This window comes from Engystomops pustulosus, chromosome 4, assembly GCF_040894005.1.
Source record: "Engystomops pustulosus chromosome 4, aEngPut4.maternal, whole genome shotgun sequence".
In the NCBI taxonomy this organism is placed as follows: domain Eukaryota; kingdom Metazoa; phylum Chordata; class Amphibia; order Anura; family Leptodactylidae; genus Engystomops; species Engystomops pustulosus.
This window is the reverse complement of record NC_092414.1, coordinates 211023100-211167278: the sequence shown is the minus strand read 5'-3', so window position 1 is coordinate 211167278 and position 144179 is coordinate 211023100. Positions and strand designations below refer to the sequence as shown.

Sequence of the window (144179 nt, the reverse complement as noted above, 5' to 3'; positions counted from 1 at the left end):
TGTCCACTATATAACAGAGAGCTCACCAAAATTCAAGAATCTGGCCCCTGACCGGCCGTGGGCTGTGGCCATTCATCTGACGCTTTCTGGCCCATCCCGTATGACTTTGTACCCGGTAGAAGGGCTTAACAGTCCTCCTACTAAAGCTCACCAAAAGCGGAGGAACTGGCCCGTACGGGGATCGAACCCGCGACCTTGGCGTTATTAGCACCACGCTCTAACCAACTGAGCTAACCGGCCATATGTGATGTGCTCGGTCTTCTGATGCTTTCCGGCCCTACCCGCCCGAATGTCTACCGAATAAAAGGGATTAAAGGTCCGTTTGCCCACAATTGAAAAGAAAGGGCTGTGCAACCTGTCCAAAAGATAGCAGTGGGTCTTCAGAAAAAAAGAGCCTGGCTCACACAGGGGTTGAGGCTGCGACCTTAATGTAATTAGCATCGCACTCTAAGCTACTTGGGAAGATTAGAGCCAGGTGACTACAGGGCTCGAACCAGAGGCTTTGGCATGATTAGCAGAATGCTCTAACCAACTCAGCTCACTGGTCATGTATTTTGGCAAATCTAACAACACTTTCTGGGCCTTCTTAAATGACTGTCTAGCTGGATAAAAGGGCCGACAGGTCCGACCTAATTCTGATGAGAAAAGCCAGGCAACTACACAGATGGAACGGGAGACTTTGGCATTATTAGCATAATGCTCTAACCAACTGAGCTCGCCGGAAATGAAAGAGTTTTGCAACCTGTCCACTATATAACAGAGAGCTCACCAAAATTCAAGAATCTGGCCCCTGACCGGCCGTGGGCTGTGGCCATTCATCTGACGCTTTCTGGCCCATCCCGTATGACTTTGTACCCGGTAGAAGGGCTTAACAGTCCTCCTACTAAAGCTCACCAAAAGCGGAGGAACTGGCCCGTACGGGGATCGAACCCGCGACCTTGGCGTTATTAGCACCACGCTCTAACCAACTGAGCTAACCGGCCATATGTGATGTGCTCGGTCTTCTGATGCTTTCCGGCCCTACCCGCCCGAATGTCTACCGAATAAAAGGGATTAAAGGTCCGTTTGCCCACAATTGAAAAGAAAGGGCTGTGCAACCTGTCCAAAAGATAGCAGTGGGTCTTCAGAAAAAAAGAGCCTGGCTCACACAGGGGTTGAGGCTGCGACCTTAATGTAATTAGCATCGCACTCTAAGCTACTTGGGAAGATTAGAGCCAGGTGACTACAGGGCTCGAACCAGAGGCTTTGGCATGATTAGCAGAATGCTCTAACCAACTCAGCTCACTGGTCATGTATTTTGGCAAATCTAACAACACTTTCTGGGCCTTCTTAAATGACTGTCTAGCTGGATAAAAGGGCCGACAGGTCCGACCTAATTCTGATGAGAAAAGCCAGGCAACTACACAGATGGAACGGGAGACTTTGGCATTATTAGCATAATGCTCTAACCAACTGAGCTCGCCGGAAATGAAAGAGTTTTGCAACCTGTCCACTATATAACAGAGAGCTCACCAAAATTCAAGAATCTGGCCCCTGACCGGCCGTGGGCTGTGGCCATTCATCTGACGCTTTCTGGCCCATCCCGTATGACTTTGTACCCGGTAGAAGGGCTTAACAGTCCTCCTACTAAAGCTCACCAAAAGCGGAGGAACTGGCCCGTACGGGGATCGAACCCGCGACCTTGGCGTTATTAGCACCACGCTCTAACCAACTGAGCTAACCGGCCATATGTGATGTGCTCGGTCTTCTGATGCTTTCCGGCCCTACCCGCCCGAATGTCTACCGAATAAAAGGGATTAAAGGTCCGTTTGCCCACAATTGAAAAGAAAGGGCTGTGCAACCTGTCCAAAAGATAGCAGTGGGTCTTCAGAAAAAAAGAGCCTGGCTCACACAGGGGTTGAGGCTGCGACCTTAATGTAATTAGCATCGCACTCTAAGCTACTTGGGAAGATTAGAGCCAGGTGACTACAGGGCTCGAACCAGAGGCTTTGGCATGATTAGCAGAATGCTCTAACCAACTCAGCTCACTGGTCATGTATTTTGGCAAATCTAACAACACTTTCTGGGCCTTCTTAAATGACTGTCTAGCTGGATAAAAGGGCCGACAGGTCCGACCTAATTCTGATGAGAAAAGCCAGGCAACTACACAGATGGAACTGGAGACTTTGGCATTATTAGCATAATGCTCTAACCAACTGAGCTCGCCGGAAATGAAAGAGTTTTGCAACCTGTCCACTATATAACAGAGAGCTCACCAAAATTCAAGAATCTGGCCCCTGACCGGCCGTGGGCTGTGGCCATTCATCTGACGCTTTCTGGCCCATCCCGTATGACTTTGTACCCGGTAGAAGGGCTTAACAGTCCTCCTACTAAAGCTCACCAAAAGCGGAGGAACTGGCCCGTACGGGGATCGAACCCGCGACCTTGGCGTTATTAGCACCACGCTCTAACCAACTGAGCTAACCGGCCATATGTGATGTGCTCGGTCTTCTGATGCTTTCCGGCCCTACCCGCCCGAATGTCTACCGAATAAAAGGGATTAAAGGTCCGTTTGCCCACAATTGAAAAGAAAGGGCTGTGCAACCTGTCCAAAAGATAGCAGTGGGTCTTCAGAAAAAAAGAGCCTGGCTCACACAGGGGTTGAGGCTGCGACCTTAATGTAATTAGCATCGCACTCTAAGCTACTTGGGAAGATTAGAGCCAGGTGACTACAGGGCTCGAACCAGAGGCTTTGGCATGATTAGCAGAATGCTCTAACCAACTCAGCTCACTGGTCATGTATTTTGGCAAATCTAACAACACTTTCTGGGCCTTCTTAAATGACTGTCTAGCTGGATAAAAGGGCCGACAGGTCCGACCTAATTCTGATGAGAAAAGCCAGGCAACTACACAGATGGAACTGGAGACTTTGGCATTATTAGCATAATGCTCTAACCAACTGAGCTCGCCGGAAATGAAAGAGTTTTGCAACCTGTCCACTATATAACAGAGAGCTCACCAAAATTCAAGAATCTGGCCCCTGACCGGCCGTGGGCTGTGGCCATTCATCTGACGCTTTCTGGCCCATCCCGTATGACTTTGTACCCGGTAGAAGGGCTTAACAGTCCTCCTACTAAAGCTCACCAAAAGCGGAGGAACTGGCCCGTACGGGGATCGAACCCGCGACCTTGGCGTTATTAGCACCACGCTCTAACCAACTGAGCTAACCGGCCATATGTGATGTGCTCGGTCTTCTGATGCTTTCCGGCCCTACCCGCCCGAATGTCTACCGAATAAAAGGGATTAAAGGTCCGTTTGCCCACAATTGAAAAGAAAGGGCTGTGCAACCTGTCCAAAAGATAGCAGTGGGTCTTCAGAAAAAAAGAGCCTGGCTCACACAGGGGTTGAGGCTGCGACCTTAATGTAATTAGCATCGCACTCTAAGCTACTTGGGAAGATTAGAGCCAGGTGACTACAGGGCTCGAACCAGAGGCTTTGGCATGATTAGCAGAATGCTCTAACCAACTCAGCTCACTGGTCATGTATTTTGGCAAATCTAACAACACTTTCTGGGCCTTCTTAAATGACTGTCTAGCTGGATAAAAGGGCCGACAGGTCCGACCTAATTCTGATGAGAAAAGCCAGGCAACTACACAGATGGAACTGGAGACTTTGGCATTATTAGCATAATGCTCTAACCAACTGAGCTCGCCGGAAATGAAAGAGTTTTGCAACCTGTCCACTATATAACAGAGAGCTCACCAAAATTCAAGAATCTGGCCCCTGACCGGCCGTGGGCTGTGGCCATTCATCTGACGCTTTCTGGCCCATCCCGTATGACTTTGTACCCGGTAGAAGGGCTTAACAGTCCTCCTACTAAAGCTCACCAAAAGCGGAGGAACTGGCCCGTACGGGGATCGAACCCGCGACCTTGGCGTTATTAGCACCACGCTCTAACCAACTGAGCTAACCGGCCATATGTGATGTGCTCGGTCTTCTGATGCTTTCCGGCCCTACCCGCCCGAATGTCTACCGAATAAAAGGGATTAAAGGTCCGTTTGCCCACAATTGAAAAGAAAGGGCTGTGCAACCTGTCCAAAAGATAGCAGTGGGTCTTCAGAAAAAAAGAGCCTGGCTCACACAGGGGTTGAGGCTGCGACCTTAATGTAATTAGCATCGCACTCTAAGCTACTTGGGAAGATTAGAGCCAGGTGACTACAGGGCTCGAACCAGAGGCTTTGGCATGATTAGCAGAATGCTCTAACCAACTCAGCTCACTGGTCATGTATTTTGGCAAATCTAACAACACTTTCTGGGCCTTCTTAAATGACTGTCTAGCTGGATAAAAGGGCCGACAGGTCCGACCTAATTCTGATGAGAAAAGCCAGGCAACTACACAGATGGAACTGGAGACTTTGGCATTATTAGCATAATGCTCTAACCAACTGAGCTCGCCGGAAATGAAAGAGTTTTGCAACCTGTCCACTATATAACAGAGAGCTCACCAAAATTCAAGAATCTGGCCCCTGACCGGCCGTGGGCTGTGGCCATTCATCTGACGCTTTCTGGCCCATCCCGTATGACTTTGTACCCGGTAGAAGGGCTTAACAGTCCTCCTACTAAAGCTCACCAAAAGCGGAGGAACTGGCCCGTACGGGGATCGAACCCGCGACCTTGGCGTTATTAGCACCACGCTCTAACCAACTGAGCTAACCGGCCATATGTGATGTGCTCGGTCTTCTGATGCTTTCCGGCCCTACCCGCCCGAATGTCTACCGAATAAAAGGGATTAAAGGTCCGTTTGCCCACAATTGAAAAGAAAGGGCTGTGCAACCTGTCCAAAAGATAGCAGTGGGTCTTCAGAAAAAAAGAGCCTGGCTCACACAGGGGTTGAGGCTGCGACCTTAATGTAATTAGCATCGCACTCTAAGCTACTTGGGAAGATTAGAGCCAGGTGACTACAGGGCTCGAACCAGAGGCTTTGGCATGATTAGCAGAATGCTCTAACCAACTCAGCTCACTGGTCATGTATTTTGGCAAATCTAACAACACTTTCTGGGCCTTCTTAAATGACTGTCTAGCTGGATAAAAGGGCCGACAGGTCCGACCTAATTCTGATGAGAAAAGCCAGGCAACTACACAGATGGAACTGGAGACTTTGGCATTATTAGCATAATGCTCTAACCAACTGAGCTCGCCGGAAATGAAAGAGTTTTGCAACCTGTCCACTATATAACAGAGAGCTCACCAAAATTCAAGAATCTGGCCCCTGACCGGCCGTGGGCTGTGGCCATTCATCTGACGCTTTCTGGCCCATCCCGTATGACTTTGTACCCGGTAGAAGGGCTTAACAGTCCTCCTACTAAAGCTCACCAAAAGCGGAGGAACTGGCCCGTACGGGGATCGAACCCGCGACCTTGGCGTTATTAGCACCACGCTCTAACCAACTGAGCTAACCGGCCATATGTGATGTGCTCGGTCTTCTGATGCTTTCCGGCCCTACCCGCCCGAATGTCTACCGAATAAAAGGGATTAAAGGTCCGTTTGCCCACAATTGAAAAGAAAGGGCTGTGCAACCTGTCCAAAAGATAGCAGTGGGTCTTCAGAAAAAAAGAGCCTGGCTCACACAGGGGTTGAGGCTGCGACCTTAATGTAATTAGCATCGCACTCTAAGCTACTTGGGAAGATTAGAGCCAGGTGACTACAGGGCTCGAACCAGAGGCTTTGGCATGATTAGCAGAATGCTCTAACCAACTCAGCTCACTGGTCATGTATTTTGGCAAATCTAACAACACTTTCTGGGCCTTCTTAAATGACTGTCTAGCTGGATAAAAGGGCCGACAGGTCCGACCTAATTCTGATGAGAAAAGCCAGGCAACTACACAGATGGAACGGGAGACTTTGGCATTATTAGCATAATGCTCTAACCAACTGAGCTCGCCGGAAATGAAAGAGTTTTGCAACCTGTCCACTATATAACAGAGAGCTCACCAAAATTAAAGAATCTGGCCCCTGACCGGCCGTGGGCTGTGGCCATTCATCTGACGCTTTCTGGCCCATCCCGTATGACTTTGTACCCGGTAGAAGGGCTTAACAGTCCTCCTACTAAAGCTCACCAAAAGCGGAGGAACTGGCCCGTACGGGGATCGAACCCGCGACCTTGGCGTTATTAGCACCACGCTCTAACCAACTGAGCTAACCGGCCATATGTGATGTGCTCGGTCTTCTGATGCTTTCCGGCCCTACCCGCCCGAATGTCTACCGAATAAAAGGGATTAAAGGTCCGTTTGCCCACAATTGAAAAGAAAGGGCTGTGCAACCTGTCCAAAAGATAGCAGTGGGTCTTCAGAAAAAAAGAGCCTGGCTCACACAGGGGTTGAGGCTGCGACCTTAATGTAATTAGCATCGCACTCTAAGCTACTTGGGAAGATTAGAGCCAGGTGACTACAGGGCTCGAACCAGAGGCTTTGGCATGATTAGCAGAATGCTCTAACCAACTCAGCTCACTGGTCATGTATTTTGGCAAATCTAACAACACTTTCTGGGCCTTCTTAAATGACTGTCTAGCTGGATAAAAGGGCCGACAGGTCCGACCTAATTCTGATGAGAAAAGCCAGGCAACTACACAGATGGAACGGGAGACTTTGGCATTATTAGCATAATGCTCTAACCAACTGAGCTCGCCGGAAATGAAAGAGTTTTGCAACCTGTCCACTATATAACAGAGAGCTCACCAAAATTCAAGAATCTGGCCCCTGACCGGCCGTGGGCTGTGGCCATTCATCTGACGCTTTCTGGCCCATCCCGTATGACTTTGTACCCGGTAGAAGGGCTTAACAGTCCTCCTACTAAAGCTCACCAAAAGCGGAGGAACTGGCCCGTACGGGGATCGAACCCGCGACCTTGGCGTTATTAGCACCACGCTCTAACCAACTGAGCTAACCGGCCATATGTGATGTGCTCGGTCTTCTGATGCTTTCCGGCCCTACCCGCCCGAATGTCTACCGAATAAAAGGGATTAAAGGTCCGTTTGCCCACAATTGAAAAGAAAGGGCTGTGCAACCTGTCCAAAAGATAGCAGTGGGTCTTCAGAAAAAAAGAGCCTGGCTCACACAGGGGTTGAGGCTGCGACCTTAATGTAATTAGCATCGCACTCTAAGCTACTTGGGAAGATTAGAGCCAGGTGACTACAGGGCTCGAACCAGAGGCTTTGGCATGATTAGCAGAATGCTCTAACCAACTCAGCTCACTGGTCATGTATTTTGGCAAATCTAACAACACTTTCTGGGCCTTCTTAAATGACTGTCTAGCTGGATAAAAGGGCCGACAGGTCCGACCTAATTCTGATGAGAAAAGCCAGGCAACTACACAGATGGAACGGGAGACTTTGGCATTATTAGCATAATGCTCTAACCAACTGAGCTCGCCGGAAATGAAAGAGTTTTGCAACCTGTCCACTATATAACAGAGAGCTCACCAAAATTCAAGAATCTGGCCCCTGACCGGCCGTGGGCTGTGGCCATTCATCTGACGCTTTCTGGCCCATCCCGTATGACTTTGTACCCGGTAGAAGGGCTTAACAGTCCTCCTACTAAAGCTCACCAAAAGCGGAGGAACTGGCCCGTACGGGGATCGAACCCGCGACCTTGGCGTTATTAGCACCACGCTCTAACCAACTGAGCTAACCGGCCATATGTGATGTGCTCGGTCTTCTGATGCTTTCCGGCCCTACCCGCCCGAATGTCTACCGAATAAAAGGGATTAAAGGTCCGTTTGCCCACAATTGAAAAGAAAGGGCTGTGCAACCTGTCCAAAAGATAGCAGTGGGTCTTCAGAAAAAAAGAGCCTGGCTCACACAGGGGTTGAGGCTGCGACCTTAATGTAATTAGCATCGCACTCTAAGCTACTTGGGAAGATTAGAGCCAGGTGACTACAGGGCTCGAACCAGAGGCTTTGGCATGATTAGCAGAATGCTCTAACCAACTCAGCTCACTGGTCATGTATTTTGGCAAATCTAACAACACTTTCTGGGCCTTCTTAAATGACTGTCTAGCTGGATAAAAGGGCCGACAGGTACGACCTAATTCTGATGAGAAAAGCCAGGCAACTACACAGATGGAACGGGAGACTTTGGCATTATTAGCATAATGCTCTAACCAACTGAGCTCGCCGGAAATGAAAGAGTTTTGCAACCTGTTCACTATATAACAGAGAGCTCACCAAAATTCAAGAATCTGGCCCCTGACCGGCCGTGGGCTGTGGCCATTCATCTGACGCTTTCTGGCCCATCCCGTATGACTTTGTACCCGGTAGAAGGGCTTAACAGTCCTCCTACTAAAGCTCACCAAAAGCGGAGGAACTGGCCCGTACGGGGATCGAACCCGCGACCTTGGCGTTATTAGCACCACGCTCTAACCAACTGAGCTAACCGGCCATATGTGATGTGCTCGGTCTTCTGATGCTTTCCGGCCCTACCCGCCCGAATGTCTACCGAATAAAAGGGATTAAAGGTCCGTTTGCCCACAATTGAAAAGAAAGGGCTGTGCAACCTGTCCAAAAGATAGCAGTGGGTCTTCAGAAAAAAAGAGCCTGGCTCACACAGGGGTTGAGGCTGCGACCTTAATGTAATTAGCATCGCACTCTAAGCTACTTGGGAAGATTAGAGCCAGGTGACTACAGGGCTCGAACCAGAGGCTTTGGCATGATTAGCAGAATGCTCTAACCAACTCAGCTCACTGGTCATGTATTTTGGCAAATCTAACAACACTTTCTGGGCCTTCTTAAATGACTGTCTAGCTGGATAAAAGGGCCGACAGGTCCGACCTAATTCTGATGAGAAAAGCCAGGCAACTACACAGATGGAACGGGAGACTTTGGCATTATTAGCATAATGCTCTAACCAACTGAGCTCGCCGGAAATGAAAGAGTTTTGCAACCTGTCCACTATATAACAGAGAGCTCACCAAAATTCAAGAATCTGGCCCCTGACCGGCCGTGGGCTGTGGCCATTCATCTGACGCTTTCTGGCCCATCCCGTATGACTTTGTACCCGGTAGAAGGGCTTAACAGTCCTCCTACTAAAGCTCACCAAAAGCGGAGGAACTGGCCCGTACGGGGATCGAACCCGCGACCTTGGCGTTATTAGCACCACGCTCTAACCAACTGAGCTAACCGGCCATATGTGATGTGCTCGGTCTTCTGATGCTTTCCGGCCCTACCCGCCCGAATGTCTACCGAATAAAAGGGATTAAAGGTCCGTTTGCCCACAATTGAAAAGAAAGGGCTGTGCAACCTGTCCAAAAGATAGCAGTGGGTCTTCAGAAAAAAAGAGCCTGGCTCACACAGGGGTTGAGGCTGCGACCTTAATGTAATTAGCATCGCACTCTAAGCTACTTGGGAAGATTAGAGCCAGGTGACTACAGGGCTCGAACCAGAGGCTTTGGCATGATTAGCAGAATGCTCTAACCAACTCAGCTCACTGGTCATGTATTTTGGCAAATCTAACAACACTTTCTGGGCCTTCTTAAATGACTGTCTAGCTGGATAAAAGGGCCGACAGGTCTGACCTAATTCTGATGAGAAAAGCCAGGCAACTACACAGATGGAACGGGAGACTTTGGCATTATTAGCATAATGCTCTAACCAACTGAGCTCGCCGGAAATGAAAGAGTTTTGCAACCTGTCCACTATATAACAGAGAGCTCACCAAAATTCAAGAATCTGGCCCCTGACCGGCCGTGGGCTGTGGCCATTCATCTGACGCTTTCTGGCCCATTCGGTATGACTTTGTACCCGGTAGAAGGGCTTAACAGTCCTCCTACTAAAGCTCACCAAAAGCGGAGGAACTGGCCCGTACGGGGATCGAACCCGCGACCTTGGCGTTATTAGCACCACGCTCTAACCAACTGAGCTAACCGGCCATATGTGATGGGCTCGGTCTTCTGATGCTTTCCGGCCCTACCCGCCCGAATGTCTACCGAATAAAAGGGATTAAAGGTCCGTTTGCCCACAATTGAAAAGAAAGGGCTGTTCAACCTGTCCAAAAGATAGCAGTGGGTCTTCAGAAAAAAAGAGCCTGGCTCACACAGGGGTTGAGGCTGCGACCTTAATGTAATTAGCATCGCACTCTAAGCTACTTGGGAAGATTAGAGCCAGGTGACTACAGGGCTCGAACCAGAGGCTTTGGCATGATTAGCAGAATGCTCTAACCAACTCAGCTCACTGGTCATGTATTTTGGCAAATCTAACAACACTTTCTGGGCCTTCTTAAATGACTGTCTAGCTGGATAAAAGGGCCGACAGGTCCGACCTAATTCTGATGAGAAAAGCCAGGCAACTACACAGATGGAACGGGAGACTTTGGCATTATTAGCATAATGCTCTAACCAACTGAGCTCGCCGGAAATGAAAGAGTTTTGCAACCTGTCCACTATATAACAGAGAGCTCACCAAAATTCAAGAATCTGGCCCCTGACCGGCCGTGGGCTGTGGCCATTCATCTGACGCTTTCTGGCCCATCCCGTATGACTTTGTACCCGGTAGAAGGGCTTAACAGTCCTCCTACTAAAGCTCACCAAAAGCGGAGGAACTGGCCCGTACGGGGATCGAACCCGCGACCTTGGCGTTATTAGCACCACGCTCTAACCAACTGAGCTAACCGGCCATATGTGATGTGCTCGGTCTTCTGATGCTTTCCGGCCCTACCCGCCCGAATGTCTACCGAATAAAAGGGATTAAAGGTCCGTTTGCCCACAATTGAAAAGAAAGGGCTGTGCAACCTGTCCAAAAGATAGCAGTGGGTCTTCAGAAAAAAAGAGCCTGGCTCACACAGGGGTTGAGGCTGCGACCTTAATGTAATTAGCATCGCACTCTAAGCTATTTGGGAAGATTAGAGCCAGGTGACTACAGGGCTCGAACCAGAGGCTTTGGCATGATTAGCAGAATGCTCTAACCAACTCAGCTCACTGGTCATGTATTTTGGCAAATCTAACAACACTTTCTGGGCCTTCTTAAATGACTGTCTAGCTGGATAAAAGGGCCGACAGGTCCGATCTAATTCTGATGAGAAAAGCCAGGCAACTACACAGATGGAACTGGAGACTTTGGCATTATTAGCATAATGCTCTAACCAACTGAGCTCGCCGGAAATGAAAGAGTTTTGCAACCTGTCCACTATATAACAGAGAGCTCACCAAAATTCAAGAATCTGGCCCCTGACCGGCCGTGGGCTGTGGCCATTCATCTGACGCTTTCTGGCCCATCCCGTATGACTTTGTACCCGGTAGAAGGGCTTAACAGTCCTCCTACTAAAGCTCACCAAAAGCGGAGGAACTGGCCCGTACGGGGATCGAACCCGCGACCTTGGCGTTATTAGCACCACGCTCTAACCAACTGAGCTAACCGGCCATATGTGATGTGCTCGGTCTTCTGATGCTTTCCGGCCCTACCCGCCCGAATGTCTACCGAATAAAAGGGATTAAAGGTCCGTTTGCCCACAATTGAAAAGAAAGGGCTGTGCAACCTGTCCAAAAGATAGCAGTGGGTCTTCAGAAAAAAAGAGCCTGGCTCACACAGGGGTTGAGGCTGCGACCTTAATGTAATTAGCATCGCACTCTAAGCTATTTGGGAAGATTAGAGCCAGGTGACTACAGGGCTCGAACCAGAGGCTTTGGCATGATTAGCAGAATGCTCTAACCAACTCAGCTCACTGGTCATGTATTTTGGCAAATCTAACAACACTTTCTGGGCCTTCTTAAATGACTGTCTAGCTGGATAAAAGGGCCGACAGGTCCGATCTAATTCTGATGAGAAAAGCCAGGCAACTACACAGATGGAACTGGAGACTTTGGCATTATTAGCATAATGCTCTAACCAACTGAGCTCGCCGGAAATGAAAGAGTTTTGCAACCTGTCCACTATATAACAGAGAGCTCACCAAAATTCAAGAATCTGGCCCCTGACCGGCCGTGGGCTGTGGCCATTCATCTGACGCTTTCTGGCCCATCCCGTATGACTTTGTACCCGGTAGAAGGGCTTAACAGTCCTCCTACTAAAGCTCACCAAAAGCGGAGGAACTGGCCCGTACGGGGATCGAACCCGCGACCTTGGCGTTATTAGCACCACGCTCTAACCAACTGAGCTAACCGGCCATATGTGATGTGCTCGGTCTTCTGATGCTTTCCGGCCCTACCCGCCCGAATGTCTACCGAATAAAAGGGATTAAAGGTCCGTTTGCCCACAATTGAAAAGAAAGGGCTGTGCAACCTGTCCAAAAGATAGCAGTGGGTCTTCAGAAAAAAAGAGCCTGGCTCACACAGGGGTTGAGGCTGCGACCTTAATGTAATTAGCATCGCACTCTAAGCTACTTGGGAAGATTAGAGCCAGGTGACTACAGGGCTCGAACCAGAGGCTTTGGCATGATTAGCAGAATGCTCTAACCAACTCAGCTCACTGGTCATGTATTTTGGCAAATCTAACAACACTTTCTGGGCCTTCTTAAATGACTGTCTAGCTGGATAAAAGGGCCGACAGGTCCGACCTAATTCTGATGAGAAAAGCCAGGCAACTACACAGATGGAACTGGAGACTTTGGCATTATTAGCATAATGCTCTAACCAACTGAGCTCGCCGGAAATGAAAGAGTTTTGCAACCTGTCCACTATATAACAGAGAGCTCACCAAAATTCAAGAATCTGGCCCCTGACCGGCCGTGGGCTGTGGCCATTCATCTGACGCTTTCTGGCCCATCCCGTATGACTTTGTACCCGGTAGAAGGGCTTAACAGTCCTCCTACTAAAGCTCACCAAAAGCGGAGGAACTGGCCCGTACGGGGATCGAACCCGCGACCTTGGCGTTATTAGCACCACGCTCTAACCAACTGAGCTAACCGGCCATATGTGATGTGCTCGGTCTTCTGATGCTTTCCGGCCCTACCCGCCCGAATGTCTACCGAATAAAAGGGATTAAAGGTCCGTTTGCCCACAATTGAAAAGAAAGGGCTGTGCAACCTGTCCAAAAGATAGCAGTGGGTCTTCAGAAAAAAAGAGCCTGGCTCACACAGGGGTTGAGGCTGCGACCTTAATGTAATTAGCATCGCACTCTAAGCTACTTGGGAAGATTAGAGCCAGGTGACTACAGGGCTCGAACCAGAGGCTTTGGCATGATTAGCAGAATGCTCTAACCAACTCAGCTCACTGGTCATGTATTTTGGCAAATCTAACAACACTTTCTGGGCCTTCTTAAATGACTGTCTAGCTGGATAAAAGGGCCGACAGGTCCGACCTAATTCTGATGAGAAAAGCCAGGCAACTACACAGATGGAACTGGAGACTTTGGCATTATTAGCATAATGCTCTAACCAACTGAGCTCGCCGGAAATGAAAGAGTTTTACAACCTGTCCACTATATAACAGAGAGCTCACCAAAATTCAAGAATCTGGCCCCTGACCGGCCGTGGGCTGTGGCCATTCATCTGACGCTTTCTGGCCCATCCCGTATGACTTTGTACCCGGTAGAAGGGCTTAACAGTCCTCCTACTAAAGCTCACCAAAAGCGGAGGACCTGGCCCGTACGGGGATCGAACCCGCGACCTTGGCGTTATTAGCACCACGCTCTAACCAACTGAGCTAACCGGCCATATGTGATGTGCTCGGTCTTCTGATGCTTTCCGGCCCTACCCGCCCGAATGTCTACCGAATAAAAGGGATTAAAGGTCCGTTTGCCCACAATTGAAAAGAAAGGGCTGTGCAACCTGTCCAAAAGATAGCAGTGGGTCTTCAGAAAAAAAGAGCCTGGCTCACACAGGGGTTGAGGCTGCGACCTTAATGTAATTAGCATCGCACTCTAAGCTACTTGGGAAGATTAGAGCCAGGTGACTACAGGGCTCGAACCAGAGGCTTTGGCATGATTAGCAGAATGCTCTAACCAACTCAGCTCACTGGTCATGTATTTTGGCAAATCTAACAACACTTTCTGGGCCTTCTTAAATGACTGTCTAGCTGGATAAAAGGGCCGACAGGTCCGACCTAATTCTGATGAGAAAAGCCAGGCAACTACACAGATGGAACTGGAGACTTTGGCATTATTAGCATAATGCTCTAACCAACTGAGCTCGCCGGAAATGAAAGAGTTTTGCAACCTGTCCACTATATAACAGAGAGCTCACCAAAATTCAAGAATCTGGCCCCTGACCGGCCGTGGGCTGTGGCCATTCATCTGACGCTTTCTGGCCCATCCCGTATGACTTTGTACCCGGTAGAAGGGCTTAACAGTCCTCCTACTAAAGCTCACCAAAAGCGGAGGAACTGGCCCGTACGGGGATCGAACCCGCGACCTTGGCGTTATTAGCACCACGCTCTAACCAACTGAGCTAACCGGCCATATGTGATGTGCTCGGTCTTCTGATGCTTTCCGGCCCTACCCGCCCGAATGTCTACCGAATAAAAGGGATTAAAGGTCCGTTTGCCCACAATTGAAAAGAAAGGGCTGTGCAACCTGTCCAAAAGATAGCAGTGGGTCTTCAGAAAAAAAGAGCCTGGCTCACACAGGGGTTGAGGCTGTGACCTTAATGTAATTAGCATCGCACTCTAAGCTACTTGGGAAGATTAGAGCCAGGTGACTACAGGGCTCGAACCAGAGGCTTTGGCATGATTAGCAGAATGCTCTAACCAACTCAGCTCACTGGTCATGTATTTTGGCAAATCTAACAACACTTTCTGGGCCTTCTTAAATGACTGTCTAGCTGGATAAAAGGGCCGACAGGTCCGACCTAATTCTGATGAGAAAAGCCAGGCAACTACACAGATGGAACTGGAGACTTTGGCATTATTAGCATAATGCTCTAACCAACTGAGCTCGCCGGAAATGAAAGAGTTTTGCAACCTGTCCACTATATAACAGAGAGCTCACCAAAATTCAAGAATCTGGCCCCTGACCGGCCGTGGGCTGTGGCCATTCATCTGACGCTTTCTGGCCCATCCCGTATGACTTTGTACCCGGTAGAAGGGCTTAACAGTCCTCCTACTAAAGCTCACCAAAAGCGGAGGAACTGGCCCGTACGGGGATCGAACCCGCGACCTTGGCGTTATTAGCACCACGCTCTAACCAACTGAGCTAACCGGCCATATGTGATGTGCTCGGTCTTCTGATGCTTTCCGGCCCTACCCGCCCGAATGTCTACCGAATAAAAGGGATTAAAGGTCCGTTTGCCCACAATTGAAAAGAAAGGGCTGTGCAACCTGTCCAAAAGATAGCAGTGGGTCTTCAGAAAAAAAGAGCCTGGCTCACACAGGGGTTGAGGCTGCGACCTTAATGTAATTAGCATCGCACTCTAAGCTACTTGGGAAGATTAGAGCCAGGTGACTACAGGGCTCGAACCAGAGGCTTTGGCATGATTAGCAGAATGCTCTAACCAACTCAGCTCACTGGTCATGTATTTTGGCAAATCTAACAACACTTTCTGGGCCTTCTTAAATGATTGTCTAGCTGGATAAAAGGGCCGACAGGTCCGACCTAATTCTGATGAGAAAAGCCAGGCAACTACACAGATGGAACTGGAGACTTTGGCATTATTAGCATAATGCTCTAACCAACTGAGCTCGCCGGAAATGAAAGAGTTTTGCAACCTGTCCACTATATAACAGAGAGCTCACCAAAATTCAAGAATCTGGCCCCTGACCGGCCGTGGGCTGTGGCCATTCATCTGACGCTTTCTGGCCCATCCCGTATGACTTTGTACCCGGTAGAAGGGCTTAACAGTCCTCCTACTAAAGCTCACCAAAAGCGGAGGAACTGGCCCGTACGGGGATCGAACCCGCGACCTTGGCGTTATTAGCACCACGCTCTAACCAACTGAGCTAACCGGCCATATGTGATGTGCTCGGTCTTCTGATGCTTTCCGGCCCTACCCGCCCGAATGTCTACCGAATAAAAGGGATTAAAGGTCCGTTTGCCCACAATTGAAAAGAAAGGGCTGTGCAACCTGTCCAAAAGATAGCAGTGGGTCTTCAGAAAAAAAGAGCCTGGCTCACACAGGGGTTGAGGCTGCGACCTTAATGTAATTAGCATCGCACTCTAAGCTACTTGGGAAGATTAGAGCCAGGTGACTACAGGGCTCGAACCAGAGGCTTTGGCATGATTAGCAGAATGCTCTAACCAACTCAGCTCACTGGTCATGTATTTTGGCAAATCTAACAACACTTTCTGGGCCTTCTTAAATGACTGTCTAGCTGGATAAAAGGGCCGACAGGTCCGACCTAATTCTGATGAGAAAAGCCAGGCAACTACACAGATGGAACTGGAGACTTTGGCATTATTAGCATAATGCTCTAACCAACTGAGCTCGCCGGAAATGAAAGAGTTTTGCAACCTGTCCACTATATAACAGAGAGCTCACCAAAATTCAAGAATCTGGCCCCTGACCGGCCGTGGGCTGTGGCCATTCATCTGACGCTTTCTGGCCCATCCCGTATGACTTTGTACCCGGTAGAAGGGCTTAACAGTCCTCCTACTAAAGCTCACCAAAAGCGGAGGAACTGGCCCGTACGGGGATCGAACCCGCGACCTTGGCGTTATTAGCACCACGCTCTAACCAACTGAGCTAACCGGCCATATGTGATGTGCTCGGTCTTCTGATGCTTTCCGGCCCTACCCGCCCGAATGTCTACCGAATAAAAGGGATTAAAGGTCCGTTTGCCCACAATTGAAAAGAAAGGGCTGTGCAACCTGTCCAAAAGATAGCAGTGGGTCTTCAGAAAAAAAGAGCCTGGCTCACACAGGGGTTGAGGCTGTGACCTTAATGTAATTAGCATCGCACTCTAAGCTACTTGGGAAGATTAGAGCCAGGTGACTACAGGGCTCGAACCAGAGGCTTTGGCATGATTAGCAGAATGCTCTAACCAACTCAGCTCACTGGTCATGTATTTTGGCAAATCTAACAACACTTTCTGGGCCTTCTTAAATGACTGTCTAGCTGGATAAAAGGGCCGACAGGTCCGACCTAATTCTGATGAGAAAAGCCAGGCAACTACACAGATGGAACTGGAGACTTTGGCATTATTAGCATAATGCTCTAACCAACTGAGCTCGCCGGAAATGAAAGAGTTTTGCAACCTGTCCACTATATAACAGAGAGCTCACCAAAATTCAAGAATCTGGCCCCTGACCGGCCGTGGGCTGTGGCCATTCATCTGACGCTTTCTGGCCCATCCCGTATGACTTTGTACCCGGTAGAAGGGCTTAACAGTCCTCCTACTAAAGCTCACCAAAAGCGGAGGAACTGGCCCGTACGGGGATCGAACCCGCGACCTTGGCGTTATTAGCACCACGCTCTAACCAACTGAGCTAACCGGCCATATGTGATGTGCTCGGTCTTCTGATGCTTTCCGGCCCTACCCGCCCGAATGTCTACCGAATAAAAGGGATTAAAGGTCCGTTTGCCCACAATTGAAAAGAAAGGGCTGTGCAACCTGTCCAAAAGATAGCAGTGGGTCTTCAGAAAAAAAGAGCCTGGCTCACACAGGGGTTGAGGCTGCGACCTTAATGTAATTAGCATCGCACTCTAAGCTACTTGGGAAGATTAGAGCCAGGTGACTACAGGGCTCGAACCAGAGGCTTTGGCATGATTAGCAGAATGCTCTAACCAACTCAGCTCACTGGTCATGTATTTTGGCAAATCTAACAACACTTTCTGGGCCTTCTTAAATGATTGTCTAGCTGGATAAAAGGGCCGACAGGTCCGACCTAATTCTGATGAGAAAAGCCAGGCAACTACACAGATGGAACTGGAGACTTTGGCATTATTAGCATAATGCTCTAACCAACTGAGCTCGCCGGAAATGAAAGAGTTTTGCAACCTGTCCACTATATAACAGAGAGCTCACCAAAATTCAAGAATCTGGCCCCTGACCGGCCGTGGGCTGTGGCCATTCATCTGACGCTTTCTGGCCCATCCCGTATGACTTTGTACCCGGTAGAAGGGCTTAACAGTCCTCCTACTAAAGCTCACCAAAAGCGGAGGAACTGGCCCGTACGGGGATCGAACCCGCGACCTTGGCGTTATTAGCACCACGCTCTAACCAACTGAGCTAACCGGCCATATGTGATGTGCTCGGTCTTCTGATGCTTTCCGGCCCTACCCGCCCGAATGTCTACCGAATAAAAGGGATTAAAGGTCCGTTTGCCCACAATTGAAAAGAAAGGGCTGTGCAACCTGTCCAAAAGATAGCAGTGGGTCTTCAGAAAAAAAGAGCCTGGCTCACACAGGGGTTGAGGCTGCGACCTTAATGTAATTAGCATCGCACTCTAAGCTACTTGGGAAGATTAGAGCCAGGTGACTACAGGGCTCGAACCAGAGGCTTTGGCATGATTAGCAGAATGCTCTAACCAACTCAGCTCACTGGTCATGTATTTTGGCAAATCTAACAACACTTTCTGGGCCTTCTTAAATGACTGTCTAGCTGGATAAAAGGGCCGACAGGTCCGACCTAATTCTGATGAGAAAAGCCAGGCAACTACACAGATGGAACTGGAGACTTTGGCATTATTAGCATAATGCTCTAACCAACTGAGCTCGCCGGAAATGAAAGAGTTTTACAACCTGTCCACTATATAACAGAGAGCTCACCAAAATTCAAGAATCTGGCCCCTGACCGGCCGTGGGCTGTGGCCATTCATCTGACGCTTTCTGGCCCATCCCGTATGACTTTGTACCCGGTAGAAGGGCTTAACAGTCCTCCTACTAAAGCTCACCAAAAGCGGAGGAACTGGCCCGTACGGGGATCGAACCCGCGACCTTGGCGTTATTAGCACCACGCTCTAACCAACTGAGCTAACCGGCCATATGTGATGTGCTCGGTCTTCTGATGCTTTCCGGCCCTACCCGCCCGAATGTCTACCGAATAAAAGGGATTAAAGGTCCGTTTGCCCACAATTGAAAAGAAAGGGCTGTGCAACCTGTCCAAAAGATAGCAGTGGGTCTTCAGAAAAAAAGAGCCTGGCTCACACAGGGGTTGAGGCTGCGACCTTAATGTAATTAGCATCGCACTCTAAGCTACTTGGGAAGATTAGAGCCAGGTGACTACAGGGCTCGAACCAGAGGCTTTGGCATGATTAGCAGAATGCTCTAACCAACTCAGCTCACTGGTCATGTATTTTGGCAAATCTAACAACACTTTCTGGGCCTTCTTAAATGACTGTCTAGCTGGATAAAAGGGCCGACAGGTCCGACCTAATTCTGATGAGAAAAGCCAGGCAACTACACAGATGGAACTGGAGACTTTGGCATTATTAGCATAATGCTCTAACCAACTGAGCTCGCCGGAAATGAAAGAGTTTTGCAACCTGTCCACTATATAACAGAGAGCTCACCAAAATTCAAGAATCTGGCCCCTGACCGGCCGTGGGCTGTGGCCATTCATCTGACGCTTTCTGGCCCATCCCGTATGACTTTGTACCCGGTAGAAGGGCTTAACAGTCCTCCTACTAAAGCTCACCAAAAGCGGAGGAACTGGCCCGTACGGGGATCGAACCCGCGACCTTGGCGTTATTAGCACCACGCTCTAACCAACTGAGCTAACCGGCCATATGTGATGTGCTCGGTCTTCTGATGCTTTCCGGCCCTACCCGCCCGAATGTCTACCGAATAAAAGGGATTAAAGGTCCGTTTGCCCACAATTGAAAATAAAGGGCTGTGCAACCTGTCCAAAAGATAGCAGTGGGTCTTCAGAAAAAAAGAGCCTGGCTCACAAAGGGGTTGAGGCTGCGACCTTAATGTAATTAGCATCGCACTCTAAGCTACTTGGGAAGATTAGAGCCAGGTGACTACAGGGCTCGAACCAGAGGCTTTGGCATGATTAGCAGAATGCTCTAACCAACTCAGCTCACTGGTCATGTATTTTGGCAAATCTAACAACACTTTCTGGGCCTTCTTAAATGACTGTCTAGCTGGATAAAAGGGCCGACAGGTCCGACCTAATTCTGATGAGAAAAGCCAGGCAACTACACAGATGGAACTGGAGACTTTGGCATTATTAGCATAATGCTCTAACCAACTGAGCTCGCCGGAAATGAAAGAGTTTTGCAACCTGTCCACTATATAACAGAGAGCTCACCAAAATTCAAGAATCTGGCCCCTGACCGGCCGTGGGCTGTGGCCATTCATCTGACGCTTTCTGGCCCATCCCGTATGACTTTGTACCCGGTAGAAGGGCTTAACAGTCCTCCTACTAAAGCTCACCAAAAGCGGAGGAACTGGCCCGTACGGGGATCGAACCCGCGACCTTGGCGTTATTAGCACCACGCTCTAACCAACTGAGCTAACCGGCCATATGTGATGTGCTCGGTCTTCTGATGCTTTCCGGCCCTACCCGCCCGAATGTCTACCGAATAAAAGGGATTAAAGGTCCGTTTGCCCACAATTGAAAAGAAAGGGCTGTGCAACCTGTCCAAAAGATAGCAGTGGGTCTTCAGAAAAAAAGAGCCTGGCTCACACAGGGGTTGAGGCTGCGACCTTAATGTAATTAGCATCGCACTCTAAGCTACTTGGGAAGATTAGAGCCAGGTGACTACAGGGCTCGAACCAGAGGCTTTGGCATGATTAGCAGAATGCTCTAACCAACTCAGCTCACTGGTCATGTATTTTGGCAAATCTAACAACACTTTCTGGGCCTTCTTAAATGATTGTCTAGCTGGATAAAAGGGCCGACAGGTCCGACCTAATTCTGATGAGAAAAGCCAGGCAACTACACAGATGGAACTGGAGACTTTGGCATTATTAGCATAATGCTCTAACCAACTGAGCTCGCCGGAAATGAAAGAGTTTTGCAACCTGTCCACTATATAACAGAGAGCTCACCAAAATTCAAGAATCTGGCCCCTGACCGGCCGTGGGCTGTGGCCATTCATCTGACGCTTTCTGGCCCATCCCGTATGACTGTGTACCCGGTAGAAGGGCTTAACAGTCCTCCTACTAAAGCTCACCAAAAGCGGAGGAACTGGCCCGTACGGGGATCGAACCCGCGACCTTGGCGTTATTAGCACCACGCTCTAACCAACTGAGCTAACCGGCCATATGTGATGTGCTCGGTCTTCTGATGCTTTCCGGCCCTACCCGCCCGAATGTCTACCGAATAAAAGGGATTAAAGGTCCGTTTGCCCACAATTGAAAAGAAAGGGCTGTGCAACCTGTCCAAAAGATAGCAGTGGGTCTTCAGAAAAAAAGAGCCTGGCTCACACAGGGGTTGAGGCTGCGACCTTAATGTAATTAGCATCGCACTCTAAGCTACTTGGGAAGATTAGAGCCAGGTGACTACAGGGCTCGAACCAGAGGCTTTGGCATGATTAGCAGAATGCTCTAACCAACTCAGCTCACTGGTCATGTATTTTGGCAAATCTAACAACACTTTCTGGGCCTTCTTAAATGACTGTCTAGCTGGATAAAAGGGCCGACAGGTCCGACCTAATTCTGATGAGAAAAGCCAGGCAACTCCACAGATGGAACTGGAGACTTTGGCATTATTAGCATAATGCTCTAACCAACTGAGCTCGCCGGAAATGAAAGAGTTTTGCAACCTGTCCACTATATAACAGAGAGCTCACCAAAATTCAAGAATCTGGCCCCTGACCGGCCGTGGGCTGTGGCCATTCATCTGACGCTTTCTGGCCCATCCCGTATGACTTTGTACCCGGTAGAAGGGCTTAACAGTCCTCCTACTAAAGCTCACCAAAAGCGGAGGAACTGGCCCGTACGGGGATCGAACCCGCGACCTTGGCGTTATTAGCACCACGCTCTAACCAACTGAGCTAACCGGCCATATGTGATGTGCTCGGTCTTCTGATGCTTTCCGGCCCTACCCGCCCGAATGTCTACCGAATAAAAGGGATTAAAGGTCCGTTTGCCCACAATTGAAAAGAAAGGGCTGTGCAACCTGTCCAAAAGATAGCAGTGGGTCTTCAGAAAAAAAGAGCCTGGCTCACACAGGGGTTGAGGCTGCGACCTTAATGTAATTAGCATCGCACTCTAAGCTACTTGGGAAGATTAGAGCCAGGTGACTACAGGGCTCGAACCAGAGGCTTTGGCATGATTAGCAGAATGCTCTAACCAACTCAGCTCACTGGTCATGTATTTTGGCAAATCTAACAACACTTTCTGGGCCTTCTTAAATGACTGTCTAGCTGGATAAAAGGGCCGACAGGTCCGACCTAATTCTGATGAGAAAAGCCAGGCAACTACACAGATGGAACTGGAGACTTTGGCATTATTAGCATAATGCTCTAACCAACTGAGCTCGCCGGAAATGAAAGAGTTTTGCAACCTGTCCACTATATAACAGAGAGCTCACCAAAATTCAAGAATCTGGCCCCTGACCGGCCGTGGGCTGTGGCCATTCATCTGACGCTTTCTGGCCCATCCCGTATGACTTTGTACCCGGTAGAAGGGCTTAACAGTCCTCCTACTAAAGCTCACCAAAAGCGGAGGAACTGGCCCGTACGGGGATCGAACCCGCGACCTTGGCGTTATTAGCACCACGCTCTAACCAACTGAGCTAACCGGCCATATGTGATGTGCTCGGTCTTCTGATGCTTTCCGGCCCTACCCGCCCGAATGTCTACCGAATAAAAGGGATTAAAGGTCCGTTTGCCCACAATTGAAAAGAAAGGGCTGTGCAACCTGTCCAAAAGATAGCAGTGGGTCTTCAGAAAAAAAGAGCCTGGCTCACACAGGGGTTGAGGCTGCGACCTTAATGTAATTAGCATCGCACTCTAAGCTACTTGGGAAGATTAGAGCCAGGTGACTACAGGGCTCGAACCAGAGGCTTTGGCATGATTAGCAGAATGCTCTAACCAACTCAGCTCACTGGTCATGTATTTTGGCAAATCTAACAACACTTTCTGGGCCTTCTTAAATGACTGTCTAGCTGGATAAAAGGGCCGACAGGTCCGACCTAATTCTGATGAGAAAAGCCAGGCAACTACACAGATGGAACTGGAGACTTTGGCATTATTAGCATAATGCTCTAACCAACTGAGCTCGCCGGAAATGAAAGAGTTTTGCAACCTGTCCACTATATAACAGAGAGCTCACCAAAATTCAAGAATCTGGCCCCTGACCGGCCGTGGGCTGTGGCCATTCATCTGACGCTTTCTGGCCCATCCCGTATGACTTTGTACCCGGTAGAAGGGCTTAACAGTCCTCCTACTAAAGCTCACCAAAAGCGGAGGAACTGGCCCGTACGGGGATCGAACCCGCGACCTTGGCGTTATTAGCACCACGCTCTAACCAACTGAGCTAACCGGCCATATGTGATGTGCTCGGTCTTCTGATGCTTTCCGGCCCTACCCGCCCGAATGTCTACCGAATAAAAGGGATTAAAGGTCCGTTTGCCCACAATTGAAAAGAAAGGGCTGTGCAACCTGTCCAAAAGATAGCAGTGGGTCTTCAGAAAAAAAGAGCCTGGCTCACACAGGGGTTGAGGCTGCGACCTTAATGTAATTAGCATCGCACTCTAAGCTACTTGGGAAGATTAGAGCCAGGTGACTACAGGGCTCGAACCAGAGGCTTTGGCATGATTAGCAGAATGCTCTAACCAACTCAGCTCACTGGTCATGTATTTTGGCAAATCTAACAACACTTTCTGGGCCTTCTTAAATGACTGTCTAGCTGGATAAAAGGGCCGACAGGTCCGACCTAATTCTGATGAGAAAAGCCAGGCAACTACACAGATGGAACTGGAGACTTTGGCATTATTAGCATAATGCTCTAACCAACTGAGCTCGCAGGAAATGAAAGAGTTTTGCAACCTGTCCACTATATATCAGAGAGCTCACCAAAATTCAAGAATCTGGCCCCTGACCGGCCGTGGGCTGTGGCCATTCATCTGACGCTTTCTGGCCCATCCCGTATGACTTTGTACCCGGTAGAAGGGCTTAACAGTCCTCCTACTAAAGCTCACCAAAAGCGGAGGAACTGGCCCGTACGGGGATCGAACCCGCGACCTTGGCGTTATTAGCACCACGCTCTAACCAACTGAGCTAACCGGCCATATGTGATGTGCTCGGTCTTCTGATGCTTTCCGGCCCTACCCGCCCGAATGTCTACCGAATAAAAGGGATTAAAGGTCCGTTTGCCCACAATTGAAAAGAAAGGGCTGTGCAACCTGTCCAAAAGATAGCAGTGGGTCTTCAGAAAAAAAGAGCCTGGCTCACACAGGGGTTGAGGCTGCGACCTTAATGTAATTAGCATCGCACTCTAAGCTACTTGGGAAGATTAGAGCCAGGTGACTACAGGGCTCGAACCAGAGGCTTTGGCATGATTAGCAGAATGCTCTAACCAACTCAGCTCACTGGTCATGTATTTTGGCAAATCTAACAACACTTTCTGGGCCTTCTTAAATGACTGTCTAGCTGGATAAAAGGGCCGACAGGTCCGACCTAATTCTGATGAGAAAAGCCAGGCAACTACACAGATGGAACTGGAGACTTTGGCATTATTAGCATAATGCTCTAACCAACTGAGCTCGCCGGAAATGAAAGAGTTTTGCAACCTGTCCACTATATAACAGAGAGCTCACCAAAATTCAAGAATCTGGCCCCTGACCGGCCGTGGGCTGTGGCCATTCATCTGACGCTTTCTGGCCCATCCCGTATGACTTTGTACCCGGTAGAAGGGCTTAACAGTCCTCCTACTAAAGCTCACCAAAAGCGGAGGAACTGGCCCGTACGGGGATCGAACCCGCGACCTTGGCGTTATTAGCACCACGCTCTAACCAACTGAGCTAACCGGCCATATGTGATGTGCTCGGCCTTCTGATGCTTTCCGGCCCTACCCGCCCGAATGTCTACCGAATAAAAGGGATTAAAGGTCCGTTTGCCCACAATTGAAAAGAAAGGGCTGTGCAACCTGTCCAAAAGATAGCAGTGGGTCTTCAGAAAAAAAGAGCCTGGCTCACACAGGGGTTGAGGCTGCGACCTTAATGTAATTAGCATCCCACTCTAAGAAACTTGGGAAGATTAGAGCCAGGTGACTACAGGGCTCGAACCAGAGGCTTTGGCATGATTAGCAGAATGCTCTAACCAACTCAGCTCACTGGTCATGTATTTTTGCAAATCTAACAACACTTTCTGGGCCTTCTTAAATGACTGTCTAGCTGGATAAAAGGGCCGACAGGTCCGACCTAATTCTGATGAGAAAAGCCAGGCAACTACACAGATGGAACTGGAGACTTTGGCATTATTAGCATAATGCTCTAACCAACTGAGCTCGCCGGAAATGAAAGAGTTTTGCAACCTGTCCACTATATAACAGAGAGCTCACCAAAATTCAAGAATCTGGCCCCTGACCGGCCGTGGGCTGTGGCCATTCATCTGACGCTTTCTGGCCCATCCCGTATGACTTTGTACCCGGTAGAAGGGCTTAACAGTCCTCCTACTAAAGCTCACCAACAGCAGAGGAACTGGCCCGTACGGGGATCGAACCCGCGACCTTGGCGTTATTAGCACCACGCTCTAACCAACTGAGCTAACCGGCCATATGTGATGTGCTCGGTCTTCTGATGCTTTCCGGCCCTACCCGCCCGAATGTCTACCGAATAAAAGGGATTAAAGGTCCGTTTGCCCACAATTGAAAAGAAAGGGCTGTGCAACCTGTCCAAAAGATAGCAGTGGGTCTTCAGAAAAAAAGAGCCTGGCTCACACAGGGGTTGAGGCTGCGACCTTAATGTAATTAGCATCGCACTCTAAGCTACTTGGGAAGATTAGAGCCAGGTGACTACAGGGCTCGAACCAGAGGCTTTGGCATGATTAGCAGAATGCTCTAACCAACTCAGCTCACTGGTCATGTATTTTGGCAAATCTAACAACACTTTCTGGGCCTTCTTAAATGACTGTCTAGCTGGATAAAAGGGCCGACAGGTCCGACCTAATTCTGATGAGAAAAGCCAGGCAACTACACAGATGGAACTGGAGACTTTGGCATTATTAGCATAATGCTCTAACCAACTGAGCTCGCCGGAAATGAAAGAGTTTTGCAACCTGTCCACTATATAACAGAGAGCTCACCAAAATTCAAGAATCTGGCCCCTGACCGGCCGTGGGCTGTGGCCATTCATCTGACGCTTTCTGGCCCATCCCGTATGACTTTGTACCCGGTAGAAGGGCTTAACAGTCCTCCTACTAAAGCTCACCAAAAGCGGAGGAACTGGCCCGTACGGGGATCGAACCCGCGACCTTGGCGTTATTAGCACCACGCTCTAACCAACTGAGCTAACCGGCCATATGTGATGTGCTCGGTCTTCTGATGCTTTCCGGCCCTACCCGCCCGAATGTCTACCGAATAAAAGGGATTAAAGGTCCGTTTGCCCACAATTGAAAAGAAAGGGCTGTGCAACCTGTCCAAAAGATAGCAGTGGGTCTTCAGAAAAAAAGAGCCTGGCTCACACAGGGGTTGAGGCTGCGACCTTAATGTAATTAGCATCGCACTCTAAGCTACTTGGGAAGATTAGAGCCAGGTGACTACAGGGCTCGAACCAGAGGCTTTGGCATGATTAGCAGAATGCTCTAACCAACTCAGCTCACTGGTCATGTATTTTGGCAAATCTAACAACACTTTCTGGGCCTTCTTAAATGACTGTCTAGGCGGATAAAAGGGCCGACAGGTCCGACCTAATTCTGATGAGAAAAGCCAGGCAACTACACAGATGGAACTGGAGACTTTGGCATTATTAGCATAATGCTCTAACCAACTGAGCTCGCCGGAAATGAAAGAGTTTTGCAACCTGTCCACTATATAACAGAGAGCTCACCAAAATTCAAGAATCTGGCCCCTGACCGGCCGTGGGCTGTGGCCATTCATCTGACGCTTTCTGGCCCATCCCGTATGACTTTGTACCCGGTAGAAGGGCTTAACAGTCCTCCTACTAAAGCTCACCAAAAGCGGAGGAACTGGCCCGTACGGGGATCGAACCCGCGACCTTGGCGTTATTAGCACCACGCTCTAACCAACTGAGCTAACCGGCCATATGTGATGTGCTCGGTCTTCTGATGCTTTCCGGCCCTACCCGCCCGAATGTCTACCGAATAAAAGGGATTAAAGGTCCGTTTGCCCACAATTGAAAAGAAAGGGCTGTGCAACCTGTCCAAAAGATAGCAGTGGGTCTTCAGAAAAAAAGAGCCTGGCTCACACAGGGGTTGAGGCTGCGACCTTAATGTAATTAGCATCCCACTCTAAGAAACTTGGGAAGATTAGAGCCAGGTGACTACAGGGCTCGAACCAGAGGCTTTGGCATGATTAGCAGAATGCTCTAACCAACTCAGCTCACTGGTCATGTATTTTTGCAAATCTAACAACACTTTCTGGGCCTTCTTAAATGACTGTCTAGCTGGATAAAAGGGCCGACAGGTCCGACCTAATTCTGATGAGAAAAGCCAGGCAACTACACAGATGGAACTGGAGACTTTGGCATTATTAGCATAATGCTCTAACCAACTGAGCTCGCCGGAAATGAAAGAGTTTTGCAACCTGTCCACTATATAACAGAGAGCTCACCAAAATTCAAGAATCTGGCCCCTGACCGGCCGTGGGCTGTGGCCATTCATCTGACGCTTTCTGGCCCATCCCGTATGACTTTGTACCCGGTAGAAGGGCTTAACAGTCCTCCTACTAAAGCTCACCAACAGCAGAGGAACTGGCCCGTACGGGGATCGAACCCGCGACCTTGGCGTTATTAGCACCACGCTCTAACCAACTGAGCTAACCGGCCATATGTGATGTGCTCGGTCTTCTGATGCTTTCCGGCCCTACCCGCCCGAATGTCTACCGAATAAAAGGGATTAAAGGTCCGTTTGCCCACAATTGAAAAGAAAGGGCTGTGCAACCTGTCCAAAAGATAGCAGTGGGTCTTCAGAAAAAAAGAGCCTGGCTCACACAGGGGTTGAGGCTGCGACCTTAATGTAATTAGCATCGCACTCTAAGCTACTTGGGAAGATTAGAGCCAGGTGACTACAGGGCTCGAACCAGAGGCTTTGGCATGATTAGCAGAATGCTCTAACCAACTCAGCTCACTAGTCATGTATTTTGGCAAATCTAACAACACTTTCTGGGCCTTCTTAAATGACTGTCTAGCTGGATAAAAGGGCCGACAGGTCCGACCTAATTCTGATGAGAAAAGCCAGGCAACTACACAGATGGAACTGGAGACTTTGGCATTATTAGCATAATGCTCTAACCAACTGAGCTCGCCGGAAATGAAAGAGTTTTGCAACCTGTCCACTATATAACAGAGAGCTCACCAAAATTCAAGAATCTGGCCCCTGACCGGCCGTGGGCTGTGGCCATTCATCTGACGCCTTCTGGCCCATCCCGTATGACTTTGTACCCGGTAGAAGGGCTTAACAGTCCTCCTACTAAAGCTCACCAAAAGCGGAGGAACTGGCCCGTACGGGGATCGAACCCGCGACCTTGGCGTTATTAGCACCACGCTCTAACCAACTGAGCTAACCGGCCATATGTGATGTGCTCGGTCTTCTGATGCTTTCCGGCCCTACCCGCCCGAATGTCTACCGAATAAAAGGGATTAAAGGTCCGTTTGCCCACAATTGAAAAGAAAGGGCTGTGCAACCTGTCCAAAAGATAGCAGTGGGTCTTCAGAAAAAAAGAGCCTGGCTCACACAGGGGTTGAGGCTGCGACCTTAATGTAATTAGCATCGCACTCTAAGCTACTTGGGAAGATTAGAGCCAGGTGACTACAGGGCTCGAACCAGAGGCTTTGGCATGATTAGCAGAATGCTCTAACCAACTCAGCTCACTGGTCATGTATTTTGGCAAATCTAACAACACTTTCTGGGCCTTCTTAAATGACTGTCTAGCTGGATAAAAGGGCCGACAGGTCCGACCTAATTCTGATGAGAAAAGCCAGGCAACTACACAGATGGAACTGGAGACTTTGGCATTATTAGCATAATGCTCTAGCCAACTGAGCTCGCCGGAAATGAAAGAGTTTTGCAACCTGTCCACTATATAACAGAGAGCTCACCAAAATTCAAGAATCTGGCCCCTGACCGGCCGTGGGCTGTGGCCATTCATCTGACGCTTTCTGGCCCATCCCGTATGACTTTGTACCCGGTAGAAGGGCTTAACAGTCCTCCTACTAAAGCTCACCAAAAGCAGAGAAACTGGCCCGTACGGGGATCGAACCCGCGACCTTGGCGTTATTAGCACCACGCTCTAACCAACTGAGCTAACCGGCCATATGTGATGGGCTCGGCCTTCTGATGCTTTCTGGCCCTACCCGCCCGAATGTCTACCGAATAAAAGGGATTAAAGGTCCGTTTGCCCACAATTGAAAAGAAAGGGCTGTGCAACCTGTCCAAAAGATAGCAGTGGGTCTTCAGAAAAAAAGAGCCTGGCTCACACAGGGGTTGAGGCTGCGACCTTAATGTAATTAGCATCGCACTCTAAGCTACTTGGGAAGATTAGAGCCAGGTGACTACAGGGCTCGAACCAGAGGCTTTGGCATGATTAGCAGAATGCTCTAACCAACTCAGCTCACTGGTCATGTATTTTGGCAAATCTAACAACACTTTCTGGGCCTTCTTAAATGACTGTCTAGCTGGATAAAAGGGCCGACAGGTCCGACCTAATTCTGATGAGAAAAGCCAGGCAACTACACAGATGGAACTGGAGACTTTGGCATTATTAGCATAATGCTCTAACCAACTGAGCTCGCCGGAAATGAAAGAGTTTTGCAACCTGTCCACTATATAACAGAGAGCTCACCAAAATTCAAGAATCTGGCCCCTAACCGGCCGTGGGCTGTGGCCATTCATCTGACGCTTTCTGGCCCATCCCGTATGACTTTGTACCCGGTAGAAGGGCTTAACAGTCCTCCTACTAAAGCTCACCAAAAGCGGAGGAACTGGCCCGTATGGGGATCGAACCCGCGACCTTGGCGTTGTTAGCACCACGCTCTAACCAACTGAGCTAACCGGCCATATGTGATGGGCTCGGTCTTCTGATGCTTTCCGGCCCTACCCGCCCGAATGTCTACCGAATAAAAGGGATTAAAGGTCCGTTTGCCCACAATTGAAAAGAAAGGGCTGTGCAACCTGTCCAAAAGATAGCAGTGGGTCTTCAGAAAAAAAGAGCCTGGCTCACACAGGAGTTGAGGCTGCGACCTTAATGTAATTAGCATCGCACTCTAAGCTACTTGGGAAGATTAGAGCCAGGTGACTACAGGGCTCGAACCAGAGGCTTTGGCATGATTAGCAGAATGCTCTAACCAACTCAGCTCACTGGTCATGTATTTTGGCAAATCTAACAACACTTTCTGGGCCTTCTTAAATGACCGTCTAGCTGGATAAAAGGGCCGACAGGTCCGACCTAATTCTGATGAGAAAAGCCAGGCAACTACACAGATGGAACTGGAGACTTTGGCATTATTAGCACCACGCTCTAACCAACTGAGCTAACCGGCCATATGTGATGGGCTCGGTCTTCTGATGCTTTCCGGCCCTACCCGCCCGAATGTCTACCGAATAAAAGGGATTAAAGGTCCGTTTGCCCACAATTGAAAAGAAAGGGCTGTGCAACCTGTCCAAAAGATAGCAGTGGGTCTTCAGAAAAAAAGAGCCTGGCTCACACAGGGGTTGAGGCTGCGACCTTAATGTAATTAGCATCGCACTCTAAGCTACTTGGGAAGATTAGAGCCAGGTGACTACAGGGCTCGAACCAGAGGCTTTGGCATGATTAGCAGAATGCTCTAACCAACTCAGCTCACTGGTCATGTATTTTGGCAAATCTAGCAACACTTTCTGGGCCTTCTCAAATGACTGTCTAGCTGGATAAAAGGGCCGACAGGTCCGACCTAATTCTGATGAGAAAAGCCAGGCAACTACACAGATGGAACTGGAGACTTTGGCATTATTAGCATAATGCTCTAACCAACTGAGCTCGCCGGAAATGAAAGAGTTTTGCAACCTGTCCACTATATAACAGAGAGCTCACCAAAATTCAAGAATCTGGCCCCTGACCGGCCGTGGGCTGTGGCCATTCATCTGACGCTTTCTGGCCCATCCCGTATGACTTTGTACCCGGTAGAAGGGCTTAACAGTCCTCCTACTAAAGCTCACCAAAAGCAGAGAAACTGGCCCGTACGGGGATCGTACCCGCGACCTTGGCGTTATTAGCACCACGCTCTAACCAACTGAGCTAACCGGCCATATGTGATGGGCTCGGCCTTCTGATGCTTTCTGGCCCTACCCGCCCGAATGTCTACCGAATAAAAGGGATTAAAGGTCCGTTTGCCCACAATTGAAAAGAAAGGGCTGTGCAACCTGTCCAAAAGATAGCAGTGGGTCTTCAGAAAAAAAGAGCCTGGCTCACACAGGGGTTGAGGCTGCGACCTTAATGTAATTAGCATCGCACTCTAAGCTACTTGGGAAGATTAGAGCCAGGTGACTACAGGGCTCGAACCAGAGGCTTTGGCATGATTAGCAGAATGCTCTAACCAACTCAGCTCACTGGTCATGTATTTTGGCAAATCTAACAACACTTTCTGGGCCTTCTTAAATGACTGTCTAGCTGGATAAAAGGGCCGACAGGTCCGACCTAATTCTGATGAGAAAAGCCAGGCAACTACACAGATGGAACTGGAGACTTTGGCATTATTAGCATAATGCTCTAACCAACTGAGCTCGCCGGAAATGAAAGAGTTTTGCAACCTGTCCACTATATAACAGAGAGCTCACCAAAATTCAAGAATCTGGCCCCTAACCGGCCGTGGGCTGTGGCCATTCATCTGACGCTTTCTGGCCCATCCCGTATGACTTTGTACCCGGTAGAAGGGCTTAACAGTCCTCCTACTAAAGAACACCAAAAGCGGAGGAACTGGCCCGTATGGGGATCGAACCCGCGACCTTGGCGTTATTAGCACCACGCTCTAACCAACTGAGCTAACCGGCCATATGTGATGGGCTCGGTCTTCTGATGCTTTCCGGCCCTACCCGCCCGAATGTCTACCGAATAAAAGGGATTAAAGGTCCGTTTGCCCACAATTGAAAAGAAAGGGCTGTGCAACCTGTCCAAAAGATAGCAGTGGGTCTTCAGAAAAAAAGAGCCTGGCTCACACAGGGGTTGAGGCTGCGACCTTAATGTAATTAGCATCGCACTCTAAGCTACTTGGGAAGATTAGAGCCAGGTGACTACAGGGCTCAAACCAGAGGCTTTGGCATGATTAGCAGAATGCTCTAACCAACTCAGCTCACTGGTCATGTATTTTGGCAAATCTAACAACACTTTCTGGACCTTCTCAAATGACTGTCTAGCTGGATAAAAGGGCCGATAGGTCCGACCTAATTCTGATGAGAAAAGCCAGGCAACTACACAGATGGAACTGGAGACTTTGGCATTATTAGCATAATGCTCTAACCAACTGAGCTCGCCGGAAATGAAAGAGTTTTGCAACCTGTCCACTATATAACAGAGAGCTCACCAAAACTCAAGAATCTGGCCCCTGACCGGCCGTGGGCTGTGGCCATTCATCTGACGCTTTCTTGCCCATCCCGTATGACTTTGTACCCGGTAGAAGGGCTTAACAGTCCTCCTACTAAAGCTCACCAAAAGCGGAGAAACTGGCCCGTACGGGGATCGAACCCGCGACCTTGGCGTTATTAGCACCACGCTCTAACCAACTGAGCTAACCGGCCATATGTGATGGGCTCGGTCTTCTGATGCTTTCTGGCCCTACCCGCCCGAATGTCTACCGAATAAAAGGGATTAAAGGTCCGTTTGCCCACAATTAAAAAGAAAGGGCTGTGCAACCTGTCCAAAAGATAGCAGTGTGTCTTCAGAAAAAAAGAGCCTGGCTCACACAGGGGTTGAGGCTGCGACCTTAATGTAATTAGCATCGCACTCTAAGCTACTTGGGAAGATTAGAGCCAGGTGACTACAGGGCTCGAACAAGAGGCTTTGGCATGATTAGCAGAATGCTCTAACCAACTCAGCTCACTGGTCATGTATTTTGGCAAATCTAACAACACTTTCTGGGCCTTCTTAAATGACTGTCTAGCTGGATAAAAGGGCCGACAGGTCGACCTAATTCTGATGAGAAAAGCCAGGCAACTACACAGATGGAACTGGAGACTTTGGCATTATTAGCATAATGCTCTAACCAACTGAGCTCGCCGGAAATGAAAGAGTTTTGCAACCTGTCCACTATATAACAGAGAGCTCACCAAAATTCAAGAATCTGGCCCCTGACCGGCCGTGGGCTGTGGCCATTCATCTGACGCTTTCTGGCCCATCCCGTATGACTTTGTACCCGGTAGAAGGGCTTAACAGTCCTCCTACTTAAGCTCACCAAAAGCGGAGAAACTGGCCCGTACGGGGATCGAACCCACGACCTTGGCGTTATTAGCACCACGCTGTAACCAACTGAGCTAACCGGCCATATGTGATGTGCTCGGTCTTTTGATGCTTTCCGGCCCTACCCGCCCGAATGTCTACCGAATAAAAGGGATTAAAGGTCCGTTTGCCCACAATTGAAAAGAAAGGGCTGTGCAACCTGTCCAAAAGATAGCAGTGGGTCTTCAGAAAAAAAGAGCCTGGCTCACACAGGGGTTGAGGCTGCGGCCTTAATGTAATTAGCATCGCACTCTAAGCTACTTGGGAAGATTAGAGCCAGGTGACTACAGGGCTCGAACCAGAGGCTTTGGCATGATTAGCAGAATGCTCTAACCAACTCAGCTCACTGGTCATGTATTTTGGCAAATCTAACAACACTTTCTGGGCCTTCTCAAATGACTGTCTAGCTGGATAAAAGGGCCGACAGGTCCGACCTAATTCTGATGAGAAAAGCCAGGCAACTACACAGATGGAACTGGAGACTTTGGCATTATTAGCATAATGCTCTAACCAACTGAGCTCGCCGGAAATGAAAGAGTTTTGCAACCTGTCCACTATATAACAGAGAGCTCACCAAAATTCAAGAATCTGGCCCCTGACCGGCCGTGGGCTGTGGCCATTCATCTGACGCTTTCTGGCCCATCCCGTATGACTTTGTACCCGGTAGAAGGGCTTAACAGTCCTCCTACTAAAGCTCACCAAAAGCGGAGGAACTGGCCCGTACGGGGATGGAACCCGCGACCTTGGCGTTATTAGCACCACGCTCTAACCAACTGAGCTAACCGGCCATATGTGATGTGCTCGGTCTTCTGATGCTTTACGGCCCTACCCGCCCGAATGTCTACCGAATAAAAGGGATTAAAGGTCCGTTTGCCCACAATTGAAAAGAAAGGGCTGTGCAACCTGTCCAAAAGATAGCAGTGGGTCTTCAGAAAAAAAGAGCCTGGCTCACACAGGGGTTGAGGCTGCGACCTTAATGTAATTAGCATCGCACTCTAAGCTACTTGGGAAGATTAGAGCCAGGTGACTACAGGGCTCGAACCAGAGGCTTTGGCATGATTAGCAGAATGCTCTAACCAACTCAGCTCACTGGTCATGTATTTTGGCAAATCTAGCAACACTTTCTGGGCCTTCTCAAATGACTGTCTAGCTGGATAAAAGGGCCGACAGGTCCGACCTAATTCTGATGAGAAAAGCCAGGCAACTACACAGATGGAACTGGAGACTTTGGCATTATTAGCATAATGCTCTAACCAACTGAGCTCGCCGGAAATGAAAGAGTTTTGCAACCTGTCCACTATATAACAGAGAGCTCACCAAAATTCAAGAATCTGGCCCCTGACCGGCCGTGGGCTGTGGCCATTCATCTGACGCTTTCTGGCCCATCCCGTATGACTTTGTACCCGGTAGAAGGGCTTAACAGTCCTCCTACTAAAGCTCACCAAAAGCGGAGAAACTGGCCCGTACGGGGATCGAACCCGCGACCTTGGCGTTATTAGCACCACGCTCTAACCAACTGAGCTAACCGGCCATATGTGATGGGCTCGGCCTTCTGATGCTTTCTGGCCCTACCCGCCCGAATGTCTACCGAATAAAAGGGATTAAAGGTCCGTTTGCCCACAATTGAAAAGAAAGGGCTGTGCAACCTGTCCAAAAGATAGCAGTGGGTCTTCAGAAAAAAAGAGCCTGGCTCACACAGGGGTTGAGGCTGCGACCTTAATGTAATTAGCATCGCACTCTAAGCTACTTGGGAAGATTAGAGCCAGGTGACTACAGGGCTCGAACCAGAGGCTTTGGCATGATTAGCAGAATGCTCTAACCAACTCAGCTCACTGGTCATGTATTTTGGCAAATCTAACAACACTTTCTGGGCCTTCTTAAATGACTGTCTAGCTGGATAAAAGGGCCGACAGGTCCGACCTAATTCTGATGAGAAAAGCCAGGCAACTACACAGATGGAACTGGAGACTTTGGCATTATTAGCATAATGCTCTAACCAACTGAGCTCGCCGGAAATGAAAGAGTTTTGCAACCTGTCCACTATATAACAGAGAGCTCACCAAAATTCAAGAATCTGGCCCCTGACCGGCCGTGGGCTGTGGCCATTCATCTGACGCTTTCTGGCCCATCCCGTATGACTTTGTACCCGGTAGAAGGGCTTAACAGTCCTCCTACTTAAGCTCACCAAAAGCGGAGAAACTGGCCCGTACGGGGATCGAACCCGCGACCTTGGCGTTATTAGCACCACGCTCTAACCAACTGAGCTAACCGGCCATATGTGATGGGCTCGGTCTTCTGATGCTTTCCGGCCCTACCCGCCCGAATGTCTACCGAATAAAAGGGATTAAAGGTCCGTTTGCCCACAATTGAAAAGAAAGGGCTGTGCAACCTGTCCAAAAGATAGCAGTGGGTCTTCAGAAAAAAAGAGCCTGGCTCACACAGGGGTTGAGGCTGCGGCCTTAATGTAATTAGCATCGCACTCTAAGCTACTTGGGAAGATTAGAGCCAGGTGACTACAGGGCTCGAACCAGAGGCTTTGGCATGATTAGCAGAATGCTCTAACCAACTCAGCTCACTGGTCATGTATTTTGGCAAATCTAACAACACTTTCTGGGCCTTCTCAAATGACTGTCTAGCTGGATAAAAGGGCCGACAGGTCCGACCTAATTCTGATGAGAAAAGCCAGGCAACTACACAGATGGAACTGGAGACTTTGGCATTATTAGCATAATGCTCTAACCAACTGAGCTCGCCGGAAATGAAAGAGTTTTGCAACCTGTCCACTATATAACAGAGAGCTCACCAAAATTCAAGAATCTGGCCCCTGACCGGCCGTGGGCTGTGGCCATTCATCTGACGCTTTCTGGCCCATCCCGTATGACTTTGTACCCGGTAGAAGGGCTTAACAGTCCTCCTACTAAAGCTCACCAAAAGCGGAGGAACTGGCCCGTACGGGGATCGAACCCGCGACCTTGGCATTATTAGCACCACGCTCTAACCAACTGAGCTAACCGGCCATATGTGATGTGCTCGGTCTTCTGATGCTTTCCGGCCCTACCCGCCCGAATGTCTACCGAATAAAAGGGATTAAAGGTCCGTTTGCCCACAATTGAAAAGAAAGGGCTGTGCAACCTGTCCAAAAGATAGCAGTGGGTCTTCAGAAAAAAAGAGCCTGGCTCACACAGGGGTTGAGGCTGCGACCTTAATGTAATTAGCATCGCACTCTAAGCTACTTGGGAAGATTAGAGCCAGGTGACTACAGGGCTCGAACCAGAGGCTTTGGCATGATTAGCAGAATGCTCTAACCAACTCAGCTCACTGGTCATGTATTTTGGCAAATCTAACAACACTTTCTGGGCCTTCTTAAATGACTGTCTAGCTGGATAAAAGGGCCGACAGGTCCGACCTAATTCTGATGAGAAAAGCCAGGCAACTACACAGATGGAACTGGAGACTTTGGCATTATTAGCATAATGCTCTAACCAACTGAGCTCGCCGGAAATGAAAGAGTTTTGCAACCTGTCCACTATATAACAGAGAGCTCACCAAAATTCAAGAATCTGGCCCCTGACCGGCCGTGGGCTGTGGCCATTCATCTGACGCTTTCTGGCCCATCCCGTATGACTTTGTACCCGGTAGAAGGGCTTAACAGTCCTCCTACTAAAGCTCACCAAAAGCGGAGGAACTGGCCCGTACGGGGATCGAACCCGCAACCTTGGTGTTATTAGCACCACGCTCTAACCAACTGAGCTAACCGGCCATATGTGATGGGCTCGGTCTTCTGATGCTTTCCCGCCCTACCCGCCCGAATATCTACCAAATAAAAGGGATTAAAGGTCCGTTTGCCCACAATTGAAAAGAAAGGGCTGTGCAACCTGTCCAAAAGATAGCAGTGGGTCTTCAGAAAAAAAGAGCCTGGCTCACACAGGGGTTGAGGCTGCGACCTTAATGTAATTAGCATCGCACTCTAAGCTACTTGGGAAGATTAGAGCCAGGTGACTACAGGGCTCGAACCAGAGGCTTTGGCATGATTAGCAGAATGCTCTAACCAACTCAGCTCACTGGTCATGTATTTTGGCAAATCTAACAACACTTTCTGGGCCTTCTTAAATGACTGTCTAGCTGGATAAAAGGGCCGACAGGTCCGACCTAATTCTGATGAGAAAAGCCAGGCAACTACACAGATGGAACTGGAGACTTTGGCATTATTAGCACCACGCTCTAACCAACTGAGCTAACCGGCCATATGTGATGGGCTCGGTCTTCTGATGCTTTCCGGCCCTACCCGCCCGAATGTCTACCGAATAAAAGGGATTAAAGGTCCGTTTGCCCACAATTGAAAAGAAAGGGCTGTGCAACCTGTCCAAAAGATAGCAGTGGGTCTTCAGAAAAAAAGAGCCTGGCTCACACAGGGGTTGAGGCTGCGACCTTAATGTAATTAGCATCGCACTCTAAGCTACTTGGGAAGATTAGAGCCAGGTGACTACAGGGCTCGAACCAGAGGCTTTGGCATGATTAGCAGAATGCTCTAACCAACTCAGCTCACTGGTCATGTATTTTGGCAAATCTAGCAACACTTTCTGGGCCTTCTCAAATGACTGTCTAGCTGGATAAAAGGGCCGACAGGTCCGACCTAATTCTGATGAGAAAAGCCAGGCAACTACACAGATGGAACTGGAGACTTTGGCATTATTAGCATAATGCTCTAACCAACTGAGCTCGCCGGAAATGAAAGAGTTTTGCAACCTGTCCACTATATAACAGAGAGCTCACCAAAATTCAAGAATCTGGTCCCTGACCGGCCGTGGGCTGTGGCCATTCATCTGACGCTTTCTGGCCCATCCCATATAACTTTGTACCCGGTAGAAGGGCTTAACAGTCCTCCTACTAAAGCTCACCAGAAGCAGAGAAACTGGCCCGTACGGGGATCGAACCCGCAACCTTGGCGTTATTAGCACCACGCTCTAACCAACTGAGCTAACCGGCCATATGTGATGGGCTCGGCCTTCTGATGCTTTCTGGCCCTACCCGCCCGAATGTCTACCGAATAAAAGGGATTAAAGGTCCGTTTGCCCACAATTGAAAAGAAAGGGCTGTGCAACCTGTCCAAAAGATAGCAGTGGGTCTTCAGAAAAAAAGAGCCTGGCTCACACAGGGGTTGAGGCTGCGACCTTAATGTAATTAGCATCGCACTCTAAGCGACTTGGGAAGATTAGAGCCAGGTGACTACAGGGCTCGAACCAGAGGCTTTGGCATGATTAGCAGAATGCTCTAACCAACTCAGCTCACTGGTCATGTATTTTGGCAAATCTAACAACACTTTCTGGGCCTTCTTAAATGACTGTCTAGCTGGATAAAAGGGCCGACAGGTCCGACCTAATTCTGATGAGAAAAGCCAGGCAACTACACAGATGGAACTGGAGACTTTGGCATTATTAGCATAATGCTCTAACCAACTGAGCTCGCCGGAAATGAAAGAGTTTTGCAACCTGTCCACTATATAACAGAGAGCTCACCAAAATTCAAGAATCTGGCCCCTGACCGGCCGTGGGCTGTGGCCATTCATCTGACGCTTTCTGGCCCATCCCGTATGACTTTGTACCCGGTAGAAGGGCTTAACAGTCCTCCTACTAAAGCTCACCAAAAGCGGAGGAACTGGCCCGTACGGGGATCGAACCCGCGACCTTGGCGTTATTAGCACCACGCTCTAACCAACTGAGCTAACCGGCCATATGTGATGGGCTCGGTCTTCTGATGCTTTCCCGCCCTACCCGCCCGAATATCTACCAAATAAAAGGGATTAAAGGTCCGTTTGCCCACAATTGAAAAGAAAGGGCTGTGCAACCTGTCCAAAAGATAGCAGTGGGTCTTCAGAAAAAAAGAGCCTGGCTCACACAGGGGTTGAGGCTGCGACCTTAATGTAATTAGCATCGCACTCTAAGCTACTTGGGAAGATTAGAGCCAGGTGACTACAGGGCTCGAACCAGAGGCTTTGGCATGATTAGCAGAATGCTCTAACCAACTCAGCTCACTGGTCATGTATTTTGGCAAATCTAACAACACTTTCTGGGCCTTCTTAAATGACTGTCTAGCTGGATAAAAGGGCCGACAGGTCCGACCTAATTCTGATGAGAAAAGCCAGGCAACTACACAGATGGAACTGGAGACTTTGGCATTATTAGCACCACGCTCTAACCAACTGAGCTAACCGGCCATATGTGATGGGCTCGGTCTTCTGATGCTTTCCGGCCCTACCCGCCCGAATGTCTACCGAATAAAAGGGATTAAAGGTCCGTTTGCCCACAATTGAAAAGAAAGGGCTGTGCAACCTGTCCAAAAGATAGCAGTGGGTCTTCAGAAAAAAAGAGCCTGGCTCACACAGGGGTTGAGGCTGCGACCTTAATGTAATTAGCATCGCACTCTAAGCTACTTGGGAAGATTAGAGCCAGGTGACTACAGGGCTCGAACCAGAGGCTTTGGCATGATTAGCAGAATGCTCTAACCAACTCAGCTCACTGGTCATGTATTTTGGCAAATCTAGCAACACTTTCTGGGCCTTCTCAAATGACTGTCTAGCTGGATAAAAGGGCCGACAGGTCCGAACTAATTCTGATGAGAAAAGCCAGGCAACTACACAGATGGAACTGGAGACTTTGGCATTATTAGCATAATGCTCTAACCAACTGAGCTCGCCGGAAATGAAAGAGTTTTGCAACCTGTCCACTATATAACAGAGAGCTCACCAAAATTCAAGAATCTGGTCCCTGACCGGCCGTGGGCTGTGGCCATTCATCTGATGCTTTCTGGCCCATCCCATATAACTTTGTACCCGGTAGAAGGGCTTAACAGTCCTCCTACTAAAGCTCACCAGAAGCAGAGAAACTGGCCCGTACGGGGATCGAACCCGCGACCTTGGCGTTATTAGCACCACGCTCTAACCAACTGAGCTAACCGGCCATATGTGATGGGCTCGGCCTTCTGATGCTTTCTGGCCCTACCCGCCCGAATGTCTACCGAATAAAAGGGATTAAAGGTCCGTTTGCCCACAATTGAAAAGAAAGGGCTGTGCAACCTGTCCAAAAGATAGCAGTGTGTCTTCAGAAAAAAAGAGCCTGGCTCACACAGGGGTTGAGGCTGCGACCTTAATGTAATTAGCATCGCACTCTAAGCGACTTGGGAAGATTAGAGCCAGGTGACTACAGGGCTCGAACCAGAGGCTTTGGCATGATTAGCAGAATGCTCTAACCAACTCAGCTCACTGGTCATGTATTTTGGCAAATCTAACAACACTTTCTGGGCCTTCTTAAATGACTGTCTAGCTGGATAAAAGGGCCGACAGGTCCGACCTAATTCTGATGAGAAAAGCCAGGCAACTACACAGATGGAACTGGAGACTTTGGCATTATTAGCACCACGCTCTAACCAACTGAGCTAACCGGCCATATGTGATGGGCTCGGTCTTCTGATGCTTTCCGGCCCTACCCGCCCGAATGTCTACCGAATAAAAGGGATTAAAGGTCCGTTTGCCCACAATTGAAAAGAAAGGGCTGTGCAACCTGTCCAAAAGATAGCAGTGGGTCTTCAGAAAAAAAGAGCCTGGCTCACACAGGGGTTGAGGCTGCGACCTTAATGTAATTAGCATCGCACTCTAAGCTACTTGGGAAGATTAGAGCCAGGTGACTACAGGGCTCAAACCAGAGGCTTTGGCATGATTAGCAGAATGCTCTAACCAACTCAGCTCACTGGTCATGTATTTTGGCAAATCTCACAACACTTTCTGGGCCTTCTCAAATGACTGTCTAGCTGGATAAAAGGGCCGATAGGTCCGACCTAATTCTGATGAGAAAAGCCAGGCAACTACACAGATGGAACTGGAGACTTTGGCATTATTAGCATAATGCTCTAACCAACTGAGCTCGCCGGAAATGAAAGAGTTTTGCAACCTGTCCACTATATAACAGAGAGCTCACCAAAATTCAAGAATCTGGCCCCTGACCGGCCGTGGGCTGTGGCCATTCATCTGACGCTTTCTGGCCCATCCCGTATGACTTTGTACCCGGTAGAAGGGCTTAACAGTCCTCCTACTAAAGCTCACCAAAAGCGGAGAAACTGGCCCGTACGGGGATGGAACCCGCGACCTTGGCGTTATTAGCACCACGCTCTAACCAACTGAGCTAACCGGCCATATGTGATGGGCTCGGTCTTCTGATGCTTTCTGGCCCTACCCGCCCGAATGTCTACCGAATAAAAGGGATTAAAGGTCCGTTTGCCCACAATTAAAAAGAAAGGGCTGTGCAACCTGTCCAAAAGATAGCAGTGTGTCTTCAGAAAAAAAGAGCCTGGCTCACACAGGGGTTGAGGCTGCGACCTTAATGTAATTAGCATCGCACTCTAAGCTACTTGGGAAGATTAGAGCCAGGTGACTACAGGGCTCGAACAAGAGGCTTTGGCATGATTAGCAGAATGCTCTAACCAACTCAGCTCACTGGTCATGTATTTTGGCAAATCTAACAACACTTTCTGGGCCTTCTTAAATGACTGTCTAGCTGGATAAAAGGGCCGACAGGTCGACCTGATTCTGATGAGAAAAGCCAGGCAACTACACAGATGGAACTGGAGACTTTGGCATTATTAGCATAATGCTCTAACCAACTGAGCTCGCCGGAAATGAAAGAGTTTTGCAACCTGTCCACTATATAACAGAGAGCTCACCAAAATTCAAGAATCTGGCCCCTGACAGGCCGTGGGCTGTGGCCATTCATCTGACGCTTTCTGGCCCATCCCATATGACTTTGTACCCGGTAGAAGGGCTTAACAGTCCTTCTACTAAAGCTCACCAAAAGCGGAGAAACTGGCCTGTACGGGGATCGAACCCGCGACCTTGGCGTTATTAGCACAACGCTCCAACCAACTGAGCTAACCGGCCATATGTGATGTGCTCGGTCTTCTGATGCTTTCCGGCCCTACCCGCCCGAATGTCTACCGGATAAAAGGGATTAAAGGTCCGTTTGCCCACAATTGAAAAGAAAGGGCTGTGCAACCTGTCCAAAAGATAGCAGTGGGTCTTCAGAAAAAAAGAGTCTGGCTCACACAGGGTTTGAGGCTGCGACCTTAATGTAATTAGCATCGCACTCTAAGCTACTTGGGAAGATTAGAGCCAGGTGACTACAGGGCTCGAACCAGAGGCTTTGGCATGATTAGCAGAATGCTCTAACCAACTCAGCTCACTGGTCATGTATTTTGGCAAATCTAGCAACACTTTCTGGGCCTTCTCAAATGACTGTCTAGCTGGATAAAAGGGCCGACAGGTCCGACCTAATTCTGATGAGAAAAGCCAGGCAACTACACAGATGGAACTGGAGACTTTGGCATTATTAGCATAATGCTCTAACCAACTGAGCTCGCCGGAAATGAAAGAGTTTTGCAACCTGTCCACTATATAACAGAGAGCTCACCAAAATTCAAGAATCTGGCCCCTGACCGGCCGTGGGCTGTGGCCATTCATCTGACGCTTTCTGGCCCATCCCGTATGACTTTGTACCCGGTAGAAGGGCTTAACAGTCCTCCTACTAAAGCTCACCAAAAGCGGAGGAACTGGCCCGTACGGGGATCGAACCCGCGACCTTGGCGTTATTAGCACCACGCTCTAACCAACTGAGCTAACCGGCCATATGTGACGTGCTCGGTCTTCTGATGCTTTCCGGCCCTACCCGCCCGAATGTCTACCGAATAAAAGGGATTAAAGGTCCGTTTGCCCACAATTGAAAAGAAAGGGCTGTGCAACCTGTCCAAAAGATAGCAGTGGGTCTTCAGAAAAAAAGAGCCTGGCTCACACAGGGGTTGAGGCTGCGACCTTAATGTAATTAGCATCGCACTCTAAGCTACTTGGGGAGATTAGAGCCAGGTGACTACAGGGCTCGAACCAGAGGCTTTGGCATGATTAGCAGAATGCTCTAACCAACTCAGCTCACTGGTCATGTATTTTGGCAAATCTAGCAACACTTTCTGGGCCTTCTCAAATGACTGTCTAGCTGGATAAAAGGGCCGACAGGTCCGACCTAATTCTGATGAGAAAAGCCAGGCAACTACACAGATGGAACTGGAGACTTTGGCATTATTAGCATAATGCTCTAACCAACTGAGCTCGCCGGAAATGAAAGAGTTTTGCAACCTGTCCACTATATAACAGAGAGCTCACCAAAATTCAAGAATCTGGCCCCTGACCGGCCGTGGGCTGTGGCCATTCATCTGACGCTTTCTGGCCCATCCCGTATGACTTTGTACCCGGTAGAAGGGCTTAACAGTCCTCCTACTAAAGCTCACCAAAAGCGGAGGAACTGGCCCGTACGGGGATCGAACCCGCGACCTTGGCGTTATTAGCACCACGCTCTAACCAACTGAGCTAACCGGCCATATGTGACGTGCTCGGTCTTCTGATGCTTTCCGGCCCTACCCGCCCGAATGTCTACCGAATAAAAGGGATTAAAGGTCCGTTTGCCCACAATTGAAAAGAAAGGGCTGTGCAACCTGTCCAAAAGATAGCAGTGGGTCTTCAGAAAAAAAGAGCCTGGCTCACACAGGGGTTGAGGCTGCGACCTTAATGTAATTAGCATCGCACTCTAAGCTACTTGGGGAGATTAGAGCCAGGTGACTACAGGGCTCGAACCAGAGGCTTTGGCATGATTAGCAGAATGCTCTAACCAACTCAGCTCACTGGTCATGTATTTTGGCAAATCTAGCAACACTTTCTGGGCCTTCTCAAATGACTGTCTAGCTGGATAAAAGGGCCGACAGGTCCGACCTAATTCTGATGAGAAAAGCCAGGCAACTACACAGATGGAACTGGAGACTTTGGCATTATTAGCATAATGCTCTAACCAACTGAGCTCGCCGGAAATGAAAGAGTTTTGCAACCTGTCCACTATATAACAGAGAGCTCACCAAAATTCAAGAATCTGGCCCCTGACCGGCCGTGGGCTGTGGCCATTCATCTGACGCTTTCTGGCCCATCCCGTATGACTTTGTACCCGGTAGAAGGGCTTAACAGTCCTCCTACTAAAGCTCACCAAAAGCGGAGAAACTGGCCCGTACGGGGATCGAACCCGCGACCTTGGCGTTATTAGCACCACGCTCTAACCAACTAAGCTAACCGGCCATATGTGATGGGCTCGGCCTTCTGATGCTTTCTGGCCCTACCCGCCCGAATGTCTACCGAATAAAAGGGATTAAAGGTCCGTTTGCCCACAATTGAAAAGAAAGGGCTGTGCAACCTGTCCAAAAGATAGCAGTGTGTCTTCAGAAAAAAAGAGCCTGGCTCACACAGGGGTTGAGGCTGCGACCTTAATGTAATTAGCATCGCACTCTAAGCTACTTGGGAAGATTAGAGCCAGGTGACTACAGGGCTCGAACAAGAGGCTTTGGCATGATTAGCAGAATGCTCTAACCAACTCAGCTCACTGGTCATGTATTTTGGCAAATCTAACAACACTTTCTGGGCCTTCTTAAATGACTGTCTAGCTGGATAAAAGGGCCGACAGGTCGACCAAATTCTGATGAGAAAAGCCAGGCAACTACACAGATGGAACTGGAGACTTTGGCATTATTAGCATAATGCTCTAACCAACTGAGCTCGCCGGAAATGAAAGAGTTTTGCAACCTGTCCACTATATAACAGAGAGCTCACCAAAATTCAAGAATCTGGCCCCTGACAGGCCGTGGGCTGTGGCCATTCATCTGACGCTTTCTGGCCCATCCCATATGACTTTGTACCCGGTAGAAGGGCTTAACAGTCCTTCTACTAAAGCTCACCAAAAGCGGAGAAACTGGCCTGTACGGGGATCGAACCCGCGACCTTGGCGTTATTAGCACAACGCTCCAACCAACTGAGCTAACCGGCCATATGTGATGTGCTCGGTCTTCTGATGCTTTCCGGCCCTACCCGCCCGAATGTCTACCGGATAAAAGGGATTAAAGGTCCGTTTGCCCACAATTGAAAAGAAAGGGCTGTGCAACCTGTCCAAAAGATAGCAGTGGGTCTTCAGAAAAAAAGAGTCTGGCTCACACAGGGTTTGAGGCTGCGACCTTAATGTAATTAGCATCGCACTCTAAGCTACTTGGGAAGATTAGAGCCAGGTGACTACAGGGCTCAAACCAGAGGCTTTGGCATGATTAGCAGAATGCTCTAACCAACTCAGCTCACTGGTCATGTATTTTGGCAAATCTAGCAACACTTTCTGGGCCTTCTCAAATGACTGTCTAGCTGGATAAAAGGGCCGACAGGTCCGACCTAATTCTGATGAGAAAAGCCAGGCAACTACACAGATGGAACTGGAGACTTTGGCATTATTAGCATAATGCTCTAACCAACTGAGCTCGCCGGAAATGAAAGAGTTTTGCAACCTGTCCACTATATAACAGAGAGCTCACCAAAATTCAAGAATCTGGCCCCTGACCGGCCGTGGGCTGTGGCCATTCATCTGACGCTTTCTGGCCCATCCCGTATGACTTTGTACCCGGTAGAAGGGCTTAACAGTCCTTCTACTAAAGCTCACCAAAAGCGGAGGAACTGGCCCGTACGGGGATCGAACCCGCGACCTTGGCGTTATTAGCACCACGCTCCAACCAACTGAGCTAACCGGCCATATGTGATGTGCTTGGTCTTCTGATGCTTTCCGGCCCTACCCGCCCGAATGTCTACCGGATAAAAGGGATTAAAGGTCCGTTTGCCCACAATTGAAAAGAAAGGGCTGTGCAACCTGTCCAAAAGATAGCAGTGGGTCTTCAGAAAAAAAGAGCCTGGCTCACACAGGGTTTGAGGCTGCAAACTTAATGTAATTAGCATCGCACTCTAAGCTACTTGGGAAGATTAGAGCCAGGTGACTACAGGGCTCGAACCAGAGGCTTTGGCATGATTAGCAGAATGCTCTAACCAACTCAGCTCACTGGTCATGTATTTTGGTAAATCTAACAACACTTTCTGAGCCTTCTTAAATGACTGTCTAGCTGGATAAAAGGGCCGACAGGTCCGACCTAATTCTGATGAGAAAAGCCAGGCAACTACACAGATGGAACTGGAGACTTTGGCATTATTAGCATAATGCTCTAACCAACTGAGCTCGCCGGAAATGAAAGAGTTTTGCAACCTGTCCACTATATAACAGAGAGCTCACCAAAATTCAAGAATCTGGCCCCTGACCGGCCGTGGGCTGTGGCCATTCATCTGACGCTTTCTGGCCCATCCCGTATGACTTTGTACCCGGTAGAAGGGCTTAACAGTCCTCCTACTTAAGCTCACCAAAAGCGGAGAAACTGGCCCGTACGGGGATCGAACCCGCGACCTTGGCGTTATTAGCACCACGCTCTAACCAACTGAGCTAACCGGCCATATGTGATGGGCTCGGTCTTCTGATGCTTTCCGGCCCTACCTGCCCGAATGTCTACTGAATAAAAGGGATTAAAGGTCCGTTTGCCCACAATTGAAAAGAAAGGGCTGTGCAACCTGTCCAAAAGATAGCAGTGGGTCTTCAGAAAAAAAGAGCCTGGCTCACACAGGGGTTGAGGCTGCGGCCTTAATGTAATTAGCATCGCACTCTAAGCTACTTGGGAAGATTAGAGCCAGGTGACTACAGGGCTCGAACCAGAGGCTTTGGCATGATTAGCAGAATGCTCTAACCAACTCAGCTCACTGGTCATGTATTTTGGCAAATCTAACAACACTTTCTGGGCCTTCTCAAATGACTGTCTAGCTGGATAAAAGGGCCGACAGGTCCGACCTAATTCTGATGAGAAAAGCCAGGCAACTACACAGATGGAACTGGAGACTTTGGCATTATTAGCATAATGCTCTAACCAACTGAGCTCGCCGGAAATGAAAGAGTTTTGCAACCTGTCCACTATATAACAGAGAGCTCACCAAAATTCAAGAATCTGGCCCCTGACCGGCCGTGGGCTGTGGCCATTCATCTGACGCTTTCTGGCCCATCCCGTATGACTTTGTACCCGGTAGAAGGGCTTAACAGTCCTCCTACTAAAGCTCACCAAAAGCGGAGAAACTGGCCCGTACGGGGATCGAACTCGCGACCTTGGCGTTATTAGCACCACGCTCTAACCAACTGAGCTAACCGGCCATATGTGATGTGCTCGGTCTTCTGATGCTTTCCGGCCCTACCCGCCCGAATGTCTACCGAATAAAAGGGATTAAAGGTCCGTTTGCCCACAATTGAAAAGAAAGGGCTGTGCAACCTGTCCAAAAGATAGCAGTGGGTCTTCAGAAAAAAAGAGCCTGGCTCACACAGGGGTTGAGGCTGCGACCTTAATGTAATTAGCATCGCACTCTAAGCTACTTGGGGAGATTAGAGCCAGGTGACTACAGGGCTCGAACCAGAGGCTTTGGCATGATTAGCAGAATGCTCTAACCAACTCAGCTCACTGGTCATGTATTTTGGCAAATCTAACAACACTTTCTGGGCCTTCTTAAATGACTGTCTAGCTGGATAAAAGGGCCGACAGGTCCGACCTAATTCTGATGAGGAAAGCCAGGCAACTACACAGATGGAACTGGAGACTTTGGCATTATTAGCATAATGCTCTAACCAACTGAGCTCGCCGGAAATGAAAGAGTTTTGCAACCTGTCCACTATATAACAGAGAGCTCACCAAAATTCAAGAATCTGGCCCCTGACCGGCCGTGGGCTGTGGCCATTCATCTGACGCTTTCTGGCCCATCCCGTATGACTTTGTACCCGGTAGAAGGGCTTAACAGTCCTCCTACTAAAGCTCACCAAAAGCGGAGGAACTGGCCCGTACGGGGATCGAACCCACGACCTTGGCGTTATTAGCACCACGCTCTAACCAACTGAGCTAACCGGCCATATGTGATGTGCTCGGTCTTCTGATGCTTTCCGGCCCTACCCGCCCGAATGTCTACCGAATAAAAGGGATTAAAGGTCCGTTTGCCCACAATTGAAAAGAAAGGGCTGTGCAACCTGTCCAAAAGATAGCAGTGGGTCTTCAGAAAAAAAGAGCCTGGCTCACACAGGGGTTGAGGCTGCGACCTTAATGTAATTAGCATCGCACTCTAAGCTACTTGGGGAGATTAGAGCCAGGTGACTACAGGGCTCGAACCAGAGGCTTTGGCATGATTAGCAGAATGCTCTAACCAACTCAGCTCACTGGTCATGTATTTTGGCAAATCTAACAACACTTTCTGGGCCTTCTTAAATGACTGTCTAGCTGGATAAAAGGGCCGACAGGTCCGACCTAATTCTGATGAGAAAAGCCAGGCAACTACACAGATGGAACTGGAGACTTTGGCATTATTAGCATAATGCTCTAACCAACTGAGCTCGCCGGAAATGAAAGAGTTTTGCAACCTGTCCACTATATAACAGAGAGCTCACCAAAATTCAAGAATCTGGCCCCTGACCGGCCGTGGGCTGTGGCCATTCATCTGACGCTTTCTGGCCCATCCCGTATGACTTTGTACCCGGTAGAAGGGCTTAACAGTCCTCCTACTAAAGCTCACCAAAAGCGGAGGAACTGGCCCGTACGGGGATCGAACCCGCGACCTTGGCGTTATTAGCACCACGCTCTAACCAACTGAGCTAACCGGCCATATGTGATGTGCTCGGTCTTCTGATGCTTTCCGGCCCTACCCGCCCGAATGTCTACCGAATAAAAGGGATTAAAGGTCCGTTTGCCCACAATTGAAAAGAAAGGGCTGTGCAACCTGTCCAAAAGATAGCAGTGGGTCTTCAGAAAAAAAGAGCCTGGCTCACACAGGGGTTGAGGCTGCGACCTTAATGTAATTAGCATCGCACTCTAAGCTACTTGGGAAGATTAGAGCCAGGTGACTACAGGGCTCGAACCAGAGGCTTTGGCATGATTAGCAGAATGCTCTAACCAACTCAGCTCACTGGTCATGTATTTTGGCAAATCTAGCAACACTTTCTGGGCCTTCTCAAATGACTGTCTAGCTGGATAAAAGGGCCGACAGGTCCGACCTAATTCTGATGAGAAAAGCCAGGCAACTACACAGATGGAACTGGAGACTTTGGCATTATTAGCATAATGCTCTAACCAACTGAGCTCGCCGGAAATGAAAGAGTTTTGCAACCTGTCCACTATATAACAGAGAGCTCACCAAAATTCAAGAATCTGGCCCCTGACCGGCCGTGGGCTGTGGCCATTCATCTGACGCTTTCTGGCCCATCCCGTATGACTTTGTACCCGGTAGAAGGGCTTAACAGTCCTCCTACTAAAGCTCACCAAAAGCGGAGAAACTGGCCCGTACGGGGATCGAACCCGCGACCTTGGCGTTATTAGCACCACGCTCTAACCAACTGAGCTAACCGGCCATATGTGATGGGCTCGGCCTTCTGATGCTTTCTGGCCCTACCCGCCCGAATGTCTACCGAATAAAAGGGATTAAAGGTCCGTTTGCCCACAATTGAAAAGAAAGGGCTGTGCAACCTGTCCAAAAGATAGCAGTGGGTCTTCAGAAAAAAAGAGCCTGGCTCACACAGGGGTTGAGGCTGCGACCTTAATGTAATTAGCATCGCACTCTAAGCTACTTGGGAAGATTAGAGCCAGGTGACTACAGGGCTCGAACCAGAGGCTTTGGCATGATTAGCAGAATGCTCTAACCAACTCAGCTCACTGGTCATGTATTTTGGCAAATCTAACAACACTTTCTGGGCCTTCTTAAATGACTGTCTAGCTGGATAAAAGGGCCGACAGGTCCGACCTAATTCTGATGAGAAAAGCCAGGCAACTACACAGATGGAACTGGAGACTTTGGCATTATTAGCATAATGCTCTAACCAACTGAGCTCGCCGGAAATGAAAGAGTTTTGCAACCTGTCCACTATATAACAGAGAGCTCACCAAAATTCAAGAATCTGGCCCCTGACCGGCCGTGGGCTGTGGCCATTCATCTGACGCTTTCTGGCCCATCCCGTATGACTTTGTACCCGGTAGAAGGGCTTAACAGTCCTCCTACTAAAGCTCACCAAAAGCGGAGGAACTGGCCCGTACGGGGATCGAACCCGCGACCTTAGCGTTATTAGCACCACGCTCAAATCAACTGAGCTAACCGGCCATATGTGATGGGCTCGGTCTTCTGATGCTTTCCGGCCCTACCCGCCCGAATGTCTACCGAATAAAAGGGATTAAAGGTCCGTTTGCCCACAATTGAAAAGAAAGGGCTGTGCAACCTGTCCAAAAGATAGCAGTGGGTCTTCAGAAAAAAAGAGCCTGGCTCACACAGGGGTTGAGGCTGCGACCTTAATGTAATTAGCATCGCACTCTAAGCTACTTGGGAAGATTAGAGCCAGGTGACTACAGGGCTCGAACCAGAGGCTTTGGCATGATTAGCAGAATGCTCTAACCAACTCAGCTCACTGGTCATGTATTTTGGCAAATCTAACAACACTTTCTGGGCCTTCTTAAATGACTGTCTAGCTGGATAAAAGGGCCGACAGGTCCGACCTAATTCTGATGAGAAAAGCCAGGCAACTACACAGATGGAACTGGAGACTTTGGCATTATTAGCATAATGCTCTAACCAACTGAGCTCGCCGGAAATGAAAGAGTTTTGCAACCTGTCCACTATATAACAGAGAGCTCACCAAAATTCAAGAATCTGGCCCCTGACCGGCCGTGGGCTGTGGCCATTCATCTGACGCTTTCTGGCCCATCCCATATGACTTTGTACCCGGTAGAAGGGCTTAACAGTCCTCCTACTAAAGCTCACCAAAAGCGGAGGAACTGGCCCGTACGGGGATCGAACCCGCGACCTTGGCGTTATTAGCACCACGCTCTAACCAACTGAGCTAACCGGCCATATGTGATGGGCTCGGTCTTCTGATGCTTTCCGGCCCTACCCGCCCGAATGTCTACCGAATAAAAGGGATTAAAGGTCCGTTTGCCCACAATTGAAAAGAAAGGGCTGTGCAACCTGTCCAAAAGATAGCAGTGGGTCTTCAGAAAAAAAGAGCCTGGCTCACACAGGGGTTGAGGCTGCGACCTTAATGTAATTAGCATCGCACTCTAAGCTACTTGGGAAGATTAGAGCCAGGTGACTACAGGGCTCGAACCAGAGGCTTTGGCATGATTAGCAGAATGCTCTAACCAACTCAGCTCACTGGTCAGGTATTTTGGCAAATCTAACAACACTTTCTGGGCCTTCTTAAATGACTGTCTAGCTGGATAAAAGGGCCGACAGGTCCGACCTAATTCTGATGAGAAAAGCCAGGCAACTACACAGATGGAACTGGAGACTTTGGCATTATTAGCATAATGCTCTAACCAACTGAGCTCGCCGGAAATGAAAGAGTTTTGCAACCTGTCCACTATATAACAGAGAGCTCACCAAAATTCAAGAATCTGGCCCCTGACCGGCCGTGGGCTGTGCCCATTCATCTGACGCTTTCTGGCCCATCCCGTATGACTTTGTACCCGGTAGAAGGGCTTAACAGTCCTTCTACTAAAGCTCACCAAAAGCGGAAGAACTGGCCCGTACGGGGATCGAACCCGCGACCTTGGCGTTATTAGCACCACGCTCTAACCAACTGAGCTAACCGGCCATATGTGATGTGCTCGGTCTTCTGATGTTTTCCGGCCCTACCCGCCCGAATGTCTACCGAATAAAAGGGATTAAAGGTCCGTTTGCCCACAATTGAAAAGAAAGGGCTGTGCAACCTGTCCAAAAGATAGCAGTGGGTCTTCAGAAAAAAAGAGCCTGGCTCACACAGGGGTTGAGGCTGCGACCTTAATGTAATTAGCATCGCACTCTAAGCTACTTGGGAAGATTAGAGCCAGGTGACTACAGGGATCGAACCAGAGGCTTTGGCATGATTAGCTGAATGCTCTAACCAACTCAGCTCACTGGTCAGGTATTTTGGCAAATCTAACAACACTTTCTGGGCCTTCTTAAATGACTGCCTAGCTGGATAAAAGGGCCGACAGGTCCGACCTAATTCTGATGAGAAAAGCCAGGCAACTACTCAGATGGAACTGGAGACTTTGGCATTATTAGCATAATGCTCTAACCAACTGAGCTCGCCGGAAATGAAAGAGTTTTGCAACCTGTCCACTATATAACAGAGATCTCACCAAAATTCAAGAATCTGGCCCCTGACCGGCCGTGGGCTGTGGCCATTCATCTCACGCTTTCTGGCCCATCCCGTATGACTTTGTACCCGGTAGAAGGGCTTAACAGTCCTTCTACTAAAGCTCACCAAAAACGGAAGAACTGGCCCGTACGGGGATCGAACCCGCGACCTTGGCGTTATTAGCACCACGCTCTAACCAACTGAGCTAACCGGCCATATGTGATGTGCTCGCTCTTCTGATGCTTTCCGGCCCTACCTGCCCGAATGTCTACCGAATAAAAGGGATTAAAGGTCCGTTTGCCCACAATTGAAAAGAAAGGGCTGTGCAACCTGTCCAAAAGATAGCAGTGGGTCTTCAGAAAAAAAGAGCCTGGCTCACACAGGGGTTGAGGCTGCGACCTTAATGTAATTAGCATCGCACTCTAAGCTACTTGGGAAGATTAGAGCCAGGTGACTACAGGGCTCGAACCAGAGGCTTTGGCATGATTAGCAGAATGCTCTAACCAACTCAGCTCACTGGTCATGTATTTTGGCAAATCTAACAACACTTTCTGGGCCTTCTTAAATGACTGTCTAGCTGGATAAAAGGGCCGACAGGTCCGACCTAATTCTGATGAGAAAAGCCAGGCAACTACACAGATGGAACTGGAGACTTTGGCATTATTAGCATAATGCTCTAACCAACTGAGCTCGCCGGAAATGAAAGAGTTTTGCAACCTGTCCACTATATAACAGAGAGCTCACCAAAATTCAAGAATCTGGCCCCTGACCGGCCGTGGGCTGTGGCCATTCATCTGACGCTTTCTGGCCCATCCCGTATGACTTTGTACCCGGTAGAAGGGCTTAACAGTCCTCCTACTAAAGCTCACCAAAAGCGGAGGAACTGGCCCGTACGGGGATCGAACCCGCGACCTTGGCGTTATTAGCACCACGCTCTAACCAACTGAGCTAACCGGCCATATGTGATGTGCTCGGTCTTCTGATGCTTTCCGGCCCTACCCGCCCGAATGTCTACCGAATAAAAGGGATTAAAGGTCCGTTTGCCCACAATTGAAAAGAAAGGGCTGTGCAACCTGTCCAAAAGATAGCAGTGGGTCTTCAGAAAAAAAGAGCCTGGCTCACACAGGGGTTGAGGCTGCGACCTTAATGTAATTAGCATCGCACTCTAAGCTACTTGGGAAGATTAGAGCCAGGTGACTACAGGGCTCGAACCAGAGGCTTTGGCATGATTAGCAGAGTGCTCTAACCAACTCAGCTCACTGGTCATGTATTTTGGCAAATCTAACAACACTTTCTGGGCCTTCTTAAATGACTGTCTAGCTGGATAAAAGGGCCGACAGGTCCGACCTAATTCTGATGAGAAAAGCCAGGCAACTACACAGATGGAACTGGAGACTTTGGCATTATTAGCATAATGCTCTAACCAACTGAGCTCGCCGGAAATGAAAGAGTTTTGCAACCTGTCCACTATATAACAGAGAGCTCACCAAAATTCAAGAATCTGGCCCCTGACCGGCCGTGGGCTGTGGCCATTCATCTGACGCTTTCTGGCCCATCCCGTATGACTTTGTACCCGGTAGAAGGGCTTAACAGTCCTCCTACTAAAGCTCACCAAAAGCGGAGGAACTGGCCCGTACGGGGATCGAACCCGCGACCTTGGCGTTATTAGCACCACGCTCTAAACAACTGAGCTAACCGGCCATATGTGATGTGCTCGGTCTTCTGATGCTTTCCGGCCCTACCCGCCCGAATGTCTACCGAATAAAAGGGATTAAAGGTCCGTTTGCCCACAATTGAAAAGAAAGGGCTGTGCAACCTGTCCAAAAGATAGCAGTGGGTCTTCAGAAAAAAAGAGCCTGGCTCACACAGGGGTTGAGGCTGCGACCTTAATGTAATTAGCATCGCACTCTAAGCTACTTGGGAAGATTAGAGCCAGGTGACTACAGGGCTCGAACCAGAGGCTTTGGCATGATTAGCAGAATGCTCTAACCAACTCAGCTCACTGGTCATGTATTTTGGCAAATCTAACAACACTTTCTGGGCCTTCTTAAATGACTGTCTAGCTGGATAAAAGGGCCGACAGGTCCGACCTAATTCTGATGAGAAAAGCCAGGCAACTACACAGATGGAACTGGAGACTTTGGCATTATTAGCATAATGCTCTAACCAACTGAGCTCGCCGGAAATGAAAGAGTTTTGCAACCTGTCCACTATATAACAGAGAGCTCACCAAAATTCAAGAATCTGGCCCCTGACCGGCCGTGGGCTGTGGCCATTCATCTGACGCTTTCTGGCCCATCCCGTATGACTTTGTACCCGGTAGAAGGGCTTAACAGTCCTCCTACTAAAGCTCACCAAAAGCGGAGGAACTGGCCCGTACGGGGATCGAACCCGCGACCTTGGCGTTATTAGCACCACGCTCTAACCAACTGAGCTAACCGGCCATATGTGATGTGCTCGGTCTTCTGATGCTTTCCGGCCCTACCCGCCCGAATGTCTACCGAATAAAAGGGATTAAAGGTCCGTTTGCCCACAATTGAAAAGAAAGGGCTGTGCAACCTGTCCAAAAGATAGCAGTGGGTCTTCAGAAAAAAAGAGCCTGGCTCACACAGGGGTTGAGGCTGCGACCTTAATGTAATTAGCATCGCACTCTAAGCTACTTGGGAAGATTAGAGCCAGGTGACTACAGGGCTCGAACCAGAGGCTTTGGCATGATTAGCAGAATGCTCTAACCAACTCAGCTCACTGGTCAGGTATTTTGGCAAATCTAACAACACTTTCTGGGCCTTCTTAAATGACTGTCTAGCTGGATAAAAGGGCCGACAGGTCCGACCTAATTCTGATGAGAAAAGCCAGGCAACTACACAGATGGAACTGGAGACTTTGGCATTATTAGCATAATGCTCTAACCAACTGAGCTCGCCGGAAATGAAAGAGTTTTGCAACCTGTCCACTATATAACAGAGAGCTCACCAAAATTCAAGAATCTGGCCCCTGACCGGCCGTGGGCTGTGCCCATTCATCTGACGCTTTCTGGCCCATCCCGTATGACTTTGTTCCCGGTAGAAGGGCTTAACAGTCCTCCTACTAGAGCTCACCAAAAGCAGAGGAACTGGCCCGTACGGGGATCGAACCCGCAACCTTGGCGTTATTAGCACCACGCTCTAACCAACTGAGCTAACCGGCCATATGTGATGTGCTCGGTCTTCTGATGTTTTCCGGCCCTACCCGCCCGAATGTCTACCGAATAAAAGGGATTAAAGGTCCGTTTGCCCACAATTGAAAAGAAAGGGCTGTGCAACCTGTCCAAAAGATAGCAGTGGGTCTTCAGAAAAAAAGAGCCTGGCTCACACAGGGGTTGAGGCTGCGACCTTAATGTAATTAGCATCGCACTCTAAGCTACTTGGGAAGATTAGAGCCAGGTGACTACAGGGCTCGAACCAGAGGCTTTGGCATGATTAGCAGAATGCTCTAACCAACTCAGCTCACTGGTCATGTATTTTGGCAAATCTAACAACACTTTCTGGGCCTTCTTAAATGACTGTCTAGCTGGATAAAAGGGCCGACAGGTCCGACCTAATTCTGATGAGAAAAGCCAGGCAACTACACAGATGGAACTGGAGACTTTGGCATTATTAGCATAATGCTCTAACCAACTGAGCTCGCCGGAAATGAAAGAGTTTTGCAACCTGTCCACTATATAACAGAGAGCTCACCAAAATTCAAGAATCTGGCCCCTGACCGGCCGTGGGCTGTGCCCATTCATCAGACGCTTTCTGGCCCATCCCGTATGACTTTGTACCCGGTAGAAGGGCTTAACAGTCCTCCTACTAAAGCTCACCAAAAGCGGAGGAACTGGCCCGTACGGGGATCGAACCCGCGACCTTGGCGTTATTAGCACCACGCTCTAACCAACTGAGCTAACCGGCCATATGTGATGTGCTCGGTCTTCTGATGCTTTCCGGCCCTACCCGCCCGAATGTCTACCGAATAAAAGGGATTAAAGGTCCGTTTGCCCACAATTGAAAAGAAAGGGCTGTGCAACCTGTCCAAAAGATAGCAGTGGGTCTTCAGAAAAAAAGAGCCTGGCTCACACAGGGGTTGAGGCTGCGACCTTAATGTAATTAGCATCGCACTCTAAGCTACTTGGGAAGATTAGAGCCAGGTGACTACAGGGCTCGAACCAGAGGCTTTGGCATGATTAGCAGAATGCTCTAACCAACTCAGCTCACTGGTCATGTATTTTGGCAAATCTAACAACACTTTCTGGGCCTTCTTAAATGACTGTCTAGCTGGATAAAAGGGCCGACAGGTCCGACCTAATTCTGATGAGAAAAGCCAGGCAACTACACAGATGGAACTGGAGACTTTGGCATTATTAGCATAATGCTCTAACCAACTGAGCTCGCCGGAAATGAAAGAGTTTTGCAACCTGTCCACTATATAACAGAGAGCTCACCAAAATTCAAGAATCTGGCCCCCGACCGGCCGTGGGCTGTGCCCATTCATCTGACGCTTTCTGGCCCTCCCGTATGACTTTGTACCCGGTAGAAGGGCTTAACAGTCCTCCTACTAAAGCTCACCAAAAGCGGAGGAACTGGCCCGTACGGGGATCGAACCCGCGACCTTGGCGTTATTAGCACCACGCTCTAACCAACTGAGCTAACCGGCCATATGTGATGTGCTCGGTCTTTTGATGCTTTCCGGCCCTACCCGCCCGAATGTCTACCGAATAAAAGGGATTAAAGGTCCGTTTGCCCACAATTGAAAAGAAAGGGCTGTGCAACCTGTCCAAAAGATAGCAGTGGGTCTTCAGAAAAAAAGAGCCTGGCTCACACAGGGGTTGATGCTGCGACCTTAAAGTAATTAGCATCGCACTCTAAGCTACTTGGGAAGATTAGCGCCAGGTAACTACAGGGCTCGAACCAGAGGCTTTGGCATGATTAGCAGAATGCTCTAACCAACTCAGCTCACTGGTCATGTATTTTGGCAAATCTAACAACACTTTCTGGGCCTTCTTAAATGACTGTCTAGCTGGATAAAAGGACCGACAAGTCCGATCTAATTCTGATGAGAAAAGCCAGGCAACTACACAGATGGAACTGGAGACTTTGGCATTATTAGCATAATGCTCTAACCAACTGAGCTCGCCGGAAATGAAAGAGTTTTGCAACCTGTCCACTATATAACAGAGAGCTCACCAAAATTCAAGAATCTGGCCCCTGACCGGCCGTGGGCTGTGGCCATTCATCTGACGCTTTCTGGCCCATCCCGTATGACTTTGTACCCGGTAGAAGGGCTTAACAGTCCTCCTACTAAAGCTCACCAAAAGCGGAGGAACTGGCCCGTACGGGGATCGAACCCGCGACCTTGGCGTTATTAGCACCTCGCTCTAACCAACTGAGCTAACCGGCCATATGTGATGTGCTCGGTCTTCTGATGCTTTCCGGCCCTACCCGCCCGAATGTCTACCGAATAAAAGGGATTAAAGGTCCGTTTGCCCACAATTGAAAAGAAAGGGCTGTGCAACCTGTCCAAAAGATAGCAGTGGGTCTTCAGAAAAAAAGAGCCTGGCTCACACAGGGGTTGAGGCTGCGACCTTAATGTAATTAGCATCGCACTCTAAGCTACTTGGGAAGATTAGAGCCAGGTGACTACAGGGCTCGAACCAGAGGCTTTGGCATGATTAGCAGAATGCTCTAACCAACTCAGCTCACTGGTCATGTATTTTGGCAAATCTAACAACACTTTCTGGGCCTTCTTAAATGACTGTCTAGCTGGATAAAAGGGCCGACAGGTCCGACCTAATTCTGATGAGAAAAGCCAGGCAACTACACAGATGGAACTGGAGACTTTGGCATTATTAGCATAATGCTCTAACCAACTGAGCTCGCCGGAAATGAAAGAGTTTTGCAACCTGTCCACTATATAACAGAGAGCTCACCAAAATTCAAGAATCTGGCCCCTGACCGGCCGTGGGCTGTGGCCATTCATCTGACGCTTTCTGGCCCATCCCATATGACTTTGTACCCGGTAGAAGGGCTTAACAGTCCTCCTACTAAAGCTCACCAAAAGCAGAGGAACTGGCCCGTACGGGGTTAGAACCCGCGACCTTGGCGTTATTAGCACCACGCTCTAACCAACTGAGCTAACCGGCCATATGTGATGTGCTCGGTCTTCTGATGCTTTCCGGCCCTACCCGCCCGAATGTCTACCGAATAAAAGGGATTAAAGGTCCGTTTGCCCACAATTGAAAAGAAAGGGCTGTGCAACCTGTCCAAAAGATAGCAGTGGGTCTTCAGAAAAAAAGAGCCTGGCTCACACAGGGGTTGAGGCTGCGACCTTAATGTAATTAGCATCGCACTCTAAGCTACTTGGGAAGATTAGAGCCAGGTGACTACAGGGCTCGAACCAGAGGCTTTGGCATGATTAGCAGAATGCTCTAACCAACTCAGCTCACTGGTCATGTATTTTGGCAAATCTAACAACACTTTCTGGGCCTTCTTAAATGACTGTCTAGCTGGATAAAAGGGCCGACAGGTCCGACCTAATTCTGATGAGAAAAGCCAGGCAACTACACAGATGGAACTGGAGACTTTGGCATTATTAGCATAATGCTCTAACCAACTGAGCTCGCCGGAAATGAAAGAGTTTTGCAACCTGTCCACTATATAACAGAGAGCTCACCAAAATTCAAGAATCTGGCCCCTGACCGGCCGTGGGCTGTGGCCATTCATCTGACGCTTTCTGGCCCATCCCGTATGACTTTGTACCCGGTAGAAGGGCTTAACAGTCCTCCTACTAAAGCTCACCAAAAGCAGAGGAACTGGCCCGTACGGGGATCGAACCCGCGACCTTGGCGTTATTAGCACCACGCTCTAACCAACTGAGCTAACCGGCCATATGTGATGTGCTCGGTCTTCTGATGCTTTCCGGCCCTACCCGCCCGAATGTCTACCGAATAAAAGGGATTAAAGGTCCGTTTGCCCACAATTGAAAAGAAAGGGCTGTGCAACCTGTCCAAAAGATAGCAGTGGGTCTTCAGAAAAAAAGAGCCTGGCTCACACAGGGGTTGAGGCTGCGACCTTAATGTAATTAGCATTGCACTCTAAGCTACTTGGGAAGATTAGAGCCAGGTGACTACAGGGCTCGAACCAGAGGCTTTGGCATGATTAGCAGAATGCTCTAACCAACTCAGCTCACTGGTCATGTATTTTGGCAAATCTAACAACACTTTCTGGGCCTTCTTAAATGACTGTCTAGCTGGATAAAAGGGCCGACAGGTCCGACCTAATTCTGATGAGAAAAGCCAGGCAACTACACAGATGGAACTGGAGACTTTGGCATTATTAGCATAATGCTCTAACCAACTGAGCTCGCCGGAAATGAAAGAGTTTTGCAACCTGTCCACTATATAACAGAGAGCTCACCAAAATTCAAGAATCTGGCCCCTGACCGGCCGTGGTCAGCCGCCAACCTCTCAGTAATGTATATCTATTTACAGCCACCTCGCCCTCAGTAACTTTTAAAATTATGCTAATGAGCCAGAAGGGCTCCTGGTAGGTCTTACCAGAGCCCCTTCCATGCTGTAGCCTGTTTCACAGGCTGTTACACTGTTTCACCTTCCCCCTGAGGGAGCAGGAAGGGGAGTAAGATATTGTAACAGCCTGTAATGCCAGATCACAGAGGAGCTAGGGTATTTATTATCAATGTGGGATTAATGAAATTTCACAATCTTAATAATAACCGCTGCAATAGTAATAATAATACAACAAGTGACACCTCTTATACACTTTTACTTCCTTCACACTATTACCAGCACCACCTCCAAGCTACAGTGGCGCTAGATCTGAAATGTATGGACTGAAAAGAAGTTCTGCAGCAGCTGTTGACATGTAACATACAATATAACATCTGATGCAGCCACTGCAGAACCTCTTTGCAAAAACAAGTGAATGAAAGGGTTAAAACTTGGAGCTGTACAATGTGCAATACCCTTTTTTCTGTTGATCACACACATTTTAAAGTGCCCCTTTCTATACTACCCTTCCCCTTTCATTGTGCCCTCTTCTCTTCTCCCCCTCCCCTCTTATTGTTCCCCATTCTGTCCTCCCCCTCTTATTGCGCCCCTCTTCACAGCTCTTCCTCATATTGTGCCCCCTTGTCTCCTCTTTTATCATGCCCCCTTCTGTGCTCCCACTCTTATTGTGCACCCCTTCTCTGCTCTCCTTTTTATTTCACCCCTCTTCACAGCTCTTCCTTATATTGTGCCCCTTCTCTGCCCCCTCTTATTGTGCACCCCTTCTCTGCTCCCCCTCTTATTGTGCACCCCTTCTCTGCTCCCCCTCCTATTGTGCACCCCTTCTCTGCTCCCCTCCTATTGTGAACCCCTTCTCTGCTCCCCCTCCTATTGTGCACCCCTTCTCTGCTTCCCCTCCTATTTTGCACCCCTTCTCTTCCCCCCTTTTTATTGCGCCCCTCTTCATAGCTCTTCCTTATATTGTGCCCCCTTCTCAGCTCCCCCTCCTATTGTGCACCCCTTCTCTGCTCCCCCTCTTATTGTGCACCCCTTCTCTGCTCCCCCTCTTATTGTGCACCCCTTCTCTGCTCCCCCTCTTATTGTGCACCCCTTCACAGCTCTCCGTTGTATTGTGTTTCCTTCTCTGCCATTCCTCTAGATAAAAAATAATATATTCACCTTTTCCTTGTTTCCCTACAGTAGTCCTGCCTCCTCCTCTACCGTGTCTGAAAGGTGCATATATGGTGCAAGAAAGGTGCATATAAGGGTCCATTCACACGGGGTATGCCCGCCGTGCAGACATACCGCTGTGTGCTGGAGAGGAGGAGGAGGTGACCCCTCCTCCCTCCATAGAGAATAGAAGATAGAGCATGCTCTATCTTTTTGCAGTGTGCGGCCCGGATCGGTGCCATGTATCTGTATTGGTGCCATGTATCTGTATCGGTGCCATGTATCTGTGCTATTGCCGTCTGTGGGGACGTACATGCAGCCGCAAATTTGCTGCCGCATGTACGTCCCGCGGACGGCCATGTGAATGTGCCCTAAGAAAAAGATCTTTATTAGTAACACATAACCACAATAACGTGAACGGTGCCAACATTAGATGGCGCCGTCCTATGAGTATCAATGGAATACAATAAAATTACTATAAAATCAGTGGTGGAATACAGAAAAAGAAGCGGACCGACCCGGACCACGTGGAGTAACAGGTAAGTGAGGGAGTTAATTAGCAAGAAACTGAGCCTGCTGTTGGACCATATGTTTATGGTTCCTATCAGAATAGATAGCAGCGGTAGTGTTTGTAGTGCCTGTTATGAAAAGTAACAGCGCTTCCCTATGTATGAGCTGCATAACCTAGTGGCTAAAAAGATGGAAACCAGTTCTTACCAAGTCGTTGTAACTGTTAGAAATTCCACTGTCCGGGAGAGACCGCGTCCCCGACGTACGTTTCGGCTCGGAATGAGCCTTCGTCTGGGGGTGGCGTCTTCCCAAACTAAGATGAGTATATAACAGAGGAATGGACCAAAGAGCGTCCAAAGAGGGATGCACGTGATGGCGGGCTCCCAAATCACGGGATGCGGAACCGCGAGATCACGGCCGACGAGTCAAGTGACTCAGTATTGCGAGAACGCGAAACGTGCATCGGATACTGAAATGACTACCTATTGGGTTTCTACAGAACACATGCGCAGGGGCGCCCCCAAGAAGAGGATGTCTACTAACGGTATTGCAAAAATAATGAGATGGATGTACAAAATTGTGTCTGAATATTAATGGCTAATGGGGACACCATAAGTGTGGGTATCATACATATTGGGATTTGCTCAGTGCAGGCTCATTCAGTGAATATGAATGGTAACCGCCCAATGTCTGTGTTCAGCAGTGCCCGGAAGGTACGTTGTGATGACATCAATGCTGGCAGAGACTTGCCGTAATACAGAGAGCTAACGACTCTCTGTATCGCCATGGCAATGGATAAAACTTCCATCCGGAAGACCATATCGACGTCCCGGGACATACCTCCCGCCGGACGAGACAGACCCCTGAAATCCAAGGAAATCCTTAGATCCACGGTCTGACTGTGCACCGGAACGCCCCTTTCGGAACGCCCCTTTGCGTCACGTCGGGTATAGTGCAGCGTGCGCAACAAATATGTCGCAGTCACTCGATAAATACATGTGCAAGCAGTTTGCGCTGAAAAGAAAGTGCAAAGTCAGACCAAAAACTGGCGCAGGGGCTTTAATAAACGTGGAAGGAGGTGCACGTATGGAAGGAAGTTGTACTTTTGTACCTAAATTTGTCTCAGCGTTTTCTCAACCATGGGGTCTGAAAATGGAGCAAATCAAAGAAAACATAGATACATGAATAGATACATCAGGAACACCGCAACAGACAAGCACAATTTCAACCAACACCCTGCAAAAATTTTTTAAGAACCTCCTAAAAATAATAAAAAAACAAGTCAAAACAAAGAAACATGTCCCCCTATGTCTCTTTCCACACTATGTGATCCTGGGCTGTGCGTCTATGTGACTGTGTATGGGCAGCTGTACAGGCAGAGTACAGCACCGAGTGCACTCATCCAAGAGGGGGAGAAGCTTCCTAGAAATGTAACCCTCCCTTCTCACAAGTAGCTTTAAATCTCTCCCTTTATAATTTTAAGAATGTTTTTAACTATTGTTATCATTTGTTTGATTTCTTTTAACATTTCCATAATTACAGGAAACAATAGGCTAAATTCTGCTTTAGAAACCCCCCTCTTTCACTTCTGCTGTTGGTACAGTCCAATAGTTTCTGATTGGTCAAAAAAGTTGGAGAAACTTGTGTGACAGCTGCAGCAAGAATGGTGGATCAGGTCTGACAGAGCAAAACTGCCCCATGAATGAGGGGGCAGAGCAGGAGGATAGCAGAAGCAGCGCCCCCTGTGCCAGCGCCCCCTAGGGGTATGACCCGACTGCAGGGGAGATGAGAAAAGTAAGTAGTAGGAGCTTCATGTGATAACCATTTCATTCACTTGTCTTTGCAAAGAGGTTTTGCAGTAGATGCATTGTATGTTACATGGCAATAGCTGCTGCAGAACTTCTTTGCAGTTCATAAATTTGAGATCTAGCAACACTGTAGCTTGGAGGTGGTGCCGGTAATGGGAAAACTAGGTGTGAGGGAGGTAAAAGTGTATGTGTCACTTATTTTATTATTATTATTGTGGTTATTGTTGATATTGTGAAATTCTGGCATTTAATAATCCACAAATTCTAATCATCTTAAAATATTGGTAATAACAGATAATTTTACATTTCCCAAGATCAGACCTACACCGGTAAGAAATAGTGAAATTCCTTTAATCCAGCATCCAATAATCCAGAATCTGACTGGGTGATGTTTAAAACAGAATATTGTGTAACAATCATAACAATCTTAAATCACGAGGAATAGTGAAAATCATTAAAGGGAACCCGTCACCACATTTTTAACAAATCCAGGTAGTGACAGGTTCCCATAGAGCCCTAGTAACTTACTGATGCCTTTCTTTTAGGTAAAAATTGTTCCCCTGAGATTCCCATATATTCAACTTTATAGTTTTACCTGGTATCTAAGCATGGCTACAGCGAGTCAAGGTGGGCGTGGCCTCCTCGGGACTAAATCCAGCAGCTCCTCCTCATCCTATCTCTGTATGCAGCTGATATGTTATGTGACAAGGGTGACATCTTCGCAGGTCTTTTAAAATTTTAGCATTTGAAAACTGTACACCAAGGATATATCTCAGGAAATCGCAGCATATTGTATCACAGCAGCATGGAGAGGAGCAGAAGTCCATAGAGGCTGCTGCGATTGTTTTATGTGGTCAGATATGTACATGGGGTACAGTTTGCTAATGTTAAGTAGCTAAAGGACCTGTGATGATGTCACCCTGGTCACATGACATTAGGCCACACCCCCTAGACTCGCTCCAAAGCTGCATAGATACCGGGCAAGATTTTATTAGTATCTGAGGGAAACTATTTTTAGCTAAAAGAAGTGTGTCAGATAGTTACTAGCGCTTTATAGGAACCTGCCTCTAGCTGTATTTGTGAAAAATGTGGTGACAGGTTCCCTTTAAATCCTTGAATCCGGAATGTAATAAACTGTTTAATAAATTGTTTGAATATCGGAAAATTTCCAAAATCTATTCCTTTAATCCAGCATCTAATAATCCAGGAATTCTAATAATCTGGGCCAAATTTTTGACAGAATATCATATTTTAAATCTCAAACAAACAAATATGGTCAGCTCACCCTGATGGAAACGGCTTGTAGCACCTGGACGACTCCACGCACGGATCACTCTTGGCCCCAGAGTAACATGATTAGCAGTGAACAACAAGAAGAAAAAAGATCTCTTCGTATGATCCAGCTCAAAGGAGACACCAGGAATAAAATCTTCAAGGCTTTATTAGTAGATAAAACAGGAACATAATAGCCACGGGATACACATGTCACAGCATAGCGGTCTACGCGTTTCGGATATCACATATCCTTATTCATGACTACCTTTGTGATGCATACAAGGCAATATATACCATTTGAAGGAAAACATGGGGTGGATTTCCTCACATGTTCAATATACAGTTTTTTTTTTTTTTTAACAAGTAAATTTTTTATTAAACATTTTGCATATAGTAACAAAGGATATGTACGGTCAATCATACAAATATCATTATAATACAAGGCATATTATAGGATGTTTATACAAAGGGTAATCATCATTTTTATTTCACATCTAAAGATGATCTATAGCCTGCATGGTTCCCAGCGGTTCTGGCTGTTCAGTAAAAAGAATCATGTCGAGACCAAAACTCTATTTATTTGCATATAATCCTTCTTGCAATAAATTTTAGGCTTGTAGCATTTGTTTCATGACCCGTTACTCTATTATTGATTTTGATATGACTGTACCGTGATAGTTAGAAAAGGAAAAGAAGAACAACAGTAAACCAATAACTCTTTGGGCCTTTTTTTTTAGTGTCCTCCTCCTTCCTGAGGGAGGGGGAAATGGTATGATAGCTAGGGAAGGGAGAAAAATTTGTTAGCAGAACCTGAATAGCAGTGGTGTACAATCTCATGGTTCTAAAGAGTAAAAGGAAAACATATAAAGGTGCCGGTGGTGCTATATATCGGACTAACTCCTCTGACTCCCCTTATTCTGAGAGCCCTCTGATTCCGGGATCAAGACTGGGGAAAGATATCAACCATGGGTTCCATATGTTACTGAAATTTGCGAGAGAGTTACTTCTGATTGCTAATAGTTTTTCTAATGCGCAATGTTCCGATACTATCTCTATTAATGCACTTTTGTTTGGTGCATCAATATCCTTCCATTTCCTTGCTATCAAAAGTTTAGCCGCTAGTAAGATATGACCCACTAGTTTTCGATCTTTTTTATTGATTTTATCTATACCTATATGTAGTAAGGCCAGAGCTGGTCTTGGGAAAATTTTGTTTGCTGCTATTGAGCTGCAGAGGGCAAAAACCTCTTTCCAGAATGGGCTAATCTTCCTACATTTCCAAAATATATGAAATATTGTGCCCTCTTCCCCACAATCTCTCCAACACTCGCTCTTGGTGCCTGGAAAAATTTTGGCTAGTCTGCTCGGTACCATGTACCATCTTGTTGTCAATTTGTGTTGGACCTCCATTAGCTTAGCTGACTTGGATGCTTTTGAAGCCCAATAATTTGCTTGTTTCCATTCTCTCTCATTGATGGTCTTTCCTAAGTCTCCCTCCCATTTAGCTAATGCCGATATCCTACCCGGTGAATGTGCCTTTCTTAGGGTTTCATAGACAGCCTTTGTATTTTTTAAGGCTTTGATCGGTTTGTCCTCTATATAGTTGGCCATATTCAATGGAACTGGCAATTTAGGACCCTTTAATTTGGAGGTAACATTTTTCACTTGTTCATATAAGAGAAAGTCAGACTCGTTTATATTGAATTTGTCTCTCAATTGTTGGAATGAAGCAATTTTATTTCCCTCCCATATCTCGCTTACTGTTTGTATGCCTTTTTGAATCCAATGTTGGATTGGAAGGCTCGGGTTGACGATTCTTATTGCAGCTAAAGGGATGTTGACTAGTTTTGTTCTGGGGGAGATAGCAAGTGCAGCCTCAAAGGTTTGCTTCCATACCTCTACTGATACCCGCACTGTTGGGATCGCTTTAGGTGGAAGGGGGATGTCCCTCCACGCTGAGTGTGCTATTAGGAGGTTATTAAGGGGTATACCTCCTGTTAGGTGAGCTTCTATTTGTGGCCATGTTGAGTTGTGTTGTTTACAGCACCAAACTTTACTTTGTTGGAACATGAAGGACTTATGGTACAGGTATAAGTTGGGGACTCCCAAACCTCCTTCTTCTTTAGGCGTTTGTAGGGTTTTAGTGTTGACTCTAGGTTTGTGCCCATTCCATATATACTGCAACATTTGTTTTTGGAATTTAGAAATCATATATTTGGGTATGGGGATAGCTAGTGTTCTGAAAGCGTATAAGAGTTTTGGCAATATCATCATCTTATAGATCGTAATTTTTCCTATCCAGGAGTGTTCAAGTGGACTTATAGCTTTTATTTCCTCTTGTAGTTTGTGGTACAGCGGAAGAAAATTTACAGAGATTAAATTTTTTTGGGGGATACAAATTTTTATGCCCAGGTAAGGAACACTTTCCTTTTCCCATTTAAATGGGAATTTTCTAGAAATTTCAGATCTCAATTGAGGGTTCACATTGCATCCTAATATAAGTGATTTATTTGCGTTTACTTTATAATATGAGACTCTTCCGAAGTCCTCCAAAATTTGTGTGGTCTTACGTAAGGAGGAAATTGGGTTTGATAGGGCTAAAACCACATCGTCCGCAAAGAGGCCGATTTTGTGCTGTCTTGTGCCACATTGAATGCCCTCTACCTCAGGTGCCATTCTTATTGCCTCCGCCAGGGGTTCCATCACCATGACGAAGATAAGTGGGGATAATGGACACCCCTGCCGAGTTCCATTGGTAATCAAAAAGGGGTCTGAAAAGTATCCGTTGGCCATGACTTTGGCAGATGGAGCCGTGTATAATGCTTTTATGGCTTTTACTATGGGTCCCCCGAACCCGAACTTCTCCAGCACTGCAAAAGCGAACTGCCAATGTATCCTGTCGAATGCCTTCTCCGCATCCAAGGTAAGGAGCAGAGAAGGCATCCGAGAGGCTTCCATGGAAGACACCAGATCTAGGACCCTCCTTGTCCCATCAGGAGCTTGTCTACCCTTCGTGAATCCAACCTGATCTAAATGAATCAGATCCGGAAGAACCTTGAGCAGCCTATTTGCTATTAGCTTCGCATATATTTTTATGTCGCAGTTTAATAGCGAAATAGGACGAAAGTTTGCCGGAGTGGAAGGTTCCTTGCCTGGTTTGGGTAGTGTCACTATTGTAGCTTCCAGCATCACTGGAGGGAGGGTTCCTTTTACCATGATTTCGTTGAATGCTCTGACCATGTGATTGCCCAGGACATGAAAAAAGGCCTTATAATATTCATTCCCAAATCCATCTGGACCCGGAGCCTTATCTTTTGGTGAGCAAATTATGATTTTCTCTAGCTCTTGTAAAGATATTGGGGAGTTGAGAGCCTCAAGGTGTGAGGTTAAAACAAGGGGAAGCTTGATCTTGTCTAGGAATTCTTTTATCTTATCATAAGTGGGTTGATGCGTTTGCTTATCTTCCTTTAAATTATATAAATTTTTATAGAAGTCTCTAAACATGTTGGAGATTTTATGGGGGTGGGTTTCTTTTTTCGTGGGGTCCTCTGGTTTGTATAAGAAAGGGATGGATGATTTGGTTTTGGGCGGTTGCACCCCTCGGGCCATTAACTTGCTAGGCTTGTTTATGGCCGAGTAGTAAGTTGCTTTTGTAGCATTTAGTTTCCTATTATATTGGGATAATAGTGCTGCCCTAAGGGATTGTCTCGCTTCCATTAATGCTTTATAACTATTTGGGCAATTTTTCTTATGTAGTACCTCCTCATGTAATTTGATTGCTGTCAGGCATTCGTCTATTTTCTTTTCCCTTGATTTTTTATGCTGTGCACTGATTTGCATCAGGGTGCCTCTTATAGCTATCTTGTGAGCTGCCCACAATTCCACCTCCGTTATCCCATCTACATTATTTGTACAAAAGAATTCCTTCATATCCTTCTCAACCTTTTTTTTAAATGAGGGAAGATGGAATAGGAAAGGGGAGTTTCTCCACACTCGATTTGGGAACAGTTTAGGGGCCAAGGACACTTCTAGAAATATGGGTGCGTGATCTGACCATGTGATCACTCCTATTTCTGATTTGGATATCCATGGTAATGTGTTCCTGTCTGATAGGAATAGATCAATTCTGGAAAAGGACCTATGCCTATGGGAGAAAAAGGTGTATTCTCTCAGGTCTGGATTCAAGCATCTATAGCAGTCATGTAATCCTAGTTTAAACAACCCTGGGCCTAGGGATGATGGGCATGTTCTATTGCTTGAAGTGGAGTCCAGCTTTATATCTGGAACTAAATTAAAGTCGCCGCATAAAATCAAGTTTCCCTCCTGTACCTTTCTGACCTTTTTCATTAGTCTGTTTAAGAAGCGTGTTTGAGCAGAGTTTGGGCTGTATACATTAACTAGTGTGAAGCGAAATGATCTGATTGAACCCACTAGTATTATATATCTGCCCCCCTCATCTATTATGGAAGAATGGACAGTGATATCTGTCCCTTCTTTGATGGCTATGGTGACCCCTGCTATTTTTTTACATGCTTTAGCAGATAATATGGTAGGGAATTTATGGTGGGAGAATTTTGGACTTTTCGTTTGAGAAAAATGCGTTTCTTGTATGCAAACTATGTCTGCTTTCTCTTTTAATGCCTCTTTCCACAGTGAAGCTCTTTTGAATGGGGAATTAAGTCCTTTGGTGTTTAAACTCATAATTCTAATTGTCATTTTCCCTATTTTTTATCTGCTCTACCACCTGCTAGACTATATCTTAATGTTATGTTATTTCCCTTCTTCTTGTTGGAATATTGAATTGTGCCCAAAACAAAACTTAAAACAACAAATCTAATGGTGTGTCTGAAAGCACACAACAAGTAGAGCCTAAAGGAGGTGGAGGGGACACTTAGATCCTGCTGCCACTCCCTAGTCAGGACTCTACAACTATAACATAAAACATATAAAAAACATACTATAGCAATTAGCATCGGGTATGCAGGAGAGTTGTGCATCCTGCGTAATCAGGGGGTTAAGTTCACCTGGGGCCTTTCGGCCTGCTCCTGTAGCTTTCATGGCAAGTTCTTGGAGTGAAGTTAAGCGACTTCCCAGTCCTTTTCCATCGTCGTTGGTTTCCTTTTCTCTGGTGGTTCAGCTATCTTGAGGTTCCAAGAATCTAGCAGAGGAAGACCGGCTTCAGGGGTCAGGATGGAGTGAAAAATCCCGTCTTTCCTTATCAGGAGCTTCAATGGAAAACCCCATTTATAGGGGATATTGTTAGATCTCAATGTATTCGTAATTGCTCCAAACCTCTTCCGAGCCTGCAAGGTTGCTTGTGATAGGTCGACAAATAATTTTATCCCTGAATAAGGCTCTGGAAGATTCTGCAGTTTCCGAGAGGCTGACATTAGCATGTCTTTGACGTGGAAATAGTGGATCCTCGCTATAGTGTCTCTTGGGAGGTTATCTGGCAGTGTCTTTGGTTTGGGCAACCTGTGAGCTCTGTCAAGCAGACATTCATGCTTTGGGATATTCGGAAGCACTTTAGCTATTAATTGAGAGATAAAGTCATTCAAATCTGCTGGAGGGATGGATTCGGGAATGCCTCTAAATTTGACATTATTCCTCCTTCCTCTGTCTTCCATATCTGCAATCTTTAGTCTCATCTTCTCCACCTCCTCTTCCAGCCCATAGTGCGCATCTATAAGCTCATTGTGGGAGCTAGTAACCTCTGCCATTTTATTTTCCAACTGGTCCACTCTCCCTCCTAGATCGTCAATAGATGTATTAAGTGCAGCTGAAACCTGTGACAGGTCCTTTTGGATTGACCCCTTCAGTGCCAGTATCAAGTTCTTGATATAGGTTTCAGAGGCCGGTTGATCAGAGCTTGGAAGCTCTCTAATGGGGTCTGTCTCTCTTTCATGCCCCTCTGGTGTACCTGTGAATGAAGGGTTCATCCTCGGTCTCTGTTTATCCGGGCTTTGGCTTGGTGAGGGACTTTGTCTCTGCGGAGTCGGCGCCATTTTGGACATGCCGTTGCGGCTGTTTTCTCCTTCAGCACCATCTGATCCTGTGTCGCTCCGGGGTGAGATCGCTCCCTCCTCTCTTCCCTTCTCCGGTGGAGGTCTCCGGTCCCGGGACTCAGGAATTGCCGGTGAGTTTCCTCTGCTCTGTGTGAGTGAGGGAGAGTTATAGCATGACTGATCGTCGCCATCTTGTGAGAGGTTTGAGACATGCGGTCTCGATGTGAAGAAGTCTGTCAGGCGTTTCGGGCCGGTTTTTGCTGTTCTTTTCCGAGTCATCATGATAAGGGGTCTTCTGCAGCACTCCCCGGTATATTTGGGAAAGCTTTCTGTCGCTCGTTTTCACGTCGCTAGCAGGCCTAGAGACGGAGCTCCTTCTCACACGTCCGTCTCAGAGCACATCCAGGCCACGCCCCCCAATATACAGTTTTTTAACAATAGAGCCTAATGCATCCACATAAAAACATATGAGAACAAATATTATCAATATAATACAAATACTTAATAGTGACAAATCATGTCTAACCTTTTATTCATACCTTTGGGAACTCTTGTATCTAAAGTGAAGATCCAGAAGGTCTCACGATTGAGCAACTTCCGTTTGTGATCTCCACCACGAGCAGGTTTCCATACTTTTTCAAAGCCCATGAAGGCAAAGGAACTACAATCCCCATGATGCATAGCTTGGAAATGCCGGGAGGCCATAGAGATATTAACTGCATCGCTATTTCTCGCATCTAAAAGATGTTTTCTGATCCTGGTTTTAAGGGGACCTCCTGTATATCCAACATATTGAATGTTACAACTTTTGCAAATGATTGTATAAATAACATTTGAAGTGTTACAATTTATGAAACCGGAAATTTTATATCTCAAACCCGTACTGCAAGACACAAATTCTTTTGAAGGACTAGCAAATTTACAACATAAGCAGATATTATGTCCACATCCATAAAAGCCTTTAGTGGACAACCACGTATCTTTTGATTTTTTAATACTAGATGAAAATAGACTTGGTGAAAGAATTGAGTTAAGGGTTGTTGCTTTTCTAGAAATAAAATTTACTTTGTTTCCCAAAACTTTTGATACCTTGTTATCTGTGTGCAGTAATGGGAGATATTTACGTACAATATCTACCACCTCTCTATATTGATTGCTGTAGGTAGTTGAAAACACCACTGATGTCTTATCTTTTGGCCTGTCCCTTTTCTGTTGTTTAGTTCTATATATCAAATCCTCTCTATCGATCTCGTCAACAGTACGGCATGCCCTGTCTAACATCCATTTAGGATATTTTCTTTTGGAAAGTTTATTGCATACATTTTCCTTTTCAGTGTTATATGTGACTGGGTCTGTACAATTTCTTTTGGTTCTTATAAGCTCCCCAACAGGGACATTTTTTATGACGTGAGGTGGATGACATGATGTAGCCTCCAAAATAGAGTTGGTAGCTGTAGGTTTAATATAAGGGGAAATTGAAACATGGTCCATACCTTTGAGGCTAATATCTAAGAAATTAATAGAGTCATGATTATAAGTAAACGTGAATTTTAAGTTCATGTCATTTCTGCTGACAAAATCCACAAAGAGGGTAATGTCATTTACCGGTCCCTCCCATATCAGGAGGAGATCGTCGATGTAACGACCATACCACCTGATATGGGAGAGAAACGGATTGGATGGGGAAAACAAAAAGGTTTCCTCCCAGTATGACATATAGATATTTGCCAGGGAGGGAGAACATCTCCCCCCCATGGCCGCACCACATTTTTGAACAAAAAATCTGTTATCAAATAAAAAATAATTATTTTTGAGTAAAAACTCTACAGATTCTAGCAAAAATTCCCGGATCTCGTTGGTCTATTTACTATATTTTTCTAAATGGTACGCCAAGGATTTAAGGACCATAGAATGTTCTAAAGAGGGATACAGACCTATGACATCACATGATAACCAAAAGGACGTAGATTTATTCCATGGGTAGCCATCCAGCAAAGAGATGACATGTTTTGTATCTTTTAATAAACCTGGCAAAGAAACAACCAGTGGCTGCAATAGTTGGTCCACCCAGGCACTCAATCTTTCATTAATGGACCCAATTCCTGCCACAAAGCCGCGTTCCCACACATTTTGAAACGCAACGTAAAAGGCTCGTCCTTTCCATTGCGTTTTATAAACATGTGATCTCAGGAGGAGCCTTTATGTTGCGTGAACCGCAAACGTCATGTGTGCACGCGGCCTAAATTTCCAGAGGCCGGTCCTTCACTCACAGGGAAAAGTGAAATTACTTTAACCCGACATCTTTAATCCAGGAACTCTAACCATTTCTAGTTATCAAAATTCCTTTAATCAGGAATCCAATAATCCATAAACTCCAAAAATTCTGCATTTTTGTAATAAGTTCAGACTTTGCTTTTTGTGTAGCTTTCTATGACCACCCAATAATGCAGGATTAAAGGAATGTTACTAAAATAGCATAATCCATAACACCCAATAGATCAGTGATTTTCAACCTGTGTGCCACGGCACACTAGTGTGCCGCGACACAAGGTTGAGTGTGCCGCGGGGGAAAGTTGCCCGAACTAGGCTGCCCCGGTGTCGAGCTGCCGCCGCGCCCCCGTATTTCTGCCCCATACTTACCTCCAAGTCCCACGTCGGCGATCCGCCCGTCTTCTGTAGCTCCTGTACCGCGCAGCCCATGTCACGTGACTGACGCGACCTGACGTCAGGTCGCGTAAGTCACGTGACCAGAGGCGCGCGGTGCAGGAGCTACAGAAGGTGAGCGGATCGCCATTAGGAGTGAAGGAGACGTCAAGAAGACATCAAAGGTAAGTATATAGGGTTATTATTTGTATAAGGAAGGTAGCTAGGGTTTTTTTTTTTATTAGTAAAGGTAGGCTGGGGCTTTTTATTTGTTAAGGGGGGCCTCTAGGGCCTTTTAATTAGTAAAGGGGGGCCTCTAGGGCCTTTTAATTAGTAAAGGGGAGCCTCTAGGGCCTTTTAATTAGTAAAGGGAGGCCTCTAGGGCCTTTTAATTAGTAAAGGGGGGGCTCTAGGGCCTTTTAATTAGTAAAGGGGGGGCTCTAGGGCCTATTAATTTGTAATGGGAGACCGCTAGGGCCTTTTTATTAGTAAAGGGAGGCAGCTAGGGGCTCTTGATTAGTAAAGGGAGGCAGCTAGGGCCTTTTTATTAGTAAAGGGAGGCAGCTAGGGCCTTTTTATTAGTAAAGGGAGGCAGCTAGGGGCTTTTTATTAGTAAAGGGAGGCAGCTAGGGCCTTTTTATTAGTAAAGGGAGGCAGCTAGGGCCTTTTTATTAGTAAAGGGAGGCAGCTAGGGCCTTTTTATTAGTAAAGGGAGGCAGCTAGGGGCTTTTTATTAGTAAAGGGAGGCAGCTAGGGGCTTTTTATTAGTAAAGGGAGGCCGCCAGGGGCTTTTTATTAGTAAAGGGAGGCAGCTAGGGGCTTTTTATTAGTAAAGGGAGGCCGCTAGGGGTTTTTATTAGTAAAAGGAGGCAGCTAGGGGCTTTTTATTAGTAAAGGGAGGCATCTAGGGGCTTTTTATTAGTAAAGGGAGGCAGCCAGGGGCTTTTTATTAGTAAAGGGAGGCAGCCAGGGGCTTTTTATTAGTAAAGGGAGGCAGCCAGGGGCTTTTTATTAGTAAAGGGAGGCAGCCAGGGGCTTTTTATTAGTAAAGGGAGGCAGCCAGGGGCTTTTTATTAGTAAAGGGAGGCAGCCAGGGGCTTTTTATTAGTAAAGGGAGGCAGCCAGGGCCTTTTTATTAGTAAAGGGAGGCAGCTAGGGCCTTTTTATTAGTAAAGGGAGGCAGCTAGGGCCTTTTTATTAGTAAAGGGAGGCAGCTAGGGCCTTTTTATTAGTAAAGGGAGGCAGCTAGGGCCTTTTTTATTAGTAAAGGGAGGCATCTAGGGGCTTTTTATTAGTAAAGGGAGGCAGCTAGGGCCTTTTTATTAGTAAAGGGAGGCATCTAGGGGCTTTTTATTAGTAAAGGGAGGCAGCTAGGGGCTTTTTATTAGTAAAGGGAGGCAGCTAGGGGCTTTTTATTAGTAAAGGGAGGCAGCTAGGGGCTTTTTATTAGTAAAGGGAGGCAGCCAGGGGCTTTTTATTAGTAAAGGGAGGCAGCTAGGGCCTTTTTATTAGTAAAGGGAGGCCTTTTATGACTGTTTTAGTGTCATTTTGTGCTATTTTGGTTGGTGGTGTGCCCCAGGATTTTCTAAGTATAAAAAGTGTGCCGCGGCTCAAAAGAGGTTGAAAATCACTGCAATAGATTACTCATACAAACTGCATTACTCATATCCCCCAGCAGATGGCGTGATTGTGCACGGTATAAATTCTCTTCCCACTGTACAGAAGCCATGGAATCTCTGAGAAAAGACATTTTTTGAGTGAAAATATTGCATTTTATTGTAAGATATTAAAAATAGATGTTACGTGGCTACCCAGGGATGATTTCTATATCAGTGATGTTGATATGAAGTGCCGGTGGATTTGCCCTTTAAATTTCTTCGCTCTCCCCATATGTTCTGTATGAAATCTACTGCGGCTCCGGACGGGAAGTGATTTGTGTATTTCTAGATATTTGTCTGTTCAAGGTTTTACTATTGCGGCCATCAATTCTGTGCCGTCATCTGGGGTTTAATTTGTTTTGCGCCGCTATGCCTTGTGGGTAAATTTCTCTTTTGGGATAATCTTCTGCGTGAGATTTTTAGAGATTTACGGCGGCTTATAGCGCAGGTTTACAGTCTGGATTTCTTCTCCTGCTTCTTTGTGATGAATTGTTTCATTCAGAAGCGTCAGGACTGTACGAATAATAATAATTGCTGATCCAGATCAATGACTGCTCTCTGAGGAGGTGGTGAAGGAGCTGAGGGTTTGTCACAATGTGCACATTCAGAAAGTAGATGGGTCACTGATATAGAACTGGTTAAATTGCTCTCTTCCTGACTAGTGTGGTCACTAGTCATATCCGTCAGCGAGCTATGAAGGGTGTATGAAGAGGGCTCATGGGCTGACCCCTCTTCATACAGACATGGGGTTAGCTGCATATTACAGCAAACACCCATTGCTAACACCCAAGGTCGGTGCCATTGGAGATCGGTTGCCATTAAAGCCTCGGTTCTTCGTCAGACCAGAGGCTGTATGGTTTCTGAAGATTCGTTACAATGTGCCAGTGGCTCATTTAATGAATACAGGCGGTCCCCTACTTAAGAACACCCGACTTACAGACGACCCCTAGTTACTAACGTACTTTAGCCTTAGGCTACAAAAAACAGCTGTAACAGTTATTAAAGGTGTCTGCAATGAAGATGTATTGTTAATCCTGGTTCTTATGACAATCCAACATTTTTAAAATCCAGTCACCTAGACCAAAAGAATTTTGTCTGGGGTTACAATGATAAAGTATACAGTTCCGACTTACATACAAACTCAACTTAAGAACAAACCTACAGAACCTATCATGTACGTAACCCGGGGACTGCCTGTACTGTGTAAAAACGCCATATATTGCAATACAGTAGTATTGCAGTATATGGTAGGAACTATCGGACCATCTAGGGTTAATCTGTGAAAAAATAAATTTTATAAAGTTGAAAAAATAAAAAACATTAATAACATATTAAAAATTCAAATCACCCCCCTTTCCCTAGAACTGACATAAAACTAAATGAACTGCGAAAATCACAAACATGTCAGGTATCGCCGCGTCTCAAAATATAAAACCGGTTATTGCCGGCGGTGAACCACATAACAGAAATTAGCGCCCAATTGTCCAAAATGGTAGATGTATCATTTGGAGCGCACAGTGAAAGTCGTAAAAACTGAGCCCACAAGAAAGTTGCGCGAATGCAGGTTTTTTTCGCCAATTTCACCACATTCGGAATTTTTTTCCAGCTTCCCAGTACACGGCATGAAATAATAAATAACGTCACTGAGAAGTAAAATTTGCTACTCAGAAAAAATAAGCCCCCGCACAGCTCTGAACATGGAAAAATGAAAATGTTATAGATTTTTGAAGGCGTGGAATGAAAAATTAGCAGAAAAAGCGTTGTCCGTAAGGGGTTAAATTGATTTGACTAAAAGCTGAACTTATTATTTCAGTATTTCTCTTCTTTTGTTAAATTCCAACTACAGACGGACAGCGGAGCGCTGTGGTGGGTCACCAACATACGTACACTGATACCTCACTACTATAATAAGTTACCGGGGCCTAGTGTCCACATGAAGCCTAGAAGGTAGTAACAGCAACTCCCATCACTCTGATGACATCATCACATAGAGTCCAGTGATGTCACTTTACAGAAACCTTAGGCCCCTTCCACACTTGCGTTGCAGATCACGTCAGAGTCTGATCAGGGGCGATCAGGGTTTGGTCAGTGAAAAACTGACATTTTTCATCGGAGTTCAATCCGTTTTCAGTCAGAGTTTGTTCAGTGTCTCAGTTTTTCACGCATGTTTTTAATGCAATTTCAATTCGTTTTTCACGCACAGATAACGCACTGGAAAGGACTCAGGGCTGAGCTCTATTGTTTCTATGGTAATTGCTGCGTGAAAAACGCATTGCACTTGCAAGTGCCTCAGAGTGCGATGCGTTTTTGATGCGTCTCCATAGACTTGTATGGTGCGTTTTTCACGCACGTGACTTGCAAAAGTAGAGCATGCCGAGGTTTAAACGCGCGTTTAAAAAAAAAAACGTGCGTGTGTACGTAAAAAAATGGAAGCCGTAAAAAACCCATTGATTATGGGTCATAGTGCAATGCAAGTTCTGCGCGTCAAAAGCACGCGAAAGAACACGCACATGAAAAACGCACGTGTATAAGGGACCTCACACTAGCTCCTATTAACTGGACTGGAGGAACCAAACCTCCTTTAGCAGGACTTTAAAAAAAAGCCCCCTCTATGCCCCATGGAAAATTATAAGGCCCTAAAGGTCTGAATCCTCTAAAAAAAAATATGTAATGACCCCCTTTGTGTCCCAAACTGTGTAAGTGGCCACCTTTGTGCCTCTGAGGCCTCTTCTGACCCTTGTGGCGTGGGCCAGTGATATCATCTCCGCCCTGGTGCGTGGAGCCTGCGCCTTCACTTTTCTATGAGATTCAAATGTCTGTGAGATTCAATGGGGAACTGGGTGCCGACTGCTAATGATCCCCTGCAAAATACTGTGCCAATTCTGTCCCTGGTCTAACTGAATGGTGACACTACAGCTATAAGGATTTGGGCACTGAGGCATGCTGGGAGTTCTGTAACCTGTTGTATACATTTCTGGCCTGCAGAGGGCAATGAAATTCTTAAAAAATAATGTGTAAATGTGTAAACACATATGCACCGGGGCCTAGCCTTTTCTTGGGGCCTGGAGGCAGCCGGGGCCCAGAATACCGGAGTGGCTGGCGGTTGCGGCCTAGGCATGCTGTGGTCACGGTGCTTGGTACGGGGACCGGAGGGCTGTCCCATGGCCTGGCAGGTCTCCAGCAGGTGGTGTGTGCAAGAAATTATATGGGGGAGAGGCTGTGGTGCTGGTTCTCCCTGGGGCAACCCCTTAGTGTCCGTAGTATATGTCCCTGGGTAATGGATGGGGGAGCCCGTGGTGGTGATACAGCCATATCCAGGGATCAGACGAGGCAACGTTTTGCAAAAGTAACTCACGGTTCTTTACTGGAACAACTGCAGGCAACGAGCCAAACGATCTGGTTACAGATTCCGGATTACAGGATGATTCCGGATTACTGGAGTGGTCATGGAGAGTGATCCTGAGGAGTCTGTTCACCAGCCTGGTAGTAGGTGCAGGCTGGGATGTAGCTGTGTCCAATACTGGAAGCTGCAGCTTTGTCCTGGGTGGTGGTTCTATGCGAAGCACTGAAGGTGTGCTACACACTATCTCTCTGGTCACTGACAGATGATTTGTTCTCTTGTAAGAGAGCTGGTGGTAAGACCCTAGCTCCTCCCTGTCCAGGAGGTTTTATTGTAAGCTGGTCATGTGGTGGCTCACTCTCCAATCACACTCCATTTCCCATAAAGGAATGCAATTGGATAATAATTCACATAACTTTAACCCTTGCAGTACAGGCAGGGTCCACACTGTTAACACCTGATGTCCAGGTCTGGAACCTTACTGGAGGGTTCGCGACTCCCTCTGACAGCTCCTAACCTGGAGAGGGCACTGTTCGCAACTAACCCCTTGCCACTGTATTGGTAGGGGTGTTGCACATATTCGACCACATTTTTTAAAGTGTCTGTGCCACTCAAAAGAATGTGTCAGCTGCTGCACATGTATTTATATAGTGTCTGCGCCAGTTTTGTGTGCGGCTGCTCTGTGTCCGACAAGACAGGAAAATGTGCACCTAAAGGGACGTGTTGCTGCTTAGACTGAGTTTGTGCCACATTTATTACTGACGTGCGACACAATTCTGCAGCATCAATAAAGTGCACAAAAAAAATGGTGCCCACTTTCCGAGCAGTGCAGGGGGCGCCAGATTCATATAGACCGGGCGCAAGTTTTGATGAATCTGCCGAACTCTGCACAATACACACTACAGGCCGCACTAGCTTTCATAAATGTGGCCCATTGGGAGGTAAAGGACCAAAAAAGAGCGTACTGATAATAGGGGACAGGGGCGTGATGGGCAGGGGCGTGACTAGCAGGGGCAGGGCCACATAGCAGATTCTGAATGGCCTCCCCCAGCCCCTCAGACTATATACATATTTGTATACTCAGACATTTATACTTATACACACATATGTCCCAGTAACTGCTGACCACAGGGGGGGAGTACATGCTGGAATTAGAGATGAGGGATGCTGCCCCTCCCACTGGGGAGGATGTGCCCTGTTATATACAGATTATGTTGTACAACGTGCAATGTTATGGCTGCTACCACTGTAGTTACAACCCTGGGGCATGGAGGGAGAGTACTGATAATAGGGGAGTGGAGGGAGAGTACTGATAATAGGGCAGTGGAGGGAGAGTACTGATAATAGGGGAGTGGAGGGAGAGTACTGATAATAGGGGGCATGGAGGGAGAGTACTGATAATAGGGGGCTGGAGGGAGAGTACTGATAATAGGGGAGTGGAGGGAGACTACTGATAATAGGGGGCTGCAGGGAGAGTACTGATAATAGGGGGCTGGAGGGAGACTACTGATAATAGGGGAGTGGAGGGAGAGTACTGATAATAGGGGGCTGCAGGGAGAGTACTGATAATAGGGGGCTGCAGGGAGAGTACTGATAATAGGGGGCTGCAGGGAGAGTACTGATAATAGGGGCGCTGGAGGGAGACTACTGATAATAGGGGCGCTGGAGTGAGAGTACTGATAATAGGGGCGCTGGAGGGAGAGTACTGATAATAGGGGCGCTGGAGGGAGACTACTGATAATAGGGGCGCTGGAGGGAGACTACTGATAATAGGGGCGCTGGAGGGAGAGTACTGATAATAGGGGCGCTGGAGGGAGACTACTGATAATAGGGGAGTGGAGGGAGAGTACTGATAATAGGGGGCTGGAGAGAGAGTACTGATAATAGGGGCGCTGGAGGGAGAGTACTGATAATAGGGGCGCTGGAGGGAGACTACTGATAATAGGGGCGCTGGAGGGAGAGTACTGATAATAGGGGGCTGCAGGGAGAGTACTGATAATAGGGGGCTGCAGGGAGAGTACTGATAATAGGGGGCTGCAGGGAGAGTACTGATAATAGGGGGCTGCAGGGAGAGTACTGATAATAGGGGGCTGCAGGGAGAGTACTGATAATGGGGGCGCTGGAGGGAGAGTACTGATAATAGGGGCGCTGGAGGGAGCGTACTGATAATAGGGGCGCTGGAGGGAGAGTACTGATAATGGGGGCGCTGGAGGGAGAGTACTGATAATGGGGGCGCTGGAGGGAGACTACTGATAATGGGGGCGCTGGAGGGAGACTACTGATAATAGGGGCGCTGGAGGGAGACTACTGATAATAGGGGAGCTGGAGGGAGAGTACTGATAATAGGGGAGCTGCAGGGAGAGTACTGATAATAGGGGGCTGCAGGGAGAGTACTGTTAATAGGGGCGCTGGAGGGAGAGTACTGATATTAGGGGTGCTGGAGGGAGAGTACTGATAATGGGGGCGCTGGAGGGAGACTACTGATAATAGGGGCGCTGGAGGGAGAGTACTGATAATGCCTCAGCTGTGCCATTGTGTGGCCTCTGTAAGCCGTCAGCACTGAGGATAAGAAGGCGCATCTCTCCCTGTATACCAGGCCAGGAATATCTGCTCCCCCCATCATCCACATAACGTTTTTAATCTCTTTCCAGCTGCTGTAAGATCCTTCTCCTTCCAGGACACAGGCAGATATTATTATCACTGGTGGAAGAATCCTGTAATATCCAGGGCACGGGTCTAAATGTCACTGTTCAATATAGTCACTAATACAGCCAATCACAGAGCACTCAGACATGGTAACATAGCAATTTTCAGTTTAGTTCCATTACTATAGTTACCGTATTTTTCGGACTATAAGGCGCACTAAAAAACCTTTGATTTTCTCAGAAATCAAAGGTGTGCCTTATAGTCCAGTGCGCCTTATATATGAACCATACTTACAGACAACAGCTGCCTTGAACTGTGCACAGGTCTGCCACCTGCTGGTCATTCCTCCTTATAATCAGGTGCGCCTTATGGTCTGAAAAATACTGTATATTCCTGTACATAGGGGGCAGTATTATAGTAGTTATATTCTTGTACATAGGGGGCAGTATTATAGTAGTTATATTCTTGTACATATAGGGCAGTATTATAGTAGTTATATTCTTGTACATAGGGAGCAGTATTATAGTAGTTATAGTCTTGTACATAGGGAGCAGTATTATAGTAGTTATATTCTTGTACACAGGGGGCAGTATTATAGTAGTTATATTCTTGTACATAGGGGGCAGTATTATAGTAGTTATATTCCTGTACATAGGGAGCAGTATTATAGTAGTTATATTCTTGTACATAGGGAGCAGTATTATAGTAGTTATAGTCTTGTACATAGGGGGCAGTATTATAGTAGTTATATTCTTGTACATAGGGGGCAGTATTATAGTAGTTATATTCCTGTACATAGGGAGCAGTATTATAGTAGTTATATTCTTGTACATAGGGAGCAGTATTATAGTAGTTATAGTCTTGTACATAGGGGGCAGTATTATAGTAGTTATATTCTTGTACACAGGGGGCAGTATTATAGTAGTTATATTCTTGTACATAGGAGGCAGTATTATAGTAGTTATATTCCTGTACATAGGGGGCAGTATTATAGTAGTTATATTCTTGTACATAGGGAGAAGTATTATAGTAGTTATATTCTTGTACATAGGGGGCAGTATTATAGTAGTTATATTCTTGTACATAGGAGGCAGTATTATAGTAGTTACATTCTTGTACATAGGGGGCAGTATTATAGTAGTTATATTCTTGTACATAGGAGGCAGTATTATAGTAGTTATATTCCTGTACATAGGGGGCAGTATTATAGTAGTTATATTCTTGTACATAGGGGGCAGTATTATGGTAGTTATATTCCTGTACATAGGGGGCAGTATTATAGTAGTTATATTCTTGTACATAGGGGGCAGTATTATAGTAGTTATATTCTTGTACATAGGGAGCAGTATTATAGTAGTTATATTCTTGTACATAGGGGGCAGTATTATAGTAGTTATATTCCTGTACATAGGGAGCAGTATTATAGTAGTTATATTCTTGTACATAGGGGGCAGTATTATAGTAGTTATATTCTTGTACATAGGGAGCAGTATTATAGTAGTTATATTCTTGTACATAGGAGGCAGTATTATAGTAGTTATATTCTTGTACATAGGGGGCAGTATTATGGTAGTTATATTCCTGTACATAGGGGGCAGTATTATAGTAGTTATATTCTTGTACATAGGGGGCAGTATTATAGTAGTTATATTCTTGTACATAGGGAGCAGTATTATAGTAGTTATATTCTTGTACATAGGGGGCAGTATTATAGTAGTTATATTCCTGTACATAGGGAGCAGTATTATAGTAGTTATATTCTTGTACATAGGGGGCAGTATTATAGTAGTTATATTCTTGTACATAGGGAGCAGTATTATAGTAGTTATATTCTTGTACATAGGGAGCAGTATTATAGTAGTTATATTCTTGTACATAGGGGGCAGTATTATAGTAGTTATATTCTTGTACATAGGGAGCAGTATTATAGTAGTTATATTCTTGTACATAGGGAGCAGTATTATAGTAGTTATATTCTTGTACATAGAGGGCAGTATTATAGTAGTTATATTCTTGTACATAGAGGGCAATATTATAGTAGTTATACTCTTGTACATAGGGGGCAGTATTATAGTAGTTATATTCTTGTACATAGCGGGCAGTGTTATAGTAGTTATATTCCTGTACATAGGGGGCAGTATTATAGTAGTTATATTCTTGTACATAGGGGGCAGTATTTTAGTTATATGCTTGTTTATAGGAAGCAATGACGTATCACAAAATCCCTTGTAGTTACATATGAGGCGACTAATCTGTCCCTATGTCTGTACCTCCCATAAACAAGTAAAATATTCTATGACCATGGCCGCGGAGTCAGGAGTCAGATATAAAAAGTTACACTAACATAGACCCTCCTAAACAATGCACCTGTCACCACCACATGTTATTTCCATGCATTCCCTCTATTGATGTGCGAGGCAGAGGTCACAGACGACACATTCCTGGGAGCTTTATACTGCATCAAGGGACCTAAATTTATACAGGGAACTGTCTACAATACTGTTTACCCCAGAAAAAATAACTGTATGCAGCAGGGGATGATCTAAAACAACATGACAAAAACTCCAGTGTCGTCTACTATCTCCCCTTCCCTCCCCAGCACTCTCTGATCTCCAGGGTTCCCTCCTATGCTGCTCCAAGGTTAAAGGACCTGGATAGTCAAGGTCATGTGACCATGATTTGACTGCTGGTCCTTCACCCCTACTACTTGTGGATACTAGAGAGGGCTAGTACTGTGGCCAATCGCTATGCGAGTATAATGATATTTTCAGTCAAACAAGAGAACTCTTTTAATACGTACAAATAAAAATATTTCATTTTATTTTTCATAAACTTTTTATTCCCTCTTTTTTTATGGTCAACTTTTTTGTCGAAATCAAATTTTGAGGTCTGAGAGAATGAGTCCTTCCGCCTCCGCAGCCCTGGTATTCGGCCAGTTTTTCGATTATTTATCTTGGCTGACCGGTCATCCTGAGGATACTGAAGGGCTTTTTTTTGGAACAAATGTTTTATTTGTATTAAAGATGTCATATTGGGTCACTTTGTGATAGAGGGTGGGAAAATATTTTGGAATAATTTTGGAAAGTCTCTGTCGACCCATCTGTTGACGATTTCCTTTGTTCTGGTCTAGGAGAAGAATAGGTAAAGACTTGGAAGTGCCAACAGAAGCAACAAGGACACATGAATCTATTGGATTCGGTTGGGTCTGTTGGGCTTCACCATCAGTAAGATTCACCCGGTTTGAAACGCATCGGCCTTGTCCAGTGTGACCATGACATTTGTACAGCTTTTTAATCTTCTATCAAAATAAAGTTCTGATGTACAATGGAAGTGGTGCGGCTCCTGCAGCATTTTTCTATGGGTGTCGGGCTTCCATTGGATCGTCAATTATTTTATCAGTCGCCAATCTTCTGCTTACAGGAATTTGACGATTTTTAGCCCTTCGTAGACCAGAGCCAGTTCTCCTCTACACGTAGAATGGAACTGGACTTCCAGTTGTGTTCAATTTTATTCCCGGACAGGGGCAGCCAATCGATTAGGGTCCAGCATCGATCTTCATGACCTCTCCATAGGATGTACCTCATTATCTACTGTACCTCAGTAGAAATCTCTTTCAGTCTTTATACCGTCTTTAGACCCACAATATTCACTACATGTTCAAGAGTAAAGTTGTTTTTGATGCAACCGATTCATCCCAAAAGGTTCGCCGATAACAGACCTGGATCCCATTTGGAGATCATGGGGGGCATCAGACGCCAGAGCTTCATGTACCCTCCTGATGAGCTTTGATCTCCATCTCCCTGATGGGCCTGAACGATAACAGGCTACAGCCAGTGTGATAGCACAAGGCAGTGATGCCTGCATACCAGCCCACTCCACCTCATACCGGCCCACCCCACCTCATACCGGCCCACCCCGCCACATACCGGCCCATTCCGCCACATACCGGCCCACTCTGTCACATACCGGCTCACCTCGCCACATACCGGCCCACTCCGTCACATACCGGCTCACCCCACCACATACCGGCTCACCCCGCCACATACCGGCCCACTCCGTCACATACCGGCTCACCCCACCACATACCGGCCCACTCCACCATACACACTTGGTGGTTTACAAGGAAATGTGGTTATTTCAGGGCTTGTGGGAAAACTGGCATAAAAGTGCTAATAAATCTTCTCCTATGTCTCCCATGCGCTATCTCTAACCTTTTATTGCTTTTAATTAACGTTTTTACAACACCGTGTGTGCACATAGGGCGGCGTGAACAAATAAAGTTGTTTATATTGTATAACCTAAGCTGCTTGTACAGGCGCGGTACCATATGCTATTTTCTGTCATCAGAATGTCATCATGATGCTCCGTTCCATAAGCCCTTTTATTTAATCATGGTTTGGGTTACCGGGAGGTTCCCGGGACTATAATACTGGTGGCTTAGCCTTATGATAGGTCAACTGTATGTCAACTATGCCAGACTGCCGCGATCCAACCATTGGCGTTCCCACTATAAGTTCAGGTCAGCGCTCCAGGGGTCCCACTTCTGTGATCTACACCAATGTTGAGAACTAGAAGAAGGTCCCCGGACACCTGCCTCCGAACTGGGCAGAATGAAGAAGTGGACACCCTCCAGGTAAATAGCCAAGTAGCCTACCTCTTTGGTGTAGGACTTGTGTACTCATGCTTGTACGACTATGGTGTCAGTGAAGGTCCTGTACTGTTGAAGGTCCTGCATTATCACTGCAGCTTCTGCTTTAGAGTTTTGGCATTGGCAAGGGCCCAAGCCTCACCAATCTAGGAGCCAAACCATATATCCTGAGAAGCTCTAGTGTAAAGAAGCCTGGAAAGATCTGGAAAGGTCATGTAGACTATGTTTGCCTCTATGATTTATCCCTAAGCTCTTCAGATCTTTTATAAATAAGTTTTGGCGACACTTTGTCTGCACATAGGGCGTAATGGACAAATAAAGTTATGTATATTGTATAAATGATTGTGTTTGCATAGGTGCGGCACCTTGTGTTACTTGCAGCTCAAATTCTACTTTGATCTGTGGTTCGCGTTGGGAACTGGGAATACATTACTGTGAAGCATCAGTGGTCCCACTGACTTGGAAAAGATGGGTCTCGGGCTTGGCTAGAGTTTTTTGACCATGGGCAAAGGGATTAGGAATTGCTGGCCATGGTTGAGGGCCATAAGTAGGTAGGTGGATGGCTTCCAGCAGCTGTCCTATTAAACTTCCCTTAGACCAGGAATTATGGATACCTACTGGGTAAGAGTTCCAGAATTTAGGGAACAGGAACAGGTTCCAGGTACTGGTGGCCTTATCCAGAGAGCTGAAATGGAGAGGCAGATGACTATGTCTAGCTTAATGTCTAAGAAAGACCCATGGTTGTAACACAGGCCTACAGTCTGGCAGCCATTGCTCTATTTGGCACTTAAGACTGTTGTCCTGCTGCTGCTCCTCCTCCCCTCTCACAGCATGCAGTCTCAGCAGCACAGAGAAACTGCAGCTCTACGTCACATGTTGAAGACGTAACACCGTTCGAGGAAGTTTTGGGTTATATTACAAGGTCAATGGGCAAAGCAGACGTAGGTTTTGGGTTTTTTTTTATGATTGACAATCAGAACCCCTGGTGTGTACAACACAGGTAGGTGCAGGTCGTGAAATGGTGTGCCGCATATATGATATCATAGATTTTTTTGTGCTGAAAATATAACTTCAATGTAAATGTATAGCATAGCTCATAAATGTTGACTCAACAATGTGTTAAACCAACCATGGCACTGATGGCCGTTACCGATGAGCCCCATTCTCATGTTTGGTTGGTGATAATAATTCAGTGATCAAGCACTTATCCTCTATGGGGTGAGTGGGACAACCTCTTTAATGGATGGTGTGTTAATTGGGTGACCCCCCTCGTGTACTACATGCGGTCAAAAATTTGACCCTAACTATACACGTCCGCCATTTTGGTTTTGGGGGCCTGTGTATTACATAGAAGGATTTCGGTGCACCCCATGCATATCCTGCAATGCATTCTGGTGCTGGAGTACAATTTGCAGCCTATGATTGGCAGCGGCTGGTGATTTCAGTGCCAGTCTTCCAGTCCTGCATTACTCCAGATATCTGCAGTGCACTATGTTGCGGTTTTATATTTTGCAGGCATGACCCCTGCATTGCAGCTTTGGTAATAAATCGTGCACATGGAGGTGAGCTCATTTGCAGAGCACTTTATTAAATTACTGCAGCAGAGCGCGGCCTTGTTGTGTGGAGGGCGGGCGGGGGGGACATGAGGCTGGGATAAGAGATGCAGGCGGTATATATTGAACGCTTTGATGCACATAGATAAATGAGGATGTCTGTCAGCGGAGCGGGAGGATGGGGGCTATTGTTCTATGGATGCTCCACGGCTTCATGTGGATACGGAGTTCCGGAAATGCCGCTCTCATAAACCGAGATGAATGATTATGGGATGTGACAGCTCTGGTAAACAACCTCCTGATCCCAGCATCAGCCTGTGTATAGGGGAGGGTCAGTCATACAGACATCCATTCATACATGTACATACCTACACAAACATCACAGATACCTATAGATACCTGCAGTATAAGCCCACATGTACTTTACATACACATATTCATACAGGACATACCTACACACATACATATGTGCAGTGTAAACCCACACATACATACATGCACACACACATTGCATACATACACACATACATGCACATACACACACATTACATAAGGCTGTGCAGTATAAACCCACACATACAAGCGCACACACACATTACATACATACATACACACTTAAATGCACATACACACATTACATACAGTACAAACACACATATACATAAGACTGTGCAGTATAAACATACAAGCACATACATACACATATACATACACACATACACACATTACATACAGTACATACATACACACATACATAAGGCTGTGCAGTATAAACACACACATACAAACACACACACAATACATACATAGACATATACATACACACATACATGCACATACACACATTACATACAGTACATATATACACACATACATAAGGTTGTGCAGTATAAACACACACATACAAACACACACACATTACATACATACATACTTACAGTACATAAATACACATGTATACATAAAATATACACACATTTAGAAATAATAGACAGCGACATAAAAATATACAGAACACACAAATAAAACATAGATTGAAACATATGTTGTTAATAAGCACACACATACACACAGTACATGGTTATACATACATAGATATGCGCAGTATAGACACACAAATACTGTACATGTATATATGTGCTGTACACAGACACAGCATATTACACAACACACATACATATACACACATGAAATACAATATAAATATACATACATACAGTACATACCGACACATGTAGAAGCCACCCTTTCATGCCACACTGCTCACCTATACCATTTATAGTGGTAATATTTGGTACTGCAGTGCTGATACAAGACGATCATTCGCTGAACAACCTGATTGTCAGATGTAATATTGAAGGCCTAGTAGAGGAATATGGAGAAGAGCTGCAGTAACACAGCTCAGCCACTACACAGAGGAGGGAGCTCTCTGCCATGCTTCCAGTGCCGTAGGTGGACGCAATCGGTGAGTGAGTCCTCACTGATCTGATATTGGCCTGTTCTATGGATATGAACTTTTATTTAACCCTTACATGTACTACAACATTCTTGTGGTGCACTAGGGGCCGTATGGAGAGGGCTCACGGCTAAGCTCCCTACATATATGGCTGTTGTCAGCAGTATTAAAAAGTTGACAACTGCCCAGATCTGTGCCGTCACGGATCGCGGTAGCAAACCCGTCGGGTTCAAACGTGGCACCTAACAGTGCTGCCGGCGGGAGCTGACATCTTGGCATCATCGGAGGGCACTGATTGGTTGTCATGACAACTTGTAGTCTCACAGAGACTCCTATGCCTGTCACTCATTCAGCTCTGTAACAATGCTATCGGTGGGCACCACCATCTTTTATGTACAATCAACATCCTACTTGATTTCATCGGAGGGATTAGTTTGGGTTTTCGTGACAGCCTTAGGGGCTCATAGAGACTACTAGGCCTATAACAACAGTGTTCTGTAGGTATATACACAATATACTTCAATACACTGGGGTAAATTGTATGAGTGATCAGACCCCCTTGAGTTAAAGTACCCTAGGGGGCCTGAAATAATAATAAATAATAATATAAAAAAATCTAATATAAATAATATAAAAAATAATTAAAATCACCCTTATTATGTAATTACCGTGATCGCACCAACCCAAGGAGTAAAGTAGAGGTGTCATTTGGAGCGCACAGTGAAAGACGGAAAAGCAGAGCACACAAGAAAATGCAAAACATCCTGCCAAAAAAAAAACCTTGTATAGCTCTGTACATGGAAAAATTGGAAAAGTTATAACTTTTGGAAGGAGGGAAGTAAAAAACAAATGCAAAAATGAAAAAGGGCTGAGTCTCGAAGGGGTCAAGCTGGAAACATTTTTTATTTTATGATGATGTAAAACCACAAAAACTTGCATACACGTATATGCAGTACAAAGACATATACACATCACAACATACAGTACATCCCCATACATCTAGTGCATATCCATACGCTCCATACATTCACATACATATAGATACACACAGTACATACACATACATATAGATACACACAGTACATACACATACATAGCACAACATACAGTACATCCCCATACATTTAGTGCATATCCATACGCTCGGTACATTCACATACATATAAATACACACAGTACATACACATACATATAGATACACACAGTACATACACATACATAGCACAACATACAGTACATCCCCATACATCTAGTACATATCCATACGCTCGGTACATACACATACATATAGATACACACAGTACATACACATACATATAGATACACACAGTACATACACATACATATAGATACACACAGTACATACACATACATAGCACAACATACAGTACATCCCCATACATCTAGTACATATCCATACGCTCCGTACATTCACATACATATAAATACACACAGTACATACACATACATATAGATATACACATACATAGCACAACATACAGTACATCCCCATACATCTAGTACATATCCATACTCACAGTACATACACATACATACATACACACAGTACATACCGATTCACATGCATAAATAAAATAAATATACACACAACATAAAGTACATATAGTAATTACCCATACACATACATACAGTGCATACACATATGTATAGTACAGGGCCAGCAGGCGAGTTGTAAATATTTATTATATATTCTATATTATAGGGGAGGGATTAGCAGTGTTTAGTTTTGTGTTTATGTTATGTTTTATGTCATTGTTATGTTTTCTACTTTTAACTACAGCGCCGTACATACACACGCCGGGGCACATTTGCCTGTGTAGTGTGCAGCAGGGGGCGCCAGATTCAGGATTTCTGGCACCCATTCTCCGTGATTCTGACGCCCCCTGCACTGCCCCAGCAGAGGGCACCACTTTTTCATTTGGTGCTTCTATAACATGGGGCGTGCGACAAACTTCTGTCAGATTTTGCATGTTAAATCTGCCGCATGGTCGGACTGGGGGTTGGAGCGTCCCCTGCAGTGCAGAAATTTGTGTCGCACACTAGCGACACAAAAGGGTCGAGTGCGACACAAAATACACTTCTTAAATACATAGAAAGAAGGTGCAAAGTCCGACAGAAAACTGGCGCACGGCCGCTTAGTATGTCCATACTCACACGTATGTATCATTTATATATACACAGCGCATACGGATTACACTGTCTGTCAGTTTTGGTACACACCATAATTCATAAAATTGGGGAAAGACCAGAACATTTTTATCACAAAAACTTTTTCCCTGCCTAGAAGAGAAGTGAGATGGGAAGGAGGATGGAAGAAGGTCCTCGCTGTCCACTTACATGTGCATTCTGCTCCCCCCTGCTGTAGGCAGGGGGCTGCTGTATAACAACCTGGCTGGTGGGTGGGCCACTGTCCAGCAGGGGGCTGCTGTATAACAACCTGGCTGGTGGGTGGGCCACTGTCCAGCAGGGGGCTGCTGTATAACAACCTGGCTGGTGGGTGGGCCACTGTCCAGCAGGGGCCTGCTGTATAAGGACCTGACTGGTGGGTGGGCCACTGTCCAGCAGGGGGCTGCTGTATAACAACCTGGCTGGTGGGTGGGCCACTGTCCAGCAGGGGGCTGCTGTATAACAACCTGGCTGGTGGGTGGGCCACTGTCCAGCAGGGGGTTGCTGTATAACGACCTGACTGGTGGGCGGAGTCTCTGTCCAGCAGGGGGTTGCTGTATAACGACCTGACTGGTGGGCGGAGTCTCTGTCCAGCAGGGGGTTGCTGTATAACGACCTGACTGGTGGGCGGAGTCTCTGTCCAGCAGAGGGTTGCTGTATAACGACCTGACTGGTGGGCGGAGTCTCTGTCCAGCAGGGGGTTGCTGTATAACGACCTGACTGGTGGGCGGAGTCTCTGTCCAGCAGGGGGTTGCTGTATAACGACCTGACTGGTGGGCGGAGTCTCTGTCCAGCAGGGGGTTGCTGTATAACGACCTGACTGGTGGGCGGAGTCTCTGTCCAGCAGGGGGTTGCTGTATAACGACCTGACTGGTGGGCGGAGTCTCTGTCCAGCAGGGGGTTGCTGTATAACGACCTGACTGGTGGGCGGAGTCTCTGTCCAGCAGGGGGTTGCTGTATAACGACCTGACTGGTGGGCGGAGTCTCTGTCCAGCAGGGGGTTGCTGTATAACGACCTGACTGGTGGGCGGAGTCTGTCCAGCAGGGGGTTGCTGTATAACGACCTGACTGGTGGGCGGAGTCTCTGTCCAGCAGGGGGTTGCTGTATAACGACCTGACTGGTGGGCGGAGTCTCTGTCCAGCAGGGGGCTGCTGTATAACGACCTGGCTGGTGGGTGGGCCACTGTCCAGCAGGGGCCTGCTGTATAAGGACCTGACTGGTGGGTGGGCCACTGTCCAGCAGGGGCCTGCTGTATAAGGACCTGACTGGTGGGCGGAGTCTCTGTCCAGCAGGGGGTTGCTGTATAACGACCTGACTGGTGGGCGGAGTCTCTGTCCAGCAGGGGGTTGCTGTATAACGACCTGACTGGTAGGCGGAGTCTCTGTCCAGCAGGGGGTTGCTGTATAACGACCTGACTGGTGGGCGGAGTCTCTGTCCAGCAGGGGGTTGCTGTATAACGACCTGACTGGTGGGCGGAGTCTCTGTCCAGCAGGGGGGTTGCTGTATAACGACCTGACTGGTGGGCGGAGTCTCTGTCCAGCAGGGGGTTGCTGTATAATGCCCTGACTGGTGGGCGGAGTCTCTGTCCAGCAGGGGGCTGCTGTATAAGGACCTGACTGGTGGACGGAGTCTCTGTCCAGCAGGGGGCTGCTGTATAAGGACCTGACTGGTGGACGGAGTCTCTGTCCAGCAGGGGGCTGCTGTATAAGGACCTGACTGGTGGGCGGAGTCTCTGTCCAGCAGGGGGTTGCTGTATAACGACCTGACTGGTGGGCGGAGTCTCTGTCCAGCAGGGGGCTGCTGTATAAGGACCTGACTGGTGGACGGAGTCTCTGTCCAGCAGGGGGCTGCTGTATAAGGACCTGACTGGTGGGCGGAGTCTCTGTCCAGCAGGGGGCTGCTGTATAACGACCTGACTGGTGGGCGGAGTCTCTGTCCAGCAGGGGGCTGCTGTATAACGACCTGACTGGTGGGCTGAGTCTCTGTCCAGCTGGGGGCTGCTGTATAAGGACCTGACTGGTGGACAGAATATCTGTCTCTTATTATATCCCCCCAGATGCTCCCACTATTTCTTTCTTAGTTTTTTTTTATGGGAATTACGGCTCTTCTTAGTGTATATAGGGAGCCACAGTCCAGCCAGTACCCCCACTCACCAGGGGGCATGGTGAGATGGTTAGAGGCGGGGTTAAGTGAGCCATCGACTCACTGAGGGGAGCCGGCTCCCACTGTTCTTTGAGCTGGCTCGTTCCCTCCATGCAGTAGCTCTCCTCCTCTCATGCTCTGTGTAGCACTGAATGACATCATCACTTGGCGCCTGCCGACTGCTACACACAGCAGCAGCAGAAGCACAGGGATAATGCTGAGAGCTGGCGGCTCTCTTATACTCTATGTAACCCTTTCCCTCCCCCATTATTCCTCATATCCCCCTCAATACTCTGTGTACTCCTTACCTCTGCCCCTCTCTATTTACCTCCTACTCGGCCCCATTATTCCTCATATCCCCCTTTATTCTCTATATGACTCCCATTACCTGCCCTATTAATACTGATACCCCTGTCTATACTCTATATACCCCTCCTCTGCCCCATTATACCCCCTCCATCCTCCTTGTACCCATCCCCCATGGCTCTCCAGGACACAAATGATCCAGCAGAAAAAACTATAAATATCTTGTAGCGGAAGGAAATCTCCGGGAGTCTCCGAGGGGAGTCGGTGCTATGTGTATATATAGAGCGGGATGATGGATGGGAGTCTGTAGGGGAGCGAGGCGGATTTCTGGGTTACTATATATAGGCCCCGGTGATGAGGACATATAAAAACACTTGGAGTAAATGGAGCAAAGACAAGTACAAGATTAAAGTAATGGAAGCGATGATCTCCGCAGGTCCTCCGAGGCCTCCACCACATCCACCGCACGGACCTGGATGTGCATTAGTGAATTAAGGACGAGGCCCAGGGATGCGGCAGGTGAACCCGAAAAAAACAGGAACTGCCTGGGACCATATGTAGTTCTACTCATATGTACCAAGTGCAACAGGAAAAGATTGTGAAACTCTGCTATGCTAGTAAATATGGTAATCGCCCAAGTGCTGTACTGCAGGTATAATATCTGGGGGGTCTGTATTCCTGCTATAATATCTGGGGGCGCTGCACTGCAGGTATAATATCTGGGGGCGCTGTACTGCAGGTATAATATCTGGGGGCGCTGTACTGCAGGTATAATATCTGGGGGAGCTGTACTGATGATATAATATCGGGGGGAGCTGTACTGCAGGTATAATATCTGGGGGCGCTGTACTGCAGGTATAATATCTGGGGGCGCTGTACTGCAGGTATAATATCTGGGGGGTCTGTATTCCTGGTATAATATCTGGGGACGCTGTACTGCAGGTATAATATCTGGGGGCGCTGTACTGCAGGTATAATATCTGAGGGCGCTGTACTGATGATATAATATCTGGGGGCGCTGTACTGATGATATAATATCTGGGGGCGCTGTACTGATGATATAATATCTGGGGGCGCTGTACTGATGATATAATATCTGGGGGAGCTGTACTGCAGGTATAATATCTGGGGGCGCTGTACTGATGATATAATATCTGGGGGCGCTGTACTGCAGGTATAATATCTGGGGGCGCTGTACTGATGATATAATATCTGGGGGCGCTGTACTGCAGGTATAATATCTGAGGGCGCTGTACTGATGATATAATATCTGGGGGCGCTGTACTGATGATATAATATCTGGGGGAGCTGTACTGCAGGTATAATATCTGGGGGCGCTGTACTGATGATATAATATCTGGGGGAGCTGTACTGCAGGTATAATATCTGGGGGCGCTGTACTGATGATATAATATCTGGGGGAGCTGTACTGCAGGTATAATATCTGGGGGGTCTGTATTCCTGGTATAATATCTGGGGGCGCTGTACTGCAGGTATAATATCTGGGGGCGCTGTACTGATGATATAATATCTGGGGGCGCTGTACTGCAGGTATAATATCTGGGGGCGCTGTACTGATGATATATCTGGGGGAGCTGTACTGCAGGTATAATATCTGGGGGCGCTGTACTGATGATATAATATCTGGGGGCGCTGTACTGCAGGTATAATATCTGGGGGCGCTGTACTGATGATATAATATCTGGGGGCGCTGTACTGCAGGTATAATATCTGGGGGCGCTGTACTGATGATATAATATCTGGGGGCGCTGTACTGCAGGTATAATATCTGGGGGGTCTGTATTCCTGGTATAATATCTGGGGGCGCTGTACTGCAGGTATAATATCTGAGGGCGCTGTACTGATGATATAATATCTGAGGGCGCTGTACTGATGATATAATATCTGGGGGAGCTGTACTGCAGGTATAATATCTGGGGGCGCTGTACTGATGATATAATATCTGGGGGAGCTGTACTGCAGGTATAATATCTGGGGCCGCTGTACTGATGATATAATATCTGGGGGCGCTGTACTGCAGGTATAATATCTGGGGGGTCTGTATTCCTGGTATAATATCTGGGGGCGCTGTACTGCAGGTATAATATCTGGGGGCGCTGTACTGCAGGTATAATATCTGAGGGCGCTGTACTGATGATATAATATCTGGGGGAGCTGTACTGCAGGTATAATATCTGGGGGCGCTGTACTGATGATATAATATCTGGGGGAGCTGTACCGGCAGGTATAATATAGGGGGCGCTGTACTGCCAGGTATAATATAGGGGGCGCTGTACTGCCAGGTATAACATAGGGGGCACTGTACCGCCAGGTATAATATAGGGGGCGCTGTACTGCAGGTATAATATCTGGGGGTGCTGTACTGCAGGTATAATATCTGGGGGTGCTGTACTGCAGGTATAATATCTGGGGGTGCTGTACTGCAGGTATAATATCTGGGGGAGCTGTACCGGCAGGTATAATATAGGGGGCGCTGTACCGGCAGGTATAATATAGGGGGCGCTGTACTGCCAGGTATAATATAGGGGGCGCCGTACTGCCAGGTATAACATAGGGGGCGCCGTACTGCCAGGTATAACATAGGGGGCGCTGTACTGCCAGGTATAACATAGGGGGCGCTGTACTGCCAGGTATAACATAGGGGGCGCTGTACTGCCAGGTATAACATAGGGGGCGCTGTACTGCCAGGTATAACATAGGGGGCGCTGTACTGCCAGGTATAACATAGGGGGCGCTGTACTGCCAGGTATAACATAGGGGGCGCTGTACTGCCAGGTATAATATCTGGGGGTTTTATGGTGAGAACCATCAGCAATAGCTGACTGTTTCCTATCCCCTACAGATCCAGCTCTCTGTGCTCTGCGCTGCTATTGACTCCCCATTATGTTATTAAGTTTTATCTGGGGTGGTAAATGGTGACCAAATGACAAACCAAACATCCTCCAGAGAATAATGGACCAAAACCATAAACTGATGTCACCTCCAGAGCTGTGACTGATTCTCAGGGAAAGGACCGGAGACCCTTCAGTTACATATATACATGTAGGAAACATAGATAGGAGGTAGATAGATATAGGATGTAAGTACAGATATAACAGACATAGGAGGTAGATAGATGTAGGACGTATGTACAGATATAATAGACATAGGAGGTAGATAGATGTATAGGATGTATGTAGAGATATAATAGACAAAGGAGGTAGATAGATGTAGGATGTATGTACAGATATAATAGACATAGGAGGTAGATAGATGTAGGATGTATGTACAGATATAATAGACATAGGAGGTAGATAGATGTAGGCTGTACACTCACCGGCCACTTTATTAGGTACACCTGTCCAACTGCTCGTTAACACTTAATTTCTAATCAGCCAATCACATGGCGGCAACTCAGTGCATTTAGGCATGTAGACATGGTCAAGACAATCTCCTGCAGTTCTCCCGAGCATCAGTATGGGGAAGAAAGGTGATTTGAGGCCTTTGAACGTGGCATGGTTGTTGGTGCCAGAAGGGCTGGTCTGAGTATTTCAGAAACTGCTGATCTACTGGGATTTTCACGCACAACCATCTCTAGGGTTTACAGAGAATGGTCCGAAAAAGAAAAAACATCCAGTGAGCGGCAGTTCTGTGGGCGGAAATGCCGTGTTGATGCCAGAGGTCAGAGGAGAATGGGCAGACTGGTTCGAGCTGATAGAAAGGCAACAGTGACTCAAATCGCCACCCGTTACAACCAAGGTAGGCAGAAGAGCATCTCTGAACGCACAGTACGTCAAACTTTGAGGCAGATGGGCTACAGCAGCAGAAGACCACACCGGGTGCCACTCCTTTCAGCTAAGAACAGGAAACGGAGGCTACAATTTGCACAAGCTCATCGAAATTGGACAGTAGAAGATTGGAAAAACGTTGCCTGGTCTGATGAGTCTCGATTTCTGCTGCGACATTCGGATGGTAGGGTCAGAATTTGGCGTCAACAACATGAAAGCATGGATCCATCCTGCCTTGTATCACCGGCTCAGGCTGGTGGTGGTGGTGTCATGGTGTCTTTGGGCCCCTTGGTACAACGCCACAGCCTACCTGAGTATTGTTGCTGACCATGTCCATCCCTTTATGAGCACAATGTACCCTGTAACATCTGATGGCTACTTTCAGCAGGATAATGCGCCATGTCATAAAGCTGGAATCATCTCAGACTGGTTTCTTGAACATAACAATGAGGTCACTGGACACAAATGGCCTCCACAGTCACCAGATCTCAATCCAATAGAGCATCTTTGGGATGTGGTGGAACGGGAGATAGATATATAGGATGTATGTGGAGATATAATAGACATAGGAGGTAGATAGATGTAGGATGTATGTGGAGATATAATAGACATAGGAGGTAGATAGATGTAGGATGTATGTAGAGATATAATAGACATAGGAGGTAGATAGATGTAGGATGTATGTAGAGATATAATAGACATAGGAGGTAGATAGATATAGGATGTATGTAGAGATATAATAGACACCTTGAAGCATCTGTTGGGGGTTGTATACTATTGTCAGCGCTATATACAGTATAGTTTCGCTCCTGACATGGTGGTGGTTCTCATCTCCTCGTTCCTTCCACTAGATCTTAGCAGCATTCATTCCATTACAGTAATTAGTTGCAGTGCAGACCTGGGATGGAGTCACATCAGCAGAAGCGGAGCGGAGCGGGCGGGAGCCTCCCTTTAAATCACCCGCCTGACATCAGCGAGTCCATAAATAATCTGATGCACAGCGACATGAAGTATGCTCCTTGTATCGACCACGTACCGTCCTGACGCTTCACTAATACCAGGGCTGGAGGAGTCTTCTCCTGTCTGAGGACAGGTGAATCAATGACGGGATTACTCGTGCTGATTTACATCGCCCGCGTGGACACATCATTATTCTTAGATACAGTCCAGCTCCATTTCATCTCGTTGCTTTGCATGACTTCACACTAATCACTTTAATTATGGCTGAGTTGTCCCCATTCCTCCTTCCTCCAGAATCAGTGAAGGTCCCTAGGTGGCCCTCAATGTGACCACTGGTTTATATAAAAGAGAAAATCCCCAAAGCTCTCGGCCTAAGTTTTGGGTTCAAAGTCCAACCAAGAATAAGAAGGTCTAGTCTCAAAATAAGATCACCATGTCCTATCCACCATGGCCCCTCGATGTAGCCATGGACATAGCTAGACAGGGTTCCTACTTCCAGAGCCAAAACTGAAAAGAACATAAGAGCCATGGTCACCATGACTCTCTCCATCATCATAGGAGGCTGGTGGGGCCTGGAACACACGCTCAATAGCTGTCGTCTGGCATTTGATCCTAGAGAACGCCCAACACAAATTTTTTTTTTTACAATTTGTGGCGGACAGTTCCCACTGCCTTAACTTCTCGTGGTGGGTCTAGTCCCTTCAGAATAAAGAATTGGAGATGAATTTCAACATGCCCGATCCTTTTTTTCCTTCGATTTATGCTGAAGGAACACCAGTTGATCATATCATAGACATTGGAGGTCAGCCGGATGTGTTTACATTCCTAGGGCAAAAGGCGGGTCACCTTTAGTCCCTTGTTTTTTGTTTGTTAAGGTATTGCCCATAGAGAGGGTGTCGAAGTGACAACGGGACCTGCCTAATGAACGTCTACCTGCAGCCACAATATCAAATTAGGAGACCTCATGTCTTCTCACAGCATATTTTCATGGTACATTGGTTCTCAATTTTTGGAAATTAAAGCTGAACTCAGACTAGGTTGCTCTGGTAACATGTAGAGCCACTTGTAAAAGGGATGGAAGTGGAATGGAAGATCTAGGAGAAGGTGAAAGCTACCTGAGATACTAATTATGTAGCAATCAATTATCTGGTGTCCTAAAGGGCTTTCAGTTTTGACCTGTGGACACATGTGATACAACTAGTTGATTTTTCTATACCTTACACATCTCTTCGTCTCCATCTTTAGACTTCATGGCTTTGTCCTTTCAATGTTGGAGTATTGGTTTCAATGTCATAATTAGTGTGTTGATGGTCGGAGCTGTCCCTGGTGCTGAATGCTCCCACTTTTTGGAGAAGTCTCCAGACTTTGAAAACTCCCCTATAGTATGGTAAACATGTAGTGATAAGTACATCAAATATCAATTGTCCAAACCTTTCCATTTTCCATCTGTTATCATGAGTTAAGTAGTCTTCTCTGAACTTTGATCATGTCCTGCACCTGGAGTAACTCTGATGATATCTTCATAGGGATTGTCTATACAACAGAAAAAATATATGGAACTTGAACAAACTTTTGTGTGTTCCAGAAGTTAGAACACAAGCATCAAGCTGATGACACCAATGGATGTTGTATGTGCCCAAAGAGTTTCTCAGATCTTCACCAACAAATGAGGATGGGGCATGTTAAATTTTGATTGGTTCCTGAGAGATTTAATACCACCCCAGTAATATTTGATGGCATCTTACTGAACGTTCAGTTGACACATACATGTGTGTGTTTTAAAGGGTGCAAAGAATAGCTGTTGGGTGGATAAGTGTCCCATCAATGACCACTGAGTGTGTATGGTCAACGTTAGGAGATATGGTGGTTTTGCTCTTGGGTATACCACTGAAGACCTCTCACATGGCTCCTTTGGATCTTGCACTGGAGACTTACCACACTTGGGTCTGCCACAGGAGATGTATCTAAGATACCAGCCTCCATCTATACATCACCTATATACACATGGGTGCACTTTCAACTGGGATTTGGTTATTTGTGACCCAAACGAAACGGACCCTGGGGTTAGCTTCTAATGGATCATTGTCATTGCCTATTAAAGCAAATACTCACCATCTCTGGAATTAAGCCTAGAGATGAGTGAACCTAATGTTTCTGTTCGAATCCAAACCCCCCGGACCCAATCGGAAACATCAGGTCGCTTATCTCTAATTAAGACTCTTTTGATACAAGATGGTTCCTAAAACATTAAGTCTTCATCCTAAAGCTTAATTTATATGAAGGTCCCTTGTGGGGCTCAAGATTTTTGAACCTCATACTTATGGCTCGTTCGCTTCTTTAAGCTGATGCCACCATATATGCATGCCCACACTTCCTTTGTTAGACAGTTAAAGAGACAGTACCTATAGGTGGGAATACTCCACTATACTCATGATGTATGGCTGCACATGTGAGCGCTGAAGCCATTACTCATTATTCATTTTGACATCACTCAATTGCTTTTGCTCACACTGATAGCTCCCGAGACAGTTCTGTGATTGACAACACACTGAGCGCTCTCTCCTCAGTATGTTCTGTAGCCGTCTACTGTATAATTAATTATGTTCAGTGGAACAGTCTAACAGGGAACTGTCTACTTACTAGGTCTATCTTTAGCTGTCTAGCAACGGAAAAGCCTACAGCTGTGTCTATTTCTAGCCGTCTCGCATGTTTTGTCTGGCAGTAGCTGTCTCTCCCATATGTCATGTACAGCCATCTTGTCTAGCAGTCTATAAGTAAACGATATCCAATGTTGGGCTTCTTACCAGACATCTCTTTGGGTATGATGTTGTCTAATAAGTATGAGGATGTGGCCACATTAACCACGACGGTCAACATCATGGGGGAAGAATTGTGCAGTTGGAGTTCCACATGTCCGAGCTACTATAGAGAAATGTGCAGCCTTGTTGTCTCTCTATGGTAAAATCTGTCTAAGGAGATGATGGTCTCTCGAAGATGATGACAAGTCCTACCTAGATCTCTACCTAGATTCTGTCTCTTTGGTAATATCTTTGGATGGCTCTCTTCCTGTCAAAGATGGTGCACTCTAGTTATTTTTCTGTTGTCTTGTCTTAGCTAGCTGCTGTCTCTGTCGATGTTTCTTTACTGAGTTCCCGTCTCTACGGTCTATAACTGTGTTGTCTTTGATGTCTTCTACAGAATTTCGAGTCTAGCTTATGATCCAGGGCATCAAATATGCTGACAAGTCCTTCTAAAGCTGCCTTTCTGGTCGCTCTCTGCTTTGCTGTCTATAACTGTGGTGGCCTTAGTTGTCGATGATGTCTATTGTAGAGGAATTTGTAGTTTTGCTAACTATCTAGGTCAAATGGTGTCTAAAGTTCTCTAGACTCAAAAAAGATGCTGATGAGTCCTACTCTAGAATAAGGTGCACTCTAGATTTCTGTACTGTTTCAGTTGCCGCTCTCTTTGCTGCTTATCACCATGTTGATCTCATTCCCTGATGATGTCTGCTTTAGAGGAATTTTCTATCTCGTTGAGCGTCTATGCCAAGTCTGTCTACAGTTCTTTGGTCTCAAAGATGCCAATGATTCCTAATGTTGAAGAAGGAGCACTGTAGCTATTCTCTCAGTTTCTGTCTCAAGTGGTTTCTCTTGCTCCTGCTTGAGTATCTGTCTCTCTGCTTTGCTGTCTGCCATGGTTTAGGTCTGAGTCCTTGTGAATGTCTAGTGTTGAGGAGCTTGCACTCTCTTTGACTAACTAAGGTTATCTGATGAGTCCTACTGCAGAAATAGGTGCTCTCTAGCTGTCTTCCTGGCTGCTGTCTCTGGTGCTGTCTCTTCTGTCGCTGCAGGGAGGGAGAGATGGAGGCGAGAGGAGGAGTCATCCAGAGGCTGGTGAGAGTAAGAGACATCGAGATAAGCAGAGGGAGGGATAGACAGACAGAGAGAGAGAGTGAATGCAGAGCTAGAGAACCATACAGTGACAAGATCTGTTCAGATTGTCTCAGGTAAGGAATCTAGGTATGTATGTAGGCGTGCATGTATGTATGTATGCGAGTGCACATGCAAGGAGAGGATAGACGTGACCACACCGGCTTCCATGGGCTTTGATTGGTATTAGATTGCAAGTTCTAGAGGGAAGGGTTCTTCTATTCTTCTGTAGAAGTACTGGTCAGTATGTTTTGACATTGGTCATTGTACCGTGCTGGGGTATATGGTACCGCTACATAAAGGCATGCAGTCGTAACTAGGTCGCTCCATTTCTTCTTGTATTGGTGTGGAGCCACAGCCTCGGGTTAATTGGCATGCACTGTTGGGTACATGTAAGTGTCTACATGTTGTGGTGTGTAAGTCATTGCATGATGTGTTGGGGCGATGGTTGAGTTGACAGTGATTTCCATGGTTTGCCTTGAGGTGACAATGACATGCATTATTTGTTTGCCATGATCGACAGCTTCTGGGTGGAGAAGGTGGCACTGATGCCGAACGTTGCTGCTCAGGTGACATTGATGGGCAGTGTTTTGATGGAGGTGCCAGTGATTGCACTGGAGATGAAGGCATACCGTGGCCGACGTATACAAAATGTTGGATACAGGTGGCTTGGCATGTAGGAGACGCCAGTGCTTGTACATCGTGCCCTAGTTACACAAAATGAAATATGGTGATGTCGATGCAACTTTTATGGAATGTCCCTAACATGTTGGGTCTCTAAACACTGGAAACCCTAAAAAATGTGCCTGTCTGAGAAGTTTGAATGATGGTTCCCCTTCCACATCGTCACCATGATCAATGTGAGTTGAGGAACTCAACAAGACCTTCTCGTCTAGGATCTCGTTAGGAGGTCCAAGCCAGTAGACCGCCATCGATGTCACCCTTATCGTACATCAACCATGGGATTCCCCTTTAAACTCAGTGCCAGGTTGACTTTACTCATTGTATGTAAGTAGTACTACATGGCATATGGTGTTTGAGTAACAGTGGTGTCTTCTATATTACGTGAAAGTGTACAGCTATGTAGGATTGGATGACTCCGGCCCGGAAGTCTTGGAGATTAGGTGACACAAGCCTTACATTTTCAAGACTGGGTGACGGCTGTCGATGTTTGGGGTTAGGTTACTGCTGCTGGAAGTTGCTGCCGGGTTTGGATACGGTCCTAGTTCTTGTCAGGACTTCATGCTATTTGTTAATGGGGAATCATGCTTAGAGTCCGGTACTGAAACCCCCGGAGATGTGGGATAACGTGACGCTGACCTGTTGGGTTTGGTATTTCATGAGTAATAATAGGTGGTGCAGTTTACTATTAATACAACTGTAAACATAGCTTATCCCTATCGGAGTGTGGGGTCATAAGATTGCGGGGGGAATCCAATTGGCGATGTGTCAGGTTGGTTTACTTCATAGATATATGACATCTTGGGAAGTCTAACACCTGGTCTACAATAAGGTATGGTAGTGGTTATGAAGGAAAGGTTGTCACAGCCACGCCCATATTTCTTACCGGCCGCTAATGATATCCAAGACTCGCATACAGAAAAGAAGTGGAGAAGTGTAATATCATGGTATCTCAGTTATTGGAGAGGTGAACCCTTTTAAAAGTCAGAATGTGGTAACCAAAAGTCTGAAGGGGATTGATATGGGATAGATGGATGTATACATTGATGATAGATGGATGAACGCATACAAAGATATTAGATAGATGGATACATGGATCGATGGATACATAGATATTAGATATATATAGATAGCTGATTGATAGATGTTAGATAATTGGATACATAGATAGATGGATGGATACATTGATGGATACATAGATATTATATATATATATAGATAGCTGATTGATAGATGTTAGATGGATAGATGTACAGTAAAATATCCATCCGCTGTTGTGTTTGATATTGTCCTTCAGAAGTCTTATTAATGGTCTGATAGGACAACTAGAGATTGGGGGCCGCACCAGTAATTGAGTAATGGCCAAGCTATGCTATGGCTTTCTCGGCTGCCATTTAAGTGAATGGGAGATTATCCAGCACTAACACAACCAGGGCACAGAGCCCTGGGGACCTATCACCACATAATAGCACAACATGGATCCAACAAGATACCACCACCTGGATCCCACATAATACTGCCACATAGTGGTACCAAATGCCGCCATATAGTGTTTGGAGAATACCCACATGATATCAGCACCGATGGGGCTGCTGTGTACCCCACATATGATGTTCCCCCAGGAGTCGACCTACTTTAGTTCCCCATCAATTACCCATGCTGAGGGGTGACACGGGCAGTGTATGGAGTGAAGCTCCTGTCATTTCACCTCCGTTGCCTCCTGTGGAGTGACACCCTGTCAGTTCTTCTCGCTGGCGTGGCGGAGTTTCTCCTCTCCCCCTCCTCTCACTCCCTGTCCAGCTATTTCATTCATTTCATTCTGCGGGCTGGGGACCTGCTGCCCCTATTAGTGATGCATCTGGCTGACAGCTCCCATCCCATACACACATCTCCAGCCTGCAACACTGCACAGACACCCCCTCCACGACACAGCGCCCGCTCTGCCAGATCTCCCTCTTATCTGTGAATAATTTCCTGTTTCTTAACAAGCCGCTGTTTTCTATCATCCCGCTAATTGCCATATGTCTACATCAACAAGGAGCGGCAGTGGCCACTAATGACTCTGCGCTATTAGCCGCAACGCGCCTGGACGACATGGGAAGGATTGATGGGAGGCCTCAAGGGGTTAATCACTTACCCACATCATCTACTTCTAGGAGCAATCAATGGGTTTCCATATATACACCGGGTTCATAGGCTAAGGCCTTGGGGGGCAAACTGGGCTCATGCTACCCACAAACAGGTGGGCACAAAGTAGGTGGCGGATCCTTAGCCCTGGAGCAACATTTCTCTGATTCACATGCATCCCTTACCTCCTCTTCACCTGCACCCCTACCTCTTCCTCTTCACATGCCCCCCTTACCTCCTCTTCTGCTTCACATGCGAGTCTTACCTCCTCTTCTTCACATGCCCCCTTACCTCTTCTTCTTCACATGCATCCCTTACCTCTTCCTCTTCACATGCATCCCTTACCTCTTCTTCTTCACATGCCCCCTTACCTCTTCTTCTTCACATGCCCCCTTACCTCTTCTTCTTCACATGCCTCCTTACCTCTCCCTCTTCACATGCCCCCTTACCTCTTCCTCTTCACATGCACCCTTTACCTCTTCTTCTTCACATGCGCCTCTTACCACTTCCTCTTCACATGCACCCCTTACCTCTTCCTCTTCACATGCACCCCTTACCACTTCCTCTTCACATGCACCCCTTACCTCTTCCTCTTCACATGCACCCCTTACCTCTTCCTCTTCACATGCACCCCTTACCTCTTCCTCTTCACATGCACCCCTTACCTCTTCCTCTTCACATGCCCCCCTTACCTCTTCCTCTTCACATGCCCCCCTTACCTCTTCCTCTTCACATGCCCCCCTTACCTCTTCCTCTTCACATGCCCCCCTTACCTCTTCCTCTTCACATGCCCCCTTACCTCTTCCTCTTCACATGCCCCCTTACCTCTTCCTCTTCACATGCACCCCTTACCTCTTCCTCTTCACATGCACCCCTTACCTCTTCCTCTTCACATGCACCCCTTACCTCTTCCTCTTCACATGCACCCCTTACCTCTTCCTCTTCACATGCACCCCTTACCTCTTCCTCTTCACATGCACCCCTTACCTCTTTTGCTTCACGTGCACACTTTACTTTTTCTCCTCCCTGGCCCCCGCTTACTTTGCACAGTTTATTTTGCAGCCCCTCTTGCCCCTCTTACTACTTCTGCTCTCTTAAAGATTTCCTTAATTCCACACTTACACTTACTACAGAGCGGCCCCTATAGCTCGGCCGTACATTAATGTCAATGAGATGGGACCATTCCCCTGACTTTCTAATAAAGGAGTAAAATCCCCTGGCTATGAGTCAGATGACTTCCATATTATTGGTACAGTAGCGCCCCCTACATACTCCTGGCTGTAGATGGAAGCTTTCCTTGTGACAGGTTCCCTTTAAGAGCTTGTGACCTCTGTCCCTGCCTTGAATCGCCTACATGTAAATGACAATCCCAAGCGACAAGGTCTTTACTGTGAGCGAGCGGTGAGGCGTATACGGCGCTAGTGTATATATATGCATGTTTATTGAAATGTTATCTGTGAGCTCGCCCAAAATAGACAAGAGACAGCTGCGGGATATGTCCTGCTCTCCGTCTCTTTTCCTATTCATCCCCCACCACCACCTCCAATGGCTGAGGCCGGCACATTCAATGGTGACCGGGGGGTAACCTGGGTCAACGCTTGTCAGGAATTACCACTATGGAGGGGGGGGGGGGGGGACATCAAAGGGAGAGTCCAAAATGTTCACGAGAGGGGGGGACCAGGTCAGCCGATTAACCTTCAGATGCTTCTGGTAGCAGTGTATTGTACTATTTACTCCTTATTTTACAATTATTATTGGATTATCGGATAGTTTTATGGTAGAGAACATGGAGGGAGGAAGCCCAAAATAAAATAGAATCTGCCTAACACTGGTTGGCCCCTGCTCCCATGATCGGGTACCAGTACTTCTTCGTTCCTCAAGACTTCTTCTATCATAACTTTATATCCTGCAATCACAGAAATATAGAGCTATAAAAGTCAATTCAAATTAGTCTTGGGAGCTCAGGCTACGACACACGAGGACCTCAGGGTGCCTCGTATTTTAATGTATTCGCTACCGGCCCCACCCTTCACCTATCTCCCAATGTTCCTCAGAAACTTCTCACCAGGACACATCTACTGTCGGTAAAAAGTTCAGGTAAACTTTCCTCAGATTACAGATCTCAAAAGGACCAAAGGATTGAGTAAGTTGGCTTCTGACTTGGGGGCGCCCACCTATCTGTGTACCACACTTATTGGAATGGCTGTAATGTAATATTACATGTTTGAGAGCCAAAACTTTCAAGCTTCAGGAGTTGAACCCATAAGGATCATAAAATATTGGTGGTGCTCTTGTTAGTTGAGGTCTTTGAGGTTTCGCATTCCCAGGAAATTCTGTATTGTCACTCTCCATCACGATGAATGGATGTTGAGTCTACCCAGATACTCTCTCGTTGATGTAACACAGAACCTGTGGGATATCAGATAGTAAATTATTACCTTGGCTGCAAAGGATCCATGTTGCACTGTATCTATCACCAGGTCTTGCCCTGGATTCCTACTGTTGTGTGATCTCGGTGGAATTTGTTAAATCGATGTTCACGTGAATGAGTTGTCCCTCAGGTCTCCTCCCACTAGATGTATGATAGAAGGCTCATCGGTATCTGATGTTGCTGTTTGGGCTAGTTTGTGGTCTCCTTAAAGTCATATTTAGCAATAAAAACTCAACATGACATCTGATGTTCGAAGAGAATTGGGCAACCTATTACCATCTGCTCAAAAAAACAAAATTCTGGACCTTGATAAAGGACACCCCAGCCAACACCAGTCCTGTAATAAGGGAGGCCGCCTACATTCCCCTCCCTTTACACTCCCTCTTTCTCTATCGCTCTCCATAAGCCTCCTGTAGCTCCGTTTCACGCTGCCTGGTGAGATCACAGCTGTTGCAGGGTTCCTGGTGGTTAGAGAGACATAAGACACAGGAGAAGAAGGGACAAAAACCTTAGAGAGTACAAGACGGTAAGAATATGTTGTAGTGAAAGGGATTCGAAGCCAAACCGAGACATTTTCGATCTTGGTCGTCTTCTGTTACAGTTTTTGAGTGTCTAGTTATAAGAGTTGTCCATCTTTGTCTTGATCTTCTCCACATTGCTCCACTGCCCTAAGTTCTCCTCTTTCCTTATCTATCTCCTTACAAACAATTTCTCTTTTCTTATCTCTCTGCCTCTCATGTTTTTCTTAGAAATTGTCCACTTTCCAAAGCTAGAAGTTTTTTTTTTTTTTTTGTTTTTTTTTCAGTTTTGTTTATGTGACTTTCGTAACCCGTTAACATGAAATCTCTATGTTGTTTCTTCTTCTTTTCTTTTTCCTCAGGTAATTTCAGTGAGGACCAGTCATGCAGTTCTTGTCATTTACGCTGTTTGGTTTCTGCACCCTCTCTCTCCTCTTGTCTCATGTCGTTGGTCAAAGTGACTCGGAAATTCTGGTCACCACCCGTTCAGGTAAAGTTAGAGGAACCCGACTCCATGTCCTTTCCAGCCATGTCACCGGATTTCTAGGAATTCCATTTGCCGAGCCGCCGGTTGACAAGTTAAGATTTCGACGAACAGAACCAAAAAAGCCATGGAGTGATGTCTGGGATGCCACCAGCTATCCTAACGCATGTTACCAATACTTTGACACCTTGTATCCGGGTTTCTCTGGCATGGAAATGTGGAATCCTAATAGACCAATGAGTGAGGACTGCTTGTACCTAAACATCTGGGTCCCTTCTCCACGCCCTACAAATGCAACAGTCATGGTCTGGATCTATGGTGGTGGCTTCTATAGTGGATCCTCCTCCCTTGATGTTTACGATGGTCGTTATCTATGTTACACAGAAAATGTCATAGTAGTTAGTATGAACTACCGTGTAGGAGCATTTGGTTTTCTGACACTGACACCAGGAAGTTCAGATGCTCCAGGGAATGTGGGCTTATTTGACCAGCGCCTTGCACTTCAGTGGGTCCAAGATAACATTGGACTTTTTGGTGGTGACCCTAAGACAGTCACTATCTTCGGAGAGAGTGCTGGGGGTGCTTCTGTTGGCATGCATGTACTCTCTCCTGGTAGCCATCATCTGTTCTCGAAAGCTGTCCTGCAGAGTGGTTCTCCGAACACACCATGGGCGACTGTTACACCCCAAGAGGCCCGGCGTCGGGCTGAGCTTATGGGTAAGCTGCTAGACTGTAAACTGGGTAACGATACAGAACTGCTGAACTGTATCCGTACAAAACCACCACAGAAACTTATTGACCACGAGTTTTCCGTCCTTCCCGCACCAAGTGTCTTCCGATTTGCCTTTGTTCCTGTCTCTGATGGAGATTTTTTCCCAGATGCCCCTGAAACATTAATGAACATGGGCCGGTTTAAGCCATGCCCACTAATTGTAGGCGTCAACCAGAATGAAGGCTCATACTTCCTACTGTACGGAGCACCAGGCTTCACCAAGAACAATGAGAGCTTGATCACTCGGGAGGAGTTCCTTGGTGGAGTGAGGATGAGTGTCCCTCAAGCCAATGACATTGCTCTCGAAGCAGTTATGATGCAATATACAGATTGGGCAGATGAAAATGCTCCGGTAAAAAACAGGGATGCTATGGACCAGATAGTGGGAGACCAAAATGTCATTTGCCCCATGACTCACTTTGCTGGAAAGGTATCAGAGTTTGGGAACAAAGTCTACGCTTACTACTTCGACCACAGGGCATCCAACTTGGCCTGGCCACAATGGATGGGTGTTCCTCATGGCTACGAGATTGAGTTTGTCTTCGGTCTTCCTCTGGAGCCAAAACTAAACTACACCAAGCAAGAAGCAGACCTGAGTCGACGGATGATGCGATACTGGGCCAACTTCGCAAGGACCGGGTGAGAGTGAACAGAATGAAATTTACAGAAAGTTTTTACAAATCTGAGATAAAAATGACTACAACCACTATGTGGGTACCCTGTAACCTTATTTTTATCCCCCTATTAGGGACCCTAATGAGAACATCAACACCCGCCAAGCAAAATGGCCCCGGTACTCTGCAACAGAACAAAGATATTTAGCACTGAATAACAAGCCCTACGAGAACCTGCGGGGGATACGAGTACAGACCTGCACCTTCTGGAACCGCTTCTTGCCCAAACTCCTCAATATCACAGGTATGTCATATATATTATAGGGTGATCTTTCATATAGTACACTCCAGGCCTTCCTCCTGGGTTCACCGAAAAACCTCTGGTGAATGGTGGACAGTGGGTAGTGCAATAATAAAATCTACTTTGACTGCTACAGCATAAGTGGAGAAGTGGGACTGGTGATTTCATTGTTTCTGCTTCTTTGACCACTTATTGACCACTTATTGATCACAGTGGTGTCATGTCACAGCAGTAAACAAGACAAACTTAGAGGAATTTACCTAAAAGAAAGTTTAATGTTTATGAGAAGCCGGCCAAGCGTACAGTTTTCCCTTTCTCTGGCAATATTAGGATTGAAACCTTATCTATTTAGTATCAGACAGTCCATGCATTCAGGATTGTAGCCTTGCCTATCTAGTCTCAGGCAGTACATTATATTCAGGATTGTAGCCTTGCCTATTTAGTCTCAGGCAGTACATTATATTCAGGATTGTAGTCTTGCCTATCTAGTCTCAGGCAGTACATTATATTCAGGATTGTAGCCTTGCCTATTTAGTCTCAGGCAGTACATTATATTCAGCATTGTAGCCTTGCCTATCTAGTCTCAGGCAGTACATTATACTCAGGATTGCAGTCTTGCCTATCTAGTCTCAGGCAGTACATTATACTCAGGATTGTAGTCTTGCCTATCTAGTCTCAGGCAGTACATTATACTCAGGATTGTAGTCTTGCCTATCTAGTCTCAGGCAGTACATTATATTCAGGATTGTAGTCCTGCCTATCTAGTCTCAGGCAGTACATTATATTCAGGATTGTAGCCTTGCCTATCTAGTCTCAGGCAGTACAGTATATTCAGGATTGTAGTCCTGCCTATCTAGTCTCAGGCAGTACATTATATTCAGGATTGTAGTCTTGCCTATCTAATCTCAGGCAGTACAGTATATTCAGGATTGTAGTCTTGCCTATCTAGTCTCAGGCAGTACGTTATATTCAGGATTGTAGTCTTACCTATCTAGTCTCAGGCAGTACATTATATTTGGGATTGTAGTCCTGCCTATCTAGTCTCAGGCAGTACAATATATTTGGGATTGTAGTCTTGCCTATCTAGTCTCAGGCAGTACATTATATTCAGGATTGTAGTCTTGCCTATCTAGTCTCAGGCAGTACATTATACTCAGGATTGTAGTCATGCCTATCTAGTCTCAGGCAGTACATTATATTCGGGATTGTAGTCTTGCCTATCTAGTCTCAGGCAGTACGTTATATTCAGGATTGTAGTCTTGCCTATCTAGTCTCAAGCAGTACATTATATTCAGGATTGTAGTCATGCCTATCTAGTCTCAGGCAGTACATTATACTCAGGATTGTAGTCATGCCTATCTAGTCTCAGGCAGTACATTATATTTGGGATTGCAGTCATGCCTATCTAGTCTCAGGCAGTACATTATATTCGGGATTGTAGTCTTGCCTATCTAGTCTCAGGCAGTACATTATACTCAGGATTGTAGTCCTGCCTATCTAGTCTCAGGCAGTACATTATATTCAGGATTGTAGTCTTGCCTATCTAGTTTCAGGCAGTAAATTATATTCAGGATTGTAGTCTTGCCTATCTAGTCTCAGGCAGTACATTATACTCAGGATTGTAGCCTTGCCTATCTAGTTTCAGGCAGTACATTATATTCGGGATTGTAGTCTTCCCTATCAAGTCTCAGGCAGTACATTATACTCAGGATTGTAGTCTTGCCTATCTAGTCTCAGGCAGTACATTATATTCAGGATTGTAGTCTTACCTATCTAGTTTCAGGCAGTACATTATATTCGGGATTGTAGTCTTCCCTATCTAGTCTCAGGCATTACATTATATTCAGGATTGTAGTCTTGCCTATCTAGTCTCAGGCAGTACAGTATATTCAGGATTGTAGTCTTGCCTATCTAGTCTCAGGCAGTACATTATACTCAGGATTGTAGTCTTGCCTATCTAGTCTCAGGCAGTACATTATACTCAGGATTGTAGTCTTCCCTATCTAGTCTCAGGCAGTACATTATATTCAGGATTGTAGTCTTGCCTATCTAGTCTCAGGCAGTACATTATATTTGGGATTGTAGTCTTGCCTATCTAGTCTCAGGCAGTACATTATATTTGGGATTGTAGTCCTGCCTATCTAGTCTCAGGCAGTACATTATATTTGGGATTGCAGTCTTGCCTATCTAGTCTCAGGCAGTACATTATATTTGGGATTGTAGTCTTGCCTATCTAGTCTCAGGCAGTACATTATATTCGGGATTGTAGTCCTGCCTATCTAGTCTCAGGCAGTACATTATATTCAGGATTGCAGTCTTGCCTTTCTAGTCTCAGGCAGTACATTATATTCAGGATTGTAGTCCTGCCTATCTAGTCTCAGGCAGTACATTATATTCAGGATTGTAGTCCTGCCTATCTAGTCTCAGGCAGTACATTATATTCAGGATTGCAGTCTTGCCTATCTAGTCTCAGGCAGTACAGTATATTCAGGATTGTAGTCTTGCCTATCTAGTCTCAGGCAGTACATTATATTCAGGATTGTAGTCTTACCTATCTAGTCTCAGGCAGTACATTATATTCAGGATTGTAGTCCTGCCTATCTAGTCTCAGGCAGTACATTATATTCAGGATTGTAGTCTTGCCTATCTAGTCTCAGGCAGTACATTATATTCAGGATTGTAGTCCTGCCTATCTAGTCTCAGGCAGTACAATATATTCAGAATTATATCCTTGCCTATCTAGTCTCAGGCAGTACATTATATTTGGGATTGTAGTCTTCCCTATCTAGTCTCGGGCAGTACATTATACTCAGGATTGCAGTCTTGCCTATCTAGTCTCAGGCAGTACATTATATTCAGGATTGTAGTCTTCCCTATCTAGTCTCGGGCAGTACATTATACTCAGGATTGTAGTCTTGCCTATCTAGTCTCAGGCAGTACATTATATTCGGGATTGTAGTCCTGCCTATCTAGTCTCAGGCAGTACAATATATTCAGGATTGTAGTCCTGTCTATCTAGTCTCAGGCAGTACATTATATTCGGGATTGTAGTCCTGTCTATCTAGTCTCAGGCAGTACATTATATTTGGGATTGTAGTCCTGCCTATCTAGTCTCAGGCAGTACATTATATTTGGGATTGCAGTCTTGCCTATCTAGTCTCAGGCAGTACATTATATTCAGGATTGTAGTCTTACCTATCTAGTCTCAGGCAGTACATTATATTTGGGATTGTAGTCTTGCCTATCTAGTCTCAGGCAGTACATTATATTCGGGATTGTAGTCCTGCCTATCTAGTCTCAGGCAGTACATTATATTCAGGATTGCAGTCTTGCCTTTCTAGTCTCAGGCAGTACATTATATTCAGGATTGTAGTCCTGCCTATCTAGTCTCAGGCAGTACATTATATTCAGGATTGTAGTCCTGCCTATCTAGTCTCAGGCAGTACATTATATTCAGGATTGCAGTCTTGCCTATCTAGTCTCAGGCAGTACAGTATATTCAGGATTGTAGTCTTGCCTATCTAGTCTCAGGCAGTACATTATATTCAGGATTGTAGTCTTACCTATCTAGTCTCAGGCAGTACATTATATTCAGGATTGTAGTCCTGCCTATCTAGTCTCAGGCAGTACATTATATTCAGGATTGTAGTCTTGCCTATCTAGTCTCAGGCAGTACATTATATTCAGGATTGTAGTCCTGCCTATCTAGTCTCAGGCAGTACAATATATTCAGAATTATATCCTTGCCTATCTAGTCTCAGGCAGTACATTATATTTGGGATTGTAGTCTTCCCTATCTAGTCTCGGGCAGTACATTATACTCAGGATTGCAGTCTTGCCTATCTAGTCTCAGGCAGTACATTATATTCAGGATTGTAGTCTTCCCTATCTAGTCTCGGGCAGTACATTATACTCAGGATTGTAGTCTTGCCTATCTAGTCTCAGGCAGTACATTATATTCGGGATTGTAGTCCTGCCTATCTAGTCTCAGGCAGTACAATATATTCAGGATTGTAGTCCTGTCTATCTAGTCTCAGGCAGTACATTATATTCGGGATTGTAGTCCTGCCTATCTAGTCTCAGGCAGTACAATATATTCGGGATTGTAGTCCTGTCTATCTAGCCTCAGGCAGTACATTATATTCAGGATTGTAGTCCTGTCTATCTAGCCTCAGGCAGTACATTCAGTTCTTATAGATATAAGACGTTCTGCAAACCTCAAGATTAATTGAATGCATTAACACGGCCCTGATGTGCAGCTTTCTATGTGTATATACGCCCCCCCCCTCCTGTATACTCAGTGTATCCATAACCCAGCAGTGTTATAAACAGCATTAACAAAGATTGACCTACCTGCACATTGGATGATAACGCGCTCACTTAACCTGTTAATGACCTCTGTGTGTGACGTCTTGTGTAATATTAACATGACTTATCGTGTACTAACCGTGTGCCGTCTTACATGTTTAACCCCTGCCTGTCCTCCCTCGCCTCCTCCTATGTCTAGATGGCTGCTTCTCCTAATACACCGCTGTGTTCCTTGTTGCACCGGCTGTAACGGCTGCCAGCGCCTTATTATCCACCATCCCTACAGGGATATGAATTAGATTTTTCTTAGAACTAATTATGGGTTTATAGTCCAGGATTGCAGATCTGGGATGTCCTCACACTGCTGTGCTCTGAGTTCACTGCAATAAACTGCTCCATAGACCCCTCCCCTCAGCTCCAACTTACAGTCACCAAAGGTTTCTTGTAAAATAATTAAGTCACTTAGACCAGAAGGAGGGGCAGGGGTGAACCTAGTCCCTCTGCCGCCCGAGGCGAATTATAGAAACACACACACACCTATAATGTCCCCTTGTCTTTGGCCTTTTCAGTATGAGGAAAATAAATATACATACATACATACATACATACATATATACATACATTCCCAAGTATAAGCAAAAGCACAAATAGTAATTCCCCATTACCACAAAAGAAAATGGGAAACTTATTGACTCAAGTATAAGCCCTAGGGGGGGGGGGGGGGGGAATGCATCCGCTACAACCAATAAAATGTCCAGCAGCAGCCGCACCTCATTAATGAAATGGCCACAGCAGATGCCCCCTTTAATGAAATGGCCACAGCAGATGCCCCCTTTAATGAAATGGCCACAGCAGATGCCCCCTTTAATGAAATGGCCACAGCAGATGCCCCCTTTAATGGAATGTCCACAGCAGATGCCCCCTTTAATGAAATGGCCACAGCAGATGCCCCCTTTAATGGAATGGCCACAGCAGATGCCCCCTGTAATGGAATGGCCACAGTAGAGCCCCCCTTAATGAAATGTCCAGAGAAAAGACCTCATTTAATGCAATGTCCACAGTACAGCCCCCTTTAATGAAATGATCACAGCAGAGCCTCCCTTTATTGTAATGTCCACAGCAGAGCTCCCTCCCCCCTCCCCCCCACCTTAATGAAATATCCACAGCAGAGCCCCCTATAATGAAATGGCCACTGAAGAGCCCAAAAAATATACTTAACACTTCCCCTCGGCGTCTTCTGGCTGTGGCTCTGTCTTCTTCTCTTCCTGGCTGCAGCCTGCAGGCGCGCACATACTATGATGTCACACGGCCGTGACATCACGAGACATCAGTGTGTACGCACGGGCAGGGAAGAAGAGGGAGAAGAAGTGATGGTGAGTATAGAGATAGGGTTTTTTTAATACAGGGGAGCGGGGTATAAAACCTGGTGACTGGTTCCCTTTAAGAGGTGAGGGGGTGTGAAGTAGAGAACTAAGAGCACTGCAGTGTAAGGACCCCCCCCCCCCCCCCATATCTGGAATATAAATCCATTTTTTGAGATCCTGCTGCTACTAACAACATACACAGAGCGGTCTGATCACGCAGATCTCCAGGGACAGGACCTAACAGCGGCTGCTGTCTGTATGGTCACAGCTGCTGATACATTCCCTTTAATACATATGTGTCCATAATAAACGACCTAAATGGCCAATCAGAGGCCTCAATAGACGCCCAGGATGTACCTACCATACAGGTCACTAGGAAGTCAGGCTGTGTATCCACATTGTCATGCTGGGACTTGTAGTCCCCGGGAGATTACCGTAGCCAGGACCTTGTTGCCTGTTATATTCTTACCTTTTACCCTCCCGTAATTCACTCCATTTGGACTTTTTGTAATCTGTAACATCTGCTCTCACCCTGCTGCAAGTGATAACTTATACAAGGTGATCCCAGATATTTTAGGAATCCTTTACAGATGGTATCGGGCCGCACCCCGGGATGGCATCATGCCATAAGCCCCCACTATCCTATGTCCCTCATTATTGTGGCTTTAATGGAACCTATCAGCAGTTCTGCCCCCCTCAGGGTATGAAATGTCCCTTCTAGAATTCCCTCTTCTATGTGAATCCTCACCATTTACCTAAAGTCAGGCAAATATGACTCTTCTCACCTGGTCCTCACATGAGATGAGTCAAGTTTAGTGGCTGCAGGGAGTGTCACTTCAGAAGCCCTTATCTCCTGTTCTGTAGCACCTAGAAACATGCTGCTGGTGTCATATTAAAGATAAGAAGTCATTCTGAGTTACAGAACCGGAGATAACAGTTGAAAATAGGCGGGAGTTTGATCTTTAGCTACAGCTTGGTTTTCCAAAGTCTTTAGCTGCCTGTATCTCTGGTTCTGTAGATCGCAAAGCTATAAAAGTGATCTGAAACATGAGATCCTTTACTCTGTAGCTCTGGCTTTGGGTGGGATCTGTCAGAATGACTTCTTATCTTTAATATGATGCCAAAAGCATGTTTTTGGGTGGTATAGAACAGAAGCTTCTGAAGTGACTAAACTTGACTCATCTCATGAGGTGAGAAGAGTCATATTTGCCTGACTTTGGGGGATATTTTTTTTTTAATAGGTAAATGGGTGAGATTTCATAAACAAGAGGAAATTCTAGAAAGATTGGTTCATAGCACCCTATGTGAGGGGCTCGTAGTTTAGTGGAATAAAACCTGGTGACAGGTTCCCTTTAAAATATACCAATATGAGTGGTTTAGCCTGCTGCTCTGCTCCCCATGCTTCACATTGCATGTACAATATCGTAGTAGTGGGATAATACTTGCAGACCTTGTCCCCTGATAATTACTGTTAGGTATAGTATGAGGTTAGTAAAACAGCGCCACCGTTGACCACAGGATGTGTCTGGTATTGCAGCTGTTGTACATTGATCTTGATACGACTAAGTAATCATTGTGTGTGCACAATCCTTTGAATAGAGCCGTTTTCTAATCTGCATATCCCCTTTAAGAGGTAGTTTCCTCAGATCTATGATAACACTTCTTTATGTCTTTATGTTCTGCAATCATAGCGGACGCCAATCAGGAGGCAGGGTTCAGTCATTGTACACTAATTAGGGCACGAATGAAGAGATAATCATAAGAATGATACCATTTTTCGATTATTCCAAAAAAAAATTGCACTTTAAATTTTCATTTTAAATATATAATGTAGATTCGCCTCCGAAATGCTGAATGGGGCAAATAAAATTTCTACGTTTTCTGGTGATGTGAAACAAAAATAAAGACTGGTTAAATTTGGCGTTTTGATGTTTTTGTGTGTGTGAGACGCGGGAGGCGGTGATTTGTTGGTGATCTGTGATCTGACTTGTGACTTTCTCCCTTGTAGCCACCCGAGGGCCCTGCTCGAACTGCTCCCGAAACAGCCCCCACCTGCTGCTGCTCACCCTGTGGGTGCTCATAGTGCAGCATAAAACGTGACCGCGCCATAAACACGCGAGAACTAGTAACGCTACCTCCACCCAGATAACATCTCCCAGCATGCCTCACTTCCATCATCGCCTTCCGCCCGTCATCTATTTATACAGTCAATAAATTTATATTCTTCTTCTACATTTCACTTTTATTGCCTTTTATTTTACTTTCTTTTATGTTATCCATCAATAATAGTAATAATAATAAAATGCACGCAGTCATCTGACACACCAGTCACAATGCATGCCTCCTCCTATTAGAGATATTAACCACGTCATTTACAAACATAACTGGCAGTGCCACCTAGTGGCTGGATATTAACGAAGCCGTGCCAGCACTATATTCACACTGGGCAGTGGTGGGTTCCCGTTTTCATGATCCCTGACTAGGGTAAGAGACTCACTTTAAGGATTATTCACTCCAATGCTCTAATCTGCAGTTTGTAGACAGTGAGCGCCACCTAGTGGTGACTGCATCAATTTATTATTAGTATGTAGACAGTGAGAGCCATCCAGTGGTGATTGTATAAATTATTATTAGTATGTAGACAGTGAGCGCCACCTAGTGGTGAGTGTATCAATTTATTATTAGTATGTAGACAGTGAGCGCCACCTAGTGGTGACTGTATCAATGTATTATTAGTATGTAGACAGTGAGCGCCATCTAGTGGTGACTGCATCAATTTATTATTAGTATGTAGACAGTGAGCGCCACCTAATGGTGACTATATCAATGTATTATTAGTATGTAGACAGTGAGCGCCACCTAGTGGTGATTGTATCAATTATTATTAATATGTAGACAGTGAGCGCCACCTAGTGGTGACTGTACCAATGTATTATTAGTATGTAGACAGTGAGCGCCACCTAGTGGTGACTGTACCAATGTATTATTAGTATGTAGACAGTGAGCGCCACCTAGTGGTGACTGTATCAATGTATTATGAGTATGTAGACAGTGAGCGCCACCTAGTGGTGACTGTAGCAATTGTTATGAGTATGTAGACAGTGAGCGCCATCTAGTGGTGACTGTAGCAATTGTTATGAGTATGTAGACAGTGAGCGCCATCTAGTGGTGATTGTATAAATTATTATTAGTATGTAGACAGTGAGCGCCATCTAGTGGTGATTGTATCAATTATTATTAGTATGTAGACAGTGAGCGCCACCTAGTGGTGACTGTATCAATGTATTATTAGTATGTAGACAGTGAGCGCCATCTAGTGGTGACTGCATCAATTTATTATTAGTATGTGGACAGTGAGCGCCATCTAGTGGTGATTGTATAAATTATTATTAATATGTAGACAGTGAGCGCCACCTAGTGGTGACTGTATCAATGTATTATTAGTATATATACAGTGAGCGCCACCTAGTGGTGACTGTATAAATTTATTATTAGTATGTGGACAGTGAGCGCCATCTAGTGGTGACTGTATCAATTATTATTAGTATGTAGACAGTGAGCGCCACCTAGTGGTGACTGTATAAATTATTATTAATATGTAGACAGTGAGCGCCACCTAGTGGTGAGTGTATCAATTTATTATTAGTATGTAGACAGTGAGCGCCACCTAGTGGTGACTGTATCAATGTATTATTAGTATGTAGACAGTGAGCGCCATCTAGTGGTGACTGCATCAATTTATTATTAGTATGTAGACAGTGAGCGCCACCTAGTGGTGACTATATCAATGTATTATTAGTATGTAGACAGTGAGCGCCACCTAGTGGTGATTGTATCAATTATTATTAATATGTAGACAGTGAGCGCCACCTAGTGGTGACTGTACCAATGTATTATTAGTATGTAGACAGTGAGCGCCACCTAGTGGTGACTGTATCAATGTATTATGAGTATGTAGACAGTGAGCGCCACCTAGTGGTGACTGTAGCAATTGTTATGAGTATGTAGACAGTGAGCGCCATCTAGTGGTGATTGTATAAATTATTATTAGTATGTAGACAGTGAGCGCCATCTAGTGGTGATTGTATCAATTATTATTAGTATGTAGACAGTGAGCGCCACCTAGTGGTGACTGTATCAATGTATTATTAGTATGTAGACAGTGAGCGCCATCTAGTGGTGACTGCATCAATTTATTATTAGTATGTGGACAGTGAGCGCCATCTAGTGGTGATTGTATAAATTATTATTAATATGTAGACAGTGAGCGCCACCTAGTGGTGACTGTATCAATGTATTATTAGTATATATACAGTGAGCGCCACCTAGTGGTGACTGTATAAATTTATTATTAGTATGTGGACAGTGAGCGCCATCTAGTGGTGACTGTATCAATTATTATTAGTATGTAGACAGTGAGCGCCACCTAGTGGTGACTGTATAAATTATTATTAATATGTAGACAGTGAGCGCCACCTAGTGGTGAGTGTATCAATTTATTATTAGTATGTAGACAGTGAGCGCCACCTAGTGGTGACTGTATCAATGTATTATTAGTATGTAGACAGTGAGCGCCATCTAGTGGTGACTGCATCAATTTATTATTAGTATGTAGACAGTGAGCGCCACCTAGTGGTGACTATATCAATGTATTATTAGTATGTAGACAGTGAGCGCCACCTAGTGGTGATTGTATCAATTATTATTAATATGTAGACAGTGAGCGCCACCTAGTGGTGACTGTACCAATGTATTATTAGTATGTAGACAGTGAGCGCCACCTAGTGGTGACTGTATCAATGTATTATGAGTATGTAGACAGTGAGCGCCACCTAGTGGTGACTGTAGCAATTGTTATGAGTATGTAGACAGTGAGCGCCATCTAGTGGTGATTGTATAAATTATTATTAGTATGTAGACAGTGAGCGCCATCTAGTGGTGATTGTATCAATTATTATTAGTATGTAGACAGTGAGCGCCACCTAGTGGTGACTGTATCAATGTATTATTAGTATGTAGACAGTGAGCGCCATCTAGTGGTGACTGCATCAATTTATTATTAGTATGTGGACAGTGAGCGCCATCTAGTGGTGATTGTATAAATTATTATTAATATGTAGACAGTGAGCGCCACCTAGTGGTGACTGTATCAATGTATTATTAGTATATATACAGTGAGCGCCACCTAGTGGTGACTGTATAAATTTATTATTAGTATGTGGACAGTGAGCGCCATCTAGTGGTGACTGTATCAATTATTATTAGTATGTAGACAGTGAGCGCCACCTAGTGGTGACTGTATCAATGTATTATTAGTATGTAGACCGTGAGCGCCACCTAGTGGTGACTGTATCAATTAATTATTAGTATATAGACAGTGAGCGCCACCTAGTGGTGACTGTATCAATTTATTATTAGTATGAAGACCGTGAGCGCCACCTAGTGGTGACTGTATCAATTAATTATTAGTATATAGACAGTGAGCGCCACCTAGTGGTGACTGTATCAATAATTTATTAGTATGTAGACAGTGAGCGCCACCTAGTGGTGACTGTATCAATTTATTATTAGTATGTAGACCGTGAGCGCCACCTAGTGGTGACTGTATCAATGTATTATTAGTATGTAGACAGTGAGCGCCACCTAGTGGTGACTGTATCAATTTATTATTACTATGTAGACAGTGAGCGACACCTAGTGGTGACTGTTGGATCCACCATATATATACTAACATATTCAGCTAATATGGGGTGAGGACCACTAAGCTGTGTGATTATTTAGATTATATGCCATAAGCGCCATGGAGATGAGTAATTCTATTACTTTATCTGTATTCAGAAAGCGCCATCTAGTGGGGGCTGCTTTAGTATGTTATTTAGCTTGTTTGTAATGAGCGCCACCTACTGGTCCTAGATAGACGACTGATCATGAACTTCAATGATGCACTGTAACAAACCATCAGCAATATGAGTAATACTTGTTAGGATTGAATTTTAAGACACTAGACAGAAAAGTTTCCATTCCAGGATGAAACAAAAATTAGGGGATTTTTGTTACTCCCCCTTATTTAAGTCTCTATCTTGGTCCTACAATGCCGGACCATGATGTATTGTATTGTATCTGGGGGCAGGTGTAAGACCCTAGGATAGAGGAAGAGGAGGAAGGAAACTCATCTGTAACTCTAATGTATCGGATGCTGATGGGCAATCAATCCCTTTAAGATCCATCCAGAAATAACCTCTGTATACAGTGTAGTGAGATCATACCACCCAAAAATAATAATTTAGCCCATAACTCATTGTTTGGGTTCTTATAATAGTGTAATAATAATAATCTTTACTTATATAGCGCCATCAAATACCTTAGCGCCTTAAAGGACACCTGTCATCAGGTCTGTGTCACTAGTCCTGTCACTACTACCTGTTGGAGCAGCTCACAAGGATCCATCCCAGCCTTTATCTAGTTATTTCATACATTATTCATTGTAAAATCATCTATTCTTTATCATGTAAATGAGGCTGGTCACATGGTCAGAGGCAGTGATGTCACCCCTGTTCCCCCTCCCCTCTCCTCCCCCTGCTCATGTCTGTGTGTAATGTATAGTAAAGCATTGCTAGTGTGTGTGCTGCATCTGCTGACATGCTGCATCCTCCTAATACACAGGTGAGAGACACAGACATCAGCTACACAAGTGCCTGACATGTTCTGCTATAACATGGCACACACAGGCTGCAGGGGGCGTGGCCACCAGCACATGGTGCAGCCATCACATCATTATGTCAGTCAAGCACTGGGGGTGTGGCTGTGCCTCCCACTCATGAATAAGGTGGACAGCTTGAATATGCTAATGCTTCATTGGACATTTCACAGGTCATTTGCATACAGCTTTAGGACCTCATTGCTTAGGTTTACAGGCATGTAGAGGGACAATGAAGGGATAGAGGCAATGCTCTCTAATGGCAGTTTATGAAAATATATTTAGTTTAGGGGGGTTATTTTGCATGACGGGTTCTCTTTAATAATGTAATCATGTAAAAGGGGTTTAACCCAAAAATCTGATTATTACCACAGAATGTATTCAATGAGAGCCTCGCCTTGACCGTGGGAATTCAATATAAACGACTGCTAGGAACGTTCTAGACTATATTTCCTAGTTTTGGCCCTAATAACTGGACTTTCACATCTGCTTGAGATTGTCCCCCATCAGCCTGCACTATTAATTAGATTTTTTTTCTATAAAATACTTTTAGGTGGAGAACTTTAATTATTCTTTGTTCTCATCATGTATTACCATGTAGGCGTGTAAGTAATTTCTCCTTAAAATATATTCCATAGAGAAATCTGATTTAAAAATGTATTAATCAGATTTTTATATTGAAAAAAAACAACAATACATTGGCTGGAGAAATCGTTTATTGTTTGTTTCCATTTATGTAACCCCATCTTAGGCTACATTCACATGGACGTATGGGAGACGGGTATACACGGCAATGGGCACGCAGCGCCATACGGGAGCGGTACGATGCCGCACGTGTTACCATGTAATGTTCCGTAGCCGGGAGAAATATAGGACATGTACTATCTTTCCCCAGAATACTGTGCCGTGCACCTTATATTACTATGGAGAGGGGTGGGGGGAGCAGCACTCACCCCCTCCCCCTCTCCCCGGCGCCGATATTACGGTACGGCCGGCATACATCGTGTGAAGGGATTGACCAGGACTGGTGCAATTAAGTATTAAATTCACATTACATTGTATACTGGCTGAGCTTGGTGCCACTGGCCTATGATGCAGAAGCACCACTCACCAGAGGACCACTACCCCCACCTGGCAGCTGATTGGCGCATTATCCTAAGGATCGGTGATCAATTACTAGAACTTGTAAAATCAGATGTTTCTCTCCAATAAATTTAAGCAGCGTCTCGAAATATAGTGTGTTTTCAATATGGTATCTCCATCTCACCCTGCACTATTAATCAGATTTTTCTAATTTCAAGTTTCATCCTTTTTTTCCCCTGTTGTTTAGGGCTCATTCACACTGGCGTCTGCGGGGACGTGCATGCGACCGCAAATCTGTGGCCGCATATACATCCCCATAGACGGCAATGGCGGTACGGCGATAGGGGATATCAATCTGACCGGTGGAGTCCAACAGCACGGATCACAAGAACAGACCCTTTAGTCTAGGAGAATGGGGGTCCTGTTATCACTGGAGATGAGAGGACCCAGAGTTTACATGGGGGTTCGGGTGGGCCACCCACTACCCGGACTAATAGATTGTGAGCTAAACAGCAAATTCAGAAGATATCCGAGTCTTGTGCTCAGCTATTTTTTTCGATATTTCTATAGTATTGAATGGCCTCTTCGTTCAGTTCAATATTTTTCAACAGAGCACTTTTGGGTGGAGAATTTTAATAATTTGGGGCGGGGTTTCCATCAAGTTTCCCCATCCTAGCCACCACTGTTAATCAGATTTTTCACTAGAATACATTAAGTCGGAATACATTCTGTCCTCATCCTATTTCCCCGTCTGTGTCTACACTAATAATCAGATTTTCTTCTAGAGTACATTAGGTAGAGGATTAATTCTGCATTTCCCATCATATATCCCCCATCTCTCATGTGCTAGTAATTGAATTTTTCCCTAGAATGCGTAATTGTTTCCTACCAGGTATCCCCATCCCTGCATGGAACGAAAATCAGATTTGTAACTAGATTACACTTAGATGGTTGATCTTGTGTGATCTACAGAGAAATCTGATTGCTAGTGCAGACACAGATTAGGATACATGGTAAAAAGCAATCTAGTGGTCCTTGACTTAAGGACGCCCGACTTACAGACAAATCCTAGTTACAAACGGACCCTTTCTGCCCTATTTGTATGCAAGTCAAAACTGTATATATATATATATATATATTAAAAAAAACTATTTGCCCCAGTGACAACTGAAGTTTCATAAATTTTGCTGTAATGGGACCAAGGATTAAAGCTTCATTACAAACACTTTACAGCTGATAATTGCAGTCTGGGAATATAGTAAAGCCTCCAGAGAGCTTCACCAGAGGTCACAGTGGGCAGAGAGGTCCGTCTGCAACTAGGGGTCGTCTGTAAGTAGGGGACTGCCTGTAACCTATCTTGTACATAACCCAGAGACTGTCTGTGTATGATGGGAAAAATATCATTAAAATGATCTACCTAATGAACTCGAGGGAAAAAAAAATCTGATTAATAGTGCAGGCACAGATAACCCCCATGTAGGATGGAAACGCAATAAATATTGAGTATTCTACAACTGTCTCTGCACTTATAATCAGATTTTACTCTAGAACAAATTCAGGTAGAGACTTTAATATTCATTTTTCATCACATACCCCCTCATTCCTCATGTGATATTAATCAGATTTTCCTCTAGAATCCACAATCGTTTGTTTCCTATCATGTATCCCCATTCCTGTCTGTACTATTAATCAGATTTTCGATAAAATCCTGATGTTGATGTTGATTTGAAGACTGTAATTGCTGTGTAAGCTATCTTCACTAACTATTCATAAGTAAATAGCCCCCCCACTCACACACACACCTATTATGCGGATACCTAGGGGGTTATTTATTATTGTTTTTTCTGGACTTTTTTTGTGTAAAAAAAAAAATCTCAAAGTAGTTGCATTAAGGATTTTTGAGACTTTTTACTTCTAAAATGTCTCACAGGACTATATACTAATTATTCTATATACTATAATTATACTATATTAATCTGGTGTAAACATAGAACTACTTACTGCTAGTGCAACATCGTGCAAAGCAAGATTCATGACTTATGGAGACTTATGCAAAAAGTCACTCCAGTCCCTGCTGGTGGATGTGCTGAGACTTTTTATGCATTTTGAGACTTTTTTGGGACTTTTTGAAATAAAAAAAAATCCCAGACAGAAAATCGACCATAAGAACACTATAAAAGGGCTAAAGACACTTTAGTGGATGTGGTGGGCACCGGAGCTCCAAAAATAGACATAGAACTGACCCAAGGACCCCCCAAGTGTCTAAGACCTTCTAGTAGACCACACGAGTTATATCTGTTCCTGGAAAACCTGGGCGATCCGCATTCTGGCAGCCATTACAGCTTTAAGAAGGCAACAAGAACCTTCCCTGGATGACAATGCTTTTAAGTAGGGATTCTTCTTCTTTTTCTCCACCATCTTTTTGTGTCTTTTCTTATGCTGTTCTTCCCTCTCTCTCTGTCTCCATTTCCTACTGTCTCCCTCCCCCACGTCTGCAGATAACATCGATGAAGCGGAGCGTCAGTGGAAGGTGGAGTTCCATCGCTGGAGCGCCTACATGATGCGATGGAAGAACCAGTTTGACCATTACAGCAAGCAGGAGCGCTGCAGCGAGCTGTGACCTCACCGTGACCTCACCGGAACGAGAACTGTGACATCACTATGACATCATCGTGACCACACTGCACAGAATTCCTCATACGAGCAGTGAGAGTCATAGGGGCGGGGTCTGTAGACACTTGTGTCCTTACTGTCCCCTTCTGTGGTGTCTTCAAGAGCAGGACTGTAACAAAATACCACAAGTCATTAGATTGCCCCCCTTCCCTTGTATGTACCGTATGTCACCCGAAATCCATCCCAATCGCGTGTGATGGGTGGGTATATCCCTGTATGATGCTGTGACCCCCCCTTGTCCGCATGTCCATCTGTATATAGTGTTCGATGATATAAAGATATAAATATATATATAAATATATATAATATATACATATTTCTAATATATATATGGAGGGAGATTTATGTGTAAACTATTTATTCTTGACGCTGTGAGCGCTGCCCCCTCTGCCAGGGGCCCCCGAGGTGTAGGGTACCTGTCAGCAGAGGGCAAAGGTGCCCCATCCTATAGAATATACTGTACTGCAATATTCATCAGTCTCATAAGCTGTCACACTCGCCTGACATGGTACAACTATCATCTTAAAGGGGAAGTCCACTTTTAAATCAGCTATGATGGTGGTGGCACCTTGAGGATACATCCTCCAGCCATACACCTGAGATATGCTCTGGTCATCTGAGAACTACAGACTAAAGAGTGAACTTCCCCTTTAAATCCCATGATCTTCAGCTATAGAAAGCCATGGGTTCCTTAGATCAGCTGGAAGCCATATGTCATTTATGGTCTAGCCCAACCTTTGAATGCACTTAATCCCTCACTAGTAATATCATAAGAAAGATCTAGGAAACCCCTGGTTCTCCAGCTATGAGGGGGACTACAAATCCCAGCATTTCATGTCTGTGCTGTATGTGCATTTCCACTATTTTTTATATCCACGCATATTTTTATTATGTTATTGTATGTGTTTTATTATTATACATCACCCATACCCATATTTTACATCTAACTGTGCTCCCATAACATCCAATCACATCTACAATCAGAACTACATTACCCTAAATTTAAAGGGGACCTTCTAAAGTCATAAGTGGGTAGACTTTCCCTATCATTATTGGGCCAAAGAACTCATTAGAACATCCCAACGCCTTTGGCTTTGGTTCCATCACATAAACAAATTTAGGTGGAATTCCCCTTTAAATCAAAATGGAACCCTATGTCCACCCAATCATGACTGTTACATTGATGGTTGGTTCTTATGAGTACCTAGATATGCAAATCTAACCAATTTGAATAATTAGCAAGCGTTTAGCAGACCTCCGTCCATGACCCATGACTGATGGTTGCATACATGAGGGTCTACAGAGAATGCGACCACTAGTAACGAGATTGGAGAGATAAAGAATTGGTTGGTTGTAATCGTTTGGGAGGTTCTCATACTGTTCCATGTCAAACCCATGACCTACGGTAGTAATGTCTCCATAAGATGTGCAGTATTATATTATATTACAGATGATAGAGATATATAGATAGATTATATTTAACTACTGTGACTTCACTTCTACAACGGTTCCAGAAGCCGACAAAAAAAAAAGTCAAATATTAATGGAACCCAAAAGTGGGAATCCAAAGCTACAGCCCAACCTGGATGTTATTATCCAAAACCAGAAAATGAGGCCTTCCCTGATATGTGCTGATGAGGAACAAGCCTTGTATGTGCATCATTCAATAAAGAACATTAAACCTTCTCAGTTTTTTTTTAAATGCCTCGCGTTTATTTCATTTTTGTTGAGAAATATGATTATTTTCCCTCTAGTCCAGTCTGAGAACTCTCCATCTGCGTCATAGCTCTCCTCCTGCGAAGATTGACTTCTCAGTGTTCTTCTTGCTCTTCTAGTTATCTTAGTACTTCCATCCTTTGAATCATCTCATGGTTTTTCTTCCTCTCTGTCTTTTTCTACGCAAGTCGTCTTGTAACTTTAATCCTCTGCGTGTTCTACTTACCTTTATCTATTTTATTCTATCTAACTATTCTTCATGCTCTACATGTTCATCTTCCTCTTCCAGTTGCCCTGTATTCTTCATGCTCTACATGTTCATCTTCCTCTTCCAGTTACCTAGTATTCTTCATGCTCTACATGTTCTTCTTCCTCTTCTCGTTGCCTTGTATTCTTCATGCTCAACATGTTCATCTTCCTCTTCCAGTTGCCTAGTATTCTTCATGCTCTACATGTTCATCTTCTTATTCCAGTTACCTAGTATTCTTCATGCTCTACATGTCCTTCTTCCTCTTTCACTTGCCTAGTATTCTTCATGCTCTACATGTCCTTCTTCCTCTTTCACTTGCCTAGTATTCTTCATGCTCTACATGTTCATCTTCTTATTCCAGTTGCCTAGTATTCTTCATGCTCTACATGTCCTTCTTCCTCTTTCACTTGCCTAGTATTCTTCATGCTCTACATGTCCTTCTTCCTCTTTCACTTGCCTAGTATTCTTCATGCTCTACATGTTCTTCTTCCTCTTCTCGTTGCCTTGTATTCTTCATGCTCTACATGTTCTTCTTCCTTTTCTCGTTGCCTTGTATTCTTCATGCTCTACATGTTCTTCTTCCTCTTCCAATTACCTCGTATTCTTCATGCTCTACATGTTCTTCTTCCTCTTCTCGTTGCCTTGTATTCTTCATGCTCTACATGTTCTTCTTCCTCTTCCAATTACCTCGTATTCTTCATGCTCTACATGTTCTTCTTCCTCTTCTCGTTGCCTTGTATTCTTCATGCTCTACATGTTCTTCTTCCTCTTCCAATTACCTTGTATTCTTCATGCTCTACATGTTCTTATTCCTCTTCCAGTGGCCTTGTATTCTTCAAGCTCTACATGTTCTTCTTCCTCTTGCAATTGCCTTGTGTTCTTCATGCTCTGCATGTCCTTCTCAAACTTCAAGTTATCTATTATACTTCATGCTTTACATGTTCTTCATTCATACTCTTTCAATTGCCTCATATTTCTCATGCTGTCCATGGTTTTCACACTCTTCTAGTTGTCTTGTATTCTTCATACTCTGCATGCTCTTCATACTCTTGCAGTTGTCTCATATTCTGCATGCTCCATGGTTCCTCTTGCCCTCTCCTCGGTGACTCTCCTGCTGACCTAATATTACCCTTGTTACTATGCAACCGTTGACTCTCTTCATGACTCTGCAATCATGCTGGTCCTCTCCATGTCTATTTCACTTTCCTGCCTGATCATTCCACTCTTTTTTTTCCTCTTGATGAGGGCTTCTACTGCTGACAGTCGTGTAGATTTGTGCTGTATTAGCCATGGAGATCAGAAGAAATCAGGCGATACCTTTTTGAGGATAATTGATGGTGGAACTTTCGAGAATACTAGTTCTCTTCGTCAGACATGTTGTTATGCATGAAATAGAAAATTCACAGCATTTTATACTCAGCCGGCAGTGATCATCAAAGGATATTAAAAAAAAATTGAACACAACATATTGATACAGAGCAAAGACTTCCTGTCCTCCTGCTGGCCCTTTTCATGGTCATTCTACTCTTTTGGGTGCCTTCATTATTGACCTTCTGAGATAAATTTTTTTTTTAGCCCCTTATGCTTTATTTCTGAAGTGTTGGCACCACAATATCAGTGCTTTTCGGACACTCACAATTTTTTCTTTTTTTGGACGCGACTAGGGAATCCAACACTTCCTGTGCATCTAGTTTCTCGATACTGTTTTTGGCACAATTTTTGGCGCACACTTAGAGATGCAAAATACTGGTCTATGGAGTTCTATTTCACCTTCATGAATGTGGAGACAGTTCTAAATTGTTTTGGTGATGCACCAATTCATTAACCTCCACAATCTAACATCACAGTGTAAATTATAGCACAATTTGTGCACCAAAAACAACAAACCGTACACCACCATTGATAAATGACCCCCTTAGTGTTCTTCTTTCTTTTGAATCTCTTTTTATTGGGTTTTTAACAGGATAACAGCACAACAAGACAATAACATTGCTTTAATCGAGTGGGAGTCTACAGATTGGGTAACATTAGCAAACCATGGGACCGAAAGGGAACATTACAGGAAAGCGTACATAAGACAGAGTGTACATCAGGCAAATTAGTACAACATAAGAATCAGACAACATCGATAAAAGACTGGACTAGAAACTAGAGGGAGTATGAGGTTGGAACGCACGTGGCATTGTAGATGCTTACGAGATGGCATGGAAGTGTCCAGTTAATATGGCACTCAAGAGGTATGGGAGGTCAGAGGTGGACTATTCTCGAACATAGAGGTGTAGAGGGAAGAGGACATTTGGGAGCTGAGCAGATTCAGCCAGGGGGTCATTTTCTAAAACTTCTGATGGTTTTGGTTTTGGAAGGCACAGACCTCTTCCATCCTGCATATGTGCTAGCCCAGTGGGAGGGCGATGGTACTGTGGGGGAATTTCCACAGGGTCAGGATGATTGCCTTCACAGCTAAGATAAGTTGTAGCTACAAGGGTTTGTTGAATATTGGTGTGGTGGAAGTTAGAGGTAATCCGGGTAATAGCGTTTCAGGAAGGGGCAAATTTTTGGTACATTCCCATCATATGTGGAGATATGTGCCTGTTGACTGCTGACATCTCCAGCAGAGATTCTGGAGTAACCTGTAGCTCTTTCTCCCAGGCAGAGATGAAGTGAGGATTCGAATTGTAATCTATAAAGTGTGGAGATCAGCGTCTTGGTGGGTGATACCATCTCTTCGAGCCATGTTAGTTCTCTGAAAATGTCCCCTTGATGGATGAGTTCTTTAAAATTTTATCTCAATTGGGTGTATGATGGGGGGGATATGGTGCCTGGAAAAAACTTGTGAGCAGTGGCTGAGGGAGGGAAGTCACCATCACATAGCACATCACTTTTGATTCAATAGTGCTTGTAAGGCTATGTCAGGAGGACTGAGTGAGGATTTCATGCCCAGGAGGTCGCCCACCCTTGTAATGGGCGATGGATGTGGCTAGAAAGTCTCTAGGAGGAGGTGTGCCAGATTCTATATGGTGCTTTTGTAATGATGTTAAAGGGGCTGTCCACTTTCAGCAAATAATCAATATCGTTGGTGTAAGGAAAAGTTAACCAATTTTCCAATATACTTTCTCTATCAATTCCTCACTATTTTCTAGATCTCTGCTTGCTGACCTTCTATAGAAAGCATTTATGTTTACTTCCAGTGGATAGAAATCTGTTCATGGTCATGTGATGGACACGCAGGTGCGGTAATCAGAGCCGTGTGATATTAACCTGCCTGTCCATCACATGACCATGGACAGATTTCTATCCACTGGAAGTAAACATAGAAGCTTTCTATAGAATAACAGCAAGCAGAGATTTAAAAACTGTGATAAATTGATTCAGAAAGTATATTGGAAAATTGTATAACTATTCCTTCCACAAACAATATCAATTATTTGCTGAAAGTGGACAAACCCTTTAAGTGCCCTAAAAATGTTGTAGGTTTGGAGATGTCTGGAGAGTGAGTTGTAAATGGTGAATTGGATGAGGGGCTCCTGAATTGGGATGTACACTTTCCAGGAATGGTTTTTGTAACAATCCACTACTCTTCTAATCTGATTGGTTTATGGTAAGTGCAACATCCCCCACCAGGGGCTAGCCTTTTCTTGGGGCCTGGAGGCAGCTGGGGCCCAGAATACCGGAGTGGCTGTCGGTTGCGGCCTAGGCACGCTAGTGTCACGGTGCTCGGTATGGGGATCGGAGGGATGTCCTACAGCCTGGCAGGTCTCCAGCAGGTGGTGTGTGCAAGAAATATGGAGGGAGAGGCTGATGTACTGAATCTCCCTGGGGCAACCCCTAAATGTCTGTAGTATATGTCCCTTGGTGACGGATGGGGAGTCCGTGGTGGTGACAGCCGTATCCAGGGATCAGACGGAGGCAACGTTGTGCAAAATAACTCACAATTCTTTAGGCCGTTGCCTGCTGTTGTTCAATAAACAATTTCACAGCAGATTCGGATTACTGGAGTGGTCATGGAGATGTGTCCTCAGGAATGATTCACGAGCCTGGTAGTAGATGCAGGCTTGGATGGAGCTGTGTCCAGTTGTGGAAGCTGCACATTGAGTCTCCTGATTCTTGTCCAAGGATTAGCTAAGTGTCAGCACTAGTGGTGCACTGACACTCTCTCTCTCTTCACTCTGTATGCTGGTGGTAAGAGCTTATGCTCTAAGATCTGGAACCTAAGAGAACCTTAGGCCTAAGAGCGCTGCAGATGGTCTGCAGGCCTCTAGTCTAAGATAAGACCTTGCCTGGAAATAGAGCTGGCTTCTCCCTGCCCAGGGGTTTTATTAACCTGGTTGGGTGGTGGCTAACTCTCCAATCGCACTCCAATGTACATGGTGAAATACAATTGGTTGGAACTCCTACCCAATTAACCATAGGCAGGATCTACAGCTGCTAATTACCTGAGTCTTCTGCATTCCCCCTTAATGAGTTGATCAGTTGATTTCCTTTTCAGGAAATGGATAAAGCCCGGCGTCTCCCAGCATTCCCTGCCGGATCTTTGTGCTCAATGCCTAAGAGAAAGCAGTTTCCTGTAAGTTATTCCCGTGTATTGACCTCCCGTTGTGACCCCGGACTTGTTCCTGATTACGCTCCTCCGCTGCCATCCCTGAACTCCTGCTCCATCTCTGTCCCTGAACTTTTGCCACCTGTCTTGACCTGCTGCCTCTCCCCGACCACGAGATCGCCTGCTGAATTTGTACCTCGACCTTGGCTGCCACCGTGGACAAGTCGCACCTGTGGAACGACCTGGTGGTACCACGCCGCAGCAAGTCCAACCCGCTTTGCGGCGGGCTCTGGTGAAGACCGGGTGGCATTTAGATTCTGGTCCCAGGTGTCGGCTTACGTCATTGTCCGCGGTGGTCCAGGGGGTTCACTACCCCAGAAGCTTGACATTGGGTTTTATCAGAATGCCATTGGAAAGCCTATGTCCTGTGCCTTTCCAAAGGTAACAGAGAAGTATTTGTCTCCCTGTGGTGAAGAAGTGCTTAGGTAGAAATGTGGAAAGGGTTTGCATGATATAAGTCATCTTGGGGATCACAAGTATTTTGAGGAGATTTAATCTGGCTAAACACATAGGGGCATTTACTAAGGGCTTTGCACCAGTTTTCTGTTGGACTTTGCACATTGTTTCTAGTGTAAACAGTTTGGCACAGGTATTGGGGCTTATCTACTAAGAGACCGCGGCCACATTTCCGTCAGGTTTTCCAACGTTTTCGGGGATCGCGTCGCACAGGATCAGATTTTGGTTCATCGGTGCCATGTTTCACTTGACACAATTCGGAGGGCGGGCTATCAGATTCGGACAAGGCGCGGGATTTAACAATTATATTGTGTCGCAATAACAAGCACTTACATGCACCGGGAAGAAGAAGGTGAACTCCGGCGGACCTGAGCGGGGAAGCGACACATGTAGGATCTCGGGGACACGATCTTTGCGAATTGCGGCAGCTGTGCAGGGTCGTCAGACAACGCACCTCGGGGATCGCGCAGGGATGGGTAAGTAAATGTGCCCCACTGTGTCCGCGCCACATTTGCGTCACACGTGACCGTTTTGTTGCGTGGCTGCACTAGTCATCATGCGACACAAATTTCTTGTGGGCGTTCCGATGCACAGTTGGATCGTGGAGCCACATTATACAAGCAAAGTCCAACAGAAGTGTGCTGCACATCCCATGTTAAAGGTGCACCAAAAAAAAAGTGGTGCACACTGCTGGAGCAGTGCAGGGGGCGCGCCAGATTAATGAAGAACGGGCACCAGAAAGCCTGAATCTGGCGTCCCCTGTACACTATACAGGTAACTACACATAGTACACACTGCACATAGTACATACATCTCTATCATAGTACACACTACACATAGTACATACATCTCTATCATAGTACACACTGCACATAGTACATACATCTCTATCATAGTACACACTGCACATAGTAAATACATCTTTATCATAGTACACACTGCACATAGTACATACATCTCTATCATAGTACACACTGCACATAGTACATACATCTCTATCATAGTACACACTGCACTGTTCTTAGTAAATGTGCCCCAAAACGGTGGTAATTTCCCAGTCTTTATACGTGCTCTGGATTGTGTGCAGTAGGGCCTCCTTTGTGTTCTTCTTTGTTGCCCTGTTCTTCTCCGTTGTCTTATCTCACCGCTTCTCTGGCTGACATGGTTACACTCCCTTTCTCTTACAGTTATCTGGAACAGATCTCCTCTCCTGGGTCCTGTCACCATCTGTTTTTGATTGCATTTCACATTTTTGTAGTTTTCCCACCGCTTCTTCTTTATTAGTTTTCCTCTCTCCATAACTTCTTCTGATATTCTTATATTTCCTTATCGGGTCATCTCATTTTCTGTCTAATAAACGTTACTGCCTTATGTTATTATCCCCCACACTTTCTCTCTTATCTTTTTGTCTTTTGCTTTGCTTATACTTTATCAGGTTTCCATGACTGTTAATGTTCTGCGTTTTCTCTTAAAGTGAAGCATTCGTCACCCGCCATCATCTCTAAGGCTTCTTTTAATTGGTGACTATTCACTGATCTCCGTGTAGTTGGAATGTTCTCTGTGGCTCCTATACATTCCTGAGAAATCCGTGTCATTAGATTTGGATCTCAACTGTCAAATAGGCGGGGCCATGACTTACTGCTGCAACCTAAAAGCGCCCATCTGACAGTACAGATTCCCAAACTAGTGTAATTTCGGCACCAAATATGCTAATTAAGCTTTCTGCTTTTACAGCTGGTTGGCTCAATGCTACAGCAGACAGCCTGTCTCCACCCACTGTTGAGATCGAAAAGTAATTATGTTGACACGAGTGCCCTGTGATCCACGTATCGGATCGCAGGCACACCTGTGGTCCTCTCCTTGACAGCACCCCGTCCCCTGGTCCTCACTTACCGCTCCGCGTTTCTGCTCCCGTCCTGGGTGGCCAGCGCGCTACCTAGGGCGCGGCACTCACAGATTTAAAGGGTTTTAAAGGGTTTTCCATAAAGGCTGGCTTCTCCCAGCAACCCCTGCCTGATCTTTGAGCATATACCAATGAGAAAGCTATTCCTGTGTGTTCCTTGCGTTCCTGCTCTGATCTCCCATTGTGATCCCAACTTGACCCTGACCTAGCAACTCTGCCGCCTGCCCTGGCTATCTGCCTGTACCTGACTCCGAGACTGCCTTGTGCTCCTGTACCTCGACCTTGGCTGCCACCGCGGGCTAGTCGCACCTGTGGAACGACCTGGTGGCACCACACTGCAACAAGATCATCCCGCTTTGTGGCGGCCTCTGGTGAAGACCAGGTGCCACTTATATTCCGGTCCTAGGTGTCGGCTTGTGTCATCGTCCGCGGTGGTCCAGGGGGTTCACTGACCCCGAGCCCTGACATATATCAACTAGTCATGGATTGAGTGAAACTTTCTGCTTCCCCAGAATTAGCGGAACGGCATCTATTAAAGCATGCCAAGAATTGGGTGTGGTGCAAGTTGCGAAAGACCCTCTTCAAGATATCTTCACTCACAGAGACTTTACTTATCTTCATTTTACATAATCCTTCATAATTGTACTGCTACTTACTGTATTTCTCCAGTTCTGTTCTGAAGCTTTGTGCTTTGTCTTTTGTTGTTTCTCTAGGTTTCATCTTTTTTCTTCAGTTTCGGATAACTTTGGTCAACACTCCTCGACCATCCTTGAACTATTGTCCCTGCCCATCTACAAATCATCTTCACTCCTGTCAATTGTCAACTGTTATAGATTGTTGATTCTGCAACACCCCTGCCAATGCATAGGCAAGGTGGTTGTTGAGAATAGCGCCCTCTCCTGGTCAGGATCTATCTGGTGAGCATGTGTAACTCATCCAGAAGCTACTGGATTATAACACCAACCAGTGCCATAATACCAGGAACCAGGTATTGTGGGCCCCGGCTGTCTACAACCAATGAAGAAAGGCTCGGCCCTGGTGTTACAATTCTATAAAGGTGTTTTCCAAAAATCCTAGAAAAAAAAACAGGGGTCCGAGACAAGGGTGAAAAAAGACAAAGGTGAGAAAGGTGAAAAAGTTTTTTCACCCCTCCCTGGACTCCAAGTTTCAGCATGGTAATGATGTCCTCCTGACCACCGCCAATGGCTCAGCTTGCTTTGGCCACAGGAACTGGTGGGAGTAATCAGGAGCAAGCGGAGGTTGGGACAGGTCAATGAAATGAAACAGACCAATGTTTATAATCGAGACAAGGCAAGACAAGGGGTCAGGAATACAGGGACCAGATTCGGAGATGGAGTCATAGAGCAAGTTGAGGTTAGGGACATGGTAGATCAGTCAGCAGGTGCCATAAACATGAGAACATGCTGAGAACCTCCATTCTCAGGTACCTTTCTAATTGGAGAGGCGACTTTAATTGCTTGGCCACTGGGACTGGGATTGGCCACTCAGACCGCTCAGGGTGCACTGGACCTTCTATACTGGACTGATGTTTCGGAGAGGTTTACAGCACACCAGAACGAGTCACTGACTTGTTGGTTGTGGCATACTGGAGGGCAAGATGGTTAGTGTGACAACTACTAACCACTACAACTCAGAGTAGTAGAGAGAAATGAACATTTACAGGATTTATATTGCATGGACTGAAGATCCGACACAGCGCCCCCAGTGGCCAGGAGTTACATACACTACCATAAATTAGTCTATGGATAAACTTTTGTTCTATATTGAGGCATATCTAAATATACTCGCAAATTTGAAGGGGTCCTACTATTGAGGGAATGAAACTGGACGCACATTGAGAGAGAACCTGTTACTTTACGGAAGATCTCCTTAGAAGTCACATCAAAGGAGAGGAGCTGTAAGATAATATGTCACATAAAAGGATAAGACAGCTGTGTACCAAATCAGGCTCCGCACCCAGATACTTGCTGCACGGCGGTGTCATCACACTCCGGCCGGGTAACAGCCGTTCTGCATCAACAGCATAGTCCTAATCTAATAAAAACCTGGTCACAACCAGAAGTGGCCGGAACATGTCTCAGAATAAATGATTTCCATACAGAACTGGCAAAGAAATGAAACCATAATATGTGTCCATAACATTCCAAAAAATTAGCAGAAAACAGAATGGCACTTAGCCTTTTCTATATCTTAGATAAATGTCCATAACTTCTGTGTCATAATGAGAAATGACACATGGAAAAATCATTGAACACATGAAGAAACAGAGGTGCAAAAAGCCATGAAAAGTCATGACACCAGCTGAAATGTATCAGTAATTAGAGAGCAATATCCTGCAACTTAGTGAAAATTGTATCATCTGGTTCAACTGATCTCTTGAGAAACGTAATTTCTGGACATGTATGATCCGGTTTCTTGCTAGTGTGGTTTTGGATGAGTTGTTATAGATAGCTGGTGAGGTTTAGGACATTAAGAAATATATTTATTTCCCCCCCCCCTGTAAATAGATAGTTATCAGGTATGTGAACTGACCTCCCCCGGTAGTGCGGAGAGGTGACTGTGACGACTCCTGGGCCGGGTGCCAGGGGGACTGAAGCAATTTCTGAATGGATTTATTGAGAAGAACTGTGCCACACAAGAGGAAAGGATCCCGTATTCCACACTGAGGAAGGAAGAGCAAAGTCCTGTCATAGGAAAAAGATTAACCGAAGAAAATGTCTTCACTCATACAGTGTTTTCTCTATAATATTATATTCTGAAAATACCCAGGTAACACCAACATGTTCGGTATCACTATATAAAAGATGTATATATCACTATATACAGGAGATCCCCAGGTTATACCAGCTGTACATATATCATTATATACAGGAGATCCCCGGGTTATACCAGCTGTACATATATCATTATATACAGGAGATCCCCAGGTTATACCAGCTGTACATATATCATTATATACAGGAGATCCCCAGGTTATACCGGCTGTACATATATCATTATATACAGGAGATCCCCAGGTTATACCGGCTGTACATATATCATTATATACAGGAGATCCCCAGGTTATACCGGCTGTACATGTATCACTATATACAGGAGATCCACAGGTTATACCGGCTGTACATATATCATTATATACAGGAGATCCCCAGGTTATACCGGCTGTACATATACCATTATATACAGGAGATCCCCAGGTTATATCGGCTGTACATATATCATTATATACAGGAGATCCCCAGGTTATACCGGCTGTACATATATCATTATATACAGGAGATCCCCAGGTTATACCAGCTGTACATATATCATTATATACAGGAGATCCCCAGGTTATACCGGCTGTACATATATCATTATATACAGGAGATCCCCAGGTTATACCGGCTGTACATATATCATTATATACAGGAGATCCCCAGGTTATACCGGCTGTACATATATCATTATATACAGGAGATCCCCAGGTTATACCAGCTGTACATATATCATTATATACAGGAGATTCCCAGGTTATACCGGCTGTACATATATCATTATATACAGGAGATCCCCAGGTTATACCAGCTGTACATATATCATTATATACAGGAGATCCCCAGGTTATACCAGCTGTACATATATCATTATATACAGGAGATCCCCAGGTTATACCGGCTGTACATATATCATTATATACAGGAGATCCCCAGGTTATACCAGCTGTACATATATCATTATATACAGGAGATCCCTAGGTTATACCGGCTGTACATATATCATTATATACAGGAGATACCCAGGTTATACCGGCTGTACATATATCATTATATACAGGAGATCCCCAGGTTATACCGGCTGTACACATATATTATATACAGGAGATCCCCAGGTTATACCGGCTGTACATATATCATTATATACAGGAGATCCCCAGGTTATACCAGCTGTACATATATCATTATATACAGGAGATCCCCAGGTTATACCGGCTGTACATATATCATTATATACAGGAGATCCCCAGGTTATACCGGCTGTACATATATCATTATATACAGGAGATCCCCAGGTTATACCAGCTGTACATATATATCATTATATACAGGAGATCCCCAGGTTATACCGGCTGTACATATATCATTATATACAGGAGATCCCCAGGTTATACCAGCTGTACATATATCATTATATACAGGAGATCCCCAGGTTATACCGGCTGTACATATATCATTATATACAGGAGATCCCCAGGTTATACCGGCTGTACATATATCATTATATACAGGAGATCCCCAGGTTATACCAGCTGTACATATATCATTATATACAGGAGATCCCCAGGTTATACCGGCTGTACATATATCATTATATACAGGAGATCCCCAGGTTATACCGGCTGTACCTATATATCATTATATACAGGAGATCCCCAGGTTATACCGGCTGTACATATATCATTATATACAGGAGATCCCCAGGTTATACCGGCTGTACATATATCATTATATACAGGATATCCCAGGTTATACCGGCTGTACATATATCATTATATACAGGAGATCCCCAGGTTATACCGGCTGTACATATATCACTATATACAGGAGATCCCCAGGTTATATCGGCTGTACATATATCATTATATACAGGAGATCCCCAGGTTATATCGGCTGTACATAAATCATTATATACAGGAGATCCCCAGGTTATACCGGCTGTACATATATCATTATATACAGGAGATTCCCAGGTTATACCGGCTGTACATATATCATTATACACAAGAGATCCCCAGGTTATACGGCTGTACATATATCATTATATACAGGAGATCCCCGGTTATACCAGCTGTACATATATCACTATATACAGGAGATCCCCAGGTTATACCGGCTGTACATATATCATTATATACAGGAGATACCCAGGTTATACCAGCTGTACATATATCATTATATACAGGAGATCCCCAGGTTATACCGGCTGTACATATATCATTATATACAGGAGATCCCCAGGTTATACCAGCTGTACATATATCATTATATACAGGAGATCCCCAGGTTATACCGGCTGTACCTATATATCATTATATACAGGAGATCCCCAGGTTATACCGGCTGTACATATATCATTATATACAGGAGATCCCCAGGTTATACCAGCTGTACATATATCATTATATACAGGAGATACCCAGGTTATACCGGCTGTACATATATCATTATATACAGGAGATCCCCAGGTTATACCGGCTGTACATATATCATTATATACAGGAGATCCCCAGGTTATACCGGCTGTACATATATCATTATATACAGGAGATCTCCAGGTTATACCGGCTGTACATATATCATTATATACAGGAGATCCCCAGGTTATACCAGCTGTACATAAATCATTATATACAGGAGATCCCCAGGTTATACCGGCTGTACATATATCATTATATACAGGAGATCCCCAGGTTATACCAGCTGTACATATATCATTATATACAGGAGATCCCCAGGTTATACCCACTGTACATATATCATTATATACAGGAGATCTCCAGGTTATACCAGCTGTACATATATCATTATATACAGGAGATCCCCAGGTTATACCAGCTGTACATATATCATCATATACAGGAGATCCCCAGGTTATACCAGCTGTACATATATCATTATATACAGGGGATCCCCAGGTTATACCGGCTGTACATATATCATTATATACAGGAGATCCCCAGGTTATACAGGCTGTACATATATCATTATATACAGAAGATCCCCAGGTTATACCGGCTGTACATATATCATTATATACAGGAAATCTCCAGGTTATACCAGCTGTACATATATCATTATATACAGGAGATCCCCAGGTTATACCGGCTGTACATATATCATTATATACAGGAGATCCCCAGGTTATACCGGCTGTACACATATCATTATATACAGGAGATCCCCAGGTTATACCGGCTGTACATATATCATTATATACAGGAGATCCCCCGGTTATACCAGCTGTACATATATCATTATATACAGGAGATCCCCAGGTTATACCAGCTGTACATATATCATTATATACAGGAGATTCCCAGGTTATACCGGCTGTACATATATCATTATATACAGGAGATCCCCAGGTTATACCGGCTGTACATATATCATTATATACAGGAGATCCCCAGGTTATACCGGCTGTACATATATCATTATATACAGGAGATCCCCAGGTTATACCGGCTGTACATATATCATTATATACAGGAGATCCCCAGGTTATACCAGCTGTACAAATATCATTACATACAGGAGATCCCCAGGTTATACCGGCTGTACATATATCATTATATACAGGAGATCCCCAGGTTATACCGGCTGTACATATATCATTATATACAGGAGATCCCCAGGTTATACCAGCTGTACATATATCATTATATACAGGAGATCCCCAGGTTATACCGGCTGTACATATATCATTATATACAGGACACCCCCAGGTTATACCAGCTGTACATATATTATTATATACAGGAGATCTCCAGGTTATACCGGCTGTACATATATCATTATATACAGGAGACCCCCAGGTTATACCGGCTGTACATATATCATTATATACAGGAGATCCCCAGGTTATACCAGCTGTACATATATCATTACATACAGGAGATCCCCAGGTTATACCGGCTGTACATATATCATTATATACAGGAGATCCCCAGGTTATACCGGCTGTACATATATCATTATATACAGGAGATCCCCAGGTTATACCATCTGTACATATATCATTATATACAGGAGATCCCCAGGTTATACCGGCTGTACATATATCATTATATACAGGACACCCCCAGGTTATACCAGCTGTACATATATTATTATATACAGGAGATCTCCAGGTTATACCCGCTGTACATATATCATTATATACAGGAGATCCCCAGGTTATACCGGCTGTACATATATCATTATATACAGGAGATCCCCAGGTTATACCGGCTGTACATATATCATTATATACAGGAGATCCCCAGGTTATACCGGCTGTACATATATCATTATATACAGGAGATCCCCAGGTTATACCGGCTGTACATATATCATTATATACAGGAGACCCCCAGGTTATACCGGCTGTACATATATCATTATATACAGGAGATCCCCAGGTTATACCGGCTGTACATATATCATTATATACAGGAGATCCCCAGGTTATACCGGCTGTACATATATCATTATATACAGGAGATCCCCAGGTTATACCGGCTGTACATATATCATTACATACAGGAGATCCCCAGGTTATACCGGCTGTACATATATCATTATATACAGGAGACCCCCAGGTTATACCGGCTGTACATATATCATTACATACAGGAAATCCCCAGGTTATACCAGCTGTACATATATCATTATATACAGGAGATCCCCAGGTTATACCCACTGTACATATATAATTATATACAGGAGATCCCCAGGTTATACCGGCTGTACATATATCATTATATACAGGAGATCCCCAGGTTATACCGGCTGTACATATATCATTATATACAGGAGATCCCCAGATTATACCGGCTGTACATATATCATTATATACAGGAGATCCCCAGGTTATACCGGCTGTACATATATCATTATATACAGGAGATCCCCAGGTTATACCACCTGTACATATATCATTATATACAGGAGATCCCCAGGTTATACTGGCTGTACATATATCATTATATACAGGAGAACCCCAGGTTATACCAGCTGTACATATATCATTATATACAGGAGATCCCCAGGTTATACCGGCTGTACATATATCATTATATACAGGAGATCCCCAGGTTATACCGGCTGTACATATATCACTATATACAGGAGATCTCCAGGTTATTCCGGCTGTACATATATCATTATATACAGGAGATCCCCAGGTTATACCGGCTATACATATATCATTATATACAGGAGATCCCCAGGTTATACCGGCTGTACATATATCATTATATACAGGAGATCCCCAGGTTATACCGGCTGTACATATATCATTATGTACAGGAGATCCCCAGGTTATACCGGCTGTACATATATCATTATATACAGGAGATCCCCAGGTTATACCGGCTGTACATATATCATTATATACAGGAGATCCCCAGGTTATACCCGCTGTACATATATCATTATATACAGGAGATCCCCAGGTTATACCCGCTGTACATATATCATTATATACAGGAGATCTCCAGGTTATACCGGCTGTACATATATCATTATATACAGGAGATCCCCAGGTTATACCGGCTGTACATATATCATTATATACAGGAGATCCCCAGGTTATACCGGCTGTACATATATCATTATATACAGGAGATCCCCAGGTTATACCGGCTGTACATATATCATTATATACAGGAGACCCACAGGTTATACCGGCTGTACATATATCATTATATACAGGAGATCCCCAGGTTATACCGGCTGTACATATATCATTATATACAGGAGATCCCCAGGTTATACCGGCTGTACATATATCATTATATACAGGAGATCCCCAGGTTATACAGGCTGTACATATATCATTATATACAGGAGATCCCCAGGTTATACCGGCTGTACATATATCATTATATACAGGAGATCCCCAGGTTATACCGGCTGTACATATATCATTATATACAGGAGATCCCCAGGTTATACCGGCTGTACATATATCATTATATACAGGAGATCCCCAGGTTATACCGGCTGTACATATATCATTATATACAGGAGATCCCCAGGTTATACCGGCTGTACATATATCATTATATACAGGAGATCCCCAGGTTATACCGGCTGTACATATATCATTATATACAGGAGATCTCCAGGTTATACCAGCTGTACATATATCATTATATACAGGAGATCCCCAGGTTATACCGGCTGTACATATATCATTATATACAGGAGATCCCCAGGTTATACCAGCTGTACATATATCATTATATACAGGAGATCCCCAGGTTATACCGGCTGTACATATATCATTATATACAGGAGATCCCCAGGTTATACCGGCTGTACATATATCATTATATACAGGAGATCCCCAGGTTATACCAGCTGTACATATATCATTATATACAGGAGATCCCCAGGTTATACCGGCTGTACAT

The 144179-nt window shown here is 45.9% G+C and overlaps 1 protein-coding gene across 5 annotated transcripts; it reads left to right on the top strand.

Moving 5' to 3' along the window:
* Positions 1 to 63328: 63328 nt before the first annotated feature.
* On the top strand, positions 63329 to 127781 carry LOC140128264 (acetylcholinesterase-like). 5 transcript variants are annotated; one of them, XM_072149836.1, is made up of 4 exons: positions 63329 to 63475; positions 108146 to 109678; positions 109788 to 109957; positions 125905 to 127781. In XM_072149836.1, the coding sequence occupies exons 2-4, from the start codon at positions 108168 to 108170 to the stop codon at positions 126024 to 126026; spliced, it is 1803 nt and encodes a 600-aa protein (XP_072005937.1). In that variant the 5' UTR covers positions 63329 to 63475; positions 108146 to 108167; the 3' UTR covers positions 126027 to 127781. The 5 variants fall into 5 exon arrangements, with proteins under 5 accessions (XP_072005937.1, XP_072005935.1, XP_072005938.1 ...); XM_072149834.1 differs by lacking the exon at positions 63329 to 63475 and adding an exon at positions 101971 to 102103; XM_072149837.1 differs by lacking the exons at positions 63329 to 63475; positions 125905 to 127781 and adding exons at positions 101971 to 102103; positions 117635 to 117875.
* Positions 127782 to 144179: the final 16398 nt, after the last annotated feature.

Excerpts from the sequence above, each read along its gene's own strand:
- LOC140128264 (XM_072149836.1), top strand. The coding sequence starts at position 108,168 with ATGCAGTTCTTGTCATTTACGCTGTTTGGTTTCTGCACCCTCTCTCTC. Across the intron at positions 109,679-109,787 it reads GCCAACTTCGCAAGGACCGG|GGACCCTAATGAGAACATCA; the intron begins GTGAGAGTGAAC and ends TCCCCCTATTAG. Across the intron at positions 109,958-125,904 it reads CAAACTCCTCAATATCACAG|ATAACATCGATGAAGCGGAG; the intron begins GTATGTCATATA and ends CCACGTCTGCAG.